Genomic DNA, 144,179 nt, shown 5'->3' with positions numbered 1-144,179 from the left:
GGAGTAAGTGTGATGCTTTTGTAGCTGTCAAGGGCTGACAGCTCTGTCAAATGAACCCTTCAATCTGGCTGAGCTTGACACCTGCAGCTGCAGCAGGATGAAGCAGTGAGCAATGGTGGCATGAGACTCCCTGCTGTGCTTACCTTTGTGAAACTTGAGAGGTGCATAAGCAGGAAAGAATCTGATTGAGTTTTTGTGGGAAAGAATGAGAATTGATAGATCCCTGAACTGAAGAACTGGAAAGCAATGATCACAAGTGACAGAGCAACCAAAAGAAATTTCAAATCTTCACATTTAAGGTTGTAATGGGGTGGTTAGTAAAACCTGTATTTGTCAGTGGCTGCAATTGCTTATGTATGTAGTAAGGCAACTTCAGAAAACAGAAGAGCTGTTAACTTTCCAAAGCCTGTTCAAAAATGAGAACTGTCCATATAGCCAGTTTGAGTATATCTGGATTTCAATTCACATTATCTGTTTATTTGTATTAATGAAAATGTTTATTTTGTGCTTTGTTAGGCTCAGTAACTTTTGTTCTTGCCATGTTTGTTTGTTAGCTTTATATTAGCCAAATGGGGGTTCCAACAAGGGAAGAGCAAACAGGACATTTTTATGATACGTATGATATATAGCTGGCTGTTAGCTATAGAACTCATGCTGACCTCCTAATAGACCAAGGCACTATAAAGTCATTCCAACCAAGAAAGGGACACAGCTTGTTTGCAGCCTCCAGGTAACTAAGGGAGCTGTAAGGAATTATGTAGCTTTCCCTTTCTCAGAAGATCACTCATATTTGCAGATAGTTTTGCATAGATTTTGCAGATAGTTTTGCATAGATTTCTCCAAGGAAGTCATTCCTCCAGAGGTATAATTTGTCATATTCTAACTGATATTCTGAGAATTTATGCTGCTCCTCTGCAGTTAAATAGAACTTTGTGATCTCCACACTACTCAGAAAACAAAGTGGAGAAATTGCTTTACTTGGGTAGCGGTTATCAACCCATTATATACTTTTCGGTCTTCTAGTCTTAATTTTTGATCAGAAAGTCAGACTCACTTTTCATGATCTGCTGGGACAGTGCTTGTAGAATAAATTTTAACTACTCCTTTTTCTTGGAGTTAACATGTGTGGCTTTGAAGCCACAAAATGCTACAGAGTCCTCTTCCTTTTAAGTTTATATTGTTATTCTGTAGTAAAAGTACGCTGTATGCAAGTGAGAAATATCCTTTGGTCTTGAGCATCTGCCTGGTGTAAACAGAAGAGATAGACAGCATTTGGAGTAGAGTCAGGCCTCCTTCAGCATGAGGTAACATTTACATACCATCACTTATGCCCCGAACCGCTGTCCCTGTAACCTCCAGGAGCCTTGAGAGAAGAAACTTTTCTCCATTGTCCCCAGTATTCAGTTCTTAGTTGTAGAAACACTGAAAAAATGCTGTGAGGAATGTACTTCTTTTAGTTTATATAAGATGCCCTTACTGCAAGGCTGCAAGAGGCAGAAGCAGTGTAGCAGAAAAATAAGTGCTGCTCATGAGAACCACCAGGCTGTCGCCACTCAAGAATCTGTCATGTATTTTATAATTGTAAGCCTGCCAGAGACAGATCCTATGAATCAGTTTCCTTTGAAGTATGCTAAAGCAGGTTAGTATAATATATTTTTACAGAAAATAGTATTTTGCATTATTCATACTTAGGATGCCCTAAAATAGTATCTCATTAAATTGCACTAAAAATTCCACACTTATAAACTAGAATATTCATAGGAAAAAAAAAAAAAAGTTCTCAAAAGATGAGACTAGTATGGATCTTTTCAATTTACCCTGAAATGTAGACCAAACTTCTTTGTTCTATACCTCATGAAAACATTAATTCTACTAATAAATATATAATAAGAAATAAATAAAAATAATTAAAGTTATAAAAATGTTCATGCTTTGCATACATATACATATATGTTAATTACTTTTCAAGGTCAAGATACTTAAATAAAGCTTAGAAAATGCTCTTGGACCTTGAGTGCACTTTCTCTGTTCCAAAGTAGTGCTAGAGATGCCTAGATCTCTCCCTACAGGCATTTGCTTAAGCTGTTATTAAGAACCTTCACTGACAGAAATTCTTCAAGTTCCTCATACTATCTACTGCCATGTCTGATTAATATTCACCATCTTTTAAAATCAGGTCATTTTTACTGTGAAGTGGATGAATTTAAACCAAACAACATTTTACTAAATCAGCTTTCTCTGAGGGCACACAAGAACTCCCAAGAGAGCAGGTTCTTCTACTCCTAGTTTCCCCAATATTTCAGTTTGTTTCTCTCCAGTAGAATACTGATTTATCAAAAAAACCCAAAGAATATGCAACTTTGCAGCAGCTATCCCCATACTAAATCAATTTAATTTTCTTGTCTTCTTGCCTCCCTAGTGATTTTGTTGCTTGGCTTTGGTTTCTAATGCACTACTACTTCTAAAGAAAAAGGGAGTCACTTGTGAGGAGTTGTGAGAACCTGTGAATTCCTTAGTTTAAAATGTAATCTAGCATATGAAATCAAGTAAGATAATGGTTCTAGGCAGTCTAGTGAATGAGCTAAGGATTCTGCTATACTTAGCACTCAATAAATGAGCTCATCTGAAATTACTCCTTTCGTCTTTCATGTATGTAGTAAAACTACGAAATTTTTGAAAGGAGTGATGATCTGGAGCAGTATTTGGTAATAGTGCTTAGTCAGGCTAAATACATGACCTATAATGATGTTTCTTGAGGCTTTTCTGAGTAACACAAACTCCTGCTTAGCTTAATGCTGAGCCTTGAAACACGGCAGCAGAGAGAAGTTAGAGATGTACAGTGGAATTCTGCCTAATGGGATCTGGTCTCAGGTTACAATACTTTGCAAAAGGGTTAGGTCAAAGACAATCATCAGATGTGAGATATTTGAGGTTCACAGTGGCATTTGTAAATAGGGGAGAAAGACCGTTTTCTAAAGTTTAGACTTAAAAATATTGATATGTAGGACCACAAGTAATATTTTTCCAAGACACAGTATCTTCTAAGGCATGTAGAATTTTAAGCTATTTGCAACTTGCTGGCCTGAGTCCACAAAAATATACTCAGATTAGCACTCTGACATGTGAGTAGAACTTAAGAATTTTTGGTTTAACAGTTGAGAATATATGTAAATGCCTTTTTTTTTTTTGAAATAGGATTTTATTTATAATGCTGTTTGGTTTATAGCATTTGTTTTTTACCTACTGAAAGTCATATACTTACTAAATTCTTCTTTTTCTTATGTTAATTTTCACTGATTATTTTCTCTACCTCAGTCCTGTCCCATTGTTAAACCAGATGTGCCACGTCTTGAAGACACTGTGTGATTTATATGCTGACTGAGATGAAGTACTCCCAATAGAATTCACAAGGATGGGATTTGTAGACCTATCTTCATTAAATTAGGTAACAATAGAAACTATAGATTGGAAAGACCCAGTCCATCATTTTAAAGCAGATGTTTTTTAAAATACTGACACTGCCCCATTTCATTGAATTGATAGTTGAGCAGTTTCAAAGACAGTGGCTCAGCTCTGTCTGTAGGTTTTCCATTTCCTAAAAGCCTTTTCTCTGTTTCCTCTCCCTGGGTGATAGGACAGTCTGACACTTATCTTCTGCAACATGGAAGTGTACGGGGAGCACTTCTCCCCTCTCACCTGTGCTCCATATCTTCCCACTCCTTCTCCCATACTCAGTCCACATCAGTGTTTGTGCTCTGGTTTGATGATGCATAATGTAGTATTCTCCACATACACAAAACTTTCTCCAGCAGTAAACTGGGTAAGGCTGTCAATCAGATGGCAGCATAATTCATGTTTTCCTTAAAACAGGGGGCAGATTATCACTTCCAGTAATATTTAAAGCACTTAGACTCAGTTCACTCTTCCAAACATTCCTTCATAATTCCAGGGTGAAGAATCTTTCTGTTATGACAAAATCACAGAGGTTCAAAGAGACCTCTAGAGATTACCTTGTCCACCCTCCCCCACTCCCACTCAGACTAGGGTCAAACACTTACATAATGGTTTTTATGCACTAAGTGGATCCTGATTATTGTTTTATCCCTTAAAGTATCTTAGCATCTTCCAAAGTGAATGTAATAAAAGTACATTTTCAATTTGAGAAAGTTCAAAGGGATTACAGCTTGAAAGCACAAAAAATGTTTCTTATATTTGTGTCATAAGTATGACCTAAACGTGTTGGATTTTTTATATGACATGACTATAAATTCATGGCACAGATAATGGTTATTTCAACTGTAGAGTACCTTGAAACCTTCCAGAAACCTTCCAGAGATAGGGATTTGGTATGACTTCATTTGGAGCAACACACAGAAAAAAAAAAAAGAAAATTACTGAGACTTGAACCTGACTGTATTTCAGAAATTAATAGTGGCCAAGTTTTATGTTCCAGAAAGGGTATGGTTCCATTTGAATTTTACCTGCTCCAAAACTCCAGTAATTTTCTCTGAGAGGAATAATGATATAGGAGTTCTGAAACAGGTAGGATGTGGGCTCTTTCTGAGCCAAGTCAAGCTGGGTGTAAGGCAGAACAGGAATAGCTTGTAGCCTTACTGCTGCTAGGGAGGAACATAGAGCTGCAGAACGCTTTCTGTACAGAGGAATAATCAGTCTCTTTGCAGATCAAAATACCACCTGTGCCACTTTCAGTCTTGTGAATGCAGTGGGAATTGTGGCATCACTGAAAATACTTGGAAAGACTGCTCATTTGTAGTTCAACCCTGCACTAAGGAACAGTTCCACCTTCTAGAAACTGACAATTTTTTGAAGCATTTATAGTGTGAAGATAATATTGTTATAATTAGTAGTTTGCAGAGAGGTCTTTCTTCTGCTTGTGGATACACTGAGGCAGCTATACCTAGGTGTCATAAATTTTCAGATTAGTACCCTTGGTCTCTGATTTTTCTTTTTCATTCTGGAATATTTATTTGAATGATGATGAATGAATAGGGCATATCTGATTTTGTCAGGTATTGTACAAGAAGCAGTGGAATTGCTACTAAGGTACAGTTCCTTTGTATGAGCTTTTCTGTATTTATATACTTCTGCATCATTATTTCCTCTGGTGGCCTCTGTGCTTACTGATTTTGCAATAGAGAATCTTGGAAAATGGTTTATTGAGAGTGCCCCAGACCTAACCTGGACTTTGATGCAAATACATGTCTGCCTGAGCTGCTCTAGCACTCATCTTTATCACAGGCTCTGATCCACTAAGAGTTATTCAGCAATTTGAGGAGAGCGCAAGAATATTTGGAACGGTATCAATTACACTTTTTCATTACACATGCTGTCAGGCAAGTACTTTCAGATATCAATATCAAATACCTAAATATTTTAATGATATTTAGGAAATTGATTCCTGTGGCATTTTTTTGAATAATAATTCCTCTAGGCCCCTTTGAAATAGCAGTCTTTTCTAAGTATGTCTTTATACTTAATTCTACATCACCTGTGCACAAGATCTTCACTGTGTAGTAATTGATGGGATTTTAATCTTCGCTTATTCTATGAATTGTTTTTAACAATGTGCTCAAATTCATATAGAACAACTAAATTCCTAATGCCTTAGTTACTGGCTGTTAAGCCACTGCAGCCAAAATGGCAGGCTTACAGATTGGTGGTGCTTAGCTTTGCAGAAAACTGAGTCATTTCAATTTTAGGGCTAAGTATGAGACTTAGAAACTTGATTTCAACATTTAGGCCCAAAAATCTGGTCAGTGTTTTCCAAAATGGCAAATCCCATAGCTTCTACTATTTTAAAAGTGGCTGAATATGAAATAATACTCAGTATGAACACTAATTTACTCTCTGTTGCTGACAAGGCCAAGGATCCATTGCAGAAAAGATGATACAGGATGAAATAAAACTGGGAAATTGAGTATTTCTGCAAAACTGTCAAATTGCTGTTTGATGGATGTTAGCTCTCTAGGAGCTTGTAAAGTGCTTAACAGTGTGAGTATGTCATTTTCATGCTGCATTACAATATGTTTTCACAAAGTTGGTGCCAGAGCAGAATTGTGCTTTTGTGCTTCTCACTTATAGTATGGGGTAAAATAGAAAGGTTCTTTAGAATTAAAAAAAAATCTACTTATTGTCTTACTATGCAAAATGTTAACTTGCACTGTAGTGGTCTTTAGGTCATGGTAACTTTTGTGGTATTTAAAGTTGTACCATGTTACGTACCTGTGGTTCTTTTATTAAAGAATGAATGACAACCTGCTCAAATCTGAGAACTTTTTTCCCCTTCTAAAACCTGGGAACTGAAATACATGAAGACCTTCATGACATAGAGCGAACTGCCTTTTTTTTTGTTAATTCACTCTTCCGACAATATTCACCTTCACTAACATAGCAGGTGCTGATTTTACCTGCCCTCACCACCTCACCTTGCATACATGTCAAAAATATCTGATTTCTTGGTTATTAATTTCTTTTTTTTTGTACCTTTTAGGAATAGCTATTGGTGACAACTGAAAGGGATGTCTGTATTCAAGCTCCAGTGATATATCCGAAGGAAAGATTGTTGACTTCATGAAAGAATTGCACAAACAACACATAATTACTGTCTTTGCAATTCTCAATAATTTTCCAAATTTAAGTTTAATTCTTAACTGTTGTCTCCCATCAGTTTTCTATGGGTTTTGTACTACCTGTTATTTCTCCTGGACCTTCAAACAATTCAAATTGGGCTTTCAAAGTGCTATTATAATATTGATTATTATTTGTCCCAGATCACAGATTGAGAAATTACTGTATATTACTAAAGCACTCTAATAATTTAATTAACTTGGTAAAAACCATTTTGTTTATAATTTTATCATACTAAATCAAAGATAACAAGAGAGCAATCTATTTACATTGTTTACTTTTCAGATATTTCATTCCATGACAAATTCTAGTTTAATTTAAGATCTATTCTTCATTAAACCTTTCCAGTCTATCTGCTGCTAGAGTCCTGCCAAGGTAGGATGTTCAGAAAATGCACATCAAAATATAAAATACATAGCAAAATATAAACCTTTCTAGAGAATGAAATATTTCTTTCCTAATTGACACAGTTGTCGATTTTAAACACTGCTATGTTTGTTTCTCTGGTTCTTTTCCTTTGTGGTGTAAGACACACCACATTCATACATACATGAAATAAAATGACATGACTGGCTGCATTACTGGTAGTGAACACCTGAAGAATTCAATGCGCCATCAAGTCATGATATTTTCCAAATTTAGTATTTTATTTACATTGTGGTGCCTGGAAATATGACCATTAAGCACATACCTGCATCAAGTCTCAGGAATGGAAATATAGGTTCTGAGAAAACATAGAATAAACTCCCATGCCCCTTTGCTTTTCAAAAATGTGTTGCAGGTGTGAATCAACCTGAAGTTGAAAAGGCGTAACAAAATAGTAAAAAAATCCTTTTCCAAATAAACCAGAAGCTGGAAGTGGAAATCTCCAGTCAAGTAAATGATCAAAGAACAAAGTGGTTATGACAGAAAACATAAATTACACTCTGTGTTTATACAGTTTGTGGTAGATGCGCTGTTAATTCCCACCTGAAACCTCCCTGATCTATCTCAAATCTAACTATTATCAGAAGGGATGTAGATAGAATACATTGATATATTTGAAAAAAATGTACTCTTCACTTTTATGCTAACAGAAAAGTTCAAATTGCCTTGATATCAGCACCTCTCTGTGTGGCAATTGTGACTGCAATTTTTAAAAAGGATTCAAGTGGCATTCTGAGGAGGTCCAAATCTGCCTTCATTGAGACTGAGAGATTTTGAAGAAATTATTCCAAGGAATAGAATTAGTGGGAAAAATGCATAAGTGCAGTCCAGTGGGAAAGAGTCATGGTGCTTTTGTTAAGGGAATTCAGGTCTCAGAAATCTATTGGAGGTCTTTGAAGGAGTCAACAGGTGCAGAGCAGTTGGACCGTAACACTTGGCATTCAAAATATTCAGCCAGTCTCCAGCCAAAGACTGGTAAAGCAAGTAATCTACCATTGAATTAATAGGAAGGCCTGTACAAAGTTAAAGACCAGAAACAAAGGATATAAATAAATGTCAGCATTGTAATGCAAGTAATTAGAAAAGTCCATGAATCTCTTTGCTGAGGTCAGTGCTACTCATTACATTTGTAACTACTTTCTAAAAGGTGAGGTAACTATTGAAGACATTCAGAGAAGTAAAAACAAAAGCAAACTGAGGAACTGCTGAAGAATCTTGTGCAATAATGTGGCAGATGTAAATCAGTATAGATAAAAAAACCTACATGTGGGGAGAAGTCCCAGGTCTGTCTATAAAGCAGTCTGGTCAGGGTGTTGTGACCCAGTTCTGTGAATAAGAGCAACAGTCAGGAAAGGCAAAAAAAAAGTTAATGGAAGGTCACTGAGAGGAGTATAGTTCTACACCACACCACTGCACAAATCACATACTTTGAGTCCTGTGTCCTATTCTGCCCCTCCTTTATCAAAAGCGTCATCCCTAGAAAAGGTTTGGAAAAGAGCAATGAGCATCATCACTGATATGAAAGAGCTTTTTATTAAGAGGAACAATTAAATAGACTAGAAGCCTTCATCCTAGAAAAGAGATGAATGAGAAAGATAAAACAGAGCTCTATGATGAGGAAATCAAGGGAATTAGAAGAGAAATAGTGGAGCAGTTGAAATGGGGATTACTTTTCTGCATAAAATGGAGTATAGGTATCAAATTAAGCCAGCAGGTGGGAAAAAAAATCAAAACACTGGTCCTACAGCTGAAAATATTATGAAGGCTTAAAAGTTACATGGTTTTGAAAAGTAATTTGGCATTGTTACAGGGAAAAATGTCCATTTACACCTGCTATACAAAAACAGAAAAGCAAAGATTTCATCTCTCAGGAAAACAAATGCCACAAATCATGTATGTCTAGGAGAACATTATGAGGAACAAATATTATATGATCTCTCTGATTTTAAACTCTGTCTTCATACTTACTGCACTTGTTTACTTTCGTAGCAACTATCCTTTTAATCAAGATGCTGGCTTCTTATTGCTGCCCATTCTTTCTGCTGGGTAGCAGAGATGTCTGCTGCACCACCACTCAAAAATAGGATATTGCAATAGCCAAGCAAAACAGTTAAATTACAGTACTCAAGTAAAATTTTGCTAATTTATTGCATGGTTATGCCCACTTATACAAGATAATTTCTTGTATTTTTTTCCTGCTCCAAATACATTTTTCTCTATTTTCAAATGCCACAATTTTTTAATTTCAATTGTTATGTAATCAGCATGTGCATCTCACTACAGCACTAAATCTATTGTAGATGAAGGTACTGTATTCAGAAATGTAGCTTATATATTCCTAGAGCCCATCTGTTAACTTCACAGTACTGCAGTAAAAAAACAGAAAGGAAATTTAAGTATATAGTGATGTTTTTTCTTTTAATTCAGATAACCAATGAACCTGCAAAAGGACTTAGTGCAGACATCAGGTGAGCATTCACAGAAGTAACAGCTACTTCTTTTTTTTTTTTTTTTCCCCAGAAAATGTCCTTGGCAAAACATAGACAAAAATCTTTTTTGGCATTTGCTTCTTTTTCATTCTGTTATCCAGAATTGTCTGATGGTACTGGAGTACATAGGAAGAGGCAGTTATAAAAAACAGTTGTTCTTTCTGTCTTATATATTTAGGATATTTCTATAAGGAGTGTTTCACAATCATAATAGCATTTTCTGCAATGTTTACATAGTGACTATTTCAGAGGAATCAATACCTCTCATCAATTGGATTAATTAAAAATCATAAGAAAGGACCGTGCAAAACTTGTTACAACTTAGGGCTGACTTTAAAGTATACAGTACAAAAGCAGGAAACATGTAAGGAAAAAGTTGTGTCAGTGAATAACTACATATTGGAAGTTTAAGCTCACAGACTGTGCGCAGACACATGGAAATGTATGCTTACATAATTAGTTTATTTGCATCATGATTGTTGCACATGTGTTTAAACAAGAATAACATTAATGTTCCTTTGCTCATTTTTCAGTAAGTCACTATTTATACCAATTTCTACTAATGCCAACAGGAGTTCACTTGTAAAAGAACCAATGTAATTTTAATAAGCTTCATGCCAAACTGGCAGGAATTTCTCTTTTAATGATTCATATAGCTAGCTAATTATTTTTCTCCAGTGATGTAATGAAGGCTTGACAAATTAAAATATGTGTTTTAAGATATAAAATAGATGCTAAAAAAGCCCATAGTTTCAGCTCAAATCCTTTTTTCAAAACATTTCCTATTGCTTATCTCACTGTGCACTGAAAGCTTTAGAAGCTAGAAGCAAAAATCTGATTTCTTTCTAAATTTTTTAAAATGTATTCTTGAGGAAGTTTTTGCTGTCAGACTTAATGAATGCTTGTATGATTATTTGCACTCACTCCACCTAGGAAAATAAATCTTCTAGAGTCTATTTTGAAAAAAAAAGTACAGATTTACAGAAAATTTCCAACAAGGATGACTACAGACAGAGAAAAAACCATCATTAAGAATAATGAAATATTATCTCAGTATACAATCCAAGTGACCAACATTCAGGTAAAGAATGGAGAACTGGTGAGTTCCAGAGTTCAACGCCCCATTTAAGCAATTTTGCTAGCATTTAACTTCAGCTTTTTCAAGAATAAATAGAGTTGCAAGACAATTTTTTCTGTGCATTAGTTTTTTCATCAAGAGTACATAAAGACATCATTAGATAGACCTCTTTTTGCCTTAAGGGGCAAAATATGTACTATACTTCAGTCGTTATGTATTTTGAGTTGCATAAAAACAAATCAATGGAAAAAGTTACCTCAATGTGCATTAAACTGAAGGAGAGGAAGAAGTTCGCATCTCTTGTTTGGAACATCTGGTATGAATTTAATGATGGTGATACTTTACTGAAACCATTATTGTTAAGGTGAGAAGATGGCATGGGATCGCCTCTACTTAGATACACCACTTGCATTGTGGGGTTCATGGCCGTCTGCTTCTGGCATTTCTCAGAAAATAATGGTTCTACAGGCAGCGTGTTACACCTGACCCAGAATTCACACAAGATATTCTTCCTGTTTCACTACCAGATGATGACCTTCTGACTCCATTGACTAGGGAGGATACAAGACAGCTGGCTAAAAGAAGGCATCTTGCTTTCTAAAGGCTAAAGTTCTGAGAGCTGGATTTCACCTACTCTCCAAAACTGAAGAACACAGTGAAATGAAAGACATAGTAAGCGAAATCATTCCCACTGTAAGTGAAGATGAGGTTCATGACCATCTGGGGAACCTGACTGTACACAAGGCCATGGGACCTGGTGAGATGCATCATGTGGGGAAAGAGTCACAGGACTCTGACAGAACTTCAGACACTGTGCAGCTGTGTCTAGAAGGAGACGTGCTGGAGCTCCTCGGTCACGAACCTTGGGAGAGTTAAAACAACAAAGGGAACTAGCTGATAAGGAATGAAAAACTGCTGGGAGGTGAGACATCCTGACACCAGACTGGATAGGAGGAACTAGTCAGCCTTGAAAGAAAGAACAAAGCAGGCTGTAAGGAATGAAAATAAGATGTGTGCAATAGGTTGTGCTACTAGGCTTAAACTGCTTTTTTCTAACAATGTTCCTAAATGTTCATAAGTGCGTTCGTAAATGTTTTAAACCAATCAACAAATAGTAAATGTAAAAATGGCTTCTGTGCTCCAATGAAACTAAGGCACGTACAGGCCTTTCAAACTTGTGATTTGCACGTACAGGCCTTTCAAACTTGTGATTTGCTGCAACAAATCGACATTTGCTTGCATCAATTGTGGCAGCATCCCAAAGTCCTGAAAGAATTGGCTGGTGTAGTTGCCAAGCCACTCTCCATGATATTTGAAAAGTCATGGCAGTCAGGTGTAGTCCCTGGTGACTGGAAAAAAGGAAACATTACACCCATTTTTAAAAAAGGTAGGAAGGAGGATCCTGGGAACTACTGACCTGTCAGCCTCACCTCTGTGCCTGGGAAGATCATGGAACAGATCCTCCTAGAAGCTATGCTGAGCAGATGGAGGACAGGGAGGTGAATCATGACAGCCTGCATGGCTTTACTAGGCACAAGTCCTGCCTGATTGATCTAGTGGCTTTCTATAATGGAGTAACTGCATCAGTAGACAAGGGAAGAGCTACGGATGTCATCTAGGTGGCCTTCTGCAAGGCCTTTGACACGCTCCCCCTCCCAACAGCCTTCTCTCTAAGTTGAAGAGAGATGGATTTGATGGGTAGACTGTTCAGTGGATAAGGAATTGGCTGGGTGGTTGCATCCAGAGGGTGGTGGTCAATAGCTCAATGTCCAGGTGGAAGAGAAGGGCCACAAACATGATCAAAGGGCTGGAGCACCTCTCCTGTGAAGACAGGCTGAGAAAGTTGGGCTCATTCAGCTTGGAGAAGAGAAGGCTCTGGCAGGACCTTATAGCAACCTTCCAACACCTGAAAGCTGCCTTTAAGAAAGCTGGGGAAGAACTGTTCACAAAGGCACGTAGCAACAGGACAAGGGGTAATGGTTCTAAACTAGAAAAGGGTAAATTTAATTTGGATATTAGAAAAAAATTCTTGAATATGAGGATGGTGGATCATTGGAACAGGTTGCTCAGAGGCCTCATTCCCGGGATATACTTAGGGTCAGGCTTGATGGGGCTCTGAGCAACTTGATCGAGTGATGATGTCCCTGATTACTGCAGGGTGTCAGACTAGCTAACCTTCAAAGGCCCCTTCCAAACTAACACATTCTATGGTTCTATGATTCTAAGTCTAGAGGCTGTTATCAGTAGAGGACTCAGAGTCATAGATTAATAAGCAAAGATTGTCTGTCTTTGAAATATTCTTAATACTATTAAAAGTTTTTTATTTTTTAAACCTTCCCATCCTCGGCAAGATGAAAAACTTTCTAGCCATAGGACTCCAGTTAATGTGGACATGTAGTCCTCATACACAGAGCAATTCAAGACTTACACACTGCCTATCAACTCATCCAAAAATAAGTATACATAAAAGTTAAATTTCTCACATTAACAGATTTCATTTCCTGAGATTATCCACCATCCACCCTTTTCCCAAGATGAAAAGCAAATTTATCTTCTCATACAGCACAAGAGTAAGGAGCTTTTCAATCGCAGTCTGTACTGTCCTCTTTGAACTCCACTATTATCTTGTCCACCGATTGTGTTAGCCATCACCCTGCTTATGTCCTTCTTGATGACTGAAAGAGCTACCATATAGTAGAATCTTCGTGTTGTTGCAGAGCAGAGAACAGCAATACACCCTCACACTTTCCAACAAGAGTGCTCTCAATTGTTCATATGCATAACTTCACTGCATTTTCAATGAAATTAAGTCTGCTTATTTGTGAGTCTGGGTTTTTTTAGTGTTTTCTTACTTCCACCATGAAAACGCTAAAAGGACTCAGTGCTTATTTCAATTATGTATCATCTTTTGCTCTATATTTTCTACTTTAGGCCATTTCCTTTTGATATGAACATTGATTTTTATTTCCTACAGCTAGCTAAGGCAGACTTGTTCTTTCATTATATTTCTCTAGCTTTCTAAAATTCATACCTGCATGATTTCAGCAGATTTTCTCAAAGCATTAATCAACTAAAGTATGTCAGTGAGTTTTGTCAATGGGAGTGCATAGTAGGTATAAAGTGATGATTGCCTGGGACAAAATTCTTTATCCATTTAAAATTTCTGCAATTCCAGTGACAACATTTTAATTAATTTCTGGAGAGCCTGAGATGGCTCCTTCCCTGTGAAATATTTGCTATATTTTTAGAAACAAACATTACAAAGCCTTCATACCATTCATTCTCTATTTTTCCCATTTCAAAATTCCTAAGATACCTGATGACTTTTTTTCTCCTAATCTTCTGTGCATCTCCTGACAACTTACACGGACAAAGACTGTTTTCTTGTTATGTTGACAAATGTTCCTGCAAACTCTTCTTATACCTCTTCTCAATACACTCTTGTTCCTAATTTCTCTGCCACCTCTCACTATTTAACATACTTCCAAATTACCTCTCCAGGAATTATTACAGACTTCATCATTAGTTTGCAGAATATGGCATTTTTCCTAATACAAATAATGTTTTTCACTCTCTTTTTTATTCAGTAAGTCATCTTGATGAATGTGTAAAAGGGCATTTTGTTAGGTACAAAATTCACTGCATACTACATTTTTAGCTACTTCTGTATTTCCCTTGACATCATTTTATATACTGTAAGTAAAATGAGATAAAGGTTTGTATATTGAAATAGTTACTTAAGCTCTTCTTTAACAATGAAGGAAATAGTTAATCCTTTCAAATGAAAGAGTTAGCTTATAAAGCCCAAATATAATACTAAATCCCCTCTGCAGTGATTCTTTCTAGTTGTGAAAAAACTCTTTTTATGGTTCTGTCTAGCTGTGAATAATATATTTTACTTTGCATTTTATCAACCACAGACAAGTAATAAAAGTGTGGTGTGATATAAAGTAATTTACTGTAACAGACAAAAATAGCTGGAAAGATTTAGATTAACGCACATTTACCTAACGAGCCAGCATGTCGCTTCTCCTCATCCGCTTCTCTACCACCTGGAGGAGGGTTATCATCAACACATTCCAGGAAATTTCTTGATTGCTTGTGCCCAGCTGTGTTGTTCCTCCAGCAGATATCTGGGATATTGAAGTCCCCCATAAAGACTAAGAGTTGTGAATGTGAGGCTCTTCTGAACTGTCTATAGAGAGCATCATCTATAGACAGATAGATAGGGACCCCCACTATAATGTCCTCCAGGCTCCCTTTGATCCTGACCCATAGGCAAATTTTTAAGTTGCCTGCAAATGTGAGGAGAGGAGCTTTTTCAGTCTTTGAGCTCCACAAAGGTGAATTAATGTGTATTATAATGCTTGTTTTATGTTATATACAGAAATTATAATCTTCAACAGTGATCATCCTCACTCCATCAATCTAAGCAATGGGCTAAAATTCAATTTGAGTCTTCATAAATATTTATGGAGACAACTGCTATTGTCTGTGGCGTTACATTGGTAATGGCCCTCCATTCCCACATGCAAAAGTTTCTGATCATTGGGTAAAGTTTCAAGGAGGCACTCTTGCCTAAAGCTTGTCATGAATCTTGCTTGTAGGTCTTTTGAGCATTACTTTATAAAGTATAATCTGTAAATAACTAAACTGGCCAAGTTATTTTACTTAATTATTTCTTCCTGTCAGAGATCAGAACAATAATAAATAAGTTCCCTGCCTTTCAGTGATAGCAGGTGGTTCACTTGTCTCAGTTGCACTGTGAAATTTACTTTTTGCTGTTGAAACCTGAAACAAATCCTGGGATTTCCAATTCTCTTATGGTATCCATACGCTGTTTGAAGAACAGTTGGTATGTGTGACAGTGACAAACTTCATATTATCCTACATAGTTAAGGCAGAATATACCCAAATGACCGAAGGGGTGGGAAATGGTCAACTTCAGAGGGAGGTGATACCCCACAAGCATCAGAGCCTCACAAAACAGTGACAAGGTATGTAACACCACATTCAGCAGATGACCAAGGTGGGCCCCACTACCTAGAGCTGCAGTCACTGCACATCATTGAATTTCTGTATGTGAAATATGTGCCTAGACCACAAGAACAAGAGTTGTGGATCACGAAGGTAATGGCTTGTTTTGGAGCAGCTGTCTACCTGTCCCATGCCCACGCCCCATAAGAGAAGTACCTGTTGTGTGACCACTGCTGATCCACTGCAGGTTACTGATGAACTAATGAACTACTCTTATGAACTAATATGTACTGGGTTTTTTATTTGATATGACAGATGGTAATTCTAACACATCTGGTTGTTCTGGCACAACAGATAGGACAGCAGCCTGTGTTACAGGATGATAGAGCAAAAGGGATAAAATGAACAATGAGATGACCAAGGAGAACAGCACCATCGTCAGGTGTGGCTGCTGCAAATCACATCGTCTGAGTAGATGAAGTTATCCAGGATGTCTGGGGTGGAGCAGTTTCAGATCCATGTCTCCCAATGCTTGGACAAGTGCCCTAAACTTCCCTACTCATACTTCAGAATAATTTAGCTAATCTGGAAGGCAAAGCACATGAATTTCGTATAACAATCACAGTTTGTTAAGCAGAAATAATGAGGAATGGAGGTACTTCTCATTAGATTTAGCTTCTCTTGTGTAGGCATGTAACACAGGAATCCTGGATGTTTTCTCAATCCATTTCCTATCAAATTACATTTTGACCAATTGCATTTTGTTATTTATACACTGTATGTTATATACTAACATGTTATTTATGGTTTTGCACAAATCAATCACTTTTCATGGGGTAGTGGTTTTATACTTCCTGATTTCACAAAGGAACACTTTAAAGGAATACTAAGAAGCAGTTCAGATACAAGTTCTTGATATTATATTTGGTAAATCTTATTAATTTTTTTCCTAGGGGAACCCCAGTAATCCTCTAAAATCTGCTTAAGCAGGACATTTATAGCACCTGAACCAAAATAATATTATGCGCTTAGAAACAGGATAAGGAAGTTTGAGACTTTCAATAAAAAAATAATGGATACATAAACAAGAAAGAAAAAACTGTTAGTTTATGCTTAAGGTTTTGGGGTAGAACTGCACTGATTTTGTACAATTCTTGATTCTGCCACAGATCCCCAGAGTAAGTTTTTCAATTTCTTTTTACCTTTGATTTTGCTCCTCAGATGATGAGATGAACCTTCTTCCTATATCTGTTCTATCTCATTTGAAAGCTCTTCAGATTGATTGTCGACAGCCAAACATGTAAGAAACTAATTTTGATTTTTTCTCTGAGTGTTTCTTCGTCTTCAATAATGACAACCCATGAATTTAGAAATACATATATGTTAATACTTGCTGTATCATTTTGAATATCCTGATCTGTAGATTTCTAATTATTTAAATTTCTATTCTAAATCAATCAGGCAATAAAACACTTACCACTCCCTTTATGAAGATGGTATCAGCTTTGACTTTTAGAAGAAACTTTTGAGCCAAATCAATTTACTTGCGTCATAGCTCCCTGTTTGGGAAAAAAGCTCCAGTTTGTGTCCATATAATAATATTAATTATAAAAATTAAATTTCTATAACAATAAACTGAACTACTAGCAAAATAAATAACATCATCCCCCTTAGAAAATAGTGAAGATAAAGAGCATAATACTTAATAGATTTTGTTCCTCTGGGCTTGAAACAAGGATTTAATAACATCAAGTATTAAGATAATCAAGTAAAAGAATTAAATTTTAACTAATTTCCTTATGTTTAATGTCTCATTCAGGAATATACAAGGCCTACACAAGGAGTTTAATGGCAATATTTGAAACATGCTGAGAGTAATAAGCTTCCTTATGTAGGAAACAGTGAAAATTGTCTTTAGAACAATCAGCATAAAGTATTAATAAACACTTTAATTTTAAGCATCTATCTTGAATTTAAAGAGTACTCATAATCTAAAATTCAATAGAATAGAAGCTGTGCAGAACTAAAAAAATATGTCCTATATTAAATCCTGGGAATTAAATTTAGGAAATATATTTTTCTGTGTAGCTATTCTTTTTACTAAACAGCTGAGACCAAGTAGAAAATTGGTACACAATACCAGAGTAAAATTTTGGCATGTGCCATGTAAATAAAATAAAAATTCCAAATATTACATGGAAGTATTTCCTATGAACAAAGGGGAAAAAAAGAAAAGATGAGGCTTCTGGAAGAAAGCGCTCTGAAGGATTCCTGATTTCTACTTTCCCTACTCTATCCTATATAAAGAGATAAATACTTTAAATATAACAATCCTTGAGTTGTAGCCATGAACAGGGATCGCTAGCATCATCTTGACAAAACTTCCTGGGATGACAGTGTCACTTCTATCCTTCTTTGTACAGTTGCTTCATATTGTAAAGACTGTTGAGTGAAAATTGGTTCCCTCTTTAATAAACTCACTTTTAACAGAAGTGCACTTGTGGTGATTCCAGTCTTAACTAATGAAATAGTAAGCATAAATATAGTAAAAGCAAAAGCTTCTAATCCTCATGAAAATTTTCTGTACTTTGAATGCTAAAATCAGAAAAAAACCCTGATCATAATTGATGGTTAACACATGGAAGCTGTTGCATTGAGCAACAAATTCTCATTGCCCCCCTTTAACATCTTCACAAGGGTGTTTTGACTAGTGAATATAAACTGCAGGAGATTAATCAAACCAGTTTTCTTTTCATTTTTTGGAAAAGTTGGGGGTTTTGCTAAGTTTAAACATCTGCTGCACAGCATAAACATTTGGGAGTAATAATTCAAAAAGTAAGACCTTTAAGCAACAATCGGTGTTAAGAATGATGATTAAAAGTGTACCACTGGGATAAATTACACTGTTCACAGTCTCTTTTAAAGTGGTCTGTGCTGTAAATAGGTTATCTGTGTGATGGAAAGGAGGGTCCTGTGAGCTAATAGCCACTGTGTTTGGGCAGAAGGGAGATAGATTCAACAGTCTCCATGATCTGTTAAAAGTATGGCACTCAGCTCAGTTTGAACTATGTGACAGCTGGTATAACTGTCCAGACTTAAGCCTGTATATTCTGGCTTTGAGATGCAAGTAATGATCTTTAGATTTGATTATTCCCAGAAAGTTAATAATTTTCACTAAATCATTATTTTAGAAATTTTTACTACAGTATAATGAAAATCTGAATTGCCCTCAAGTTTATGCTTAATTTTTTTTCCTTTAAGAGAAGTCTCTGAATATTTCAGATATCTCTTAGTTGTACCATGGATCTGAAATAGAAGCCAAATGGAAAGTGGAAGATACTTTTGTATTACTCTGCTACTATACAAAGCTTTCTGCTACAGGTAGTCATTTGACCTAACCACTTTAGCAAATGCAATGTCCAACAAGCACCAAGAGCTCCTTCTTCCAGTCTCTTTTGCAAGTACAGCAAGATTACAGTCTACTATTGCTGTATGACACAAGTCTTTCTATTTGACCCTTGCAATGACTTACTGAATGTTCCAAGTTAGTTTTACTAAGTTAATTGCATGGGGTCTGTAAGTTCTTGTTGCAAATACAGTATGATTGTTTCTGTACAAAACTGGAAATCAGATCTAGCACATTTCTTAGAAGTCCGAGCACTTGAACCATTAGTTTGGATCTGTAGAAAGCAAAGGTTCAGAAGATCATGCATGACAATCTATATCTAGATACTGGGGTGTGTAGGTACACACCTGAGTGGAAGCTTTCTAAGTGAAATCACTCTTCTCATGCCCTTGAGATGGGAAAGCAAGAATCCATGTTTCACTCGATATTTCTGTGTTTTGGCAGTTCATCCTCCTTGATCTCAAAGCTATTTTAGCAATGCTGCTTGTAAGCAACACCACCATTGCAACCATGCAATTGGTAAGAATCAGAGAGGAGATGTGCCATTAATGTTTCTTGGAGTAGAAAAGTTTAGAAATAAACTGTCCAGTAAAGTGGGCTTAAGTGTTGCTCACTCTGCAAATCACTCTCTCCTTTCTTGTTCCTTCATTCAGTAAACAAAGGTACCCTGACACAGTTTCTCATGTCTGTTTTGCTTTACCTGAAAATTACACTGCCCACAAGTACAGGAAGCATAAAGCACGGTGCTCATGTCCCCACATGTTTCTCAGGTGCAGTTCTCCAGAAATGTTCATCACAGTATAGAAAGCTTCTTTTCATTTTCTGTCAGTCAGTCTGTAGCAGACTGGTTGGGGTGCATCCATTAAAGGGGTTCATCCCTCTTAGAACTTAACCAGAACTCACCACAGTAGAGGCGCAGTTACTTTCTCCATGTGAAGTACAAACAGAGCAGCACACATACCAGCACCTAATCCTACTCTGCAGTCAGAGAATAAGAAATCTGTGTCTAGGTGTGTGTTGATATACACCTTTGTAGATGTTGTGGGAAGAATTCCCTGTCAAGACAACAAAAAGGTCATTGCAGCCTCCACTAGTAATTGTTATCCTTATTTGTGAGACTACATCATAAACTCAGAGAAGGTCTAGAAAGGCTGGCTGAATAGGAAAACATTTACCCACATTTCCCCTCATCTTTCTTTTATTGCTGACGTGCCTATAGAAGCTTTTCCAGTTGTCTTTGACATCCCTGGCCAGATTTAATTCTATCAGAGCTTTAGCTCTCCTAACCTGATCCCTGGCTGCTCACACAGTTTTTCTGTATTCTTCCTAGGCCTCCTCACTGCCACCTTCTGTAGGCTTCCTTTTTGTGTTTGAGTTTGCCCAGAATCAACTTGTCCATCCATACAGGTGTCCATGTATTGTTGCCTGACTTTGTTGGGCTCCTGGGCTTGGAGGAGGTATCACTGACTATTAGCCAGCTATCTTGTCTGCCTCCACCATCCAGGGCTTTATCCCATGATATAGACCAAGCAGGTCCGTGAAGAGGCCAAAGTCTACTCTCTTGAAGTCCAGAGTAGTGAGTTTGCTGTGCATCTTCCTTGCACCTTCAAGACCTGAGGATCTTGAACTCCATCACAGCCACTGCAGCCAAGGCTTCCCTTGAGCTTCACATGCCCTACCAACACCTGCTTGCTGGTGAGAATAAGGTCCAGCATGGTACCCCTCCTTGTTGGCTCATCTATCATTTGGAGAAGAAAGTAATCATCAATGTATTCCATGACTTCCTGGATTACTTGTTCCCTGCTGTGTTGTCCCTCCAAGAGATATCTGGTGGACTGAAGTCCCTCATCAGGACTAGGACTTGGGAAAGTGAGGTTGTTCTTATCTGTCTACAGAAGGCCTCATCTGTTTGGCCTGTAGCAGAACCCCACTGTAATGTCCCCTGACCCTGCCTTCCCATTAATCCTGACCCATAAGCTCTCAGTCAGTTCCTCATCCATTCCCAGGTGGAGATCAGCTGGTCATTGATATACAGGGTAACACTGCCTCCTCAACTCCCCTGCCTGTCCTTCCTAAAGAGCCTGTACCCTTCCATCTCAACACTCCAGTCACAGGGTGTTCCCACCACATCTCTGTGGTGCCAGTAAGATCATAGCCCTGCAGGTGTACACACATTTCTAACTAGTCTTTTCCTCTGCTACGTGGGTTTGCATGTGGTGTCACACGGGCCCCTGATGACACTGATTTACTGGCTGGAGGAGTTGGAATGTCTTTGATGTACTTCACCAGTGTTTTCCTGTTGGCTTATGTTATCTCAGGAGTCTCTGGCACATCTCTGTTAGACTTCAGGCATACTGCAGTGCGTACAGTGTGTTTCTGAGCAACAGGCTGAGGGCCCTCAACAGCACTTGTCTCAGGCAAGCTTGAAATTATCACTCACTCCCTTCAAGCCTAGTTTAAAGCTCTGTCAATAAGCCCTACTAGCTCCTGAGCAAAGACCCTTTTGCCTCTTTGAGAAAGGTGAATACATTCATGTGCAATTTCTTAATGAATTTTCCTGTCAGGAAGCTTTCACCCTTACTCCTTAGAATGCACAGATACCTGGTGATACTGGTGTTGATCTTAGTTATGAATGAATGGAGCTGTTAGCTAAGGGAGCTTGTCACTGCCTTGATGGGTGCAGCAGTCTGTGAGCACAGTGAACCACTGATTAGTACTCAGCCCATATCCTCTGTTCTTACGGGTTTCACTGTGCAAAGGATTGTTATTCTCATGTCGGTACCTGCTGTAATTTTAGCTCTGAAATCAGGATACTATAGAGCTGTGAGTGAGATTTCTTTTTAAAGAAGAGGAGAATGTTTGAAGCACACCAGAAAGTTCTTATTGTATGAGACTTAATATGGAGCACTTCTAGCAAGATGAAATAACTTGTTTGCCCTCTGCCCTTTAAAAGTGGTCAATAATATGGCAAGATGCTGCTCATTATAAACACTGAAGCCTGAACAAGTTCTGCTACTGACCAATTTCCCCGTTTCTCTTGTCACATTGGTCTGTTTGGGACTTCCATCAGACAGCCTTCAGTTGTGTCTTCTGGAAAAACCTATCTCAACTGAGAAGAACTACACAGTCTGTGACAGCAAAACCCTTTGTCATCCTGCCAAGAAGATACAAACCCTGTGCTGTTTGCTGGCTTTTTAAAACATACAATACTCACAAAAATATCTAAATGTACAGCTCTAACCTTGAGGACTGAGACAACAAAAGGATACTGTGATTCCTAAGCACACTTTCTCCTTATTAAATCTGTTCTATCACTGAATGTAAATAATGGTTGTGCCTTGAAAATTCTGGAATACAATGTTATGTGTCTAAAAGCCAAGAATTTCACAAATATGATCTTAAAAATTTATTAGAACTCAGTGATATGATCTTAAAACTTGATTAGAACTCAGTGGACATCTATACTATGTTGGTACATATTCACTTTTTGGATGTTGTATAACTATGTAAAATATTTTGACAAAAATAACTTTCTATGTAAGGAAATAGATACTCATAAAACCACACTACTGCATTTCTGTCCCTGGTACTGCTTTCTCTGATAAATGGATTTAAAAAGCAAAGAAGATACAATGCGTGTATGAGATAAGCATGCATCCTGAAAATGCTAATCTTTTAAAATTCTCTTTTCTGCAATAATACCTTTTTTAGAACTTACCATCAGAATGTCTGCATGTCTTTTCTTAGTATCATGTCCTTCTACGTTCTCATTGCATTTTTTTTGTTCAAACACTTGTAATTTTTTTTTTCCTTTAGTCAGATGTGTCTATCTGGTCTGTGTCAAAACTACATTTTAATTGTGAAGGTCTTCACCAGTTTCTTGCCTTGAATGAAAATCAACAGGGGCAAGGTGCTGGTAGCCCACATACAGACTCAGAGGTTTCTGTTCACAAAAGAAATTGGCCACGTGTTTTTCTTCCAAAATCTTAACTGCAACATGCACAAGATCTTGCCAATATTAAAATAATTATGTTGTAATGGATGATCATTAGGATTACTTAGAATGATCATGATTGTCAAAGAATCACAGAATATTAGGAGTTGGAAGGGACCTTGAAGGGTCATCTAGTCCACTCTTCCCTGCCAGAGCAGGATCACCCAGACTAAACCACACAAGAACACATCCAGGCATGTTTTGAATGCCTCCAGAGAAGGAGACTCCACAACCCCACAACTGGGCAGCCTGTCCTAGTGCTCTGTCACCCCCACAGTGAAAAAATTTCTCCTTATATTCATATGGAACTTCCTATGCTCCAGTTTGCATCCATTGCCCCTTGTCGTATTGCTGGCCATCACTGAGAAAAGCCTGGCTCCATCCTCCTGACTCTTGCCCTTTACATATTTATAAACATCTCCTCTCCTCCAAGCTAAACAGGCCCAGCTCCCTCAGCCTTTCCTCATAAGGAAGGTGCTCCACTCCATTAATTATCTTGGCGGCCCTGCGCTGTCCCATTGATAAAACTCTCTGACTTCTTCCCTTCAACCAGCTCTTAATGCACCTCACTACTTGACCACACTTCCTCAGTTTAGCCAGGAGGATACTGTAGGAGATGATGTCAGATGCTTTACTGAGGTCAAGGTAGACTACATTAACTGCCCTACCATCATCTGTCCACCTGGTTATATCCTCATAAAAGGCTATTAGGTTAGTCAAACATGACTTCCCCTTGGTAAAACCATGTTGGATGCTCCTAACACTTTTATTCTTGATGTGCCTAGACAGCACCAAGGATAAGTCATTCCATTACCTTTCCAGGGATGGAAGTGAAGCTGACTGGTCTGTAGTTACCTGGGTCCTCCTTCTTGCCCTTTTTGAAGACTGGAGTAAGATTTGCTTTCCTCCAGTCCTCAGGTACCTCTCCTGTTTCCCAGGATTTACCAAAGACGAGGATAGTGGCCTAGCAACGACTATCACCAGCTCCCTCAGGTGTATCCCATCAGGACACATGGATTTATGGATGTCCAGATGGTTGAATTCATCCCTGATCCTGTCCTTATCAGCCAAGGCAGACTCACTGTTTATCCTGATTTCCTCCAGGGCTTCAGCCATCTGGGGCTCCTGCAGACAGTCTACAGCAGTAGACTGAACTCCAGCAATTTATTATTACCATAAAGATTTTTTTTTAATTGATACTAAGTCAGCTAATGGTCCTGACATTGGGGAAACTGAATTCTCTGTTATTGGAAGTTTAAGATTCAGCCTCTGCTGAAAGCACTTGAGACACAGTTGCTCTTCCTCCCATACTGGGACAGGAGAAAGATTGTGTGGATTACAAGAATGATGCAACAGACTTGATAAAGACTTGGAGGTAAAGATCTGAAGACCATCTTAAATGGTAGCGGGAAGCAGTTATATGGAGTCTGTGATAGCAAATATAAATCCAAGAGACAGTTCTGCTCTTGTCTGTCCAAAATCTGTATAAGTAGACCCTTAGTAACCTCCATTTCATTCCACCAGAATGAAAGGGATTTAGCTTTCTGAGCATGTGTTCTTACTAAACTGAAATTTTGAGTTTTATATACTTTGTGTTCTTTCTCCCCCACTCTGCATGTCATCAAGAGAAAAAAAAAAGACTAAGAAATGCTTGGTTTGCTTATAATATCAAACTGGATATATGATTCTAGGAAGAGAAAACCTTCTAGCCAAATGATCACTGCTCAGCTCAATGTCTAAACACAGACCTACACACCTGGAGTGTTTTAAAGAGCTTCAATATTTTCTTCCAGATTCTGCCAAGAAGAGCTTCACAAAAGGAAAGCAATTACAACTGTTTTCACCTCTGTTTATTTCCGTGGGGATTTCACAATTTTTGACACCTTTTTGTGTAAAATCCCCGATTAGTCCTGCTCTTCATTAGCATTCTTCCATTTTATACTTATCTCTTATCCTGGGCACACGGTAATTTGGAATAAGAAAATGGTTTTAGCTCCTGATCTACTTCTTCATTTTAGTCACTACTAAAAAGTTAATGTTGATATATGTAGATTTACTATAGTAAATAAGTACTTGATATTCACTGCTGGAAGTTATATGGCCATACTTCCATGGTGGCAGATAAACTACAAAACTTGCAAGGGTTTGTTTCAGGTATATGTTGGTTTTTGAGTCAAAATAGTGAAGATGCTTCAAAAAACCTGGTAACCCATGAATTAAAGTTAAAATGGTGTTTGATATCCAGAGTTCCTTATATCTGATGGATAAATCTGGGAAATTCTCATCTTTTTGTGGGCCTCCATACGAGAAATCTACCATGCCTCCTGTAAAGATGGTCCTCCTTAGCAAGAGTAAGTGGGAGGGTAAAACCATCACTTCTTATATAATGTTCTTTTAAGTGCCTGCATTTTGTAAAGGATAATATGGGATAGTTTCTTGTTGGCATTTACCCTTTGTAATTGATTTGGGAATTTTTTCCTTCCTTTAAAATTATGTAATACCATGACAGGTACTCTGCTACACTAATTAAAGATGCCATGAAGAGCTGTGAATCAGTATGTACAGGTGATGAATCAGTATTTCTGAGTGTACTGTAGGTCTCGGGAAAACTTTAAATGCATTTTTACTTCATTCTATAATGCTCTGTATGTATGGCAACTATTTTTCTTTGTTACTTCACAGCGGAACATTCTACAAATTTTGTGGACAGTAACAGTGTTGCCATCTTCTAAAAGGCCAAGTGACAACTGGATTTCAAAAGTTTCTGCCTTACTTTGTCATCTGAGAAAGTAAACAGTAAGCAGTTTTAGGCCAGTGTAAGGATTTGTAAACTGCATGCCACTAACACAAATTTGAGTTCTAGGACATTTCTGTAAGAGACACCACAACCCTTTCAATCTAACAGTATAGGACAGTAACCTTTAAATGGATTTTTTTTTTTTAATTTGTACTGGCTTTAAAAAAAAATTAAATTAATTTTCTGTTGCTGTTTTCAGATAGTTACATCTCCTTATTCAGAAATGTATACATCCAGATAAAAATACAATGCAACAACTCTGTGTTTCATTCAAGGAAACACACTTTGAGTTACGATGTTAAGTTATTGTGACTGTGTGTTTTAACATTAGCTTTTGTCTTTTTATCCTGTCACTGGAAATTACTTTCAAACATTGAGATTTTCCAGCAAAAATATTAGCAGTCCTTGAGCAAGTGTTCTAAAGGTCATTTAGCATCCTGCATCACAAGCTGCAGAAGAAATAGGATATTTTGACTTTTCATTTATCAGTTGTCCCCATAAATAAAGCAATGAATTACACAAATCATTTCAGCTGCTGTCCAAGAGCAGAGCCTGATATCACTAACCCAAACTCCAGACCAGTTCTTCTGCTCACTTTAAAGTTCTTATCAGGGTAACCCCCCTTGAATTGCATTCTGTACCTCAGAAAGGCAAAATTCGTAAGTAGAAACTGCAAAAAGGGCAGCAGAAAGCAACAGAGATCATGAGAGTTTTTACCTGGAGGCTCAGAAAAAAGGTACTTAGAGCACTAATTCTCCTATGAATGAAAACATGACCTCTCTGAAATATGGATTGAATTTTCATTAGAGGCTTTTACCATAAGCCACTGTTATGCCTTTGAGCTGCACCCAGAACTGAAGTAACTGCAGGAAGTGCAAAACCTAAGTGAAATACAAAGCAGGTCATTGTAGCCAGGACCTTGGATAGCTTTTAGGTGCTTTTATGAAAGGTACTATTTGGGATAGTGCTTTTTTTCTGCTCTTGTCTTCCAGGGAAGTGGCATAATTGGATTTTTAATTTTATTTTTATTAATACATGGATATTATATTAGAGCACTTATGGACAGCAAATTGATAATAAGCATTGCTACATTAAAATTTTACAAAGAAAATAAGACTTTTACATACACTTTTTAACAAAGCCATACTGATCAAATTAGAAAAGGAACTGTATTAATATAATCTTCAAAAATGTACTACTTCAGTGCTATAGACTAAATATGAAATTTGAGCCTAATAAAATCAGAGGCAAAATTTCCTAGAGATTACTCAGAGCCACGATTTTTGCCCTGATCACATTGAGCTAGTCAGTAGTAGGTTGGTGTCCCTGTCTGTGGCAGGGGGGTTGGAGCTCTATGATCCTTGGGGTCCCTTCCAACCCAGACCATTCTATGATTCTATGATTAGACTGGCAACTCTGTCCCAAAAGATCAGAGATATTTCAAATTAAGTAAACTTTCAAGATGGCAGCAAGAGTTGAGCAGTGGGAGAGCTAAGAAGGCGCTGTTTATGCATATGTATATATATGTATAAAAATATATATGCACATAGTGTGTATTCTCAGCATGGAGAGTGATTATTTTTTTCAAGCTCAAAACCAACATTACCCACTTTAAAAAATCCTAATTAAAAAATTAAGTATTCTGGGAAAAATAAATTTTGTGAACATATTTTAGAGAAAACATTCCAGTCACTGCACTAGAAAGAGCTAACATGTTGATAGTTTATTTTCATAAATACAATATACAGCATCATAAGACTGTGGATGTTTGTCAAATCTGAGAAGTGAGTGTCACAGCTACATTAAACAAAAACAATAAAGCACAACTATACTGTAAAACAACAAAATGCTGAAAACCTTATGTTCATCATTGATAATTTAAATTATTAACAATACCTAAAAATTCACAGATTCACAGTAACACACTGATATTGCTGTTAACGTGTAATAAATATATTCTAGATTTTTTTTCCTATAATTTGTCACAGATCATGACATAATTACTTGTAGAACTAGTCTATGAAATAAATAACAATCCTAAATATGTTTACTACACAGTAACTACAAATACTAACATCCTGAAATTATTTTCATCCCCTTCTGTGTATGTTAGCACATGTAAGTACACTTCACTATTTCAGTTAAATTATCTAGCAAAATTACTGGCAACATTTGCTTTTAGATTATCGTGCTCATCTTTGAAATCCTTATGCAAAATCCTTGGATACAGCTTCTATAAAATTTGGAGCAGACATGAGTATTGTAAATGTGCAGATGATGGCGAAAAGGGTAAATGCCACCAGGCACAACCTGTCTATGACAGCAGCTGCAAACTTCCACTCACTGCAGATGTCTTCACCCTCATCTTGTTTCCTGAAGCGCATGGCTATGAACTGAACTTCCTCCAGGATCTTCACCATCACTGGAATAGTATCCACTAAAGCTTTCTTTTGAACAAGCTCCGCATCTTCTGGCAAGGGGCAAGTAATCTTTCCACTCCTGCCACCCAGATCGTTCTTCTGGGGACAGCACAGGTTTTCCATCACATGGTAGCTATAGATCGTGTTGCCATTGCTGGGCTGGTGCCCAGGTAGGACGCTCATCTCCATGCTGTTTACTCCCAGATGGTGCTTGGGATACCTGTATTTGCAAGAAAGGGGCTTTATATTTTCCCCAGGTTTTTTCATCCGTAAAAACCAAGCACACCAATTCAGCAGGATGACACGGACCTGAAAAATAAAGGTAACTTTTGTGTATTTAAAGAGTTTTTGAAACATTTTGTGGCTATTACAGTTAGTCTGCATACTCCTTTAGAAAGACAGACTGCTTTCTGTGTTTTCCAACATCCTGCTTTCAGATGGATTTTTTGGGGGTCTGGCTTCTTCCCAAGAACGACTTTTTCTTTTTTTTGCAGTGTCTTACAGAACACAGAGAAGTTCAATACCCACTTAGTGTATAAAGTGAAAGAGATGTAAAATCTTACTTTACAAAACAATTCTTTAAGTCCTATCTTTAGCAATCAATCCCAGATTTCTGTAATCGAGCACAGGGAATAAAATTTGCTGCATAGTTTTTAACCATTTCTAAGCACAGCTATTATGGAATGAGATACACTTAAATATTTGAGGGGGGATAACATTTAGATTCTGCTAAAAAAAACCCCAATACAATAGACTAACAGCTGGTTTTGGCACATTCCCCACCCCATCACTATTGTTTAAGTCTAAATAAAGCGCTTTGGGTTTCTTTTTTTCCTTTTTTTTTTTTTTTAATTTGAAAACCATTTTAATTTAATTAACAAATTGTTTTGGTTGATTCTGTAGAGCAACAACTGAGGCCAGCCCAGCTGCTGGCCTTAAAGTTTATAACTGTGGCAGACATTCCTTGTTCCTTGCACTGAGAAGTCCCTGTCATTTGTTCTGGCCATATGCAGGTGAACTAGAATTTGGAAATGACAGATCTTTGTTACTGCAGTGCTGCACTGAATTTTTTTAAAGGATTTTCTTTGAAGTTATTTAAGTCCAGTGGGAAGAAAAAAAAAAGTAAAGGTAACATCATAAGACTGAAAGTTCTTTTATATCATCACTGTACAATATGAGGACAGGCTGAGAGAAACGGGCTTGTTCAACCTGGAGAAGGCTCCGGGAAGGCCTAATGGCAGCCTACCAACACTTAAAGGGGTCCTACAGGAAAGTGGGAATGGGACTGTTAATCAGAGAATGTAGCAATAGGTCAAGGGGCAATGGATTCAAGCTGAAAGAAGGAAGGTTTAGATTAGGTGTTAGGAAGAAATTCTTTACTATAAGGGTGGTGCAGCACTGGCACAGGCTGCCCAGAGAAGCTGTGCCTGCCCTCTCCCTGGCAGTGTTCAAGGCCAGGGGCGAAGGTGCTTTGGGCAACCTGGTCTAGTGGAGGGTGTCCCCGCCCCCGGTGGAGGGGGTTGGAACTAGATGGTCTTTGAGGTCCCCCCCAACCGAAAGTATTCTGTGACTCTATGATTCTATGACTGCAGCCACATAATCAGAAGGCCTTTTTTACAAAAGAATAATAGTAAATCAATCATGAGAGTGCTCTAACCTGCATGTGGCAGGTTGTGACTTATATCTTCCTTGTCAAGGTCATCAAATGAGCTAACTCCAGAGAGTGCATCCCATACTTTTTCCCAGTGAATTGATCATCAGATGTCTTGTCTGAAATCTAAGCCTGCTATGATTCCTATTGTTAATGTAGTTTGCTGCAAAAGGCAGTAAAAAGGCTGTAAAATCATTAATATCTTGTGCAAAGGGTAGCAGACTAAATCAGTAAAATCTTGTACTTATAAGGTCATTCAAGTATTACGTATACAAAACTGACATGTGCAATGTGCTTGTGCAAGCCCCTCTGGGAAGATAGGTGGCCTCCTTAATGGCTTTATTTAATGACTTCTTGTTTGCAAATCAAATAATCTGATGTCCAGGAGAGAACAGACATGACCTCTGGTTTTATTTCCCAGCCTTGGCCCAGGACTTCTATGTGATCCTGTTCAACTTCACCCATGCAGGGTGAGTTGTCTCCTGTGTTTGCACAGTACAGATGCAGAGATGGGGAAATTACATATAGCACTTTGAGTTGCTGCTGTAATGACAAGCATAGTTTCAGAAACGATGAGGCATTAATTACCACAGGTGGGAACAATAACAGTAAAAGCCAAAACAAATGACCAGTGGAAGATGGTTAGACAATTTTTAAATTCTGCAGTGAGAGTTCTTCTGCATCCCAGACTCATACCATTTTCTGTGAGCCTTTCTGCTTCTCTTCCTTGAATGAATTATTTATTCTTTGTCCTGATAGACTATTTTCCTGTGATTCGTATTCTTTGGCTTTCACCAGGGTCTTTAAATATTTCATTATTTCCAGCATAGTCACCACAGACAAATAGAAAACTAAAATGTAGCAACTTAAAAATAATAATCCTTGATTTAATTGAACTCAGTTAATTACAATGTTCTCTGACTGCTTATGGACACAAAATGGAACACCATGAAACAAAATAAAGGTCTTAATTGCAAGCAATATTTCAACAGTGTCAGTGGAAAAGGGGAGAGAGTACTGTGAAATTCCAAAACTGTAAGCCAGACAAGCTTTCTTATTAGAAAATATTAATATGTCTCACCTCTGGAAGGAGACATGAGGTGACAAAATCTCTATTCTATAGAAATGCTACTTTTTCTTTCAAGACAAAGTGTTTACTCCTCAGGGATCTTGCATTTATAAATACAGCCAAACCCACTGCCCACAGAAAAATAAATACACAGAAGAAAATTTGCTTGAGCTTCCAAATGCCATTTCCTTGAAATATTGACACACAGGCATCAATCTGTTCTTGTCATACCAATTAATTCAAGAAATAGCTGCAGCATAGGGGTTGCTGGAAAACAGCCTGGGCATGATGATATGAATCTATGTTCTCGCCTGCATTATCACGTCTGGGTTTCTGTGAAGGAAGGATGCAGGCACAGCTGCCCTCAGTGGTCAACAGCCTGACTTTGCTGTGACTCTCTCCACCAAGGTCCTTCCCTAACCATAATACAGCTATGGTCTTTTCCATGCTAGCTCAGCAGACATTGTCAGAAGTGTCAAGTAGCCAGCAGCTCTCAGTTCCCATCTGTGTAGCCAATGAATGCTCTGACTGAAGAAGACCTGGGAGTTAAAAAGTTGGCTTTAATAGGGCACCAAAGATTAACAGAAAGGAAGACACAATTCTGAGCAGTGGAGTAAGGGGAGAAGTGAGCACCTCCAGAAAAGCTAAATACTAATAGACACATCTCTTTCCTCTTCTGGTTCCCAAGTCAAGCAGAAACCCCTGGAGAAACAGGCAGGGATAGGGAGCTGCTCAATTGTAAATGGTTTCGAAATCCCAATGCCTTCCCCTGCACCTTGCTCTAGCAGCTAATTCCATTTAATCAGGAGATGAGAACAACCCTATAAAAAAATCCAATTAGTCACGGTTATACATTTGCAATAAACTGATGTCTGACTCTGCCAGAATGAGCTGCAGGGAGTAAGTAGATGGTAGGGGTATCTGCTGGCACTGTAACTGTAGAGAATAAATTTCAGATAAGCAAGTGTTTAAAGTTTCTTTCTGCAGATGCCTATCTTATATTCTTGGGTTTTACTGAGCAAGAACTTTTCAGGATGTCTCTGCAAGAAACACCTCATATAGGTGGGCATGGAAAAAAATGTAATTGAGACTTTGCTATTAATCCTAAAGACTGAATCTTGCCAGGACCAATGCCCACCCTTGCAGGGTCTGCCTCTTCCCTACACATTCAGCTTTCATGCGTTTGAGATCTCTCAGCTCTCTCAGCCTGCCTGATCCACAGCTTTCACATCTGCACTTCCCAGTAGCACTTTCCACAGTCTTTGCTTCCTGATGACATTTTTTTTAACATGTGCCAGTTTAGCTGTCAGGCCATTGAGCAAGGTTCTTCAATGGTGAGAATTTGTTCCATGCTGTGTTTCCAACCAAGAGAGCAAAAGACTGGTAGAAAGCAACAGCTGACTTGCAAAGCCTGTGAGCAGATTTAACATGAGCCATTGTGTCTAGGCTCCTCAAAAAGCAGTTGCAGCAATGGAATTGCCCATGGGGGCTATTATGCTGCTGTGTAACCTGTCCACATAGACATGCAAAGTGTGTTTACCCAGATTTCCACCCTCAGGTCTTGCTTACACGCAGGTTCATCCACAATTCACATCCTCTACGGTCTTGAAAGTAAGATGAATTTAAATGATATGGTGCTTCAAGAAATAACTGTGTGCTTAATTGCTTATGGACTTCTTTTCTTTTTTTTTTTTTAATCTGCATTGATACTGCAGTTTATTTTTAAAGAGGCTAAATTAGACAGCTGTTCTGTACTCCAGCTGACATTGGTAACCATGTGACATTCAACATCATGTCAAGATAATTGTTAGCATGACAAATGTGGTGGATGAGATACCAGAGGATGCTACACAACCAGACTTCTGTGAAACCAGAGTAGGTATTTGACGGTGACTACTTCTATCTGCTTCTGCTTTCATTCTTTTTCTTTTTGTGAATACAAAACATATCTTGCTTATTCTAAAATATGTTCTTAGGGAAAGGGGAGAGAAAAAAAGAATAATTTTCTTTTGACTTGAAAAATATCTACAGGAAACATTTGTCCTGAAAGCCAGCTGGTGGTGGTGTCAGGCCTCACTGGACAAAGAGTCTGCTGCAGCAGGGAAAAGGGAGTCCACATGCTAATGCACTGAGAATTGATCAATGGCAGCAGATAAAATTGTTTTTCCACACAGACAAGTAGATGTGGCTTCAGCACAAGGCAGGTTTTCAAGCCAGGGAAGTCCAGGGGTCTTCTCAGTACACTTGGACTGACCCCAAAAGCATTGCTTATGGTTTTCTGCTGCTGGTGGTGGTGCAAGCTGTGAGAAGCATAGCTGGGGCTCAGTATTCAACAGCCTTACTATATGGAGTTGCAAGACAAGTAAATTGACTTCACCTCATGTCTTTTTACTCTCACCAACTGCAGTGAGAATCTCTGTAAGGGAACAAAGCAGACAAATTTCCCAGCAGAGGCAGGTAAGTGTGTTTTTAGTTTTTCAAAATGTCACATTTTATCCCTACCAGTGTCTGCTGGATAAGTAAACTAAGGTGTTGCCCACAGGGTTGACACTTGCAAAGCAGGTGCTGAGCAGGATTACTCTACCATGACTCACACACCACCTTCTAAGTTTAAATAGAAAACCAAACTAACAGATACTGGTTTTAATGGAATCCCAAATTTAGTACGTTTCTTCCTTCCAACAGCAAATTATAATGTCAAACATACTGTCTGTAGTTCTACTGTTCAGATAAATGAAGAACAATTTCTGCCCCTCCCCTGTAACTAGTGTACAATTGATTCTTGATTATTTTTTTCTTTCAGTTGTCTGTTGGATATTTACCACCAAAGCTGCTTACCCATTTGGGCATCTTTCCTGCTTGTGGGTCATGATGGTGAAACTGCAGAACCAGTACTGTTACCACCACAGACAGACCAACGATGACCATGATGCTAGCGAAATACTGAGCTGCAAGTGAAGGAAGGGCTTGGTTAGGAGGAGAAAAAAATAAACAAAAGGCAAATAATATTCCGTGAGTGTGCCCCAAGATCTACATCTGAGAAGTGCTGTGTCCTATGTCACATCCAAACAGCCTCTTTGGAGCATCTGAGGCAGTGTATCATCTGCTCTTTTCCCTCCTGTTCAGTGAGCAAAGGGCTAGAACCAGTGAAAGGCTTAAGCTCCTTGGTTTTTCTTCCCAGAAAGTAATGTAGGGCCCCCTGCTAAGGATGTGCTCCCTGCTTACTGCCAGAAGAGTGAAGAGCTGAGCTGACTAGACCCACTGAACACCATGTTCGTGGTGCCACCCCACAGTACCAGCAGAGGTGCTGGCAGGAAATGCTGTCCTGGATACCCTCAGGAATTGTCAACAGATGCCATCCCTTGCCCCACCACTGCTCACAAAGGGTTGCTATGAAAGCAAGTTACACACACCCTTGCTGAGTGCTAAGTTTAACCTTGCTATGCAGGAAAAAATCATGATCTTGGAAGCCAGAAGTGAGACTTGAAACCATATTTCCTAAGTGGCAGTACAGCTTCCTCAAGCCAGGAATGAGGTTGATTCATTGGCATGTGAAGAGGATTTACCCACAAGTTTAATGACATTTGAAGGGCTCTGTGACAATATACTAGGGAACATTACCCTTGGCTGATATGATGGGGTGATGTGTAAGAGTGCATGGCACTGCCCCAGACTGCAGCCTCCTTCAACCCTCAGCCCTCCCTCCTCCAGCTTCCAGGAAAAGTCAAAAATTCAATACAGGCTGCAAGGCAAGTTTTATTGCAGCTCCATTTCTTAATACCACTTCCTAAAGCCTCAGCCACAAAAAACTTGTTTGTAATAAGGATGTTGTTGGGCCTTCCTGAAACCAATGCTGCAACTGCTTCAAGAGGTGGGCATGGCTTTCCATGGCAAAATGAATTATACTGAAGAATATTCCTGAGGGTGAGCTGAATTGAAAGGTCTCTGTTGCACTTACTCAGCAGACAGCAGAAGCATCAGCCATGCAGTAGCAGAGATCTCAGGAACCCAGGCTTCAGAGAAGCTGGCTGATATGGTTCCAGTGTGCCCCAATGTGACACAAACAGTGCTGTTGATATCACTGATTTAATTACTGCTATTAAGTTACTAAATAAGCTCCATTAACTCTATGCATTTTAAAGTCACCAGACTTTGAAGCCCTGAAGTGTTTCATTTAAAATAGCTTTGGCTAGGGGTTTTCCAACTTTAATTGGAAGATTAGTCACCTGGTTGAACATGGAAACAAGATTTGACCAAAAATCCCACCCAATGATTAGCAGAGAAATTTACACTTTCAATTTTTTGTGCTGAGGTCAAGAAACTGCTATAGACACCTGATACTAAACAGGGAAAACAGTTCTCTCAGAAACAGTCTGGGAACGGCAGGAGACCTGTGGAGCCATAAAGAAAGATGTTTCATGTTTTGGTTTGATGATAGACAAAGAGGATGGTTGGGTATACATCACCTGCATTTTTCAGGAAGCCCTTCACTTCAAGGTACAGTGAAGTTTTCCATTGGAAACCAAGGATGGAGGAAATATTGCATGCTACTTCAGCCCTGTTATCTGTTTCAGGCAATCAAAAGTCCTAATGTGCCTGTGATATGAGAACTGGCAAGTAGACATATGCAGCCCAGGTAGATGCAGGTGCTATATTCATTTCAGGGGTAGAAAGCCACAGAGCCCTGGGGCAACCCAGCCCTTCTCTAGGGCTGGATTTTGTCAGCACTGCCTGAAGAACCAGCATTGAAAGGGGAGGAAGGAAACAGCAATGGCTGTTCTACATAGCCTTTTGCATCTCTGTTTGGAGATATGATGAAGACCATTGCCACATTTCCTGTGGCAAGACAAGGTAGACCTTATAGCCATTGTTCACAATGGAATTGCTAGATCTTCTTCCCATGGGTCTCCTTGATTGAAAACATGAGTCTCAGCTTACGATACAGACCCTGTATTGGGGCAGAGAAACAGATAGGGATCACCAGACCTAGCTGAGCCTGGGTTGAATGATGGTTCACCTGTAAAGGAAGAAACACCCTCAGAACTGAGTGGGTAGGTCCACAAGGCAAAATGGTGCTGGCTCTGGAAGGGAAGATCGGGAAACGCTGAGTGCTATTTCCAGAGCCAGCACCAAGGCTTCTGTCCTTTTTCACATCTAACACCTCCTCTGGTATGACCATGACCCAAATTTCTCCAGCAACTCTGAGAGCAAGGGACCCCAGCTGCCAAAAGGGTCAAGCTCCCGTGTGCACAGATAACTCTTTCCTTGAGCATTGGGGCCTATCCTGAAGCAAGAAATAGAAAGCTCTACTCAAGGGGAAGCAGTATGTGACTTGGTGGTCACCAATGCAAGTGACTTCATCAGGAATGTCAAGATTGGAGGCAGCCTGGGCTCCAGTGAACACGCATTGGTGCAGTTCACCGTCCTAAGGCGTATGAACCATACGAGAAGCATAGTCAGGACCCTCAATGTTAGGAAAGACAAATTCCAGCTCTTGAGGCAGTTACTTAATAGCACCCCTAAGAAATGGCCTTCGAGAACAAAGGGGTAGAACAAAGCTGGCAGATCTTTAAGGATGCTTTTAACAGAGTGCAAGAGCTCACAGTCCCAAGGTGTAAGAAACTGGGCAAGGAAGGCAAAAGACCATCATGGTCAAGTCAAGACCTCGTAGTCAAACTAAAAGGCAAGATGGAATTACACAGGCAGTAGAAGTGAGGACAGATATCCTGGGAAAAGTACAGGGATGTTGCCTGGTTGTGTAGGAACAAAGTCAGGAAGGCCTAAGTGCATCTGGAGCTGAACTAAGAAAAAGCTGATGCCAAGAAAAAGAAGAATGTCTTCTTATAGGTATGTAAAACAGAAAAGGAAGGTTAAAGAAAACATACCCCAAGGGATGAGTAACAATGGTGAACTGACAACAACAAACAAAGAAAAGTCCGAGGTTCTAAACAACTCTGCCTCAGTCTTCATCACTGGCAACCTCTCTCCTCATCACTTGATAGTCTACAGGATGAGGACCAGGGAGGCAAAGTCCCAACCACTGTAAGTGTAGATAAGGTTCATGACCATCTGAGGAACCTGATTGTCACAAGTCCATGGGACCTGGTGAGATGCATCCCAGAGTCCTGAAAGAACTGGCTTGTGTAGCTGCCAAGTCACTCTCCATGATATCTGAAAAGTCATGGCAGTCAGGTGTAGTCCCTGGTGACTGGAAAAAGGGAAACATTACACCCATTTATAAAAAAGGTAGGAAGGAGGATCCTGGGAACTACTGACCTGTCAGCCTCACCTCTGTGCCTGGGAAGATCATGGAACAGATCCTCCTAGAAGCTATGCTGAGCCACATGGAGGACAGGGAGGTGATTCATGACAGCCTGCATGGCTTTACTAGGCACAAGTCCTGCATGATTGATCTAGTGGCTTTCTATAATGGAGTAACTGCATCAGTAGACAAGGGAAGAGCTATGGATGTCATCTAGGTGGCCTTCTGCAAGGCCTTTGACACGCTCCCCCTCCCAATAGCCTTCCTTCTAAGTTGGAAAGAGATGGATTTGATGGGTGAACTGTTCAGTGGATAAGGGATTGGCTGGGTGGTTGCATCCAGAGGGTGGTGGCCAATAGCTTAATGTCCAGATGGAAGATGGTGAGAAGTGGTGTCCTTCAAGGGTCTGTACTGGGACCAGTACTGTTTAATATCTTTATTAATGATATTGACAGTGGGATTGAGTGCACCCTCAGCAAGTTTGCTGACAACACCAAGCAGTGTGTGAGGTTAATGTGCCAGAAGGATGGGATGCCATCCAGAGGGACCTGGACAGGCTGGAGAAGTGGGCCCAGGTGAACCTCATGAGGTACAACAAAGCCAAGTGCAGGGTCCTGCACCTGGGTCAGGACAACCCCCATTATCCATACAGGTTAGGAGATGATGTGCTGGAAAGCCACCCTGAGGAAAAGGACTTGGGGGTGCTCGTGGATGAAAAGCTGGACATGAGCCACCAATGTGCACCTGGAGTCCCGAGGACCAAGCGCAGCCGGGGCTGCATCAAAAGAAGTGTGGCCAGCCCATGGAGAGAGGTGATTCTGCCCCTCTACTCTGCTCTGGTGAGACCTCACCTGGAATACTGCGTCCAGCTTTGGAGCCCTCAACCCAAGGAGGACAAAGACCTGTTGGAGCACTTCCAGGGGAGGCCACAAATATGATGAAAGGGCTGGAGCACCAACAGGCTGAAAGAGTTGGACTCATTCAGCTTGTAGAAGAAAAGGCTCTGGCAGGACCTTATAGCAACCTTCCAATACCCAAAAGCTGCCTTTAAGAAAGCTGGGGAAGAACTGTTCACGAGGGCATGTAGCAATAGGACGAGGGGTAATGGTTCTAAACTAGAGAAGGGTAAATTTAGGTTGGATATTAGGAAAAAATTCTTCAATACGAGGGTGGTGGATCATTGGAACAGGTTGCCCAGAGAGGTAGTGGAGTTGCCATTCTTAGGATATATTCAAGGTCTGGCTTGATGGGGCTCTGAGAACCTGATCTACTGAAGATGTCCCTGATTACTGCAAGGCGGTTGGACTAGATGACCTTTAAAGGCCCCTCCCAACCCAATCCATTCTATGATTCTACCCTAGCCTCACCCAGCCCTGAAAAAACAATCTATTCTTGGGCCTCCAATGATGTTACTGAGCACAGAAATAGGATGCTTTTCTTGTGGAAAGGAGACAAGATGTGGAGTAAGAACTGGGGTTTGGTCTCCACATACTTTTTTTTTTCCAATAGTATTTCATAGGCCATCCTTAAGCCTACCACACTGATGCAATTTGGGCTTTGAAGCTGCCACTCCCACAGAGTCCTCCTCCCACATGTGTCTATTGATAGGGGTGAATGCAAATGTGATTTTACAAAGAAGCTCAGCCCCTTCATGTTTACTGCAGGAAGGAAATGGTCAGCAACTCTCGCTAATCATCTCTTTCTATCCTACTTTAAGAGCTCCTGGTTACTAGGTCATCTCTGGTATGGATGTGTCAGCTTGGAGACTTTAAAAATTACTCTACCATGGGCAAGATCACAAACAGAATCCCCAGTCTTGTGTGCATTTGAAAGAGCAGGAGCTTGCTTGCATAATGCCACCACTCTAAGGCATTGCTGGAAAGCCACCAACCCCTTCTGGAGAGGAAATAGCTCACTCACACTGCCTGTTCTGAACTGCTGCCACAGGCCAGGAAAAGGGATAAGAAGACTTGTGTCAGGAGGCCCTTGATATCCCCAATTTACACAGTCACATTCCCTCGGAATACTGAGGTCTGCTCTGATCAGTCCTAGATGTTCTTCATATGTTTTCAAACCTGTGTAATGCTTTCTTCAGCAGTTGTGTGACTGGAAGAACTGTTTTGGATGCTTGGTTGATCTCTTTCAAATGGTATGAATTATTTGTGCTTCTACAATTTATTTTCTTCCCTCTTTTTCTCAAAAGAGGCACAATGCAACACATTACCTGGACAGATGTTCTAGTATCTGCAAGCTGTCACCTCTGTCTCAGCAATGTCAAGCGGTCAGGTGCTGTTGTCATAGCAAATCTAGATCTAATACCACCACAGACAGCTAGAAAGTCTTTTTTAAAAATCAAGGACAACAACAATTTGTTCTTGCAGGCATACTCTGGAATCACCTATATCAAAGGGATCACAATGACTGGTAATTCATAACTTGAGGGACTTCCAGTACCACTTTAGGCACTCCTGTGCTATTATCTTACATTAGAGAAGAATTTTAGGATTATTGTACAGATGTTTTGGAAGATCCGATGCTTGAGTGGAACTGGATTAACTTTAAGGACTGATTAGGAACAGGGCAAATGACAGAAATGGTAAGAGGAGCAAGATATTCCAGATGGATGCTTTGTCTTCTTGACTTTGTCATCAAACACTGACTGAGAAAGCAGTATATTATCCAGATGTGTTAACATAACTAATCATAGGAAAGGCACAGTGTCACACTCAGGTAGGTATTCACAGTGATCAAGCTGGATACTTCCCACTGGTATTCATGTTTGTATTTCTCCTCTGCAGGAAACATCAGATTTTGCATGTGAAATGGTGGACTGGTTTACAGCTGCCTTAAATCAGGCCGTTTCAGTCATTCAGCGCTGAATGCTCTGTGCTTCTGCTAAACTCTCAGAAAATGGAAGAAATGTCCCATAAAATGCACAGAAGGAGTTACTCACTGCTCTTCCTTCTGGAAATCATTCCAGCTAATGAAGTGAAGCCTGTGGAGGACGCAGGAAACTTCAGACACCAACGGAGGGGCTTCCAACCACCCTTCCTCTTTTCTTCTATGGCAGAGATGAGAGCAGGTGCTGGGCAGATGCTGTTGCCATTTACTATGGGAGATGGCAGCATTTCTCAGAGACCGGGGAAACCAAGAGGTAGAGAAAGTCCCTTCCTGGATGGTCTACTGCTGTGCATAGACAGCAAAGAGAGACAGAAGAGGATGCAGGCAGGAAAATTATTTCCACTGTTGTCAAGATTTGCTGTGGCTGTGACACCCTGTGCTCTCACTGATGGTAGAAAGCATAGAACATTATCTCAATCCAGCTGGTTGCTCATACACATGAAATGTCTTAAAAATCACACCCTATTGATTGTATGCTGTGACAACCTTTCAGTTATGGTAGTTGTAGAGGGCACAGGGACAGTGTTCTCTCAGTGTTTTCAAACTCTTCTCCCATATGCATTTGAAGTATAGAACTAGGTGTTTGGAAAGTAAAACTGTTACCTTTCTCTCTCTCCTTATTTTTCTTTTCTTTTTTTTTCTTTTTCTTTTTTTTTTTTTTTAAATAAAGAAAAAGTATCCAAGACTCGTGGCTTTGGGAAAAGCACCAGAGATCACAGGGCATGCAACTGTAAAAGTTGCTGTAAATGAACATTTCTGTTCCACAAGGTGGCTGAGCAGGGTCCTGGCTCCAGCAAGGTACTGGGCAGGACCACACAAGTGAGGCGGAAAAAAGCCCTGCACAAAGTGAAAAAAAAAATAAGACAGAGTAAAGTGGCAGCAGCTGAGAAGGTACAAGCAGATAGCCAAAAATGTAACAGCAGATTAATCTCATTTTCCTCTCTCTAGTCAGAATCACTAATGCCTTATTCTTGTAACTTAAACCAATCTGCAACTCCTGGAGGAGGCAAAGCACCACATTGCTTCCTTGTCTTAGTCAATTACAGCCTTGTTTGCTGTATGACTAACTGCAAGAAATCACCCCAAGCATCTGCTGCAAACCTACTTATTTACAGCATTAAACCTTCACTCTTACTGAAGTAATGCAGGCAGGACAAAGAATCGCAAGAAGGGGACACAGCAGAAAATAAGCAACAAGTTAGTAGGATTTTTTTAAATAAGCAGGAAGAGGAAATCACTAAAAGCAGAGAGAAAGAAAGGAAGTTTTTTTAACCCAGAGGTAAAGGTAATTTAATTTTTATTGTGCACTATTTGATAGTTGTCAAGCATTACATGGATGTTAATCATAGGAAGCAACATTTCCTCATACTCATGAGCCCCATGTTGCCCTTTCAAACACCCTCTCCACTTGCCAGCTTTCAGGAGTTCCACATTTTCTGCTACAAAACTCCTTTTAGAGCAAAATACAGATTCTTGATCAAAAAACAATGGCATTATTTTGGAGAGACCTGGAAGGAAATAATGACTGCTGCACTTCAGAGATTTTTGGGTGTGGAAAAAAAGTCAGGAATTATTAAGCTTTTCTCTTGTGCAAGGGGATGCCTTGAACTACAAGGTCTAAAAAGTGTTTATGGGAGAAATGAGTCACCTGACTGGCCTTCTAAACATTTCATTTCAAGATTTGGCTTTTAGGCAGAAGCATGCCCTAGCTGCTTTGATCAAGTACTTTGAAAGTGATACTTCTTTAGAACCCTGGCTGGGCAGGAGGGAGAACAGCCAACTCAGCGCTTGTTGCAACTTTGATGCCTCCCTGTTGCACGAGTCATGAGACTGCAGCACTGAAAATCAGAGGGGGGAGGAAGGACACAGCTTGTGTCTCACTGCAGAGTGGAACAAACCTGCACTTTTCAATGCCATGTGGCCAAAAATTTTTCCCCCAATCTGGAGATGTTACTGTAGGCAGGGAGAAAGAAGTGAGGAAGCTACGCTTGTTATGCTCATAACTATGTTGGTCTCAGGTTTCCAGAGCAATAGGTTTTGGCCATGTCTGATTTCAGCTTGGGCTGAAAATCTGTAGAAATCTGTCTGTCTGAAAAAACAGCTGGTTCTGGTAGTAACCAAACATTACGAGTGGATTTTTTTAAAGTCCATGAGTCCAGACTAGCAGCTTATGCAGAGACATAATTTTTGAAAACATTCCTACAGCAGTGCAAGATGAATGGCATTCTAGTTGCTGCTTTGTCAGGTACTGCTAGATGTGGGGAAATGTAAACATAAAGGCTCTAGTCAAAAGATAGTAATGAAGGGGAAGAGTTGTAGTTAGGAAACTGTCTTGATTTGGGGGGACTTGTTCCTTAGTGACTTTCTAATGCATTATTTACTAGATTTAATTACAACACTGCTTTCAAATGGAAAACACAGTTTAATGAAAATGGTCAGAGATATGGAGACTGCAAACAGGGAGGCACAGTGCTTTTTAAAAAAAGGAATTCAGGCGTATGTCTGTTGCCTAAGGAAGGAACTCATCCTTACTTCAGAGATAGTCATATGACCATTACCAAGATCAGATCTGATTATCCTGTGCTATTTTCACATTGTCTTCACGGAAATAAAGAAGTCCAAGATCTAAATGCCTCAAATGTACTTTTCAGATGAATTACCTAAGCCTTTAGTTTCAGTGGGCAGAACCTGAGCTTGTACAGAAGCTCTAATTGAAATAACAGTATTTGTTTAAATTCAACTTGGTCACTGAACCAGGAAATCAACACAGTGGGACATGGATTCTTACAAAATGCACTAGACTGGGTGCGATGCTGTTTTGTGGCAGGGGCTGGAAGGTGCATGAAATCCCCATGAAATTACTGGCATTTATAGTGCAAGACAAATCTGTGCATAATTGCATGGGGTTTTAGGAGCAAAAAGAATAATTGTCACATACCTGAGCTGTATGACACAGATCTTATGATTTTACCCAGTGATTAGTGCATTGAAATCAGTAATTTCACGTGTAACCCATTTAGAGTTCCCTGTGTTTCTCTGTATCTTTTCCTCAAGTAATGAACTGTCTACTTTCACGGACTTTGGATAGAAGTATTTTTAAAGGAGAAATTTAAAGTAAGTCAAATCATGAGTGCAGCCACACACTTTCTGTGAGGCATGATTAAGCACTATGGGAAGGGTAAGTTTAGGACACAGCTGCTGCTGTATAGTCGTGGTCTGAAAGTCTTTTGGAGCTAGACTCTAGAGATTTTAAATGCCAAGAGGGATCTCCAGGACCTTGCAGTGAAACAAACCTTGTTCACATAATCAGCTTTTGTTGGATTCTAAGCAAACTGTTTTGTTTGTAGATGTCAGGGGACTTCAGTGGTTTGGGTTGAAATGTCTGATTTAATTTCATTTGCCATAAGTAGTTAATATTTTAAGCACAGGCATTTTTGCTCTGGTTCACAGACTTCTTTCAGAATCACAGATGAGTTTGGAGAAGGGCAGGATTCATCTTTTGAAAGATTGCAATGACTTGCTTTGCACAGATACATGCTGCTGACAATTGGACTTTGGAAATATCTTGTTCCCCAAAAAGAGACACTCCAGGAGGACAAGAGCAGACATGCTTCTGGGCAAGAAGTAGGTAGTTACTGATGTGAATGCAAGCCCTAAGAAAGTTGAGTGTGAGCAGGGGGGCAGATGCAGTCCAACTGTCCAACTTGAACATTACTTGGCACAAAAACATTCTGGTTTAGTGTGGAAAGGAAATCTCTACTTGTCAACCTGCAGTGTGGAGGAGCAGCACAGTTCTGGTGTTTGAAGGTATTGAGCAGCCTGCTGCTGATTTCTAGGCCAAGCTTTGTAATTTGCTCTTTACATAAAAGAAGTCAGCTTGTTTTTAATGTGTATTTAATACGGCAGTCAGTAGGCTACATAGAAATGTGGAGAAGTTGCAAATGTGGAATAAGAGTCTCCACTCTGGACAGATTTATGAACAGAGAGTTCTAAGGAGGGGGTACCCACTTTGCAGAGAGTGTCTTGGCTCACCCACTTTGCAGAGAGTGTCTTGGCCCACCTGCCTCTTTAGGGTTGTTTTGACTGAGAGGTGCTTCATTTATTATAAATGTAAGCTGAGGTTATGGGAGAATGGCCTAAAATAGGAAGAATCAGGATATGTTTCCCACATTTCTTTGCAAATATACCAGATGTCAAAGACTAGTTCTTTTCTGAGTGTTATGTAAGACCGTTTTTCCTGCTCTCCTCAACAATGACACTCAAAACAGCAGCTGTGAGGATTTCCCATATTATTACAGTTAAGTAGTTAAAGCTGAGTTCAGAAGGCAGAGAAAAGCAGAGGGTACAAAATGTTACGTGTTAGTGGTTTTGTACTAGCAACAGCTGGGAGTGTACATCCAGGTCCAGATAGCTGTCAATGAATGTTCATTTTTAAAACCCCAGACTTTAAGGATATAATGCAAATATTTAAAGTATATGAGATCAGGTTTTCAGAGCACCTGTGCTCCCATGTGCATGAAGTCCAGTGACAGAGGCTTTTTTTGCAGAACAGCAAAATTGGCATCTTTCTATTTGAAGATTGAATTGCTTGCATATTTCTCAAACCACATGTATTAGAGGATATGTTTATTCATGTAACCTGATGATAACTCAGCTGATTCTCCAAAAATTGAACAAGATGTCCAAGTGTCTTCCTTTTTCTCACACACATTTCTGAGGATTTTCAACTGGGCCAGAGATCATATTGAAGATCCTACAAATCCTACATTCCATGACAGGAGACTATCAGTAGAAACTGGTCTGGTTAAAACTAGTGGACTGGCCATAGATGAGCACATCACTTTACTAACACCAAATGGCTTTTGTTACATATGAAACAAAGCAAAATTATGTCAATGCTGGTCTAAGATGCCTTGTGTTTCCTCCCTACACACAAAGTTTCTCTTAAAAATATCTCTGCCTCTGTGAAGTCCTAGGTATATGTTCAGAGAGAGGTTTTGTTAGTTTTTTGAAAGCTCCTGTATGACTCAGAAGCAAGAGTCCTTCTGACTTTCAGTAAGACATCCAAGTCATTTGTCAGCAATTTGCCTATGGGTGTTGTTGCACAGTCACCCTCCTTCCCCAGAGTAAATGTCCAAAGTTTTAACCCTTTACGTGAGACAGTGAGGTTGTCTGAGTAATGCCCTTTTGTCCTATTCTCTACCTTAGTATGAGGTCAGGTAATTTTTTTCTCCAGTTCACAGTTGAGAAACTGAGGCCCCTTGAGATCAAGGTAAAGAGATGATCCTATGAAAACAGAGGATGTGACAATACTTGTCTGGCCCATGTTCCTCAATTGATAATCTGCCCCACAGTTTTCAAAGGTTTAAAAATGCTCCAGTGATATATTTGAATATTGACTGTAGTATCCTAAGTTGTTCTTGGAGTGGAGAGAAGTGGAGAGAACTCAGAGAAGGTGGGGAAGAGTTGCATAACAACAGGGTGGGTAGGTAATGCAGAAGGAGACAGATGAGTTTGCCCCAGACAGCAGAACTGAGATCTTCAAAAGCTCTCTGTGCACACAGCTTCATCCAAAGTGCTGTTGAAGGGACTTTATGGACAGTCTCAATGAATCCAGAGCCAGGCTCCCACTTCTGACTGTGCATTTGGTGCTGCTGGCTTTGTGCTTTGCCTACCCAAACTTTCTCCTTTTCATTTGATTCTGTCCCCGCCTCAATCCCTGCAGTTGTAGGTTTATCTGATATTTCCAGAGCCTTTTTGTATCCCTCATGTAGGCTCTTTTCATACATGGAAACAGTAAATCCAGACAGAGATTTAGTCCTGACATTGCTGAAATGCAAAGCTATAGTAATAAAAAGGCTCAGTCCTCAAACAGGCTTTGAGCAACACTTAAGAAACATCATACATTTTGCACAGAGCAGAGAAAATTAACTTACCTATTAGTGGGACTGAGTCAGAAGTTGCAGGCATGATCTCAGCCACAAGCAGCATGAATACAGTCAGGGAAAGCAGGACAGTGATACCTGCAGGGAGTGAACATGGAGGGGAAAGATGACAAACATGAAGTATGCAGCTGCTCCTTTGATGTCTTTGCTGTCAAATCTAACCTTATTCTGATCTGCAGCTAAGCCAAACCCATTACTTCATGTCCGTCAGTGTTTATGAGGACTTCCACAGTGTGAGAGTATTTTTTGGGGGAACTTCATCTGCCATCTTTTCACTTTTTTCAGTTACACTGAAACTCTTACTCCTCTTACAGTAATGGAGATTTTTTTTTTCCTGTTGAGTGAAATGAAGCTTGTAAAATGGGTAAACTACATTGCTTTTCCAAAACATAGCACAAAGCCCAGAGGGTCATGAAGGGCTAGGAGAGACTTGCACAGACATGAGTCTGGTTTTTGGCTGTTGCATATTATATAGCACCCTGCAAAGAGCTTCTGCCTGTTTTAAAGAAGTTCTTTATTTACTCTATTTGAAAAGACTGCTGCTAAATCTAACTGGTATGCTACTGAGAAAACACAAGGTCAATGCATGAATGTTGCCTCCTTCTTTTGTGTTAACATTGCACTACAGCTCAAATAACTTCTTCTCTTGTCTTAATTCTGCATTTCATAGAGAGGAATTCTATCCCACATAGCCTGTGTTTTACTTCTTGTAAGGCAGGATACTCAGATCACTGATTATTCTACTAATACCAAGGGCACTTCATATGATATAAATATCTCTTCCCTGATCAGAATTGTTCACAATTACCATTAAATATGCATGAAAATCTTAAGGTCTTGCCTGGGTCAGTCTTGTGCATTTCCAGCTCTTCCCTATCTTCTCTTGGAAGCATGCCTCCCCCCTTTATCAACAGACATAACAGTAAATCTCATTTAGCCCTTCCTTGGATGTCCCTGTTCTGTGTTCATGAGGGACTCATGGCTTAAGTGATTTGGTTCCTAATCTTGGAAGGTGAAAAGCCAATGCCCAGATACTACTGCTGCTGCTCACAACCCTTCTCCTGTGCCTTTGTATATCCTATGTGAAAAACAGAGTTAATAGCTGTGAACTGCATTGAGACAGACTGAAGTAAAAACCAACAGGGACAACAGATTACTACCACTGCTTCCTATGCCAGTGAACAGTTCTGCCTCTTCCCAGAGTACAATCTAAAAGATTTTAGAAGTGTTTAGCACAGAATGTGTGAATGCCATACTGAAAGCTGTTACTCTGCTTTCTGCAACCGAACAAATGCTTCTATTGCTCCTCCAGGGAAATCTATATTTATCAAGCTCCCCAATGTGTTTATTCTCTATTTTATAGCAAGTGCTTACAAAAGAAATAAATGCTTTAGCACTTACCTAAAGAAATCTTCTCCCCTGAATCAGCTGGCAAAAGGAAAACAAGCAGTGCCAAGCCAGATATGAGAACACAGGGAATGAGTAGGTTTAAGCCATAGTAGAGGGTGCGTCGGCGCATGGTGATGGTGTATGTCACATCTGGGTATGGTTCTTTACAGCATTCATAGTACATCTCATTCCTCTTTCCTGGGACACCTACAGAGAGGGAGATCAAAGCAGTGAGGAGATGTGCATCCCTTTGGAATAGGCCAAGAACTGATGGTTTATAAACTAACGTGTGGCGCGTCCACTACACCTACACATTGTATCTTGAAGAGTTCTTTGAAGAGTCCTATGGCAATTGGTAAGGGAGAAAAGACACCTCCAAATCAATTACCTGACAAAAAAAATTTCTAACATTTGTGGCCGAAGATGCATGTATGGATTAATAGATTGAAGGGGACAAAGGACAAAGTGCTGCAGTTCAATGTTCTTTGAAAGCTGAAATACATCATTATGGGGGTGAATGAGACAATGCAACTCTTTGTGTGTCAGTGTCTTCAACAGTGTCTGAGGTAGCAGTGCAAGGTGTTTGCTGTTCCTAATCCACATTCTGTGTTTTCCAGGGTTTATTTCCATGCCTTATGAATCATTAGAACCTGTCTTACCCAAGAAAGTTCATATAGGCCAGATGAATATGGTTCTGAGCATCTCAACCTCAACAATGAAAGATTTGGAAGCAGTGACCAAAGATTAACTCAGTAATATGTGCGTTCTAACTTCTTGCATTAAGGGAATGGTGACAAACAGCCAATGTCACATTCACCAGCCCATGCAGCAGATTTTCTGTACAGCAAATACCACCAGTTCTTATTTTTCTGTTATTTTCTTACACACATTTGTTTTGTTTTGTCAGGAAAATCAAACAGGATATGGCTTAATTAAAAAAAAAAATACCCATTTAAGCTTGAAGTCTGTTATTTTTGGAGGTTAAGAGACATAGTCCAGTGTAGCTGAATGGCAGAGTTGGCCACAGTGATCTAGCTGTACTAGACTGTCAGAGATCCTGTGTGGCAGGCATTTCTGCACCTCAAGAAATGTCAGGACATCTGGAAGAACTCAGCATGTCATATCTTTCATGCCACCACTTACCACCTCTTTTTTGTTTCTGTGCACTTGTCAGAAAATGTGTACATTTGCACAGGAGCATCACAAAGTCTCCATGAAGGATATAGCCATAGCTTGCCTGAGACTTACATAAAGCTTTTGCAGTATGAGTGAGGTAAGGGCCTGTTTTGTCTAGCCCCGATCAGGGCTGAAGGCAGATAAAGGACAGGTAAGTCTCTTAATCAGATATGCATAGCTGTTGGTCAGAAATAACCACTTAAAGGAGCACTGGGAAGTCATGGGTGCTCTGAAATGGAGTTTAGAAGGACTTCCCTACAGAGTTCGTCAGCTTCTCAAGAAACTGAATGCTGATTATGTTTCTTACTGTATTATTTCTCAGATGCCCTGAATGGTAAAACTACTGCATACAGTTGGTCAGTGACAGTTATTTCCTTATCTGCATATGCACACTAGAAGATGAAATGTCCTTCTGCAACGTCTCATTAAGGTGGCTAAGCTCTATACATTTCCATGGCATTGTTTCTGATTTAGCTACATAAAAGAGTTCAAAATAGCTCACTAGGAGCTTACTCCAAATAACTTTTTCTGTGCATAGATTCCTATTAATACAGTTATCTTCCAAAGCACAGAAGAGAGACATACTGAACTGCAATTGTTTGCTGTTATTATGAATTTCTAGACACTTTTATGGTTTTCTGGGTGAGAGACACTAATCTCCGTAAAAGCCCAGTTTTGATGAAACAGTGTTTTTTACACCAATCAATTTTTGGCTGACGTGTTAAAGTAGATGTGACAGCAGTGTTCCACACACCTACATGAGACACATCTAAGTTTAGTACTGACAAACTGCACAGATGCATTAGGACCAGTAGATTTCATTTATGTACTCAGTTGAAGGCAATTGCCCCAGAACACAATGTTTTCTGTCACAGTTCAATGAATGTGTCCGAAAGGTTGTCTATGATTATTTTTTTTCCTGCCTCTTACATAGAAACTTTTCATACCTGCATTTCATGTTCCAGTGGGATTGATCATCTCTATATGTTTGGGGTTTGCCTTTGAAAATCAAACAAATGAGAATTTTTAGGCGAGCCGATTTACCCACTAAATCCCATTCGCCGTTTGAGATGTAGTTGGAAACATCAGCCTCCAGCATCTGCAGGTCAATCAACCAGCCACTGTGAGTCCAGGAGCCAAACTTCAAATCACATTTCTGCACATCAAAGGGGAACCAGCGGACGTCAATGTAACATGTGCTCTTCAAAATGCCTGTGGATAGAAATAAGTCAGAATCAAGTATGTGCAGGGTGCAATTCATCTCTACTATTATCTCTCCAGTTGATTGTGAGCAACTGTCTTCTTCAAAAGTCTGTGTGATGTAGTCATGGGGTAACCAAATAGGTAGCACAATGGAAGATGCTGCCATGAGTGGAATAACCTCCCTTGCTATGAAGATCCCTCTCTCTTTCACTGCATCCTTGAGATAGGTTGCGCAAGATGCTCTGGCCACTCAGTAGCAGCCCAGCCTGTACCCAAATGCTGGCTGGTCATTTTTTCTTTGTAGTGGTTATTCTGATGAGAGAAAAAAAATTGCTCCAGACTTTCTTTTGGAGACCACAACTGTAGCTATGGCACTTCCCCAGCCATTCAGCAGCATGTAGGCCTTGCAGAGCAGGGAAGATGATCTGCACAGCCTGTATTGCTGGCAGCTGGAGGCAAAGCACATGGGTCACCTCTGCATCCCTGTGGACCTGCAACCATGCCTCACCAGCTCACTGTGTGTGGGTGAGTTCAGAGGCACTGTGTGAAGGAGAGGTAGCTTCTGCATCATAAAAATTATAACCAATGCTGTAGTTAGCCTACCTGTTTGCAGCAGTTGTTTCTGTGTGCACTCTAAACCACCAGATAACATGAATCCCAGCTGTAGAGTCACCTAACTGAGTAGCATTTGGTGTTTTGCAGTAAATTCTTCAGCCATGCCTTTTGAAGCTGGAACCTCAAAATCAGAGATCCTTTATTACCATCTTCGCCTGCTGCTGCGAATACTGAGGGCATTGTGACATAGCCATGTGTGTGTGCAATACTGTGTCTTTGCAGAAACACTCTGCTGCTTGGGGGTGGCAGGGTTCCCTTCATTTTTTCCTTCATGTTCTGGGAGGTTTAACTATCACCATCATGGTCAATATCCAGTATCTCCTGGATATTGACTCTGCTCCTTTGCATAACAGTGGACAGCTGTCCCCTTATCCTTTCTTTCCCTTCCTCCACCTATCTTTTTTCTCTGATGGAGAGCAGCAGTGAGTACAATCTCCTCTCAGAGGCACAGAAAATAAAGCTTTCATGAAGCTTTGGAAACACCACCTTTTCCACTCTTCAGTGTTTTCCACTGTCTTGATTAATCTAGCTACTTCTGCGAGCCCTCATTGCCAGTCATTCAGATGGTTATCAACTGTTTCCTTCTAAAATTTTGCAAAGAACTTTGGCAGCAGTTAAATGACAATAACAGGGATTTCCTGTTCTTTACACAACAGATTTCCATAAATACATTTTCTCAATTTATTTTTTATTTGGCTTCTTAAGTAACAAATTCTTCACCGTATAATTCATAGCTCACCAAGAGATGAACAGGACATGGGATCTGCCTGTATGGGAATCTTCTGCTTTACCTCCCTAGGTGGAGGGATGGAGAAGACTCTGCTCTGGTACATACCAATTTTATTCTCTCCCTAAAGAGCAACCTTACACATGTGTCTGTCCCAGTGAAGCCACAGGAATGCTTCAAGGGATCTCAAGAATAGGGATCAACAGAAGACCAGTTACCAGGGCAGACCTGTTTGTTCCCTGGTGGGCTCTGTGGACAAGCTTGGGGTCAGCCTGCCAGCAGCTGTGACATAAAATTTGGAAATTTCTTGTCCACCAGAGTCGGCAACTGTGGGAATAAGCCTATGAATTAGCTGGTAGATCCTGGCTGATAGGACTTACAGGCCATGAATTGGCACTACAGATGGAAAGTGGGCTGTGACTCAGGTCTGGCTGGATGAGACCAGTCTCAGTTTTCACCTGGAGTTGTAGCCTCAGCCTGGAAGGGAGGACTTCACTGCAGAAGGACTACTAGTCTCAGGTTCTCCTGCAGCCACATGCCTCTCCACTTTCAAGACAGAACTAATTGGATTGCATATGAAACATGATGTGGGTGTGCACACCACTTTGCTTTAGATGACAGTTCAGTTGGGTCTCTGAATACTCTAAGAAAACTGCTCAGAAAAGTGATTTATTGATTTGTGAAGTGGAAAGTGCTAATAATAGACGTAAATTTTTTCAGTGGTCTGTTCCATGATTACATGGTGTGCAAAATTTCCATAGACTGCTTCTAAAGACTTTGGTTTAATTTATAAAGGAAAAATGCTTGTACTTATTCAAAGCTACATATTGATATAAAGCAAATAAAGGCTCTTGGTGCCCTACCTGGAGGAATATATTGGCAGGATCCAGAGTAATTCACCAGGACGTTTGTGTGAAATGTCGCATCAAATCTTTCATCCGCACTATAACACAGTAAAAACAAAGCAGAGAGAAAGCAAGCTGATGTCTGAGTTACGATTTAGTAACCATCAACATAATCTTTCAGCTGAATTAAATACATAGAATATCTGAATTAAGGTCCTATGCCTGAGTGAAGAGTCCATCCTCAATCAATATCTTGGCTTCTCATAGACACTTTTGACCTGCACCCAGGCATGTTTGTTGCATGCTACAATGTCCTCAAAAAAAGTGAGAGGTTAGAGATGTTGGGTGTCTGTCAGCAAAGGCAGAAGTGAAAGGAGCAAAAGTGTCACAGTAGCTGTATCCAAAAAGTGGACAGTCAGGAGGATGAGGATCTTCTGGGGCTGTTACCTGAATCAGGGAGCTCACAGTGTCAATCAAGTTATTGATTACCCAGATACCTGTTGTAAGAGGAATGGTGGCCTGAACCAACAATTATGCAATCCAAGGGTTTGCTTCAAGCAATGGAGGAAGACACTGGGAAGAAGTTGGTTTAGATCTGGGGCTTGTGCCAAGAGATTCGCTGAGACTTTGAGGCCAGAAACCAGGTGAAAGGGACCAAGAAAAGATATTTTTTTTAGGATTCTGGCAATTCTGAGAAAAATAAGGGAGTAATAAGGTAGGCAAGAACAACAATTCTTCAAGGGAGCAGGTTACTCCCCAGGGTCTCTTGACAAGAGGGTTGCCCTGGCTGATCCTGTAAAGCCTTGTCTGTCATGGCTATGTGTAGGTCTATGTTGCATGGCTGCACCATCTCACACACCCTGTCTCACAAATGGACATGGAAATTTTAGATCCTCTGTTCCTCCTGTGACCTGCTCACTCTTCATATCTGAGTCTTCAGTGTCATCCCCTGCACAAAACAAAGGGGATAAAACTGGAAAGGTTATGTGTAGTATGAGTGATAACTATCAAAAAACCATAAAAGGCTGCAAGAAAGGTTTTTATAAATGCAAGGAAACAAGGAAAAGTCAAAGGATTGTATAGATCAATTACTTGCTGTGGAAGAAAAGAAAACAATAGGGTGCAGAGACCTGTGGTGTCCTGTACCCTCTGTGCTTCCATCTTCCAATATGTGGCTCACCACAATTGTGTTCTCACATAGTAGCAGGAGTCCAAGGCAGAACAGGGGAGGCATAGGTTAAAGAAGTGTAGATAAAACAGATTCCAGTTGGCCGGGCTGATGGAATTTACTCGAGAACTGAAAGGACTGAAGCATTAACAATTGGCTGTGAGAGCTCGTGGAGAACTGGGAAGGGCTGAATTGGGGAAGATCAAAGAGAATTCTGGTATTTTTTTTAAATGTGAAATTATAGACACATCGGTCTAACTTTAAAGATAATGAGGTGAAAACAGATGGCATAAATTTATCAAGGGCTGACTGCATCAAATCAGTCTAATTTTCTTGTTAACTGAGAGGTGGCAGGTGATATACCTGAACTTCATAAAGCCTTTGCCTTTATGTTCTTATAAACAAACTACAGTAATATGGACCAGGCTAAGTGCATCATTTTTAGAGACTGAAAAGTAATAGGGAGACGCTATAGAACGAGTAAAGATGAATTAACACTTAAAGAATCCAGGTTACACCAAGCTTTCTTTGTATATCATGTAGTGAGGGCATGGAATGGAAAATGGATCTTGGTGACTGGGGAAACCAAGAGAATGAAATTCAGTCTGGATGATTAGAAAACATTACACTTAAAAAACTGTGAGAGAAAGACCGATCAGTGGAAATCTAGTAAAACAGGATGCTGAAGTACAACATCTGGGGTTTGTGATAGATCATAAAATAAGTATAAAAGTAAAATGTAAGAGAAAATCCAAAATCCCCTCCTCCTGGAAAGCATTAAGGAAACATCTGTCTGTAGAGTTTCCACTCCATTCAGTGCTGCAAAAGTGCTGGCTAGGGAGCTGAATTCAGCTCTGGAGGAGAAAAAACAGATTAGAGAGTGTTCAGAGGGGAAAAGGAATGATGCAGAGATTTATAAAATATCATTGATGACGAAAATGAGATGAAAATCCTTTTAGTTCAGGCAGGAACACTAAGGCAGATATATTTTTCTGGGAGAGACATGGTAATTATAAGGAGAATATGGATTTTTTTTTCCCTCTGTTCACTAGGAAAATGTAACAAAGAAATCTGCAGAGCTATAGCAAGGAAGACTTAAGATTGGCTATTAGTTGGGACTTGTTTGCTTAATTTGTTATTGCTTCAAGAGTAACAGCCAAATCCTCAGGTGCCAAAACCCCTAGAATATCAGTGAAGCATGGCTGATTTAGGCTCCCACCAGCAGTGATGCATCTTGCTTACCTGTTATACAGAAGAATGTCTGGTACCCAAATCTGGTCAGCTGGAAACCGCAAGTTCTGCACCCCTGGGTATTCATACTGATCCCAAGACAAGTAAACGTCAACCCAGTACTGTTGGCAAATACATACATCAGATTATACGAGCTGATAAAACTCTTCTAAATTGTCTAGAGCATTATGGGAACAGAATGGATTTTGCCAGTAGCAATAGCAGTCGTGTGATAATATTTTAATGCTCAGCTTTTAATTATTAAGAAAGGTTAGCATGTAGAGTGAGTAATCCACACTGTATTTACTGCATGCCGTGAGCTATATTTTAATGTAGTGTCTACATCCTCACCTTACAAACTGAAGCCAGACATCCCAAACCTTTTCTGTTAGACTGGCAGAAACACTATAGCAGTAGGCACTGCCACAGGCCATGCACATGGATCGTGGTCTGAGAGTCCCTTTTTGGTGGAAATAATTTAATCTGTTACAAAGGTTGAGTGATTCTTTTAACAACTACATGGTTATGAGAGATAGGCAAGTGAACTTTATATCCTGATGGATTACATCTGATCCCTTCTCCAGCCCAACACAAACAGTTAATTCCAGAAAGGTGCAGGCACAGCTTTTGTGCTGAACCTTGTGACTGATAGCAAAGCTCTATGAGAGGGCTGCAAGGGAAACAGTTATTGGTGCTGTAAGTGAAGAACACATGTACAAGGAATGGGGCACCCACAGGCTCTGTCCTGTCAATCCTGTAGTCCTGTAGCCTGGTCTGGGTTTTTGTAATAGAAAACAGCTGATTTCTGCTGCAAATCCCAGCAGGTAGCTGAGGGAGAAATAGCTTGTTTAGTTGTACCCATTAACATGAGAGAGTGTTTGGCTGCTAAAGTCAAGGCAGAATTAATTCAATCATTCAAGTCTCCCACAGAGTTTTCACTCCAGAGCTGCCTCTTTACAGAGCGCAAGCAATTAAGGAGATCAGTTTACGCGCCATAAGGCCATATCTCTCACCTCACACAGCCAGTAGCAGACCTCATGGGAAACTCCCTTCCCCAAAGCCCTCAGTAAAGATCAGTTTTGCTTATCGTGCATGACCAGTGCAGGTCACTTCTCAGCTGGAGCATGTTGCAGAAGAGAAAGGAGGAACATTTACAGATAAGGTTTGAAAAGTGCCAGGGAAGGCAACGCTCCCACTGACGTGCCAGGGCACTGCAAGCAACGATGCGGCATGGGGCTGCTTGCGATCCCTGGCTTCCCCACCACCCAGCTTTAGCATCTCCATGGGGTCTGGCCTGACTGCATCAATCCTGTGTTTGGGGGCAAGTACTGGGGATATATGTGCCCTTCCCTCCATGGTGGTACCCATGGCTCCCTGTTCCAGGCAGAGGTGGAGATTTTCTCAGAAACTGTGAGTGAGGGTTGCCCAGGTCTTAATGGATGTCTGGCTCCTTGACAGCAAGCACCCATCATTGTCCTTAGAAAGGGCCTTGAGTCCCTTGAAGAATCTCTTTTTCAACTCCAGTGGGACTCTTACTAGATCCATATATTCACTGACCTACAATACAGTTTTCACCCTTTAAAGGTCAACAGGTCTGCCCAAAGGATTACTTGCTTTTCATTTTCAATGTTAAAAGGAGCACTAGAGAAATTTCAAAGGGCTCAAAATTCCTGCTTGTTTTACATTATAGACAGCAATAGACAGTTAAAAGACAGAAATCTTGCTTTTCATGGAAGAAATCACATTCAGCATTATATTAGAAAGGTTTTTTTCCTCTATTGACACAGGTTACTCACCATCTGCAGCCAAGCATTTGTAATCAACACCTGATTCTTCTCATCCTTTGAATAAAAGGGAGAGGAAAGTGAAGAGAAGAGGAAAAAGGATGAGACTCAAAGTACACTATGGAAGCATTTCTGTTTCTTTTAGAAAACCCAGACTCTCGGGGTAAATAAACACAAACTTTATGGACTAGATGGTGAGCTCAGTGCAAAACCACTGAACTGCATTATATGGCCCAGACAACAATGCCTCTTTTCTCTCTTTTAGACCTACAAGCCTCCTGTAGTTATCACAACTGATCAACAACAGAAGTTATAGATATTCGCTCGTATTTTGATGGGAACAATCAGACTGCACACCAAAAGCACACACTTTCCCTTCTAGCTAATTGGTCAAAACAAGATGATTTCCTGTACCACATAACATGTGGTAGCTGGAAAGACTCTATGTTGTACTTGCTGCAACTGCAAAACAATGGTGAAGAGGTGCTGGAAGTACTGTTCCTTTGGAGTGTTGGCATTATGTAGCATAGCTCAGGTGGAACGGGAAGGAAGAGCTGGCCTTGGGTAAAAGCTAGCACATGGCAAAAGGACACAAATGCTGCCTGAGAGGGAGCTCATGCAGCCCCGGCACACAGCAGGAGTCTGTAGGTTCAGACACCTGCATGCATTGGCCATGAGTAAGCAGTTCTGCCTCACAACAGAAACGAAGAAGCCTTCACCCATCTGGTCATAAAGTGTTTTGGGAAGCCCATCAGGTGCCCACCTTGCTGCAGTCAGCCTGTAGGTGCAGGACCCTGCAGTGCTACTGCCACAGCAGGGATGGAGAAGCAGGGCTGTGGAATTACTGTGGTGCAGAAACCCAGATCCACCCCCGTGCCTGGCACAGTTCCTAATACCACTACAGGCATACCCTGCACTTGCCAGCAGCTGAGGCTGTGGTACTCAGTGGGGAGGTGTTTCTTCTCCCTCCAAGCATCATCCATGTTCAATCATACCTCTCCAGGGAACACTCCAGCTTTGACTAAGGTGCATCCTGAAGCTTGGTTTTGATATTGTAGCTGGGGGAAGGTCTGACCGATGGAGCCATTTTCCAGTAAAACCATATTCTTGGCCAAAAGGCATACCAGAATGCAACAGTTTCCCCCTCTGATTCAGTTCATCTCTCTTGGGCACAGATTTGAAGGCACAGTTATAGCCTGACCTGAGTGACTCATTTGCCCTGAGTAAAATGGAAATATCTTCATCCTGTTTTCTCACAGATTGCCACCCTATGGTGCATTGATTTGACTCATCTTCCTACAGATAACTTGAAATAAACTGTGATTGGCCACCTGAAGTGCTACTGTTTTTTAATTAGAGGCAAAAGTTTTGTTTGTTTTCATCCCATTCTTCCACAGCCAGCAAGAAACACAGAACTCACACAGACACCAGAGATTAGCTACATTAATAGGAAGATAAGGAGATCTCTGAAGGACAGAGATATATTTTAGCATCAGACAAAGCTGCTGTGAAACTGCCACAAATCCTGTGATGCTGCAGCCTATCATTTCTGGACTGCAGTGATCAAACCTCAGGGTACAGTACAGAAGTATGGAAATGGATGCAAACACTCATGACATGTGTGCTGTAAGAACATCCAGATAAGGAGTTTCACCAAGATGCAAGATGGGCTGTTGGCCTTGCAAATTTCTAAGGAGAATCTCCATGTCTAGCCATGGCTCCAGGCTCAGGCTGTCTGCTGATCAAGTTACTTCCCATGCTCATGATGGTAAGCACATAGTGCCAGTGCCCAGATATTCTGGATGGATGAGCAATGTATTCATGTGTGTCTGTGTGTGTTTATGCCCATATGGTTGTCTGCAGTCTTTGGGGTGGAAGAGGTAGCAATTGCATACTGCTCTGGCAGGTATTTAAAGCCTACGAAATACCCTTGGCATGCAGGGCCCCTCTGGTCATGTCCTTAATGTAGAGGATGAGTTAGTGTGTGCTTGTCATTGTCCTCCATGTCAAATGTCTGTGTCCCTGACGTTTCCTCCTCCACTTGAGTCCATGACACTTCTAGTCTTCATTGTCATTCAACATCCAAAAAGCCTGGTCTCCACAACCATGAGGTAAACCACACACCTGGAGTAGCCTGGACTTTTTTGCTTCACTCTGATCCTAAATCATACTTTTTTTTCTTTTTTTTTTTTTTTTTCAGTACTTAAAGGGAGACATCATTCATCCGGTGGATTGCTGATTGCTTTGGCACTGTGGGTAGTTATTCTCTGCAGCCAGGCTCCAATCCCCAGGAAAAGCTAACTTCAGGTATAAAACAGGTCTTTGCTGTAGTCCTCCATGCAAAACTGTCTGTCACACTATCTCCTCCTCTTCTCCTCTTGAGTGCCCTCAGGACCTACCAAAACTCCTGCTGCTGGGAGATGCCACACAAACATCAGCTGTGATTTTATATCATGTTATACTGTTCATACATTTCCCTTTCACCTTTCTGCTCCTCCCCAAATTGTGGCATTAAATATGTACCTCTTTTTATGCAAACCAGAACCCACCTCCAGAGGCCCTGACCCTCTGCAGCTCCCTTTGTCCCCTGGGCTGCAATTGCTGAAACAAGTGTAAGAAAGTCTGCACAAAAATAGGAAAAATCACACACAGGACTAAGCTTGTTGAGATGTGTTTTTTAGATGGTGAAGGATTCAAAGGGATAAACCTCAACTTGGAAAGGTGTAAAATCCTGAAATGAAAAACCCCAGTGCTAGTAATTGATAGGGCTGTCAGAGTGTCAAGTGACCTGGGAAATGGGAGAAACCCAGCAACTGAGAGGCTGCATCCCAGGGATCCTCAGAGGCCAGACCTTCCCCATGTGACTGATGCTTTCCTGGCCACCAATGAATCCTCAGATGTCTTCTAGGGATGGTAAGCATGATGCTTGTCTGAGTTGTTGATAAATTCCTAGCAGTATTTTGTGTTGCTAGCCAATCTATAATTGCTTTGTACTTGCACATTGCACATGTCCTCTTTGCAAAGCTTTTCTGTGTTCTACTAACGATACTTGAAAACTGTGACTGAAAAAATGGGCTGCAATGGTTAGGCAATCCCTTTCTTGTGCAAAATGAAGAATTTTCCCCATCTACATTGCACCCAATCAGGAAGAGGAGGGGACACCTTCCTCATTTTGTTGGCTAGCTGAGAGCCACAGGCATTAAAATGCAATGTAAATCTGGGAGATCTATGGGTTTCCTGCATGTAAAGATGCCTCCTGTCAGTACCCTTACATTTTTGGCTCTTGATTTAAAAGAATTTTACCTGGCATAATAAATTTGCACTTGACAGACTGAAAAGGAAGGTATCTGGAGATGACTTCTGTATTTCACAAAATAGTCTGTTGCCCTTACCTGCTACTCTGTCACACCTCTGTGAGCTTCTTCAAAGTCAAATGCTAATGACCTTGGTAATCAGCTTTGACTCCAAACAGTTCATCAGCCATGTATTTCAGGTAGCATTAAATTTATCATCTTGGGTAGACCTTGCCTCCTCTTAACAGGGTTACTGTGCTCACCATGTTTGTCCTCCTTTTCAGATTTGTTTTGCAGTCAAAGGAAAGTTTGTCTATTAGAGTTCTCACAGGTTTATCTGCAGTATTATCCTGCCCTACATGGTGTTCCTTGTATCGCCTTTTGATAACAGCAGTCAGCAAGGGCACAAAGTCTAACCAGGGCTTTGGAATGCTTAAATCTCTCTCAGCTTGGGGGAGGGAGGAAATATTACTTCAGGATATTTTCATGGCCATTCAGAGTCTCTTTTTATCCTTGCTGTCAGGCTGCTGAGCTTTCACGGGGTGTTTGGCTTTATGGAGAGCATAACACAGAAAATATTTCCATATTCAGCGTGTTTCAACAGAGGCAGCGTGATGTGTCCTTCTTATCACAGGATGGAACAGAAATCTTTCCAAACGAGGATCTGAGTTTGCCAGAACTGCATTGTTTGCAGGAACAGCAAAGCTCATATTCCACTGGACAGGCTTTTGTCCAGGTGTAGCTCTATTGCTAAGCCCCTTCCAGTGAAGGACCCTGTGGAGCCTGGCCAGAGTGTATGATGCTGCTGCCCAGGAGGTGAGTGCATTCTAGAGTCTGAATCCATCTGTTAGAACAAGAGGCATTTAAGGGCAGAGGTGTTTATGAAACTTTCAATCTTAGCAGGTGTGGTGGCTTACACCTGACTCAGGTAGATTTGTATTTTGCAAGGAAATAGTTTGGCCTTTGGAGTGGGCTGGCTGCCTTGCCTTTCCAGAGCTGCAAAGGAATGACAGCTCCTACGGACTTCCTTGTGGTGTATGGACTGTGTGCATCTCCAAGACACCTGGGCACAGAAGGGATGCATTTGTCTGCCACAAAGATATTGACAGTCACAGGAGTGTGTGTGCCTTACTTTGCCCCAAGAGGTCACTGGCAGGTACTTGTTCTTGAGCTTTGGAAGTGTTAGAGATGTTTCCATCACTACATGTCATGGGTTTGTGTGGAAGGATTTAAAGTTAGTGGTGAGGATACCTTTCCTCTCAGGAGAAACCTTGAATAATCCATCACACTGCTTTTCCTGCAAAAGGTTTTTGTCTCGCTTGGACACTGTCAGCCTTGCCTCCATGTTTGGCTTTCCCTGCAGCAAAGCAACAAAAAGTAGCCCTGCTAAGATCACAGGTGCATCTGGAGATGACTAGTCCTCAGAGATGCTGTTCCAATGGTCCCCTGGCAGGTCTCCAGGGCTTCAAATGTTCAGCTCAGACAAAGCAGTTTGCTTCTGGCATTAAAAATGCTGGAAGAGCTAATGCTGTGGTCAATAGTGCAATGGCTGTCCTCTAAATCCTTCCTGTATTTATCTGGATCAATTTTTCTCCAGCCTGACCCCAGTTAATCCTCTGCCCTGGATATCTGCTTATTCCTACAGTCACTTTTGACCCATGGAGAGTGACAGAGTTAGTTTGGTTTGTTCCAGCACACATGCTGTGACGTGAGTATTTTAGTTTGGTTTTGTTTTCCCTGGTCGCAAGCCAAAGCTTACAATGTATGTAAGTCTGCCTGCCTGTTTCACCACTGCCTGTCAGTAGATTCTCCCTTGCCAATCCAATATCCTGGTAAAATGTGACTGACCTCAGCCATGTAGTTGCCTGGGTGATTGCACATAGACAAAAAACCAAACCTCTTTCTGTGTCAGTAGTCACGTCATATGGTAAAGTGTCATCTCTGTAACAAGTAACTTGTTAACAGGTGACTGACAGTTATTGTTATCTCACAGAGCCACAGCGCTGGGAGTTGACTTGGCCATTGATGTATTACAAAGCACCGATCAGAAAAGTCCTAAATTGAACAGGTAACTCACAGAGGTCACCAAAGGCCATATGTGGCTACCTTGGTGCCTCGCCTCACCTTTCCCTTTTCCTTGTTTCCCCTTCCCTTTCCCCTTCCCTTTCTCATTTCACATCATTTTTTTCCTTTCGTTTCATTCCCTCTCCCTTCTTTTCTTTCCTTTTACTTTCCCACTGGTTTTGTGCCTGAGTATGCAGAGAGGATATGGTCAAGAAACATGGACACATTGACACAGGGACTTGGAAAGTGTTGGTAGCAGAGGCATTGGTCTTCACACAGGATTTTGATCAAGGCTATCAAAAGGAATTGATGAGGCTTTCAAATGCTGGTACACAGTCTACAGTTGCAGGAGACAGTCCTTTCCATTGTGGAAACACCCATCTGGCCATGAGCTTCAGCTGATTAACAAAAACTCAGTTTAAATGCATGAAGTCTCACAAAACCAGATAGTTTGAGGAAAATCTGTGTTGTCTTGGCAACATCCAGTAAGCATCTCTGGACAGCCCTTGTATTTCACGGGCTTCATTAAAAAGTTGGAATAAAGGTTGGCATGGTAACATCAACTTTGAAGAGATAACTGATGTTTAAGCACTTCATCTCAACACCTTTAACAAAGCACTCTCTGGAAGAAAATGGGAATCAGAGGGTATGGCCCAGAGTCAAGGTTAAACGTGCATGAGACATACAGAAATAGACTAGAATAACAGTGGATGAACAAACATCCACTGACACCTGCTGAGCCCATCAAGATGGAGATGCAACCAAGCCAGTATTGTCAAGCCAAGGCCAATACAGTTAAGAGGTCATGGCTGAACACCCATGCCCTCCTGCTTTTCTCATTTTGTTGCTTTGGCCTTTTCTCCTATGAACAGCTAGAGGTCATGCTTTGTGTTTTTCACCTAAGGGTAAGCTGCATTCCTTCAGTTATCATTGACTTCTCCTTGAGGACATGCCTATCTTGGTCCCTCTCCTGCCGTGGATAGACACGTATCCCTTCACTGTGGTCAAGCTGCACAAGCTGCCTTTGGTCTTTGTACTGGGTAGGAGCATGAGGCTGCCTCGTTCAGCTGCCTCTAAGCACTCAATGTTCTCCTCCCCAGAAAAGCATTCTGGGGGGTATCACTGCACCCCTGTCTACTGTTTGCAGCAGGTCTGTGCATATTAGATGTCACAGCAGGAGTTTTGCACGGCCACTGCCAGATCACACTTCCCCACTTGCAAAGCCCTGGAGCTGGGAGCTATCACTTGTGTTGAGGGCGGAGGCTTTAAGAGAACACTGCACCAGGAGGGGAAAGCCAGGACTGTGTGAGAACAGCCTGCAAATGCAGGGATGCCAGCTGTGTTCTTCGGGGAAACACACTGCATGGCCAATAAAATCTGTGAAAGTTGTTCCTTGTGAAGGCCTTGGGTCCTCATACACCAGAAACAAACTAGTTGCTTTGATATGGGTGTTAAATGCAAAGGTCCAGATGCAAAAGCTGCTACAGGAAGTATTGAACAGTCCCCAGAGGCAAGAGTGAACAACCGGAGAAGAACAGGAATTCTCTGTTGCAAGCAGGATGTCAGAGGAGGCAGTTCTCCCACTCACTCACACAACTGGTGACTGATAGTGTCCCAAGCCTACATATTTGTGCCTTAACTGCCTTCTTGCCCACTTTTTCCAATATAGTTTGCTGCTGTAGTGAAAAAAGGCAGATTTGTTCTCTGCACATGTGACAGGCAGTGGGTACCTGCCTTAGGAAACTAATTTGTTTTTCCATGATGCAGCTTCTCAGAAGTGCCTAAATATCAGAATTCCTATGAAGGATACCACATTATTGACTCCAGCACTGGTTTTGAGACAGTTAGATCTAAACCCCATCAACAAAGACCTGCAAATTCCAAGGACTCCCTGTCCCCACACTCCTATAGGGTCCTTGGGAGAGTGAAGCCACAAGATTTGTTTCACAGGTGCTTCTCATGGAAGCCTCAGGAGCTGGCTTTCCAGCACAGCACTGCTCTCTTGTCTGCTTGGATGAACTGACGCACATGCTTGGCCCCTGGGGAAAAGGATGTTATGTCACCATCCAAAAGCAGTCAGTCCTCCATTAAAATCCCAAGTCACCCTCACACAGCATGTAGGTGGTTAGTATATTCTCTGGGGTAAAAACCTCATCCTGAAATAGCCCTCCATGTGTTTTGTGCACAGTTGGCAGGTGTTTCAATAAACAGGACTAGACACAAAATCTTTATTCCAAGCTATTCATTATTCATCATATTTTTCAGCATTTGAAATCACAGGGAAAGCAGTGAGAGGAGAGGCGAGAAAGGCCCCAAATTAGCCAACCCTGAGAACTTACCAGAAACTCACACTCAGGCTAACTGCAAGGCTGCCATTGCTTTTTTTTATACTCAATTTGCACGCTACTGTGACAGCACAGCAAGGTAAGGGGACATAGGCCAGTTCCAAAAATGCAAGTGAGCTCTTAAAGCATCACGGATGGGAAATGGGGCAAAGGTTTTTACTGAGGATCACCATTTCTCAGGAGTTACACTCACAGAACACAATGGTAAAATACTAACCTTACAAACACTGAGAAACTGAGAAATACTAGGTTCAAAGCCACCCCAGCCGTTTTGGTTTAACTGGTTTATTGCAGGTGGTGGCTTTGGAAAAACACAACCACTAGCAGTGCCCCTGTCCCCTTCCACAGTACCCTGCCAACAATGCCACAAGGCCAGGAGAAATCTCTCATTTCTAGGGACCCTCTTGAGTTTCCTGGAGGGAGTTGTGGAAAATGCTTTCCATTTCAAGCAACTGAGTGCTTCTCCAAAGGACAACCTTCTTTCCCTGCCATTGTTATTAAGTTCCTAGGTGATAATAAGGAAAATCTCACTTTAAATACATTTTGCTCCTCTGCACCATGGGAGAGCTGATATGAAAGTACTAATGTCTCTTAAAAGTCCTTGATGGCTCAAATTAGTTACCCAAGATTAAGGAATATCAATGGGCTCAAGATTTAAACTGTCACAGGACGGGACTGCCTTTTCACCAGACTGGCAGAAGATATGTTAGTTATTCTGAAATGCCCAAGTTGCACGACCACCAGTGAAATCCCAGAACGAAATCAGCCATTGCTTTGTTGGAGCCACCTTCACCAAGTGCATCTTGGAGAACTGTGCTGAGAGAAAACACACTACTGAGTTGTTGCTTTCTAAGCGCCGCCACTCTGTGCCCTGAGCCAGGCAGAAGACAACCAAAAAAAAAAGCTGCAAGTAAAATTCAGGTAATTAAGGCTTCATCATAATGCTTCATGCAAGTGTGTGAACAAAGTCATTTTAGACAGGCAGCCATAATACCCAGGGTGCCTAAATTCATTGTGCTAGCAAACTCATGTGTCGTGTGTTTAATTGGTTTAGTGAGACTGACATTTTGGTAATGTCTATCACTTAGAAGGTAGATGAAATAATAATTCATGGCTCAATTAGCTCTGGATTTCCTACTATTCAAGCTCCTTTCATGCTAATAAAGAGGCCAATTTATCTAAGTTTTCTTCCCAGAGTTCAAAATTGGTCACAGTAAGTGAACCTTATGACCAGGAGAAAAAGGTTGGGATTTAGCTTTAATGAATCTGTTGGTCTAGCAACCTTTCTGTAATTTTTCTGCATGGAATTTTAATGACTGCTATTAATGATCACTAATTATTGATTTTCAGCTTTTATAATGATGTCTGCTCTGTTTTCCTTCTCAGTCACACCATTCTGCATCAATTTCTCTGCTGTGGTCTCACTGAATTTACACTTCCAAGATGAAACGGAAATTTCTGGTGGAGAAAAAACTTTCTGGAAAGATATGTGGTTTGGTAGAGTAGTGTCTATACAAGGGAAAACAGAGAAAACATAGCTTGCAGGAACCCTACAGATAAATGCAAAGGTATTACTAGGAGAGGAAATCTAGAAGGACTGAGAGAGTCAGTTTCTCTCCCTACCACTTATCTGTGCTTTGTAATTAAATGAAATTCAGAGTGCTTACTTCATAATCCTTTCAATATTACTTCCTTTTCTTTCATATTCTGTGTTTCAGTCTTGAGTGGTCAATCTTATGTTGCTGAAATTATCTATTCATAAAAGATTTGTACAGGACATACTGTCAGGATAATGGTTTAATCTAGTGAACACTGATACTGTATCAGGAATAATATGTGAACAGGTGCCTATCTGTGTACTGGCATATTTATGTTTGTTTCCTTGATTCACTTGTTTGTTGATCTGGGTTTGCTGCATAACACTCAGCACAAGAGATATGGACACGTGATGATGCTGGGATAAAGGGTGGGAGGTGATGACCTGGCTGCTGTAGACAGTTTAGGAAGGGGGAGAAGATTTAGAGACAGAAATTTAACCCTTGAACTTCTTGGTCATTCAATTCACCAGCAGAACAAGCACTAAAAATCCTAGAGAACAGGATGTTTAGGGGGCTGATGGCCTGGCTTGCCCCTGGAGCAGCATCTCGAGCCAGCACAGCTGCCTGCCTGCCACCCTCCTCTGCCTGGCTGGCAGGACCACTCACAGGCTGACTCACAGTCCTGTAGCTCCTTTTGCCTCCAGCCACACAGTGCAAAGGGGGAAACAGTGCCTATGCTACATTAATGCTCACTGTAACAAATAAGCACATTTTCAGATGAGAGAGCAGAATTGTTTTTGGAAGATGGCAGAGCTTAAAAAGGCCCTTCTCTATTTTGCATCTTACAAAACAAGCACTTAAATGCAAGGAAATCAACTGCTGGAGACATTAAGATATGATAGATTATGTGATGAAACTGTGTCAGATAGAAGGTATCACAGGGCTGTCTGTCACCTTCCTCCTTCCTTCTCATCTTCCCCGTAAGGCAGAGAGTTTACTGACAGGCAGCCTCTAGCTTTGGCAATTCCCACTCAAATGGAGAACTCTCCAGCAAAGAGCCTGTTGCACACCAGCTTTTGGGGACTGAGTTCAAGTATCCTGCTAATTGAGGAGCAGATTATCCAGGAACTGAGCAGGCTGATGAGGGCATCTCTGATGTGAAAAGATGCCTGCATTTACAAGTTAGTCTCTCACTAAACACTTCCTCCCAAAAATCCAACACCAGGAAAAAACACTAACAAACCAGTGCAAGACAAAGGAGAAAACCAGTGCAAGATAAAGCCTGACTGCCAACATTTTGCTAAGTTCTTGGCAGACAAGATAAAAACTGCTGTGCCACTAAGCTAATATGCTGCTCATAGTGCTAATGACTGCATTTAAGTGCTCAGGAAAAGTTATGTACAGATCTTTTCCCTTTGTTTCTCTGCACAGAAAAGCAAAGATCCAGTTTTCAGGAGAAATACCTGAATCTTTGGTCTTTATTGCCCCACTGAACTCTTCTAATACCTTGTCTTGCTGCTTTCTGAACCTGTCAAGAGCTTTGATACACTGCAGCAAGTAAATATGCAGTTTAACAAAGATAGTTTGCAAGCATGTGATCAAGCTTAGGGTGATCCTGCAGTCCCTAGGATGCATTTTACACACTGTTCAACCAAATTAAATCAAATCAAATCAAATCAAATCAATATATACTAGATTTTCCAGATAAGGCATTTGTTACGGGTTTGCACCTCTTGTGGAAACTGGCTCCTGTTTCAGGGGCATAATGACTACAAAAGGTGAGTGCCCAATGAGAAGCCACAAAATATGAACAACCTCACATGAGTCATTCTGAATATAATTTTACTGTGTTCTGGGCTGAACAACCATGTGGCATTACATAGTTGGACAGTCAGCTGTTGCAGTGGTTTTCTGGATCAGTGGCAGCTGGAAGGGTGAATTTGGAGTAGCAAAATACTATGGAACTTTGCCATATGCAGGGAATTGAACAGCCTGGCCCTTGGGTTGGCTCTGCAGAGGTCATCTTGTCAGCTCGGCCCTCCTTGCATAAGGCTAATGAGTGTGCTTAGCAGTGTACAGCCTCTGAAATGACCAATGAAATACTTAGTGGAAACCTCAGAGGTGTGTTTGCTTTTAGAAGGGAATTTTGAGGCATTTATCTCTGCAGCATTGTGCAGCTCTCTTCTTAAAATTAGGTTCTTTAGTTAGACAGCATTTTAAAACCCTGTCCTACATTTCTGGTCTGGCCAAGTTTTTCTTCTTTATACTGTTCTAATGCTTGACCTCTTGGTTCCTTTTTCTCTTTGTACACATAAACTTTCATTTTGAGGAAACATGCAGTCTAGAAAGCTAATAAAGGAAAGTTTTCCTGTGAACAACCAAATGTACCAAGGCTTATTGTTGCAGCAGTACTAATGCAATGACCCAAAGATAATGGTGAATAGTACCACTAGCAGAGAGCAAGCTGGAAAGTAAAGACTGGTTTTGTTTTGGGTTTTGGTTGGGTTTTTTATTTGTAGAATACTTCGCTAGTGCTTCCATCATATGGAAGTAGACCACTTTGGATAAGGTCCCCTGCAAATGCCAGTTGGAGCAATGAAAACAGTTATTCATGATGACAAATGGTTTCTACCTAGCAGACTCCTGTCATATTAAGCCAAGGAAAAAATGCTTGCATTTCCACTGCTGTGAAAAAAGTCATGCTTAATTTTTTTATTTCTCTGGCTTAATCAACTGACTGTACTCTTGGACAAAATAAGAAGTAAATTCTTGTTCTAAGTATTCTTGGATGTGGTCTACATTTTTTTGGGCTGGAAGGGTTTGGCAGGGCCTGACAGTGCTGTTTGTGAAAGTCACTAGCCAAATGACCTGCTGATGCACAGGGAATGCCTAGCCAAAGAAATAACAAAAATTTTGATGTGGAATCAGTGTCAAAGTGAACTAAGTTTGACCAAAAAATCAGTTGAAATTGGCAGTGGAAAAAAAGTTAATTTCAGATGAATTATGATACTGCACAACCTAATTGGTCTCTACAACTACATGAAGAGAGATTCTAGAGAAATGGGGACTGACCTCTTCTCCCTACTGACAAGAGATAAGACAAGAGGAAATAGCCTCAAGTTGTGCCAGGGGAGGTTTAGATTGGATGTTAGGAAAAACTTCACACAGAAGGTTGTTAGGCATTGGAACAAGCTGTCCAGGGAGGCAGTGGAGTGTCCATTCCTGGATGGTTGGAAGTGCTGCTGAGGGAAATGGTTTAGTGGTGGTTGGCAGGTTAGGTTAATGGTTGAGATTTGATGATCTGCAAGGTCCCTTCCAACCAAGAAAATTCTATGATTCTATGATTCCAAGGCAGAGTCCAAGCAGAAGTGACCCTCAGAAACTGCACACATGTGAGACAGCTCAGCATGAAGTTGTACTTAAACACAGAGAACAAGGCAAGCTGAATGGAGCCGCACTGCTAAGCAGGGTGATGTAACTGTCCCTCTTTCTGCTCATTTGTTTCCTGGATGTAAAAGGCCTGTCTTGGCTCTAGTTGTGGATTAATATAATTTTGGAAAAAGTCCTAACCCTAATGGCAAGAAGTGCTTCACTTGCATTTATCTACCATAACTGTGACAAAGCACAGAACATTTTCTTCATGCCTTTGAGTATGATGTCTGGTTTTGAGCACTAAAAAGCACACATATTCTGTGCAGGCAAATACATACTGGTAGAAGTAGAAAACCTAATCCAAGGTAGTCATGGTAGTCATGCTTTGTGGCCACATGGTGCTCAGCTGAGGCTGGGGCTGAACCATGACAAGTATGTGTAGGAGCCAGACTTATGGAGGCACATCATGTAACCTTTCACAGGTAAAAAAGGATTAGATATGATGCCAGGTCTTGGTAAGGAGTGAGTTTATGTGGGTATCAATGCTACACCCCTTCTTCCTTCTATACAACAATAAAATAGGAGAATGGGTTTTCATTTTCTTTACACTGTTTCCTCCCACAGGAAACTAGTCCTAGGCACACTGTCTCACATCTGTTGCAGTGATAACTTACAAAACATCCCAGTGAGTCTGACTGTACTGTTGTATACCCTGGCACACCATACTCCCCATAGCACAGAGTCCTTGTTTCCTCCCCATAGAGCATGGTGCTTAGTCCTGTTAGCTGGGACCTTACCTAGCACCCTGATCAATTATGATAATGGAGCATGTTGAACATGTAAGTCCTTGGAAAGAGCAGCTTTATGCTTTGTTACTGCATATACCATTGCCAAGACTGTGATGCTGTCTATTGCCTTCCCCGAGTGAGGATCAACTGTGCTTTGCATGATATTTGCTGTGTCTCATGCCTGGCAGGGCAGCTGAGGATGTGGAATCAACTTACCCCTGGCATCCCATCTGAGTGAACAGAGAGATGTCCACTTGATTTGTCTGGTGGTGTGGCAGTGAATAAAGGTTACCTCTCCTTTCTACCTCACCTGCTATTCTTTACAACACTGTGGCTATCATGACCCTCCTTTTAAACAGGCTTTTGCCTCAGCAACTGGAGCATCTAGATGCTGCAGACTGTCCAGTCAGCCATGGAGGCTGGTGGATATGTTCATGCTTACAGCCTGCTTGTTGCTAGCATTGTCCTTGAATTGCTTCCTGATATAGGGCTACATGGGGGGCAGCGTTCTGTAGGTTTTCAGGGTGGTTGATTTAGCCACTTGTTGTTGCCACAGTGACGCTTCTACAACAGAGAACTGGCTGCCAAGGGATTTTCTGGCCCTCCTCTGGAAGAGACAGGCACCCTTTTACATAACACGAGATAAACACTTTTAGTGACTCTGAATGTTCTTAAAAACAGTCTTGTGCAGCTTGCAAGACCATGAGCCTGGGACAAGTCATTAATGCTCTGAGCTGATTAACTTCCAGCATCTGTAGCACATGCAGCAAAGCTTTGTTTCTCGTATATATGACCATTTATATTAGATTACTTCTTTCCTATTCTGGACAATCAAAAGGAAAGAGTAAAATTAAATTTGTTGCAACGGGCATTGACATAATGTGGATAAAATGGTTAAAGAAATTCTGATGTCCTGAAAGGATGGGTTTCACACGTGAACGTGAAACCAAGTGAAAAAATGTCTTATGTAACTCTGACTAACTTTGAAAATGTACAGACACAGCCCTAAGGCTAAAAAGTCCCCTTTACCACCCCTAACCTTCAAATTACTGCAGGAAAATACCATCAGAAAAAGAAGAGCTGGAGCAAGACCTTTGGAGCTAAAATGCCTCTGCTAAACCTGGAAATTCTCACTGAAATTTACTTGAAATTAGCTGGAGGATTTCTATGTTCTTCTATTCATGAAGAAGACTCTGATCTCCTGCTGTGAATGAGTGACTTTAGTTCAGAGTACTGATGTCCTGTCTCTTCCAGCTCAATGCAGTTGCTAACATTTCAAACCAGAAAGCAGCTTCCTCTGTCTGAGCGGCTGCTGCTTGCCTCCAGGAGCACCACAGCTGGCTGGGTTCCCCACTTACATGGCACAATGCTGGGGGGCTGGACTTTCAGGGCCCTGCTTTCCCCTTCAGGGAAAGTACTTGGTGCACTATCCATTTCCACAAAGATTGTGGAAGCTTCAAAAGTTTAAGTATTCAAGGCCTTTGTCATATTGGTTTGCAACTGCACAAAGGTTTGCATGTCTCTCTGTCCTTTGTTCCCTCCACAACAGTGGACATTTGGAGAACCAGCCCATAATACTGACTGTGGAAAAGGTAGGATGATGAAAGGAGCACTAATGTGTTCAGCCCTTTCCTGTGTTGACAAGATGAAGGTGGTCAAAATTGTTCTCCTGACTTTTTTTTACCATGTAGATGAAATAAATATTATCTGTTTATCATACAGAATCTTCAGGATGAAAAAAGGAATTTGAATTATTACATTAATATTTTTCATGGGTCAGATGTCCAATTCAGAAAAAGCATGCTCCAGTCAAGACAATGAGAAGGCTGTCTCCAGGTTTTCCTTTTATATTTTTCTAACATAACTAAGGACAGGCTTCTTCAACTGCAGTTCATGGTAAAAGACATGATGGGAGAAAAGGCCAATGGCATTAGAAAGTCTAATGAAAAAGTGTAAATGCAGTAATGTTAGCTTTGAATGCTGCACATGGTCTTTCATTATTGCATCCCACTGTGAGCAGAATGTATCGTTAATAATTTCTAGTAAAACACAGCTTCTAATTCATTGAATTCTTTTTTCTGTTCAAAACAAATGGGAAAAAATACATTATTAATCTCCTTGCAGGTCATATGGTATCAGAAATGGCTGTGCTTTTAGGAGGATATTAACTCCTCCAAAGTGTCAAAGCATGTACTCCAGCATGTAGGGATAATACTTAGCCAAATAAAGTCTGCTTTCTTTTCTGGTGGCCTGATTAAGTATGTTTTTACAAGAAAGATCAGATTTATTATGGTGAACGGATGCTATAGACAACAGAACAGCAAGTAACTTACCACATCGATTATCTGCAGCAAAGAAAGTTGAAGCTCAACTACAAGGGGTTGAGAATCATTTATTACTGGTCGTTCAAGACGGTTGTAGTTTCTCAGCAGTTCTCTGTACAAGCGTCTCTGGCTTTCACCCTGCTGGGACACTAGGGGAAAAGACAGGAGGCATCTGTCATTCAGGTCAGTCACACTGTCCCCATTGTCTGTCTGGATTTTATTGAAACCCTGCTGCTTAAGAGGTTTGTAATTTACAAGCAGTTACCCTCAAAATGTCCAAACCTCTACACACTGGTATGATAGACCCAACTTTTCTGTGTATGTGACTGGTAAGCTCTTAAAAAAAGTTAGCTACCAACACTTGAATTCATTTCTAATGCTCAGAAACTACTGAATGGTATTTGAGGCTCTAAGTAAATGTCCCCTTTCCCTTGGTGCCTGTGGTGGTTTGGCTCTGGCTAGAGCCCAAATACCCACCAAAGCCTCTCTATCACTCCCCTTTTCAGCTGAAAAGGAGAGAAAATATGTATCAGGAGGTTTAGGACTCGAGATAAGGACAGAGGGATCACTCTCCAATTAGTGTCATGGGCAAAACAGACTCAACACAGAATAAAGAAATGAAAACTAATTTATTACTACTACAACTACACACCCAGTGAACCAGAGCCGGGTAATGAGAAGTGCAGCCAGGTCTTAAAGTACCTTCCCCCCACCCCTCCCTTCTTAGCAGACTTAACTTCATTCAGGATATTACTCCCATCTTCCCCCTGCAACATGGTGTGGGGAGAGACAGGGAATGGGGGAATAGGGTTCTGCTCAGTTCCTCAGAAGCTGCTTTCCTTCTCCAGAGCTTAACACATCTATTTCCCCCCACCCCTCCCTTCTTTGCACACTTGACTTTAATCATAAATTCGCTCCCTTCTCCCCCCCCATACTGTGTGGGAAGGAGCAGAGAATGGGAAATAGGGGGTTTCAGTCCTTTCCTCCCGAATTGTTTTCCTTCTTAGCTGGTGGGGGCATTCCACACACACCCCCTTCCCTGCGGCACCGTGGGGTCCCACACACGGGAGACAGTCCTCTGCTAACTTCTCCAGCTGAGTCCTCTCTATCAGGGAGTCATCTCACCATGTGCCTCAGCACGGCTCCCTTCCATGGGGTGCTGACCTTCGGGCCCAGAGTGCTCCAGCTTGGCCCCCACAAAGTCACAAGTCCCCCACCATACCTCTTCGCAGGCTGTAAATAGTCTCTGCTCCCCATCCTTATCCATGGGCTGCAAGAGAATCTCTCTCTCTGGCATCTAGAGCATCTCATTCTTCCCCTCTCTTCTTCCCTGGCCTTGATGCCTGCATGGCTCTGTACGTCTTCTCACTCCCTTCTCTGGTGGCAAAATGCACGTGCCTGCATTTTTTTTTCTCCTAACTGATTCCCAGAGGCGCTGTGACCATCGCCGATTGGCTCAGCCCTGGTCAGCAGCAACTCTGGACTTGAACTGGCCAATGTTTACTCTCTGGGGCCTGCAGAGAGCTTCTTGCTGCTTCTTGCAGCAGCCGTCTCTGGAGCCCCTGCTTCTTTACCAGAACCCAGCTATGCAAAACTGTGACAGTGCCCCTCTGCTCATGGCCAGTAGAAATGCAGCTCCAAAATACCAGGCAGCTCCCTGGAAGGCAGTCAGAATGTTTGGATTTGCTTGTTCTTATGTCATAGAGACTGGCTGCTGTAAGCCAGTCCTGGTATTAGTTGGACATACTGACTGTTTACGCAGCATGGATAACAAGTATACTTACTCCTTGGAGTTGAGGTATCAAGCCCTTGTCTGTGCTCAGGAAGCAGTAACAAGCCTTCTTTATACCCTTTTCACTTTTGTGTTGGAGTCTTTCCAGGCTTTGGATTACTTCCCCTTGCCTTTTTTCCTTCTGATTGCAGCAAACTTTGTTAAAACCTAATGAGGTGGTGGTATGAAGGCATAAGTATTTCACAGATATGATACTGAATATCTGGTTTTATACAACTACCTCAACTTCCACTGGGAACAGCCTCAACACAAGAGCTGTCATGCAAACACATGAGCAGTCTTAAAATGCACAATGTTCCTGTTCCCCAGCTTTGGGGTGAATATGGAGAGAATCCATCTAACCTGTGTGACTAGGTTTTCTTGTCAACAACAACCAAAGATGGGACAAGGTAGCAGTGATGGCTTGGGTCTGTTTCCAGAGACCCAAGAGCGCTTTGTTGGGACACACTGCTCAAGAGCTTAGGTCCCCCAGAACAGTGTACATGTTGGTGCTCTGGTCAGTGGCAGCCTGAGGTCTACCTAAGAGTGAGGGTCATGGGCTGCAGGTTCCCTGAGGCCAAACCAGCCCTGCCAGCAGGAGTGTATATTCCCTGAACTGTAGAAACCCAATCACTGTCAGGGAACCTGCACTAAATTATCATTACTTTTGACTGTTCTGGCCAGGCCAGAGTTAACCTCCCCAAGAAGTCAGCACAGGTGAGCTGAGTCAGCCCAGGTTGTTTTCCATACCACCTGACATCACTCCCCCATAAAGGTGCTGGTTGGGGAGGGGTGCTCCTGGGTGCCTCCAGGACAGTCTGAGTGTGGCCAGGGCATTGAGTTGGTCCTTGCATTGTGCAGTACTCTGTGAATATTGGATCAGTAAGTTACTCTGTTATCACCAGCACTAAGTGCCATTTACTGCAGGCTATTATTGTTCTCCTTTCACAGTGATTTTGTCCATAAACTGTCCTTATCCCAACCCATAGAGGCTGTCTGTTTCTCCCCTGGGAGTGAGCGACTGGCGTGTGGTGCTCAGTCAGTGGTTGGGGCTGAACCGCCACATACTGATTTTTTTTTTATCCAGTGCAGCTCCTTGTCTCTGTGTGTGACTCTTGAGCAGAGCTCTGCACATTGAGACCAGGACTCTTCTTACAGTGGTTAGGATTAATATCTTTTTTGACAATGCAAATCAGTTCTGCTTTCACCAGACTCTGTGTTCAGCAAAACCTGCAAGCCCAGAACAGGTTACTCTCCAATACAGCAGCCATGCCTTTTAAAGCTGATAATAAATTTAATTTATAAACAGTTTATAAGTCTATTTGATTTGTGTTCTCAGTTTTCCTGATATTAAAGCTTTCCAGTATAGCAGTACCTGGTAAATGAGGAAGAGTATTTTTGCTTAGTTTGGTAAGTTCCACCTGCATGTCATCTTCATTGTCCCTCTCTGCTCTTGTATAGTACATTACATTACTTTGGGGATCCAGAGGAGCAGATGCTGTAAGCGCTGCTCCAATAGCCCTTACTGATACATCAGTACTGGATGCTATGTTTTCACCATCAGCAAAGACAAAAGCTGTCCACAGTATCTCTCCTTCACCAGCTCAAGTAAGCTTCCCTACAAAGCAGTGATTTAGGTCCTTTGTTGTGGCCTTAGTACATGCTTTCCAGTGCCTCAACAGACCCCAACTACCTGTAACATCCTTTTGTGAAAAGGGAAACAGTGAAAATCACTACACCACCTTCTTTGGGAAAAGTGTATGTTTTAAGCAGATTTGCTGCCTTTTTACTCACCCACCCACCACCCAACCTCCCATATTCCTGTGCTTTAGGGAAGAAATGACTGCTCGCACTATTGCTCTCATCTTGAGTACTTACATAACGTTTGCCTTTAATGTTCCTTTTAAATCAGCTGCCTCAGGTTTTACAAGGGAAAAGTGCCCTTCACCAGAAACTGTAAGTAGGCTGGGCTGCTAGAGTGCCCTGGTACCACTGCTGTCACAGTGCATTTAAGCAGCTCCCCCAAGGGATGTCTGACGGAGAAATTTGAGCATAACCCTTTACTGTGTGCTTTGGGAAGCTGTTTTAGTACTCTCTGCTCCAACTGTGCTGAAGCCAGGCCCCTTTACCTATTAAACTTTGCTAGCTGCGGGAGCTTAATACTGCAATTTTGCACCTGATTTTCCATACTTTCTTCAACTCTTCCCTTACTATGATCCTATTACTTTGCTACCTCTTGCACCTGAAATTGTTAACATAGACTTAGCTGATCTATCTTAGCCTGCTGAGTTTAGATTGGTGACCACATGTTTGTATGCTGCCTGGTTTTACTTTAAAAATCATATAGATTCAGAAGCAGTGGAGTATTTGGGGTTTCCTGGCAAATAACCATGGCAGCTGTTGGTACCACAAAGACTGGCTAGTCTAATCATACTGACACCTGTCCAGTGCGGCTGCTTTGGAGAAGGAGCGGAGGTGGATCGCAAGTCACAGAATCACAGAATTTTAGGGGCTGGAGGGATCTCCAGAGATCATCGGGTTCAACCCCCCTGCCAAAGCAGCTCCCCAGCTCATATTGCACAGAGAGGCATCCGGACGGGTCTTGAATATCTCCAGAGAAGGAGACTCCACCACCTCCCTGGGCAGCCTGTCCCAGGGCTCTGTCACCCTCACTGGGAAAAAGTTCTTCTGCATGTTGGTGAGGAACTTCCTGTGCTCCAACTTGCAGCCATTGCCCCTGTCCCCACAGTGACACTGTGGCTGCCATTTCCCTCTGTCTTCCACACTTCAGATATTTATAAACATTAATCAGATCCTCTCTCAGTCTTCTTTTCTCAAGGCTGAACATCCCCAGTTCATTCAGCCTTTCCTCATAGGGGAGATGCTCCAGGTCCTTAATCATCTTTGTGGCCTTTTCACAGGCTGTCATAGTTTTTTTTCTTTAAAATGTAATCTTCAAATACTTGATGTTTCATACTCCAGAGAGATTTCTGCTTTTTTTCCCCTTTTAATGCTTTTTCTAATACATTGTGACACTACATATGTATGTGCTAAATGGAATGTTTGCTGGTGATGAGGAATTCTGGATCTCTCAGGATTAGTGGTAGAGTAAGCTTTACCACTGCCTACCCCTCAGCCACAGAAATCTAACCAAAAGCAGGGACATGGTTTTTTTAGTTTAAGTTAGGCTGGATGTCAATATTAAGCTTGCCAGGTCGGTGTCCCAAAAGTAATGCCTGACTTGGCTGTGCATGTTACAAGAAAGTACAAGGAAGTAGCAAAGGGCATGATGATTTCTAGTTAAAGGATACCTGAGGAACAGAGATCTTCTTATGCCCCACTGCCTCAGCCAATATCCCACTTGGTTTTGAATTATCTCTGAAGCAGTAGGAAAACACAGTCTCATTAAAAGTTGGAGGGAAGAGCAGTGTACAATCTTTATGTCAAGTTTTCCAGGACTTTTGATACCATTTTCAAGAACATCCTCATAGACATTTGTCTATGCCTTACAGGCTAGATAAGTGAACAGTGGGGTGGATTGGAAAATGGCTGAACTGTCAAGCTCAGAGGGTTGGAGGCAGCAGCACAAAGTCCAGCTAAAGGCCAGCCAGTGGTGGAGTACTCCAGGGGTGGGTATCGGAGCCAACGCTGCTTAACATTGTTAATAAAGGAACAGAGCACACCTTCAGCAAGTTGTCAGATGGTTCAAAACTGGGAGGAGGGGCTGACACAGTACATGGTTTTGCTGCCATTCAGAGAGATCTTGAAAATCTGGAGAAAAGGCTGACAGGAACCTCATGAAATTTAATGAAATGCAGTACAAACTCCTGCACCTGAGGAGGAGTAACCCCAGGCACCAGTCTAGGCTGGAGACCAAGTTGGCAGAAGAACCCTGGAGTCCTTTTAGATACCAAGTTGACTATAAGCTGGCAATGCACCCTTGAGACAAAGGCCCCTAAGCATCCAGAGCTGCATCAGGCAGAGCCTTACCAGTAGGTCAAAAAGGGATCAGACTTCCTCTTTAGTCAGCACTGGTGAGACACACCTGGAGTGCTGGGCCCAGTTCTGATCTCAATACAAAGGAATCACAGAGCTAGTAGACCGAGAGCGAGGTTGTCCCTCAAGATTCTGAATAATCTGAAATGGTTCCCTAAACTGATCCTGCAGTTTGTGGGTAATTGGGAGGCACAAGGCAACCAATTCACAGAAGGGACATAGTCCCCTGATGCTATTATGAAGGGCTTTATGGACAACCAAGACATTCATGAACTACGGTCAACTTGAATACATCTCTCTGAATCTCCTCTCATGCTTCTGTGTGCACAAAGCAGTCCACAAAAAGCACATTGATGGATCAACATGACCTATAAACTGCTACCAATCTCTTGGGACTACACACTACAGATCTATTTATTCTTTCTTTCTGGGATGGATTGGCTGAGAACTGCACAGCAATGTAACCTGCCTAGGATCTATTTCTCTATTGCAGAGGGCTACCACCTACTGTAACAGGAGACACAAGAAAATGTAGGTCCCTCCAAATGCACTACTGTGAGACCAGGGAGCTCCTCTGGTAAGGTATCCTCTATGCTGGATTGGAGAGTCCTATGATGTGAAAGAAGAACCTGTAGCAAGAAAACAGAAGCTTCTCTGTGGGATTATTTCTGAAATTTATCTGAAAAGCTGTCCTCCTTCTTTGTTCCCCTAAAACATGTTTGCCTTGGATTATTTCAGCAGGAAATAAAGCAAGTCATCTTGCTAACAGCATATGAGAGTTCATCCTTTTTATTAAATGCAGATATGTTACAATGTTCCAGACTGGTTAGACCAAGAGACTAGAACTGAAACATGTGATAGGTGCATATCTTAAAAACCCTACAAAAGCAAAAAACAATTCCAAATAAACCACAGACATCTCCTCTGAGAAAGCCTAGAAACAACTTAATTGCATCCATATATCTGGACAATGTGTGGATTGATAGCTAGAGGGAAAGAGGCACCACTGATAAGGCTTGCACAGATGGTGTTTCATACTGTGTGTCTTTATAGTATATGTAAAGGGGATTGAAATCTCTGAGACAGTGCAATCAAATTAGATCAAGCTGGTTCTGGCTGATGTCAGCTCCAGGTCAGCAGGTGTGAATGCCAAAGCTCAGACTGAATTCCTCATGTCATACTGCTAGTGATGGCAAGGAGAGCTATCTCAACCGACCTGCATGTTTTATGGTGACCTAAGACATGCTGATCTTGGTGTAAGTAAGATATCTGTTAGCTGCAAAGCTAAAAAAAACCCAAATACCCCAAACATCTGGGTAGGGGGAAAAAAAAGAGAAAAAGAAACTTGACTAAAACTAGGAAAGCCCTTTCTCCTTCCTTCTGTGCTGCATATGCTTTCACTTTTTGTACTGGTTTCTTTCTTTACAATTTCGCTTGGACTGTTGAGGAGACATCAGGCTTTAGGCATGTGACTGCAGGCTAACAGCAAACCTCTACTGACTCTGTTCGGCTCTGGGCACGGATTGTTATTTCCATGTTTGTCATTCTGTCCTCCCCACTGTGTTCACCATAATACTCCCTATGCCTTCTGTGGGTTTGTGTTCAGATTCAGGGAAGCATCTGTTGGGGCTGGAGGCTGTTCAGCATTTTCTGGTAGGAATGGCTGTCAAAATTGCAGCTATCTCTGGACAGGCTATCCATATGTCATGCTCAGAAAAGCCAGATGCTCCCTCCTTTCCTAGGAGCTGTCATGTCTGCTCTAGGCTGGTCAATTCTCTTGCTCTGCTTTGCATGCAGAGTTTCCTGAACTACAAGGCAAGAGTCCAGCTCTTGCCACTTCCCCACATTTGCTCCAGAAATGGTCAGCTTCTCCACAAAGCATCCTTGGCATGGACCACATAATGGCTTGCTGTTCACAATAGAGAATAAATAATGAAATATTAACAGGAGCGTACGTGGAAGGACATGGATTTCCAAGAGGTTTTCTGCCACAGTATCTATATTTATTACCATTCCATCCCTGGCTCATAGTATTTTATTTTAATAATTCTTGAAATTTTTGGAGAGAGATATTGCTCACTTCTTCTGGCAGAAGCTTAAGCCTTACACAAATTATTAATTGATTGTTGTAGTTTTGTGTGGCTGGGTTTTGGTGAAAAGAAACAGCTAGAAGCTTTCTGCAGGCCTGACAGACTAAACACCAGCCAACTCAAGGCCAGACTCATTTTTGACCAAGGCCAAGCCAATCAGCAATGGTCATAGCACCTCTGTGAATCACATATAGGAGCAAAAATCAAAGTGCAGGGTACTGCACCTGGGTCAGGTCAACCCCTGTTACCCACACAGGTTAGGAGATGATGTGCTGGCAAGCAGCCCTGAGGAAAAGGACCCTTGGGGAAAACTGCTTGTCACCGTCTCCCATCTGGACATTGAGCCATTGGCCACCACACTGTAGATGTGACCACTCAGCCAGTTCCTTATACACTGAACAGTCCATCCACAAAATACGTATCTCTCCAACTTAGAGAGAAGGCTGTTTTGGGGGACCATGTCAAAAGCCTTGCAAAAGCCCAGACAGATGACATCCATAGCTCTTCCCTTGTCTACCAAAGCAATTACTCCATTATAGAAAGCCACTAGCATATTCCTGGTCCATCACATTTGTGCTTTTAAATATTTTGTCTCCTGCTACTTCAAAAAAGGTCCTTAACTGCAGTAATACTGTGGCTGTGGTATTTACTCACTCCCCTTATACCTTCTGCAGGTATTTCACCACATCTACGTATTTTTTTTCTTGTCTGGTTTTCTACTCTGCCACATTCCCTCTTTTTGGTTTTTTGGATAGTTTGCTTGTTTGTTCATTTTACTGTTTTATAAAAGAAATTGGAGGAGTTTTGGTCTTATTTGGAAAACAGTATCATTATGCAGAGAAATACTGTTATATTTTGTTGGGTACTGATTGTATACAATCTTTTTATGATTGGAACACTTAATGATCATAAACCCATTAGGAAAACCTATGGATATCACAGCTAAAACCTAGAGCTTCAGAGTATTTTCCTAATGACCTGCAGACTCTTCTGCCATAGTTCATCTTCTGTTGTTTATTTTCTCTTTTAGCTTATCATGGTAGTCTTACAGGGATTTTTAGGTATTTCTTGGGGAATGCAAAAATAATGATTACAGGAAGACACACACACACACACACACACACTATATGCAATTATGAATTACGGGAGAAGTAACAGGAGTAGTATCAGAGAAAAAGGAGGCTGTTTCACACAGAACTTCATCAGCAAAAAGAACCTGAATGGCAACAACTCTTAAAAAAAAACAAAACATGGCATGTTCTAATGCTTTGGTAGGTATAAAACCCCACCAACCTTATTCGGTATTGCAGATTTCTGAGAATGTAAAGTATGTCACTGCCATATGTCACTTAATCCCCAGAGACACAGATGTGTCCCATCTGCTTTTGTTCTTATGTGCAGCTTTGTTGCTTTTATCTGTAGCTGCAAATACATTGTTTCTTTCAGTGTCCCTTGATTTAAAAGGTATGTCATCACACATTCAGGGAAGAGTACTCATGTAAGAAACAATAGAATCATATCAGCTGTCTCAAATCTGTGTATGTCTGTGTCTCTGTCTGTGTACTTGTGTGCTGTGTCTTTGAATACCACTGTCATTTAAAACCACTTTTTAATCTACTTCCCTTCTGGGTAATCTTTGACTTTAATCTTTGGCTCTCACTATGCAGATTGTTTCTGCATCTTACACACAAAACTTATTAGACACCCATAGGAATGTGAGAAATGCCAGGTTTTCCTAAGCAAAAAGGACCTAATCTTCCTGATATTGGTCATTTCTGTTCTTTCATAGCAGATAAAGAGCTTGCAGCAGAGAAGGGTATTAAAGGGCATGTGAGGAAAGGTTTCATCTCAAAGACTTCAGGCACATGACACCATGCTAAAAAGAGAATATAGGCCATTACATAATGAAAGGATGGGATTATATTTTGGTCGTGCTGGCTTGGTGCAGATATTTTAAAAGCTGAGATGTGTGTGTAAGGTGAAGAAACATACACTAAGATACTAACAGTGGGGTACCTCTCAGAGGTAGGATAGTTATCTAAACTGCCTCATTGTTTCAGGTCAGAAACATCATTGGCTAGTTTACATTAGCTTCATGCAATACATCTCTAATCACTTCAATGTTAGATGCAGAGGAGCACAAGAGAAAGGAGCTGAAGCAATGGTGAGAAACGGAATTTCCATTGCTAAGCATGTTACAAAGAGCTGTGGCTGTCTGAAGATGACTCTCACCAGCCATACTGGGATCTGTAGGGAGGAGCAGTGATGGAAGGCACTGGAAAGAAACAAAATCATATGACAAAAGTGAGATACCAGTGATATATGGTCATGGGTGTACAAGAGTGGGCTTCTGGACTCTCTTCTCCCACTTGTTGCATCACTTCATCAGTACATGTTTCAGCACCTAAACCAGTTAACAAAGTGAAAACCCACCTTGGGAAAACACTATGAATATTTCTAACCAAGTGCTGTCTATGAGGTACCCATGGCACCTGCGCAGCATTCACAGACGTCCTGAAAGGGGACACAGGGAATCTGTACCTTCCCAAAAAGCGCTGTTAACAGCATGCCAGGCAATATGTGGAGACCTCCAATCTAGTAGAGGCATATGTGGACAAACAACTGTAACAATGGTTTCAGTGGAAACATAGGCAAGTCTGATTAGGGCTCGTAAGGGGATAGAAAGAAAGAGGTGTTTTTTCCCTCTAAACCCAGTGCAGATAACCTGCAATGAAATCTTCAGTTTACTGTGCAATACAGGTCTTCAGGCTCTGCTTCCTACCCTGAAAACTTCCCAAAATAATTGGAAAGAAGCTATGGTAGGGCTAACAGGACCCTGGAAGAGAATGAAGATAAATTAACCTCCCAGGAAGAGAAAGATAAGTCATGTTGTCCCCAGGACACGAAGACAACAAAGATAAAAATCTTTAGTTCTCCAAAGAGCTATTGCTTTGTCACAGATATGCCTTTACTAGGCAGAAAAAGCTTGTTCCTTTTCTCACAATTCTGATCTAAGGGAAGGATCTTGCCTCATAATCATTTCCTCAGCGTGATGCTACCAAAGCAGCAGTGGTATTTTTTAACTTCTCTGGGAAATGCAGAGGACAGATTTGAGTGGAACTATTGCAGAAAATAATATTGTAGAAACAAAGCACCTAGTGTGTCCAAAGATATAGCAGTGATTCTTCCCCCTCCTCTCTCTGCAGTGCTGGCCAGTGGCAATGGTTATGATCTCAGGGATGGCTAGTTTCCTGAACAATGAACGTTTGCCTTACCAACCTGCCAGCTGTACTTACATAGCAATGCTAAGGAGCAGAGGTACCAAGAATGCAATAGACAAGGCTCATGATTGCTCCTCCTGACTACTTCCTGCATCACTCAAGCCTCAGCTGTTGTATGTGAGCAAAGTGAAAGCTGCACTGGCTGCAAGGGACAGGCAAGGAACAAATGTCCAAGGTAAACATGGATCTGGGAATGCAGAGAAAGTTGAAAGCTTGTCATTCCAATGTCAGAAACTCAGATGCTGGCTGATGTGAAACTTGGTGTTAGAGCCCTGTAAAAGTGTTGTGGGCTACCCCTGATTGAAATTTTGACTACATCTGTAATGGCTGGTTATTTGTCCTCCTTTTCAGTGCTTAGTACCTGAACTGGAAAGCAAAACTTACCTAAGACATCTATAGATGAGACTCAGCCCTGCTTTAAGCTGCACTGCTGAGCTTTCACTAGGTCAGGCTGAACTTGCTGTTTGACTATGTGAAAGACATAGTGCTGCTACCTGGCTTGTCATAGTTTGAAGGGTTTGGCAGCCAAAGTGGCTGCTAATGACTGATTTTTTTTCCTAGGGAAAGAAGTCTGAGCCTTTGGTGATCCAGGTCTTCAAAGGCAAAGGGCTCAGTAAATAAAGGAATGAAAATTCTCAGCAGGGTTAGAATTCCCAGCATTTTGCTCAGAAATTCCAAACTTATTTTATACTGAAGACAAAAGCTGTTTCTAAGACCATCTTGATGAGGTAAATGAGTAGCTGTGAGCAAATTAGAATTGTGAACAATCAAACAAGGTCTGAGGAGATCTGACCTAGGACATTTAAAATTCTAAGAAGAACTTTGTTTTGGCTGATTCAGCCTAGATTTGCTTATTTGCATATAAAATGGCTGAGCATGGTCTGTGTCATGAAGTTTACAGCTTGGTTTTTTATTTTCCTGCAGACTCTGAACGTCACAAGGTCTCAGTGACAGTTCAGTATCAGTTATCCTTGATTTGTCTGTTTTCAGAATGCTGGATGCTAATATGTCCTCCTCAGGCACAGGCCCTGAGTTCTGGGATCAGTAGGGATATGGCCTCCTTGCTGCACCTGCCAGCCAAATCTGCATTGGATGTGTCACTGATCCTAAGAACAGAAATGAACTATAGTGAAAATTAGGTCTTCCAGACAATGATAATCTGGGGACCTGATTTTGTCTTAACTTTGTTGATTTAAAGCTTTGGTAACTTCAGTCTAATGTTTCTGAATTATGTCAGAGTAAACAAAGCAAAATTAAAACAAAAACTGGTGTCCTACATGTCCAAGTGGAGTATGACAATCATCTTGCAATACAGTAGCAATGCCTGCAGTTGTGGGATTCTTGGTCTATAAAAGGGACCAAATATGGCTGGAAAAGCAGAAAATGACCCTATGCTGCCTAGCCTGCCCTCGTGTATTTCCCAGCATACAGACTTCCTGAATCTGCTAGAGCATTCTGACCCAAAATGAAAATTATTTGCGTACTTAGGAAGAGGTCTCCTCAGAAGAAGGATGTCTCCTCTCCTTACCCATAGACCTGTTCCCATTTGATCTACCCTTTATCATCCTGCCCTCTCATTGTCATTGTCAAGCAACATGTAAATACATTTGGAGATTACATTAGAAGGCTTAGCCCTTGAACCAAACACTGCTGCAGAGAGTTTGTCGCAGGATAGCTGTTTTTATTTTTTTTGCTTAGAACTCCTGAAGCTGTCCAGTTGCCTTTTATGAATTGTATGTGAAGCCTGAACGAAAATGTATCTAGTTGGAAGTTGCTGCACATTTGCCACTTGAAATACTGACAAGTGCAAACTGTCTAACATTTATTTCATTTTTTATCTCATCTCCTCTTCCTATTGTTACAGCTACTCAAAACTAGATTTCAGTTTGATGATGACTTTTCTAAAATGACACAATATTCAAGGCAATGCAATTCATCATTTGTTATGACCTGCTTTGCCCCTTTGCAGACTCAAGATGAGAAATATCACCAAAAAAGCACAAGATGGATAATTATGGAATGTATTTTCTGTATCAGGGGAGCAGTTTTATATCTATAGAGTAGCCACTACAGGGGAGACCACCATCCCTGAAGATCTTCCTAGTCTGACTGCCCAAGAATCAACATACTAGAACTATGCTTGCTCTGAGAATGACCTCTGGAGGTCTCTTCCAGACAAATTATTCTACCAGTTTATAGTGTATAGGTCAGATACCAGTTTATAGTGTATAGGTCAGATACTCTCATCCAAGCTACTACAAACATATCTTTTCCAATTTACAACTTAAATTTTCTCACCTGGCATGGTGGAGATCATAGAATCGCAGAATACAAGAATACCCAAGTTGGAAGGGACCTATACAAATCATCAAGTCCAACTCCTGGCTCCACACCGGGCCAGCCAAGTCAGACCATGTGACTGAGAGCATTGTCCAGATGCTCTTGAACTCAGTCAAGCTCAGTGCTGTGATCACTTCCCTGGAGAGCCTGTTCCAGCGCCCAACCACCCTCTCAGTAAAGAATTCTTCCTAATATTCAACTCTAATCTCCCCAAATCCATACTGTTCCCTCTGGTTCTATGCCTGGTCACCACAGGGAGTAGGAGATCAGAAGCTGATCCTTCACTCCCCCTTGTCAGGAAGCCACAGACCATGATGAGGTCTCCTCTCGGTCTCCCTTTCTTCAAGTTGAACAAACCAAGGGACTTCAACCTCTTCTCATAACACTTCCCCTCCAGACCCTTCACCATCCTTGTTGCCCTGTTCAAGATCTAAGTGAACAGATTCTTTTCCACATAGCCACAGCTGAGCTTCAGGGAACACAGTCAACAGCCTTGTCAGACCAATTTGCAAGCTGGCTTTATTCTGCTGGAGTCCTGTGGTGGTTTGGCCCTGGCTAGAGGCCAAATGCCCACCAAGCTGCTCGCTCATTCCCCTTTTCAGCTGAAAAGAGGAGAAAATATATATCAGGAGGCTTGGGACTTGAGATAAGGACAGAGGGATCACTCTCCAATTAGTGTCATGGGCAAAACAGACTCAATACAGAATAAAGAAATGAAAACTCATTTATTACTACTACAGCTACACACCCAGTGAACCAGAGTAGGGTAATGAGAAGTGTGGCCAGGTCTTAAAGCACCTTCCCCCCACCCCTCCCTTCTTAGCAGACTTAACTTCATTCACGATTTTACTCCCATCTTCCTCCCACAACATGGCGCAGGGAGGGGCAGGGAATGGGGAGTGGGGTTCCGGTGGTTCCTCACAAGCTGCTTTCCTTCTCCAGATCTTAAGACTTCTACTTTCCCCACCCCTTCCTTCTTTGCACACTTGACTTTAATCATAAATTCGCTCCCATCTTCCCCCCCATCGTGGCACAGGGAGGGGCAGGGAATGAGGAATGGGGATTTCCAGTCCTTTTCTCTTGAGTTGTCTTCCATCTTAGTTGGGCGGGGCATTACACACACAAACACCCTTCCCCTACAGCACTATGGTGTCCCACCCACATGAGACATCGTATCCACGAACTTCTTCAGCATGAGTCCTCTCCACCGGGGAGTCATCGCCTCATCACAGGCCTCTCAGCAGGACTCCCTTCCACAGGTGCCGACATTCAGGCCCAGACTCCCCCGGCCTGGTCCCCCGCAAAGTCACAAGTCCCCTGGCAAACTGCTGAGGCATGAATCAATCTCTCCACAGGCTGCAGATGTCTCTGCTCCCCGTCCTTATCCATGGGCTGTGAGGGGACACCCGCTCCACCCTGGTCTTCTCCATGAGCTGCAGGGGAATCTCTCGTGTCAGCACACGCAGTGCCTCATTCTTCCTCCCGCTTTCTCCTTCAGGTCTGCACAGCCTGTTACATCTTCTCACTCCCTTCTCTGGTGGCAAAATGCGTCTGCCTGCAGGTTTTTTTCTCCTATATGTGATTCACAGAGGTGCTGTGACCATCACCAATTGGCAGCAGCAACTCTGGCCTTGAATTGGCCAATGTTTGTACAGTCTGGGGCTTGCAGAAGCTCTAGCTGCTGCTTGCAGAAGCTATCTCGGCAGCACAGCTATGCAAAACTGTGACAGGTCCTCAGTGAGAATTCAGAACTCCTTAAGCCTTGCCCTTCCCTCTGAGTTCTTTTTCTGTACAAATCTCTGTTGCACTAAGGACAGAAATGAGGACTGTGGCTTTCTCTGCAGCATTATGGAATGCAGTAAGTATCAAAGATAGCCATTATTGGAAGGTGATAAGAATTGGAGACAGTTATTTCAATGCTCCGTTAACCACAGCTTTGCTAACTGAGCAAAGCAGATTGATAGCAAGGCAGGACAGTCACCTGCACCTTACTGTTGACATGCGACATGCATAAGTACTCATCCTGACTACAAGTTCATTTGACATTGCAAATTACTGACTTAATGGTGAGTCCCAGGTAGGAAGACTTATTTTGAAACACGTCATGTGGATCTGGTCTCAGCCTTATTACTAGCTGATTTGATCAATGCAGAACGTACCAATGCAGAAAAAGGAAAACTTTTTCTTCAAGCCAAATTTGCTCAGGAGTGTGTTCCAGAACAGCAATAAACTCCTATCCACCTTTTTCATTTCCATGGATGCTACTGATTTCCAGTGCTAGCACTACCTGTCTCAAGCAGATTTGCTTTCTTCCTTAATTAGATTATGCAGGATCTCTAGGCAGCAAGCATCCTTGAACATCCATGTCAGGAGTGATGGAAGTAGTTTTAATCACAGCCTAGAGCTGGAGAGACTTTAAATCTCCCTCCTTGCTTGTGACATGCAAATTAAATTCTGGACTACAGCTCTGTTCAGGACATTATCACTATCACTAACTGATGTTTTCCTCCACAGGAGAACAAAGAGAAAAAAGATCTTTAGGACATGAATCCTGTGCCTGGAATGGGAACTTCTGCTCTGAGATCATGAGAAGGTTCTCTGCCCTACAGCAAGTCTAAAGGCTCCCAAGGCACCATCTGGCATGATCCCAAAGACCAGATGGATACTACTTTCTGCGCACTGTATCTGCTTCTGGAACCCTCCCTACATGTAGAGAGGGCTATACAAATACATGCATGTAACAATAGGTGTTGGTGATGTCAGGTCCTGGATACTTTCTCTGGTCCTTTCCACTTTTTCTAGTGAGATTTGAGGAGAGTTAACAACAAGAAGATTTAGCTTGTATCACTATCAGCAGATGTACATGCAAATACCTCCAAGTTTCCTGGAGCCTGGCAACTTCTTACAAGCGTGAGCCAGCTCCACAGTTACAGCTATGGCTAAGATAATACAGAGCTGCCTTAGAGCTGTGTCAGTGAATGCACATTGAAGATTAGTACCTGAACATGAAGTCTGCTTCATTGAACTGAAAAGTCAATCTCAAGAGACAAGAATGTACAGCAAGTTACTGTAGCAGACAGTAACTCACGGGAAATCTCAGAGATTTGCCTAGAACTCTGCCTGAATGTCTTAAATGTGTTGGCATATATTTCTGCACTAGTGTTCTTGACCACAGAGCAGAGTCACACCTACAAACAGACATGTGCTGTGACAAGTACATTCAATCCCATCTGACTCCATGCAGATGTGATGCCTTAGCACACTCTCAGCATCCAGAGTGACCAGACTCTGATATCTGTGCTCCCAGATGGTATAGTAATGGCAGGTCTCTGGCAGTAATTTGCCATCTCTGCAAGTTGCATGTGTGGCTTCTTTTTAGCCAATATGGAAGAAAACAACTACTTGTGCAAGCAATGGTTTTCCTCATATTTGTTCTATTTTGAACCTGTGTCGTCTGCATTGTTATCTTTGAGTGAGCTTTGTATCACTCAGGAATGAGACCTTTAGACCTCAAATTAAGTATATGAAAGATTCTAAATGATCTGATGTTAACACCTGGTTCTAGTTCGGTAGCATTTATAAGATTTAAATGCGACCTCCTTTGCCAACCACCTAAATTACCATTTACATTGTAGTCTGTTAAGGCACAGGACTTCTCACATGTATTCAATGGTCTCTTTGGTGTTTGACCAACAGCACATTGCAGTTCCATCAGTCCTACCCAGCTGGGGACTAAAGCTGAGACTCCATATATAGGTATTTTAATATTTAAATTATTTATTTATTTTACCAGCCTTGGTTCTTCCAGCTACACAGATCTCTAAACTCATGTCATCTTAGTTTGCATTAGAGAAACTATAGGTGGCAGCAGTATTTGGCCTTTTGAGACTGTCTTGCCAATGCTACTGACACTGTAGAAACAGCACCTGCTTGCATGGAAGTGAACTAAGAACAGTATCCTTGTAAGGGTCTGCTTCTAGAGATCACTAATTGTGTTCTGATGTGATCACCAAAGTCCATCTAAATCAGCAAAGCTGTCAGAAATCATAAAATGAGTGTAGTGCACAAATTCAAGTTCATATTGTGAATGAGCCAAAGAAAAGTCATTTTGCACTCACTGGGTACACCAAGTCAGGCTGAGTTACTTTGTAATTTACATATTTCAGCTGGTTAGATCACTTGCAGCATCCCCTGCCATTGGATTTCTCCTGTATTGCTGAGTACTTACATTCCCACCAGATTGCAGAGGAGGAGCTCCATCCTCAACCTACCTTTGACTTTGTTGAGCTTTTCAAAACCACATGGTCAGAGTATGACCTGATGTCAGGCTACAGAGCAAAGAAACAAAGTCTGACTCTGCAATGTGTGGTGTTTAGTGACCTCACTTAAAGAAAAGGAATTGGAATGAATTCATTGCCTAGAGACTAGAAAAGTGCTCAGAGATGATGCTCCTCAGAGAGGCTAAGTGCCCATGTGGTCACTGGAACAAGTTTCTCAGGAGAACTGGCTTGCAAGGTTGTCTGCACCCTGACTCCCAGACTCTACCATGCTCAGAGAGATGAGCAGGACTGGGCGTGGTCGCTGTCTTCCATTCTCCCCCTGGAGCAGGGTTTTCAAGTCCCTCCTACCTAAGGCTGTTATATGGCTGCTGGGACTCACAGGGTCCTATCACCCTATGGGTGCTCTCTGAGGGATGGCACCTGACCTGGAAGGGATGTCTGTCTCTGAGAGATATCGTCTAAGATACAGGAAGACTGAGATCCAGTTTTGTAACTTTACCTAGATCCCATGGCCCAGCCAAGCATCACTACCTCCAAATTTTTCAGGAATGAGGACTGCAATGAACTCGCATAACAAAATTATCTGTCAGGGCTCCTACCATTTGTGCAAGTGGAGTAAAGTTGGAGCAAAGATTTGTGGAAAGAACTGGAAAACATTACAAAGTTCTTCATGGCTTTTTTTCACAACTTTCATGTCAAGCAGCCCTGCTTTTCAGGAGTTTTCAGTAGCTGAGAAATTGTTATGAATTCTCTTGAAACAACTCAGCACTATGTGAGACTGATGGTAGTTATAATGGATTTGCTGTGACTTCCATGTGGGTGCACTGAGGAATCCTAGGGGAAGCCCTTTGGACCTTACTATTAAAAGTCTCTGCTACTGATAACATGCTAAGATCATCTTGACCTTTTCATCTTCTGCCCCAACTGCACAATTTCTGAGGCTTTTTTTTATTTCCTTTTATTAAAAAAAGTTCACAAAGTAGAAGTCAAATATATACCACCTTAATCAGAGGTTCATTTTATTCTGCTTTAGCAGTTGCCTGTAAAAGTGCATACTTGTAAACTACTGGTAAAAGTGCCTAACAAAAAATCCTCTGAATTATTTATAAAAGCAGTGTGCATCTTCATGTGTTGCTCAGAGAAACTAAGCATTTCCCTTGATGAATTAGTGATTACTCAGTATTTAAAAGGCAGTGTTTAGGCAACTGCTCAAAATGGGATTGCACAGAAAGGGAGTCATAACTAGCTGACATTACCTGGTTAGTTCAGCTCCTGGAGTAGCACAGAAATGTCTTTAAAAAATGATAACAAGATCCTTAATTTAGCAAGATGGGGAAAGATTTTCCTGCAATATCACATTAGGCAACTGAAATGTGGAGCTGTAATAATTAAATACATGGATGTTTTGCAGATTCAGATAAAATAATGAAAGAATTGTTTGCATGGCATGAATAGTCCTGTGCAACATCACATATATGTATTTCCTATGTCCCTGCACTTCTGAAATATGCAGACCACTTTCTCTACTTTAAAAAGACGACCCTTGTTTCTCCATGCATAAATCATGGGTAACATGACATGCTCCCTCACACCTGAAAGACTCAGTTTTAGAATTTATAGTTGCTGCAGGCATGCATGTTTCATATCACAAGCTGTTAGGGAGCAATAAAAGTACATTTTGTGTAGAATCCTGAACATCTTTCAAGACTCTGGTTGTTTCTACCTCCTTTCTCATTTAAAAATTCTTTACTGTTAGCTTTGCAGTCCTCTACATTTTGGAAGAATCACACTGTTCCTACTTTTGTTTTTAACATCCTGAAACTTCAGAAGATAATCTTGGTAGCAGGTGACACCTTAGACTACAGAAGTGCATTATTATTTATAGTAGGCATTTCCAATTTATACTCATCACTGCCTGGACAGGTTTTTGTTAAGCATACTGAAGGTTAGAGGGAAAAATGCAGATTTCTAAATTTATGTATTCATGCAGCTATAAATCTTCCCAAATGATGCATAGAAACAAAACAGTTAAGAATTTTCTTCTGGTAATATTTCTTTGTAGAACACCACTTTAACCTCACAATTACAGGGTTCTCACATCTATTCTGTCCAGCCTGGTGTTGTAATTTCTCATTCCCAAATAAACACTGATATGTTAAGATTTTTAAAGGAGAGCAAGAACATATTCCTTTTGAAATGCAATAATTTCAATTAATTTCTGAATGAGAAAGTGCATCACTTCTTATTAAAAAAGATCCACACCTTTTCAAAGACACCCAGCACTGTAAGATCCACAAACCTAATCAAACTGATGATAAAACAGAGTAGTGCAAGCACTGACCCTAACAAAGTTCAAAGTACAAGCAGTTACAGGTCTTTCTGAAAAGAGTTCGGGTAGGTTGTGACTAGTGTTTAGAAAAAAAGAAAAACAAAACAAAAACCCCAGGAAGTAAACAAACACACACACACCCTCCCACTGAACAATCACAAATGAGCTTACCTTTAACATAGGACAGGAAAAAGGATGCCCAAAGACACAGCCCGGAATAAACAAAGCCAAAAGACTTTTCTGTGAGCATCGTTAAAATAGGCTGCCTGTCCTTCCTGAGCAGAGGGTGAAAGAGGATGAAGTCTTGGAGTCAGTCAGCAATGACGGATGGATTTTGCAATTACTGTAATAAGGCATCAAACCAGCTTCCCACCAGGACAGCAAAGTGCATTTCCTCGTCTGATTCTCCAGTCTCCAGGAGCCAAATTGGCTCAGTGCTGGGTCAGTAAATCCAAATACAGAAGTGCTGGATACTTTGCTTGGGACTCACAGTCACAGGCACTCAGACCCTTTCCTTGCACAGAAACAAATGCAAGCCCTCCCTTTATGCAGCTGTGTGTGTACAGCAAGGAGGGGGATCATGCTGCCTGGAGATGCTTTTTACATCCCCACAGATTATACCTAACTCAACACAGCACGTCTGCAGCTATTCCAGTGCTTGCACTCTAGTGCCTCTAGAGCTGTTTCCCAGGAAAATGAGTTTGTATCCCTCTCTGCTCCCTCTCAGTGGCCAGAGATACTTGCAGCAAGCACCTGTGGCATGGTCCCTCTGCCATGAAGCTGCTTTTTCTCCAAGCAGCAGTGGTTGGGGAGATTTAATAGTGTAGAAGCTGGGGAGGGAGAAACTAGTCAGTATATTCCCATTTTGATGCATGTCATCCTGAAATAATTCCCATCAAACAAGGAGAACTGTCCTGAATGCCCTTATCCACAGCTGCCCACTGCTGCTGGATCTACAAAGTGGAGATCTCTACACACCCTGAATCATCTGGGACATCTCTACTTCCCCATTATATTTTCTTCATCATCTTGCAAAGGCAAGAGAAGACAAACGCTTGAATGCAATGCCTTGCACTCATCATTCCCACCATTTCTTTGTTACTTTTTGCCTGTTCTTCACAGTCAGAAACTTTTCTATCACTAAGTACAGGACTGTGATATTTCCCATGTTGAACTTGGTGAATTTAAGAGAATATCTCAAATTTGGGAGGAGAGGTGTGATGCAAAAGCAAAGTCAATGAGATTGGTAGAAATACTGAGACACCTTGAGGATTGGAAGACCAACTGAACATCACTGCACATGTTCTGTTTGAGAGGAGTTAATATAAATGACTTCTTGGAAATAATCTCAATAACCCAACTTTTTATAAAGAAATGTGATGAATATGTAAAACCAGTCTCTATAATTTAGGAAGTTTTGCCTTGAAAGGAGAACATATTAAGAGGAGTGATGTCCGGTCTGCCCAGCTCTGCAGTAAAGAACACGTGCATAATAACTAGACTGGATATTGAGTCTTCGATTTCATCATTCGAGGCTTTGAGACCCCATGTTCCCTAAAGCTAGGGTTACTTTGGGCACATAAAACACACCTGCACAGCAAAGAAATCATGATGACATTTTATTGAAAGTGGAAGGGGATGCTGAGGGTCAGGAGCTGCAGACTGTCACCATGCTGGTCAAAGCAGGAGCGGAGCCAGCCAGGTGCTGACCTCAGCTGGCAGGGCCTCTGTGGGCACAGGGCTCTGTGCAGGGCCCAGCCAAGATGACGCCTGTGCTCCCTTGCAGAGCAGAGGCAGGGGGCGTGTCCTGGACTCAGGCCTGGCTCTCACAGCAAAGTGGCATGGCCCAAAACACATCCCTGCTCTCTGCTGACCTGTGGGGGGGAGAGACACCCTGTGCAAGACACAGCATTCCTTCCTGCTGCATCCATGCTGGCTACGAGCTCCCCCACCTCTTTGGGGAAAGTGTTCCTCTGAACTACCACCCTCATAGTGACCAGGTTTTTTCCTAACAGCCAAGCTAAATCTACCTTTTTCTAGCTTAAAATCGTTACCCCTCTTCCTACTGCCACATGCCCTTGCGAACAGTTCTTCCCCAGCTTTCTTATACGAGCTATACGAGGGCCGCTTCCAATAAAGCTTCCCAGAGCCTTCTCTTCTCCCGGCTGAACAGGCCCAATCCTCTCAGCCTCTTTTCACAGGAGAGGTGCTCCAGCCCTTTCATCATATTTGTGGCCTCCCCTGGAAGCGCTCCAACCGGTCTTTGTCCTCCTTGGGTTGAGGGCTCCAAAGCTGGACGCAGTATTCCAGGTGAGGTCTCACCAGAGCAGAGTAGAGGGGCACAATCACCTCTCTCCATGGGCTGGCCACACTTCTTTTGATGCAGCCCCGGCTGCGCTTGGTCCTCGGGACTCCAGCTGCACAGTGGTGGCTCATGTCCAGCTTTTCATCCACGAGCACCCCCAAGTCCTTTTCCTCAGGCTGGCTTTCGAACCTCAACGCTTTGTGGAATTCCCACCTCGCCGCCATCTCTGCACAGACATGGAATAAATCCAGTTCCTCTGCTCTGTGTGGATATCGGCATACTTTTCAAGGGGAAATGGCACAAAGCGGCACCAGGGCAGGTTCAGATTATGTGTTAGGAAAAACCTTTTCACTGAAAGAGTTGTCAGGGCCGGGAAGGGGCTGCCCAGGGAGGTGGTTGAGTCACCAGCCCCGCATGTGTTTAAACAAAGGGTAGATGAGGTACTTGGGGCTATGCTTTAGCATCGCAGAGGAACGGTTGGTCTCAATGATCTTAGAAATCTTTTTCAGCCTTGGAGTTCTGTGATTCTGTGATACTGCAGCCCACATAACGACCCCACTTTTGGGACAACAGGATCACTTTCACACTTGTCACAGCTTTCATGCTTACAGTTGCTTTTATTAGTAGATCGGGAAGGGGAGGGGAGGGCCACAAGGGCCTGGTGTGTGCCCCAGCGGTGGCTTAGCTGCCCCTGCTTCAGCTTGCCCCGCAGGCAGCCCCCCAGTATCACTGATGATGGAGTGGCTTCCTGGGGGGGGCTGTGAAGGGTGCCCATAGCTGGGGGGGTTGCCACGTCCCCCCAGGAGACCGTTGGCTGCCCTGGCTGCAAGTGGAGGGCCCAGAGGAGGCTGTGCCCTGCCTGTGCCCTGTCCCACCATGTGCTCCTCATGGGTGGGAACGGGGTCTTGCTGGGGGCTGCCACGACCCACCGGCATGGCTGTGCTAGGTCCGGGACACCCCCTCGGGATTCAGGGCGCCCAGGGGCACTGTGGGGAGCTGGCGCTGGTGGGAAGCTCCCTCTAGCCACTTCTGCAACAGCAGGTGTTGGGCTAGATAAGGAAGAGAGGCCATGCTCACTGGCTGGCCAGGGGAGGGCCGGAAGAAATGCTCCGGTCTCTCCCACACCAGGCTGAGGGGCTCCCTGGGGTTGTGCCCAAAGTCCCCGGGAGTTTCTCTGCGCACATGAAACACCCCTGCCCTGGAAATAAATCCTCATGAGGTTTTATTGGAGGAAGAAAAGGGGATGCTGAGGGTCTGCAGCTACAGAGTGCCATCAAGAAGGGCCAGCTGCGGGATCCTGCTGGCTGGTGCCACGGGAGCGCCCTGGAGCTGCGCTCTGCCTCTCCGGGCGGCTGGTCCCCGCAGGCCCACGTGTGCCAGCCGAGGGTTGGCCGCTGTTGGGCCGACTCCGCAAGTTGTAGCCGTGCTGCGGAGACCTGGTTGTGGTCCTAGGCCTGCTCGTCCTGCGCAGGGCAGGTGGAACGCCGACCATGTACTCCACATAGTCGTCCTCCTCTTGCACAGAGTGCAGCAGGATCTCCACTTCCTGCCTGCAGACAGGGCAGGTAGCACTGCTGCTGGTCCAGCGCCGGATGCATGCAAAGCAGAAGCTGTGCATGCAGTAGGCCACAAACGCGGCCTTCCTGATGACTCTCAGGCAGATGGGGCACTGAGAGACTGCATCTTCCTCCGCTGGGCCTGGCTGGTTCAACTGGCTTCTGCTGTCATCATTTGCAGCAGTGGTCTCACTCATGGTCTCTTCAGCACGCTACACTGCGTCCTGCTGAGACACAAATGCAAGGCGCTGGAGCTTGCCTTTCAGAGGGGCTCTCCATCTTGCTCTCAGCCTACTGCTGGAAGCAGAGTTTCTGCGGTGGGCTGGGCCACGGAGGGCTAAAGAAATGCCCAGGTCCCTCAGGAAGGAAACTCTCCCAGCTCCCCAAGGAGAGGTGTCCCCTTCCCCGCTCACCTCTGCTGCTCTTAGTGGATGTCGTGTGTTCCCTGGCCGCCAAATCCTAGCAGGGCTGGGGAAAAGTCCTCTCAGGTTCTGGGTTCGGGAACGGAGAGCTGCGGGAAACAGCTCCCTCCACGAGCACGGCACCAGCACCAATGTCCTCACTCGACACTCCAACTTTGCCAAGTGCTCAGCCAGAGTGGGGGCACGGACTGGCTTGGTCAGCTTCGGCGCCTGGCTTTATATGCCTGGCCACAGCCCATTGCTCATGGATGTCACAATGAGTTGCTAGGTGACATCATAATCCGTCACTGGGGATGTCTCGGTCCACCCCTCTCTGAGATTGGAACCCATCGCTCAGGGATATCACATGGGGCCTTCCTGGCTGGTAGTTCTCAGCCCAGAAGCGCTGCAGCCCCAGTGCAAGTCCCCGAGCACGCCACCAGCTCCAAAGGCCTCGCTCCGCTCTCACCCTCTCAACTGGCCAGCCAAAACTTTAAGAAGGTTTTTCACTTCTACTCTGCCGCCAAAACACATTTACCTGTGTGAAGAAGTTGAGTTTAATCTCCCTATTGACAGTTGCTCCTCCAGGAGTAGATGCTTTTTTAGAAAACTTTTACAGACTTAAACATAGAAGGGTACTTGGTCACCGTCTGTCACAGACCATACTAGGTGAAACTGTGTTCCGTCCACTGGAAACCAGGTCTCAGACCACCTGGAATCCAGATGCCCACTGAAGTCACACTGTCACCCCCTTTCTCAGCTGGACGGGGAGAAAATATTGATTGAGAGGCTTAGGAGTTGAGATAAGGATGAGATCATTCAGCACCTAACAAACAGCCTCAGTACAGAACAAAATGCGTCTCATGTATTCCCTACTATTCACCCCCTACCCTTCAAGAAAGTACACAATGAAATCAGAGAAGGATAATGAGAAATAAAACCAAATCTTAAACCATCTCACCCAACTTGTCCCTTCTTCCCGCGCTCAACTTTACTGAGGATTTCTCTTCCTCCTCCCCCCTGAAGCAGCACAGGGGGAGATGGGGAAGGGGGTTTGCGGTCAGTTCATCACAAGCTGTTTCTGCTGGCCCTTCCTTCTCAGGGGGAGGATTCCTCACACTCCTCCCTTGCTCCAGCGTGGGGTCCCTCTCACGGGAGGCAGTGCTCCACTAACTTCTTCTGGTCGCATCTCCTCCCAGCTCCTATGCAAGGACTAAGTCCTTGTCTCAGTATAAACCTTGCTTAGAATGCCTAGACTAAGAATGGACCTCGTGTGTACCCTGACCGCCAGATCCGGACACCCATTGTGGGTGACTATGGGTTGGAGTCTGTGTGCCGACAGGATGGACGTTTCCAACTCCTAACATTCTGTGTGATTCTGTGGGATTGATTTTGTGTGGAAAGGTTCTGAAGCTTTTTCAACTGTTTCACAGAAGCCGACAAGAACTTTTTGAAAAGGATACCTGAGCGCTTGAAGCTGAGATACATGATTTTTTGTCTGGTGGATGCTTACACACCTTTCTGGGAACTTGCTTCTGTGAATACACAGAAAGAGAATTTTTATAAATAAGGAGGCAGAATATTTGTGTGTCCATAGCCAGACACACCAACCAAGCTGTTCAATTTGAAACAAAAAACATGGGTTCAGACTCAAGCACCGAAGCCATATTTTGTAGGGAAAATACCTCTTTTTGGAGCCTGGGTGACCTTGCCAGGATTTGTTTTTTCCTTTCTGTTTTTGAACTGGTTGGGTTGGGTTGGGTGTTTTAGTTTTGGTTTTTCACTTCTACTCTTCTGCCAAAGCACATTTATCTGTGTGAAGAAGTTGAGTTTAATCTCTCTATTGGCAGTTGCTGCTCTGGGGATAAATGCTTTTTTAGTAAACTAACGTTTAGTAGCGGCTGCTCTACGTTAGTTACTTTTAAAGCTCAGGATGCTAGACAGACAGTCTTATTTTACTCCTTTACCAGTCCACTGAAAATATGACGGCACTTGAATTCCATGGAAATACTCTTTCAAACCACTTCATGCAGAGAGCACCGGGAAAGGTGCTACAAAGGACTCCAGATTCGGAGCTTTGAGGCAGTGACAAAGACAAGATACAAGTTTCTGTTGTTGGCTTTTTTGTTGGCTTTTTTGTTTATTTAGCTGCAAGACAAAAGATAAATGAAGAATTCAAAAATAACCAAGATGAAACATCTGAAGATTGCTCTCCTCAGGCACCTCTCCTGATTCCCTCAACTTACCAGAGATGATGCAGAGTGGCCTAGCAGTGACTTGCGCCAGCTCCCTCAGCACCTGCAGGTGCATCCCATCAGGAACCACGGATTTATGGATATTCAGACTGGTTAACTGCTCGCTAACCAGTCCTCATTAACCAAGGCAAACTCCTCGTTTATCTCATCAGCTTCTTTCCTAGCAGGATTCTTAGTTAAAATGCACATGTTGCAATTAAGAGCGTTCTGGTTGATCCTTCACGTTCTTTCCATTTAGGGCAGAATTTGTGGTGAAATCAGTATCGAAGACGTTTCACCTCCAATTCCTGATCAAATTACTTGCAGCCAAAGCAGATCTCAGAGGAAATTCTGAGTCCTAGGCAGTTGTAGATGTTTCCAATGAATCGAGGTACTGGAGACTACAGGCCCTACGCTCCTAAATGATCATTTTACATGCAGGGAGATCATCCTGAAAATACCCTGACACAAACATATTTACTGTGCCAATATTACATAAAGCCAGCAGAGTCAGAGTAACTCTACAAGTCAAGTCACCTGAAGGCTGAAACAGGGGTGGAGCTGAGGAGGTGGAGCAATATAGCAGTTTTGGTGGGCGCCTGGCCTCCAGTCAGGGTCAGCACACCACAGTGTGCCTGCTGAATTTTATTTCTTTCCTCTCCATCCAGTCCTCTAGCCCATCCAGGTCTCCCTGAATGCTAGTTCAGCCTCCTGGTATATCAGTGAACCCTTACCTGAGAGAGAGATTTTACCATCTGTCCTGGCTTTGGCTAGGATAGAGTTATTTTTTTTCTAGCAGGGGATGGAATGCTGTGATCGGGAGTTAGGATATGAGAGCAGCGCTGACAACCCACTGATGTATCTAGTTGGGGCCAAGCAATCAAGGACTTTTCAGTTTTTCATTTTTCCTTGCTATCGAGAAGGGAGGGGACACAGCCAGGACAGGTGACCCGAACTGGCCAAAGGGGGTGTTCCGTGCCAATTATGTCATGCTCAGCACAAAATGGGGGTGGGGGGGGGAGTAGCAGGCAGCTCCAGGATGTATGGTTTTGGGGGACAGTCTGGTTTTTCAGGATGGCTCTGAGCTGCACGCCCTGAGTTGTGCGGTTTGGTGAGAAATTGCATTGTGTATCAACAGTTTACAGCTCACATGGATGGTGTTGCCACAGGGTTTCAAAACCAACCCTATGATCTTTGGGAACCAGTTAGCAAGAGGCCTGGAGTCATGCGAACTGCCATCAGAAGAAGGAAAGGTACTACAATATGTAGAAGACCTCCTTATCGCAACCAAGACCAGAGAATCCTGTGTCATCTGGACTGTAAGTCTACTGAATTTTCTTCATCTCCAGGGATACCAGTTATCTCAGAAAAAGGCACAAGTGATCTTGCAACAGGTTACATATCTTGGGTATGAAATCTGTGCCGGACAGTGTTTCTTGGGACAGGCCCAGAAGGAAACCATGAGCCAGACCCCCAGACCACAAACTGTGAAAAAACTACAGACCATCTTAGGAATGACGGGGTGGTGCCGGCTTTGGATACGTGCTTATGGCTTGCTTGTTAAACTATTGTATTCTTTGGTAACCCCTATGGTTCTGTGATTCTATGATTCAGCACTGAAAACAGCCAGTGAAGAATATTCATCTTGTTCATAATTCACCATTATGTGGATGACAGTTTAATTTCTGCTCAGGATCATGTGTACTTCCAAGAAGCCGCAGCATTTTTGTTTTGGTGGCTGCATAGACGTGGATTGCAAGTGGTGCCAGAAAAAATTCAGAATTATCTGCCCTGGAAGTATTTGGAGTGGATTTTAACTGAGAGAACCCTTTCCTCTCAGGCTCCAACATTAAAACAAAACATTAAAACACAGAAGGATTTGCAAAAACTGTTGGGAACAGTAAACGGGGTCTGGCCCATCCTGGGAATTACCACAGAGCAATTAAAACGTTTCTTTAACCTCCTAAAAGGGGATGGTGATTTGAATGCTCCACAAGTACATCCTGAGGAAGACCCACATGGATCGAACCTCTCAACTCAACGAATCTGTGGCGTAAAAGCTGACCATAGTGATCCTGAATTGCCTGTATAGCTTTTCAGATTTCCAAATGTGCTTTTCCTACCAGCCTTAATTGGCCAGTTTTTGTATATTAAATGAGGGCTCTTCTTGCAGACTGGGAAACAGCAGTCCCAGCCCTGCAGTGGAGCAGTACAAAGACATGTGGGGAAGATCTGGGATGTGGCTCAATCTCTGTGTCCCAAAGCCCTATCACAGAGGAGGGCTGAAGGAAATCAGAGATAGGGATGAAGAGAAGAGAGGGAGGAAAGGAGTGAGAGCAGGAGGGGAAGGCCACATATTTTTGTGAGAGTTGCTTTGGATACATGAAACACACCTGCCTTAGAAATCATCGGTTTCGTTTATTGGAGGAAGAAAAGTGGGAAGCTGAGGGTCCCCAGATACACAGTGCCATTGCATATATCCGGAGCAGGAGCGGAGCCAGCCGGGTGCTCGCCTGTTCTTGGCAGCGTTGGCTCCCGAGAAGGGCCGGCTGCGGGAGCCTGCTGGCTGGTGGCACTGGAGCGCCCTGGAGCTGCGCTCTGCCTCTCCGGGCGGCTGGTCCCCGCAGGCCCACGTGTGCCAGCCGAGGGTTGGCCGCTGCGGGGCCGACTATGCAAGTTGTAGCCGTAGTGCGGAGACCTGCTGCGGGTCCTCGGCCTGCTGCTTCTCCTGCGCAGGGCGGGGGGCACGCCGACCAGGTACTCCACGTAGTCATCTTCCCCTTGCACGGAGTGCAGCAGGATCTCCACTTCCTGCCTGCAGACGGGGCAGGTAGCACTGCTGCTGGTCCAGCGCCAGATGCATGCAAAGCAGAAGCAGTGCCTGCAGTAGGCCACAAACGCGGCCTTCCTGATGACTCTCAGACAGATGGGGCACTGACAGAGTGCGTCTGCCTCTGCCGGGCCTGGCTGGGGCCACTGGCTTGTGCTGCCATCGTTTTCAGCAGGTGTCTCCCTCAGGGCTTCTTCAGCACACCACGCTGTGTCCTGCTGAGACACAAATGCAAGGCGCTGGAGCTTGCCTTTCAGAGGGGCTCTCCATCTTGCTCTCAGCCTGCCGCTGGAAGCACAGGTTCTGTGGTGGGCTGGGCCATGGAGGGCTGCAAGAAATGCCCAGGTCCCTCAGGAAGGAAACTCTCCCAGCTCCCCAGGGAGAGGTGTCCCCTTCCTCGCTCACCTCTGCTCATTTGAGTGGACCTCGTGTGTCCTGGCCGACAAATCCTAGCAGGGCGGGGGAAAGTCCTCTGAGGTTCTGGGCTTGGGCACAGAGAGCCGCAGCAAACAACTCCACGAGCACGGCACCAGCTCCAAAGTCCTCACTTGACACTCCAACCTTGCAAATTTCTCAGCTGGAGTGTGGCCACGGACTGGCTTGGTGAAGGCTACACCCCCACATAGACTCACTTCAGCTTCCAGTAGCGTCAGCTGCTGGGATCCCCCTGTCATGCCGGAAATGCAGATGGGCTCTGCCCCTTCACAGCTCAGCGCTATTAGGGTGCACTGGGCACCAGTGTCGGTTACCCATGCTTGGTACTTCTGTGGAGCTGATGTGCCAGGCAATCAGATCCGCACAGTCCAATAGATCGGATAAGCCCTTTTCTCCCCCTGGCTGGAGGCAGGCCCCTCTAATCTTGCTCATCATAGTTGCTCCACCAACACTTAACCACACAACCTGCAAACCTTTAGCACTAGCTCCCAAACAAAAGGTGGCAGCGCTGAAACAGCTCCATCCCGACCCAGGATTACGTACCCCCAAGCCACACAGAGAAGAAAAAGACCCAAAGCCCCGCAGTGTTCTTTCCCTGCCAGGTTAAGGACCACACGCGTGACAACTTTGCTCTGTGCTCCAGGCGCATCTGCCGCTGCTGGAAAATGAGAGCCTTGAGATACTGCCTGCGCGTGGGGCATGGGAAAGGTCCTCTGTGTGTGAGTGGAGCAGCATCTACAGGCTCCTAGAGGCAGAGTGACCATGCAGGCAACGAGGAGCCCTGGGGACTGCCAGAAGAGGCAGGCAGCGGAGACGAGTGGTTCAGTGAGCCCCGGCAGGGTGCGGGGCGCTGCTGGGGACAGGCAGAGCCAGCCCTGGGCCTGTGACCCTGCTGCTGAGTGCAGGCTGGGGCACGGGATGGCATTTTGTAGCTAGAGCTAGAGTCCTGACTCACGCCGGGTGGCAGGACAAACTTGGGCCCCAGAGCCAGGCACTCGGTGCTTGCAAGCAGGAGGGGGTTTGTTTGAAGGCAAAGCGCCTTCCTTCCCCTCTGGCTTGTCGCCCCCCCTGCCCCCAGGACATCTTTGCTCTGCTGTGGTTTTGCAGCACTTGTCCTTCCTACCCCTCGCACTCTGCTGCTGCAAGGTGTTCTGCCCGTTGTCGGGGCCAACTGCCTCTACACTTCACCTGGGAGAGTTTGTGGTCCTTCGGTCTGCCCTGCCTGCCCACAGCCTTAGGTGCATGACGGCTCCCCCTTGCTTTTAAGAGCTTTCCTTGGCTCACAAACAGGATCCACTGCTAACCCTCTGTTTAGCCTTCCATCCCATATGTCTTTGTGCTGTGCCCCCAGCACAGGGTTGTCCCCTCCTCAGGACAGGGATGGAAACGCCAGTTTGAAAGTGACTCGTGGGGGGCTGAGCCGAAGGGGCCGTTGGACTCTGGAGGTTGGCAAATCCCCCATCCTTGCAGCTGCCTGCGGGTGGGAGCCCTGGTGCTACCATTTCCCACTTGGAGCCTGCGAGCGCTGCCAGCTGGGCTGCTGGGGCTTTGCAGTCCAGCCCTTGTCTGCGTTCCTCAATCCTTAAGCGCCTTCCAAAATTCGGCTGCAAGTGACTCCTTGGAAATGCCTGGGTTGCTTTGTGCCACAGCCATCTAAGCGTGCCAGGTGGCAGAAACGAGTGTAGCTTACCACCAAATACACACCCTGGAGCCTAGAAAACCATGCTGAACAAACATCCCTCCTGACTCTGGTCCTTGGAGCCAGCGGTGGCGAGGTGCAGGCAGAGGCTTTTTGAATGACAGGCCTGGGGACAGAAGCTGAGGGCCACTCCTGGTGCCGTGGAGTCAGGCTGTGAGCAGCCAGGGACAGCTTCAGCACCAGGTGCTGGACGGCCTTGCAGGCCGACACCGGAGATCACCCACAAATAAGCTTTCTGCTCTTGAAATCATGAGAGGGCAGTGGTGCTACAAGGCCTCAGCTGGCAGGGCCTCTGTGGGCACAGGGCTCTGTGCAGGGCCCAGCCAAGATGAGGCCTGTGCTCCCTTGCAGAGCAGAGGCAGGGGGCGTGTCCTGGACTCAGGCCTGGCTCTCACAGCAAAGTGGCATGGCCCAAAACCCACCCCTGCTCTCTGCTGAACTGTGGGGGGGAGAGAGACACCCTGTGCAAGACACAGCATGTGTCCTTCCTGCTGCATCCATGCTGGCTACGAGCTCCCCCACCTCTTTGGGGAAAGTGTTCCTCTGAACTACCACCCTCATAGTGACCAGGTTTTTTCCTAACAGCCAAGCTAAATCTACCTTTTTCTAGCTTAAAATCGTTACCCCTCTTCCTACTGCCACATGCCCTTGCGAACAGTTCTTCCCCAGCTTTCTTATACGAGCTATACGAGGGCCGCTTCCAATAAAGCTTCCCAGAGCCTTCTCTTCTCCCGGCTGAACAGGCCCAATCCTCTCAGCCTCTTTTCACAGGAGAGGTGCTCCAGCCCTTTCATCATATTTGTGGCCTCCCCTGGAAGCGCTCCAACCGGTCTTTGTCCTCCTTGGGTTGAGGGCTCCAAAGCTGGACGCAGTATTCCAGGTGAGGTCTCACCAGAGCAGAGTAGAGGGGCACAATCACCTCTCTCCATGGGCTGGCCACACTTCTTTTGATGCAGCCCCGGCTGCGCTTGGTCCTCGGGACTCCAGCTGCACAGTGGTGGCTCATGTCCAGCTTTTCATCCACGAGCACCCCCAAGTCCTTTTCCTCAGGCTGGCTTTCGAACCTCAACGCTTTGTGGAATTCCCACCTCGCCGCCATCTCTGCACAGACATGGAATAAATCCAGTTCCTCTGCTCTGTGTGGATATCGGCATACTTTTCAAGGGGAAATGGCACAAAGCAGCACCAGGGCAGGTTCAGATTAGGTGTTAGGAAAAACCTTTTCACTGAAAGAGTTGTCAGGGCCGGGAAGGGGCTGCCCAGGGAGGTGGTTGAGTCACCAGCCCCGCATGTGTTTAAACAAAGGGTAGATGAGGTACTTGGGGCTATGCTTTAGCATCGCAGAGGAACGGTTGGTCTCAATGATCTTAGAAATCTTTTTCAGCCTTGGAGTTCTGTGATTCTGTGATACTGCAGCCCACATAACGACCCCACTTTTGGGACAACAGGATCACTTTCACACTTGTCACAGCTTTCATGCTTACAGTTGCTTTTATTAGTAGATCGGGAAGGGGAGGGGAGGGCCACAAGGGCCTGGTGTGTGCCCCAGCAGTGGCTTAGCTGCCCCTGCTTCAGCTTGCCCCGCAGGCAGCCCCCCAGTATCACTGATGATGGAGTGGCTTCCTGGGGGGGGCTGTGAAGGGTGCCCGTAGCTGGGGGGGTTGCCACGTCCCCCCAGGAGACCGTTGGCTGCCCTGGCTGCAAGTGGAGGGCCCAGAGGAGGCTGTGCCCTGCCTGTGCCCTGTCCCACCATGTGCTCCTCATGGGTGGGAACGGGGTCTTGCTGGGGGCTGCCACGACCCACCGGCATGGCTGTGCTAGGTCCGGGACACCCCCTCGGGATTCAGGGCGCCCAGGGGCACTGTGGGGAGCTGGCGCTGGCGGGAAGCTCCCTCTAGCCACTTCTGCAACAGCAGGTGTTGGGCTAGATAAGGAAGAGAGGCCATGCTCACTGGCTGGCCAGGGGAGGGCCGGAAGAAATGCTCCGGTCTCTCCCGCACCAGGCTGAGGGGCTCCCTGGGGTTGTGCCCAAAGTCCCCGGGAGTTTCTTTCTGCACATGAAACACACCTGCCCGGGAAATAAGTCATCGGGAGGTTTTATTGAAGGCAGAAGAAGGGGATGCTGAGGGTCCGCAGCTACAGAGTGCTGTCATGCTGGTCCAGAGCAGGAGCGGAGCCAGCCAGGTGCTCGCCTGTTCTTGGCAGCATTGGCTCCCGAGAAGGGCCGGCTGCGGGAGCCTGCTGGCTGGTGGCACTGGAGCGCCCTGGAGCTGCGCTCTGCCTCTCCGGGCGGCTGGTCCTCGCAGGCCCACGTGTGCCAGCCGAGGGTTGGCCGCTGCGGGGCCGACTATGCAAGTTGTAGCCGTGGTGCGGAGACCTGCTGCGGGTCCTCGGCCTGCTGCTTCTCCTGCGCAGGGCGGGGGGCACGCCGACCAGGTACTCCACGTAGTCATCTTCCCCTTGCACGGAGTGCAGCAGGATCTCCACTTCCTGCCTGCAGACGGGGCAGGTAGCACTGCTGCTGGTCCAGCGCCAGATGCATGCAAAGCAGAAGCAGTGCCTGCAGTAGGCCACAAACGCGGCCTTCCTGATGACTCTCAGACAGATGGGGCACTGACAGAGTGCGTCTGCCTCTGCCGGGCCTGGCTGGGGCCACTGGCTTGTGCTGCCATCGTTTTCAGCAGGTGTCTCCCTCAGGGCTTCTTCAGCACACCACGCTGTGTCCTGCTGAGACACAAATGCAAGGCACTGGAGCTTGCCTTTCAGATGGGCTCTCCATCTTGCTCTCAGCCTGCCGCTGGAAGCACAGGTTCTGTGGTGGGCTGGGCCATGGAGGGCTGCAAGAAAGGCCACGTCCCTCAGGAAGGAAACTCTCCCAGCTCCCCAGGGAGAGGTGTCCCCTTCCTCGCTCACCTCTGCTCATTTGAGTGGACCTCGTGTGTCCTGGCCGACAAATCCTAGCAGGGCGGGGGAAAGTCCTCTGAGGTTCTGGGCTTGGGCACAGAGAGCCGCAGCAAACAACTCCACGAGCACGGCACCAGCACCAAAGTCCTCACTTGACACTCCAACCTTGCAAATTTCTCAGCTGGAGTGTGGCCACGGACTGGCTTGGTGAAGGCTACACCCCCACATAGACTCACTTCAGCTTCCAGTAGCGTCAGCTGCTGGGATCCCCCTGTCATGCCGGAAATGCAGATGGGCTCTGCCCCTTCACAGCTCAGCGCTATTAGGGTGCACTGGGCACCAGTGTCGGTTACCCATGCTTGGTACTTCTGTGGAGCTGATGTGCCAGGCAATCAGATCCGCACAGTCCAATAGATCGGATAAGCCCTTTTCTCCCCCTGGCTGGAGGCAGGCCCCTCTAATCTTGCTCATCATAGTTGCTCCACCAACACTTAACCACACAACCTGCAAACCTTTAGCACTAGCTCCCAAACAAAAGGTGGCAGCGCTGAAACAGCTCCATCCCGACCCAGGATTACGTACCCCCAAGCCACACAGAGAAGAAAAAAACCCACAGCCCCGCAGTGTTCTTTCCCTGCCAGGTTAAGGACCACACGCGTGACAACTTTGCTCTGTGCTCCAGGCGCATCTGCCGCTGCTGGAAAATGAGAGCCTTGAGATACTGCCTGCGCGTGGGGCATGGGAAAGGTCCTCTGTGTGTGAGTGGAGCAGCATCTACAGGCTCCTAGAGGCAGAGTGACCATGCAGGCAACGAGGAGCCCTGGGGACTGCCAGAAGAGGCAGGCAGCGGAGACGAGTGGTTCAGTGAGCCCCGGCAGGGTGCGGGGCGCTGCTGGGGACAGGCAGAGCCAGCCCTGGGCCTGTGACCCTGCTGCTGAGTGCAGGCTGGGGCACGGGATGGCATTTTGTAGCTAGAGCTAGAGTCCTGACTCACGCCGGGTGGCAGGACAAACTTGGGCCCCAGAGCCAGGCACTCGGTGCTTGCAAGCAGGAGGGGGTTTGTTTGAAGGCAAAGCGCCTTCCTTCCCCTCTGGCTTGTCGCCCCCCCTGCCCCCAGGACATCTTTGCTCTGCTGTGGTTTTGCAGCACTTGTCCTTCCTACCCCTCGCACTCTGCTGCTGCAAGGTGTTCTGCCCGTTGTCGGGGCCAACTGCCTCTACACTTCACCTGGGAGAGTTTGTGGTCCTTCGGTCTGCCCTGCCTGCCCACAGCCTTAGGTGCATGACGGCTCCCCCTTGCTTTTAAGAGCTTTCCTTGGCTCACAAACAGGATCCACTGCTAACCCTCTGTTTAGCCTTCCATCCCATATGTCTTTGTGCTGTGCCCCCAGCACAGGGTTGTCCCCTCCTCAGGACAGGGATGGAAACGCCAGTTTGAAAGTGACTCGTGGGGGGCTGAGCCGAAGGGGCCGTTGGACTCTGGAGGTTGGCAAATCCCCCATCCTTGCAGCTGCCTGCGGGTGGGAGCCCTGGTGCTACCATTTCCCACTTGGAGCCTGCGAGCGCTGCCAGCTGGGCTGCTGGGGCTTTGCAGTCCAGCCCTTGTCTGCGTTCCTCAATCCTTAAGCGCCTTCCAAAATTCGGCTGCAAGTGACTCCTTGGAAATGCCTGGGTTGCTTTGTGCCACAGCCATCTAAGCGTGCCAGGTGGCAGAAACGAGTGTAGCTTACCACCAAATACACACCCTGGAGCCTAGAAAACCATGCTGAACAAACATCCCTCCTGACTCTGGTCCTTGGAGCCAGCGGTGGCGAGGTGCAGGCAGAGGCTTTTTGAATGACAGGCCTGGGGACAGAAGCTGAGGGCCACTCCTGGTGCCGTGGAGTCAGGCTGTGAGCAGCCAGGGACAGCTTCAGCACCAGGTGCTGGACGGCCTTGCAGGCCGACACCGGAGATCACCCACAAATAAGCTTTCTGCTCTTGAAATCATGAGAGGGCAGTGGTGCTACAAGGCCTCAGCTGGCAGGGCCTCTGTGGGCACAGGGCTCTGTGCAGGGCCCAGCCAAGATGAGGCCTGTGCTCCCTTGCAGAGCAGAGGCAGGGGGCGTGTCCTGGACTCAGGCCTGGCTCTCACAGCAAAGTGGCATGGCCCAAAACCCACCCCTGCTCTCTGCTGAACTGTGGGGGGGAGAGAGACACCCTGTGCAAGACACAGCATGTGTCCTTCCTGCTGCATCCATGCTGGCTACGAGCTCCCCCACCTCTTTGGGGAAAGTGTTCCTCTGAACTACCACCCTCATAGTGACCAGGTTTTTTCCTAACAGCCAAGCTAAATCTACCTTTTTCTAGCTTAAAATCGTTACCCCTCTTCCTACTGCCACATGCCCTTGCGAACAGTTCTTCCCCAGCTTTCTTATAGGAGCTATACGAGGGCCGCTTCCAATAAAGCTTCCCAGAGCCTTCTCTTCTCCCGGCTGAACAGGCCCAATCCTCTCAGCCTCTTTTCACAGGAGAGGTGCTCCAGCCCTTTCATCATATTTGTGGCCTCCCCTGGAAGCGCTCCAACCGGTCTTTGTCCTCCTTGGGTTGAGGGCTCCAAAGCTGGACGCAGTATTCCAGGTGAGGTCTCACCAGAGCAGAGTAGAGGGGCACAATCACCTCTCTCCATGGGCTGGCCACACTTCTTTTGATGCAGCCCCGGCTGCGCTTGGTCCTCGGGACTCCAGCTGCACAGTGGTGGCTCATGTCCAGCTTTTCATCCACGAGCACCCCCAAGTCCTTTTCCTCAGGCTGGCTTTCGAACCTCAACGCTTTGTGGAATTCCCACCTCGCCACCATCTCTGCACAGACATGGAATAAATCCAGTTCCTCTGCTCTGTGTGGATATCGGCATACTTTTCAAGGGGAAATGGCACAAAGCAGCACCAGGGCAGGTTCAGATTAGGTGTTAGGAAAAACCTTTTCACTGAAAGAGTTGTCAGGGCCGGGAAGGGGCTGCCCAGGGAGGTGGTTGAGTCACCAGCCCCGCATGTGTTTAAACAAAGGGTAGATGAGGTACTTGGGGCTATGCTTTAGCATCGCAGAGGAACGGTTGGTCTCAATGATCTTAGAAATCTTTTTCAGCCTTGGAGTTCTGTGATTCTGTGATACTGCAGCCCACATAACGACCCCACTTTTGGGACAACAGGATCACTTTCACACTTGTCACAGCTTTCATGCTTACAGTTGCTTTTATTAGTAGATCGGGAAGGGGAGGGGAGGGCCACAAGGGCCTGGTGTGTGCCCCAGCAGTGGCTTAGCTGCCCCTGCTTCAGCTTGCCCCGCAGGCAGCCCCCCAGTATCACTGATGATGGAGTGGCTTCCTGGGGGGGGCTGTGAAGGGTGCCCGTAGCTGGGGGGGTTGCCACGTCCCCCCAGGAGACCGTTGGCTGCCCTGGCTGCAAGTGGAGGGCCCAGAGGAGGCTGTGCCCTGCCTGTGCCCTGTCCCACCATGTGCTCCTCATGGGTGGGAACGGGGTCTTGCTGGGGGCTGCCACGACCCACCGGCATGGCTGTGCTAGGTCCGGGACACCCCCTCGGGATTCAGGGCGCCCAGGGGCACTGTGGGGAGCTGGCGCTGGCGGGAAGCTCCCTCTAGCCACTTCTGCAACAGCAGGTGTTGGGCTAGATAAGGAAGAGAGGCCATGCTCACTGGCTGGCCAGGGGAGGGCCGGAAGAAATGCTCCGGTCTCTCCCGCACCAGGCTGAGGGGCTCCCTGGGGTTGTGCCCAAAGTCCCCGGGAGTTTCTTTCTGCACATGAAACACACCTGCCCGGGAAATAAGTCATCGGGAGGTTTTATTGAAGGCAGAAGAAGGGGATGCTGAGGGTCCGCAGCTACAGAGTGCTGTCATGCTGGTCCAGAGCAGGAGCGGAGCCAGCCAGGTGCTCGCCTGTTCTTGGCAGCATTGGCTCCCGAGAAGGGCCGGCTGCGGGAGCCTGCTGGCTGGTGGCACTGGAGCGCCCTGGAGCTGCGCTCTGCCTCTCCGGGCGGCTGGTCCTCGCAGGCCCACGTGTGCCAGCCGAGGGTTGGCCGCTGCGGGGCCGACTATGCAAGTTGTAGCCGTGGTGCGGAGACCTGCTGCGGGTCCTCGGCCTGCTGCTTCTCCTGCGCAGGGCGGGGGGCACGCCGACCAGGTACTCCACGTAGTCATCTTCCCCTTGCACGGAGTGCAGCAGGATCTCCACTTCCTGCCTGCAGACGGGGCAGGTAGCACTGCTGCTGGTCCAGCGCCAGATGCATGCAAAGCAGAAGCAGTGCCTGCAGTAGGCCACAAACGCGGCCTTCCTGATGACTCTCAGACAGATGGGGCACTGACAGAGTGCGTCTGCCTCTGCCGGGCCTGGCTGGGGCCACTGGCTTGTGCTGCCATCGTTTTCAGCAGGTGTCTCCCTCAGGGCTTCTTCAGCACACCACGCTGTGTCCTGCTGAGACACAAATGCAAGGCACTGGAGCTTGCCTTTCAGATGGGCTCTCCATCTTGCTCTCAGCCTGCCGCTGGAAGCACAGGTTCTGTGGTGGGCTGGGCCATGGAGGGCTGCAAGAAAGGCCACGTCCCTCAGGAAGGAAACTCTCCCAGCTCCCCAGGGAGAGGTGTCCCCTTCCTCGCTCACCTCTGCTCATTTGAGTGGACCTCGTGTGTCCTGGCCGACAAATCCTAGCAGGGCGGGGGAAAGTCCTCTGAGGTTCTGGGCTTGGGCACAGAGAGCCGCAGCAAACAACTCCACGAGCACGGCACCAGCACCAAAGTCCTCACTTGACACTCCAACCTTGCAAATTTCTCAGCTGGAGTGTGGCCACGGACTGGCTTGGTGAAGGCTACACCCCCACATAGACTCACTTCAGCTTCCAGTAGCGTCAGCTGCTGGGATCCCCCTGTCATGCCGGAAATGCAGATGGGCTCTGCCCCTTCACAGCTCAGCGCTATTAGGGTGCACTGGGCACCAGTGTCGGTTACCCATGCTTGGTACTTCTGTGGAGCTGATGTGCCAGGCAATCAGATCCGCACAGTCCAATAGATCGGATAAGCCCTTTTCTCCCCCTGGCTGGAGGCAGGCCCCTCTAATCTTGCTCATCATAGTTGCTCCACCAACACTTAACCACACAACCTGCAAACCTTTAGCACTAGCTCCCAAACAAAAGGTGGCAGCGCTGAAACAGCTCCATCCCGACCCAGGATTACGTACCCCCAAGCCACACAGAGAAGAAAAAAACCCACAGCCCCGCAGTGTTCTTTCCCTGCCAGGTTAAGGACCACACGCGTGACAACTTTGCTCTGTGCTCCAGGCGCATCTGCCGCTGCTGGAAAATGAGAGCCTTGAGATACTGCCTGCGCGTGGGGCATGGGAAAGGTCCTCTGTGTGTGAGTGGAGCAGCATCTACAGGCTCCTAGAGGCAGAGTGACCATGCAGGCAACGAGGAGCCCTGGGGACTGCCAGAAGAGGCAGGCAGCGGAGACGAGTGGTTCAGTGAGCCCCGGCAGGGTGCGGGGCGCTGCTGGGGACAGGCAGAGCCAGCCCTGGGCCTGTGACCCTGCTGCTGAGTGCAGGCTGGGGCACGGGATGGCATTTTGTAGCTAGAGCTAGAGTCCTGACTCACGCCGGGCGGCAGGACAAACTTGGGCCCCAGAGCCAGGCACTCGGTGCTTGCAAGCAGGAGGGGGTTTGTTTGAAGGCAAAGCGCCTTCCTTCCCCTCTGGCTTGTCGCCCCCCCTGCCCCCAGGACATCTTTGCTCTGCTGTGGTTTTGCAGCACTTGTCCTTCCTACCCCTCGCACTCTGCTGCTGCAAGGTGTTCTGCCCGTTGTCGGGGCCAACTGCCTCTACACTTCACCTGGGAGAGTTTGTGGTCCTTCGGTCTGCCCTGCCTGCCCACAGCCTTAGGTGCATGACGGCTCCCCCTTGCTTTTAAGAGCTTTCCTTGGCTCACAAACAGGATCCACTGCTAACCCTCTGTTTAGCCTTCCATCCCATATGTCTTTGTGCTGTGCCCCCAGCACAGGGTTGTCCCCTCCTCAGGACAGGGATGGAAACGCCAGTTTGAAAGTGACTCGTGGGGGGCTGAGCCAAAGGGGCCGTTGGACTCTGGAGGTTGGCAAATCCCCCATCCTTGCAGCTGCCTGCGGGTGGGAGCCCTGGTGCTACCATTTCCCACTTGGAGCCTGCGAGCGCTGCCAGCTGGGCTGCTGGGGCTTTGCAGTCCAGCCCTTGTCTGCGTTCCTCAATCCTTAAGCGCCTTCCAAAATTCGGCTGCAAGTGACTCCTTGGAAATGCCTGGGTTGCTTTGTGCCACAGCCATCTAAGCGTGCCAGGTGGCAGAAACGAGTGTAGCTTACCACCAAATACACACCCTGGAGCCTAGAAAACCATGCTGAACAAACATCCCTCCTGACTCTGGTCCTTGGAGCCAGCGGTGGCGAGGTGCAGGCAGAGGCTTTTTGAATGACAGGCCTGGGGACAGAAGCTGAGGGCCACTCCTGGTGCCGTGGAGTCAGGCTGTGAGCAGCCAGGGACAGCTTCAGCACCAGGTGCTGGACGGCCTTGCAGGCCGACACCGGAGATCACCCACAAATAAGCTTTCTGCTCTTGAAATCATGAGAGGGCAGTGGTGCTACAAGGCCTCAGCTGGCAGGGCCTCTATGGGCACAGGGCTCTGTGCAGGGCCCAGCCAAGATGAGGCCTGTGCTCCCTTGCAGAGCAGAGGCAGGGGGCGTGTCCTGGACTCAGGCCTGGCTCTCACAGCAAAGTGGCATGGCCCAAAACCCACCCCTGCTCTCTGCTGAACTGTGGGGGGGAGAGAGACACCCTGTGCAAGACACAGCATTCCTTCCTGCTGCATCCATGCTGGCTACGAGCTCCCCCACCTCTTTGGGGAAAGTGTTCCTCTGAACTACCACCCTCATAGTGACCAGGTTTTTTCCTAACAGCCAAGCTAAATCTACCTTTTTCTAGCTTAAAATCGTTACCCCTCTTCCTACTGCCACATGCCCTTGCGAACAGTTCTTCCCCAGCTTTCTTATACGAGCTATACGAGGGCCGCTTCCAATAAAGCTTCCCAGAGCCTTCTCTTCTCCCGGCTGAACAGGCCCAATCCTCTCAGCCTGTTTCCACAGGAGAGGTGCTCCAGCCCTTTCATCATATTTGTGGCCTCCCCTGGAAGCGCTCCAACCGGTCTTTGTCCTCCTTGGGTTGAGGGCTCCAAAGCTGGACGCAGTATTCCAGGTGAGGTCTCACCAGAGCAGAGTAGAGGGGCACAATCACCTCTCTCCATGGGCTGGCCACACTTCTTTTGATGCAGCCCCGGCTGCGCTTGGTCCTCGGGACTCCAGCTGCACAATGGTGGCTCATGTCCAGCTTTTCATCCACGAGCACCCCCAAGTCCTTTTCCTCAGGCTGGCTTTCGAACCTCAACGCTTTGTGGAATTCCCACCTCGCCGCCATCTCTGCACAGACATGGAATAAATCCAGTTCCTCTGCTCTGTGTGGATATCGGCATACTTTTCAAGGGGAAATGGCACAAAGCGGCACCAGGGCAGGTTCAGATTAGGTGTTAGGAAAAACCTTTTCACTGAAAGAGTTGTCAGGGCCGGGAAGGGGCTGCCCAGGGAGGTGGTTGAGTCACCAGCCCCGCATGTGTTTAAACAAAGGGTAGATGAAGTACTTGGGACTATGCTTTAGCATCGCAGAGGAACGGTTGGTCTCAATGATCTTAGAAATCTTTTTCAGCCTTGGAGTTCTGTGATTCTGTGATACTGCAGCCCACATAACGACCCCACTTTTGGGACAACAGGATCACTTTCACACTTGTCACAGCTTTCATGCTTACAGTTGCTTTTATTAGTAGATCGGGAAGGGGAGGGGAGGGCCACAAGGGCCTGGTGTGTGCCCCAGCAGTGGCTTAGCTGCCCCTGCTTCAGCTTGCCCCGCAGGCAGCCCCCCAGTATCACTGATGATGGAGTGGCTTCCTGGGGGGGGCTGTGAAGGGTGCCCGTAGCTGGGGGGGTTGCCACGTCCCCCCAGGAGACCGTTGGCTGCCCTGGCTGCAAGTGGAGGGCCCAGAGGAGGCTGTGCCCTGCCTGTGCCCTGTCCCACCATGTGCTCCTCATGGGTGGGAACGGGGTCTTGCTGGGGGCTGCCACGACCCACCGGCATGGCTGTGCTAGGTCCGGGACACCCCCTCGGGATTCAGGGCGCCCAGGGGCACTGTGGGGAGCTGGCGCTGGCGGGAAGCTCCCTCTAGCCACTTCTGCAACAGCAGGTGTTGGGCTAGATAAGGAAGAGAGGCCATGCTCACTGGCTGGCCAGGGGAGGGCCGGAAGAAATGCTCCGGTCTCTCCCGCACCAGGCTGAGGGGCTCCCTGGGGTTGTGCCCAAAGTCCCCGGGAGTTTCTTTCTGCACATGAAACACACCTGCCCGGGAAATAAGTCATCGGGAGGTTTTATTGAAGGCAGAAGAAGGGGATGCTGAGGGTCCGCAGCTACAGAGTGCTGTCATGCTGGTCCAGAGCAGGAGCGGAGCCAGCCAGGTGCTCGCCTGTTCTTGGCAGCATTGGCTCCCGAGAAGGGCCGGCTGCGGGAGCCTGCTGGCTGGTGGCACTGGAGCGCCCTGGAGCTGCGCTCTGCCTCTCCGGGCGGCTGGTCCTCGCAGGCCCACGTGTGCCAGCCGAGGGTTGGCCGCTGCGGGGCCGACTATGCAAGTTGTAGCCGTGGTGCGGAGACCTGCTGCGGGTCCTCGGCCTGCTGCTTCTCCTGCGCAGGGCGGGGGGCACGCCGACCAGGTACTCCACGTAGTCATCTTCCCCTTGCACGGAGTGCAGCAGGATCTCCACTTCCTGCCTGCAGACGGGGCAGGTAGCACTGCTGCTGGTCCAGCGCCAGATGCATGCAAAGCAGAAGCAGTGCCTGCAGTAGGCCACAAACGCGGCCTTCCTGATGCCTCTCAGACAGATGGGGCACTGACAGAGTGCGTCTGCCTCTGCCGGGCCTGGCTGGGGCCACTGGCTTGTGCTGCCATCGTTTTCAGCAGGTGTCTCCCTCAGGGCTTCTTCAGCACACCACGCTGTGTCCTGCTGAGACACAAATGCAAGGCACTGGAGCTTGCCTTTCAGAGGGGCTCTCCATCTTGCTCTCAGCCTGCCGCTGGAAGCACAGGTTCTGTGGTGGGCTGGGCCATGGAGGGCTGCAAGAAAGGCCACGTCCCTCAGGAAGGAAACTCTCCCAGCTCCCCAGGGAGAGGTGTCCCCTTCCTCGCTCACCTCTGCTCATTTGAGTGGACCTCGTGTGTCCTGGCCGACAAATCCTAGCAGGGCGGGGGAAAGTCCTCTGAGGTTCTGGGCTTGGGCACAGAGAGCCGCAGCAAACAACTCCACGAGCACGGCACCAGCACCAAAGTCCTCACTTGACACTCCAACCTTGCAAATTTCTCAGCTGGAGTGTGGCCACGGACTGGCTTGGTGAAGGCTACACCCCCACATAGACTCACTTCAGCTTCCAGTAGCGTCAGCTGCTGGGATCCCCCTGTCATGCCGGAAATGCAGATGGGCTCTGCCCCTTCACAGCTCAGCGCTATTAGGGTGCACTGGGCACCAGTGTCGGTTACCCATGCTTGGTACTTCTGTGGAGCTGATGTGCCAGGCAATCAGATCCGCACAGTCCAATAGATCGGATAAGCCCTTTTCTCCCCCTGGCTGGAGGCAGGCCCCTCTAATCTTGCTCATCATAGTTGCTCCACCAACACTTAACCACACAACCTGCAAACCTTTAGCACTAGCTCCCAAACAAAAGGTGGCAGCGCTGAAACAGCTCCATCCCGACCCAGGATTACGTACCCCCAAGCCACACAGAGAAGAAGAAAACCCACAGCCCCGCAGTGTTCTTTCCCTGCCAGGTTAAGGACCACACGCGTGACAACTTTGCTCTGTGCTCCAGGCGCATCTGCCGCTGCTGGAAAATGAGAGCCTTGAGATACTGCCTGTGCGTGGGGCATGGGAAAGGTCCTCTGTGTGTGAGTGGAGCAGCATCTACAGGCTCCTAGAGGCAGAGTGACCATGCAGGCAACGAGGAGCCCTGGGGACTGCCAGAAGAGGCAGGCAGCGGAGACGAGTGGTTCAGTGAGCCCCGGCAGGGTGCGGGGCGCTGCTGGGGACAGGCAGAGCCAGCCCTGGGCCTGTGACCCTGCTGCTGAGTGCAGGCTGGGGCACGGGATGGCATTTTGTAGCTAGAGCTAGAGTCCTGACTCACGCCGGGCGGCAGGACAAACTTGGGCCCCAGAGCCAGGCACTCGGTGCTTGCAAGCAGGAGGGGGTTTGTTTGAAGGCAAAGCGCCTTCCTTCCCCTCTGGCTTGTCGCCCCCCCTGCCCCCAGGACATCTTTGCTCTGCTGTGGTTTTGCAGCACTTGTCCTTCCTACCCCTCGCACTCTGCTGCTGCAAGGTGTTCTGCCCGTTGTCGGGGCCAACTGCCTCTACACTTCACCTGGGAGAGTTTGTGGTCCTTCGGTCTGCCCTGCCTGCCCACAGCCTTAGGTGCATGACGGCTCCCCCTTGCTTTTAAGAGCTTTCCTTGGCTCACAAACAGGATCCACTGCTAACCCTCTGTTTAGCCTTCCATCCCATATGTCTTTGTGCTGTGCCCCCAGCACAGGGTTGTCCCCTCCTCAGGACAGGGATGGAAACGCCAGTTTGAAAGTGACTCGTGGGGGGCTGAGCCGAAGGGGCCGTTGGACTCTGGAGGTTGGCAAATCCCCCATCCTTGCAGCTGCCTGCGGGTGGGAGCCCTGGTGCTACCATTTCCCACTTGGAGCCTGCGAGCGCTGCCAGCTGGGCTGCTGGGGCTTTGCAGTCCAGCCCTTGTCTGCGTTCCTCAATCCTTAAGCGCCTTCCAAAATTCGGCTGCAAGTGACTCCTTGGAAATGCCTGGGTTGCTTTGTGCCACAGCCATCTAAGCGTGCCAGGTGGCAGAAACGAGTGTAGCTTACCACCAAATACACACCCTGGAGCCTAGAAAACCATGCTGAACAAACATCCCTCCTGACTCTGGTCCTTGGAGCCAGCGGTGGCGAGGTGCAGGCAGAGGCTTTTTGAATGACAGGCCTGGGGACAGAAGCTGAGGGCCACTCCTGGTGCCGTGGAGTCAGGCTGTGAGCAGCCAGGGACAGCTTCAGCACCAGGTGCTGGACGGCCTTGCAGGCCGACACCGGAGATCACCCACAAATAAGCTTTCTGCTCTTGAAATCATGAGAGGGCAGTGGTGCTACAAGGCCTCAGCTGGCAGGGCCTCTGTGGGCACAGGGCTCTGTGCAGGGCCCAGCCAAGATGAGGCCTGTGCTCCCTTGCAGAGCAGAGGCAGGGGGCGTGTCCTGGACTCAGGCCTGGCTCTCACAGCAAAGTGGCATGGCCCAAAACCCACCCCTGCTCTCTGCTGAACTGTGGGGGGGAGAGAGACACCCTGTGCAAGACACAGCATTCCTTCCTGCTGCATCCATGCTGGCTACGAGCTCCCCCACCTCTTTGGGGAAAGTGTTCCTCTGAACTACCACCCTCATAGTGACCAGGTTTTTTCCTAACAGCCAAGCTAAATCTACCTTTTTCTAGCTTAAAATCGTTACCCCTCTTCCTACTGCCACATGCCCTTGCGAACAGTTCTTCCCCAGCTTTCTTATACGAGCTATACGAGGGCCGCTTCCAATAAAGCTTCCCAGAGCCTTCTCTTCTCCCGGCTGAACAGGCCCAATCCTCTCAGCCTCTTTTCACAGGAGAGGTGCTCCAGCCCTTTCATCATATTTGTGGCCTCCCCTGGAAGCGCTCCAACCGGTCTTTGTCCTCCTTGGGTTGAGGGCTCCAAAGCTGGACGCAGTATTCCAGGTGAGGTCTCACCAGAGCAGAGTAGAGGGGCACAATCACCTCTCTCCATGGGCTGGCCACACTTCTTTTGATGCAGCCCCGGCTGCGCTTGGTCCTCGGGACTCCAGCTGCACAGTGGTGGCTCATGTCCAGCTTTTCATCCACGAGCACCCCCAAGTCCTTTTCCTCAGGCTGGCTTTCGAACCTCAACGCTTTGTGGAATTCCCACCTCGCCGCCATCTCTGCACAGACATGGAATAAATCCAGTTCCTCTGCTCTGTGTGGATATCGGCATACTTTTCAAGGGGAAATGGCACAAAACGGCACCAGGGCAGGTTCAGATTATGTGTTAGGAAAAACCTTTTCACTGAAAGAGTTGTCAGGGCCGGGAAGGGGCTGCCCAGGGAGGTGGTTGAGTCACCAGCCCCGCATGTGTTTAAACAAAGGGTAGATGAGGTACTTGGGGCTATGCTTTAGCATCGCAGAGGAACGGTTGGTCTCAATGATCTTAGAAATCTTTTTCAGCCTTGGAGTTCTGTGATTCTGTGATACTGCAGCCCACATAACGACCCCACTTTTGGGACAACAGGATCACTTTCACACTTGTCACAGCTTTCATGCTTACAGTTGCTTTTATTAGTAGATCGGGAAGGGGAGGGGAGGGCCACAAGGGCCTGGTGTGTGCCCCAGCAGTGGCTTAGCTGCCCCTGCTTCAGCTTGCCCCGCAGGCAGCCCCCCAGTATCACTGATGATGGAGTGGCTTCCTGGGGGGGGCTGTGAAGGGTGCCCGTAGCTGGGGGGGTTGCCACGTCCCCCCAGGAGACCGTTGGCTGCCCTGGCTGCAAGTGGAGGGCCCAGAGGAGGCTGTGCCCTGCCTGTGCCCTGTCCCACCATGTGCTCCTCATGGGTGGGAACGGGGTCTTGCTGGGGGCTGCCACGACCCACCGGCATGGCTGTGCTAGGTCCGGGACACCCCCTCGGGATTCAGGGCGCCCAGGGGCACTGTGGGGAGCTGGCGCTGGCGGGAAGCTCCCTCTAGCCACTTCTGCAACAGCAGGTGTTGGGCTAGATAAGGAAGAGAGGCCATGCTCACTGGCTGGCCAGGGGAGGGCCGGAAGAAATGCTCCGGTCTCTCCCGCACCAGGCTGAGGGGCTCCCTGGGGTTGTGCCCAAAGTCCCCGGGAGTTTCTTTCTGCACATGAAACACACCTGCCCGGGAAATAAGTCATCGGGAGGTTTTATTGAAGGCAGAAGAAGGGGATGCTGAGGGTCCGCAGCTACAGAGTGCTGTCATGCTGGTCCAGAGCAGGAGCGGAGCCAGCCAGGTGCTCGCCTGTTCTTGGCAGCATTGGCTCCCGAGAAGGGCCGGCTGCGGGAGCCTGCTGGCTGGTGGCACTGGAGCGCCCTGGAGCTGCGCTCTGCCTCTCCGGGCGGCTGGTCCTCGCAGGCCCACGTGTGCCAGCCGAGGGTTGGCCGCTGCGGGGCCGACTATGCAAGTTGTAGCCGTGGTGCGGAGACCTGCTGCGGGTCCTCGGCCTGCTGCTTCTCCTGCGCAGGGCGGGGGGCACGCCGACCAGGTACTCCACGTAGTCATCTTCCCCTTGCACGGAGTGCAGCAGGATCTCCACTTCCTGCCTGCAGACGGGGCAGGTAGCACTGCTGCTGGTCCAGCGCCAGATGCATGCAAAGCAGAAGCAGTGCCTGCAGTAGGCCACAAACGCGGCCTTCCTGATGACTCTCAGACAGATGGGGCACTGACAGAGTGCGTCTGCCTCTGCCGGGCCTGGCTGGGGCCACTGGCTTGTGCTGCCATCGTTTTCAGCAGGTGTCTCCCTCAGGGCTTCTTCAGCACACCACGCTGTGTCCTGCTGAGACACAAATGCAAGGCGCTGGAGCTTGCCTTTCAGATGGGCTCTCCATCTTGCTCTCAGCCTGCCGCTGGAAGCACAGGTTCTGTGGTGGGCTGGGCCATGGAGGGCTGCAAGAAAGGCCACGTCCCTCAGGAAGGAAACTCTCCCAGCTCCCCAGGGAGAGGTGTCCCCTTCCTCGCTCACCTCTGCTCATTTGAGTGGACCTCGTGTGTCCTGGCCGACAAATCCTAGCAGGGCGGGGGAAAGTCCTCTGAGGTTCTGGGCTTGGGCACAGAGAGCCGCAGCAAACAACTCCACGAGCACGGCACCAGCACCAAAGTCCTCACTTGACACTCCAACCTTGCAAATTTCTCAGCTGGAGTGTGGCCACGGACTGGCTTGGTGAAGGCTACACCCCCACATAGACTCACTTCAGCTTCCAGTAGCGTCAGCTGCTGGGATCCCCCTGTCATGCCGGAAATGCAGATGGGCTCTGCCCCTTCACAGCTCAGCGCTATTAGGGTGCACTGGGCACCAGTGTCGGTTACCCATGCTTGGTACTTCTGTGGAGCTGATGTGCCAGGCAATCAGATCCGCACAGTCCAATAGATCGGATAAGCCCTTTTCTCCCCCTGGCTGGAGGCAGGCCCCTCTAATCTTGCTCATCATAGTTGCTCCACCAACACTTAACCACACAACCTGCAAACCTTTAGCACTAGCTCCCAAACAAAAGGTGGCAGCGCTGAAACAGCTCCATCCCGACCCAGGATTACGTACCCCCAAGCCACACAGAGAAGAAAAAAACCCACAGCCCCGCAGTGTTCTTTCCCTGCCAGGTTAAGGACCACACGCGTGACAACTTTGCTCTGTGCTCCAGGCGCATCTGCCGCTGCTGGAAAATGAGAGCCTTGAGATACTGCCTGCGCGTGGGGCATGGGAAAGGTCCTCTGTGTGTGAGTGGAGCAGCATCTACAGGCTCCTAGAGGCAGAGTGACCATGCAGGCAACGAGGAGCCCTGGGGACTGCCAGAAGAGGCAGGCAGCGGAGACGAGTGGTTCAGTGAGCCCCGGCAGGGTGCGGGGCGCTGCTGGGGACAGGCAGAGCCAGCCCTGGGCCTGTGACCCTGCTGCTGAGTGCAGGCTGGGGCACGGGATGGCATTTTGTAGCTAGAGCTAGAGTCCTGACTCACGCCGGGTGGCAGGACAAACTTGGGCCCCAGAGCCAGGCACTCGGTGCTTGCAAGCAGGAGGGGGTTTGTTTGAAGGCAAAGCGCCTTCCTTCCCCTCTGGCTTGTCGCCCCCCCTGCCCCCAGGACATCTTTGCTCTGCTGTGGTTTTGCAGCACTTGTCCTTCCTACCCCTCGCACTCTGCTGCTGCAAGGTGTTCTGCCCGTTGTCGGGGCCAACTGCCTCTACACTTCACCTGGGAGAGTTTGTGGTCCTTCGGTCTGCCCTGCCTGCCCACAGCCTTAGGTGCATGACGGCTCCCCCTTGCTTTTAAGAGCTTTCCTTGGCTCACAAACAGGATCCACTGCTAACCCTCTGTTTAGCCTTCCATCCCATATGTCTTTGTGCTGTGCCCCCAGCACAGGGTTGTCCCCTCCTCAGGACAGGGATGGAAACGCCAGTTTGAAAGTGACTCGTGGGGGGCTGAGCCGAAGGGGCCGTTGGACTCTGGAGGTTGGCAAATCCCCCATCCTTGCAGCTGCCTGCGGGTGGGAGCCCTGGTGCTACCATTTCCCACTTGGAGCCTGCGAGCGCTGCCAGCTGGGCTGCTGGGGCTTTGCAGTCCAGCCCTTGTCTGCGTTCCTCAATCCTTAAGCGCCTTCCAAAATTCGGCTGCAAGTGACTCCTTGGAAATGCCTGGGTTGCTTTGTGCCACAGCCATCTAAGCGTGCCAGGTGGCAGAAACGAGTGTAGCTTACCACCAAATACACACCCTGGAGCCTAGAAAACCATGCTGAACAAACATCCCTCCTGACTCTGGTCCTTGGAGCCAGCGGTGGCGAGGTGCAGGCAGAGGCTTTTTGAATGACAGGCCTGGGGACAGAAGCTGAGGGCCACTCCTGGTGCCGTGGAGTCAGGCTGTGAGCAGCCAGGGACAGCTTCAGCACCAGGTGCTGGACGGCCTTGCAGGCCGACACCGGAGATCACCCACAAATAAGCTTTCTGCTCTTGAAATCATGAGAGGGCAGTGGTGCTACAAGGCCTCAGCTGGCAGGGCCTCTGTGGGCACAGGGCTCTGTGCAGGGCCCAGCCAAGATGAGGCCTGTGCTCCCTTGCAGAGCAGAGGCAGGGGGCGTGTCCTGGACTCAGGCCTGGCTCTCACAGCAAAGTGGCATGGCCCAAAACCCACCCCTGCTCTCTGCTGAACTGTGGGGGGGAGAGAGACACCCTGTGCAAGACACAGCATGTGTCCTTCCTGCTGCATCCATGCTGGCTACGAGCTCCCCCACCTCTTTGGGGAAAGTGTTCCTCTGAACTACCACCCTCATAGTGACCAGGTTTTTTCCTAACAGCCAAGCTAAATCTACCTTTTTCTAGCTTAAAATCGTTACCCCTCTTCCTACTGCCACATGCCCTTGCGAACAGTTCTTCCCCAGCTTTCTTATACGAGCTATACGAGGGCCGCTTCCAATAAAGCTTCCCAGAGCCTTCTCTTCTCCCGGCTGAACAGGCCCAATCCTCTCAGCCTCTTTTCACAGGAGAGGTGCTCCAGCCCTTTCATCATATTTGTGGCCTCCCCTGGAAGCGCTCCAACCGGTCTTTGTCCTCCTTGGGTTGAGGGCTCCAAAGCTGGACGCAGTATTCCAGGTGAGGTCTCACCAGAGCAGAGTAGAGGGGCACAATCACCTCTCTCCATGGGCTGGCCACACTTCTTTTGATGCAGCCCCGGCTGCGCTTGGTCCTCGGGACTCCAGCTGCACAGTGGTGGCTCATGTCCAGCTTTTCATCCACGAGCACCCCCAAGTCCTTTTCCTCAGGCTGGCTTTCGAACCTCAACGCTTTGTGGAATTCCCACCTCGCCGCCATCTCTGCACAGACATGGAATAAATCCAGTTCCTCTGCTCTGTGTGGATATCGGCATACTTTTCAAGGGGAAATGGCACAAAGCAGCACCAGGGCAGGTTCAGATTAGGTGTTAGGAAAAACCTTTTCACTGAAAGAGTTGTCAGGGCCGGGAAGGGGCTGCCCAGGGAGGTGGTTGAGTCAGCAGCCCCGCATGTGTTTAAACAAAGGGTAGATGAGGTACTTGGGGCTATGCTTTAGCATCGCAGAGGAACGGTTGGTCTCAATGATCTTAGAAATCTTTTTCAGCCTTGGAGTTCTGTGATTCTGTGATACTGCAGCCCACATAACGACCCCACTTTTGGGACAACAGGATCACTTTCACACTTGTCACAGCTTTCATGCTTACAGTTGCTTTTATTAGTAGATCGGGAAGGGGAGGGGAGGGCCACAAGGGCCTGGTGTGTGCCCCAGCAGTGGCTTAGCTGCCCCTGCTTCAGCTTGCCCCGCAGGCAGCCCCCCAGTATCACTGATGATGGAGTGGCTTCCTGGGGGGGGCTGTGAAGGGTGCCCGTAGCTGGGGGGGTTGCCACGTCCCCCCAGGAGACCGTTGGCTGCCCTGGCTGCAAGTGGAGGGCCCAGAGGAGGCTGTGCCCTGCCTGTGCCCTGTCCCACCATGTGCTCCTCATGGGTGGGAACGGGGTCTTGCTGGGGGCTGCCACGACCCACCGGCATGGCTGTGCTAGGTCCGGGACACCCCCTCGGGATTCAGGGCGCCCAGGGGCACTGTGGGGAGCTGGCGCTGGCGGGAAGCTCCCTCTAGCCACTTCTGCAACAGCAGGTGTTGGGCTAGATAAGGAAGAGAGGCCATGCTCACTGGCTGGCCAGGGGAGGGCCGGAAGAAATGCTCCGGTCTCTCCCGCACCAGGCTGAGGGGCTCCCTGGGGTTGTGCCCAAAGTCCCCGGGAGTTTCTTTCTGCACATGAAACACACCTGCCCGGGAAATAAGTCATCGGGAGGTTTTATTGAAGGCAGAAGAAGGGGATGCTGAGGGTCCGCAGCTACAGAGTGCTGTCATGCTGGTCCAGAGCAGGAGCGGAGCCAGCCAGGTGCTCGCCTGTTCTTGGCAGCATTGGCTCCCGAGAAGGGCCGGCTGCGGGAGCCTGCTGGCTGGTGGCACTGGAGCGCCCTGGAGCTGCGCTCTGCCTCTCCGGGCGGCTGGTCCTCGCAGGCCCACGTGTGCCAGCCGAGGGTTGGCCGCTGCGGGGCCGACTATGCAAGTTGTAGCCGTGGTGCGGAGACCTGCTGCGGGTCCTCGGCCTGCTGCTTCTCCTGCGCAGGGCGGGGGGCACGCCGACCAGGTACTCCACGTAGTCATCTTCCCCTTGCACGGAGTGCAGCAGGATCTCCACTTCCTGCCTGCAGACGGGGCAGGTAGCACTGCTGCTGGTCCAGCGCCAGATGCATGCAAAGCAGAAGCAGTGCCTGCAGTAGGCCACAAACGCGGCCTTCCTGATGACTCTCAGACAGATGGGGCACTGACAGAGTGCGTCTGCCTCTGCCGGGCCTGGCTGGGGCCACTGGCTTGTGCTGCCATCGTTTTCAGCAGGTGTCTCCCTCAGGGCTTCTTCAGCACACCACGCTGTGTCCTGCTGAGACACAAATGCAAGGCACTGGAGCTTGCCTTTCAGATGGGCTCTCCATCTTGCTCTCAGCCTGCCGCTGGAAGCACAGGTTCTGTGGTGGGCTGGGCCATGGAGGGCTGCAAGAAAGGCCACATCCCTCAGGAAGGAAACTCTCCCAGCTCCCCAGGGAGAGGTGTCCCCTTCCTCGCTCACCTCTGCTCATTTGAGTGGACCTCGTGTGTCCTGGCCGACAAATCCTAGCAGGGCGGGGGAAAGTCCTCTGAGGTTCTGGGCTTGGGCACAGAGAGCCGCAGCAAACAACTCCACGAGCACGGCACCAGCACCAAAGTCCTCACTTGACACTCCAACCTTGCAAATTTCTCAGCTGGAGTGTGGCCACGGACTGGCTTGGTGAAGGCTACACCCCCACATAGACTCACTTCAGCTTCCAGTAGCGTCAGCTGCTGGGATCCCCCTGTCATGCCGGAAATGCAGATGGGCTCTGCCCCTTCACAGCTCAGCGCTATTAGGGTGCACTGGGCACCAGTGTCGGTTACCCATGCTTGGTACTTCTGTGGAGCTGATGTGCCAGGCAATCAGATCCGCACAGTCCAATAGATCGGATAAGCCCTTTTCTCCCCCTGGCTGGAGGCAGGCCCCTCTAATCTTGCTCATCATAGTTGCTCCACCAACACTTAACCACACAACCTGCAAACCTTTAGCACTAGCTCCCAAACAAAAGGTGGCAGCGCTGAAACAGCTCCATCCCGACCCAGGATTACGTACCCCCAAGCCACACAGAGAAGAAAAAAACCCACAGCCCCGCAGTGTTCTTTCCCTGCCAGGTTAAGGACCACACGCGTGACAACTTTGCTCTGTGCTCCAGGCGCATCTGCCGCTGCTGGAAAATGAGAGCCTTGAGATACTGCCTGCGCGTGGGGCATGGGAAAGGTCCTCTGTGTGTGAGTGGAGCAGCATCTACAGGCTCCTAGAGGCAGAGTGACCATGCAGGCAACGAGGAGCCCTGGGGACTGCCAGAAGAGGCAGGCAGCGGAGACGAGTGGTTCAGTGAGCCCCGGCAGGGTGCGGGGCGCTGCTGGGGACAGGCAGAGCCAGCCCTGGGCCTGTGACCCTGCTGCTGAGTGCAGGCTGGGGCACGGGATGGCATTTTGTAGCTAGAGCTAGAGTCCTGACTCACGCCGGGTGGCAGGACAAACTTGGGCCCCAGAGCCAGGCACTCGGTGCTTGCAAGCAGGAGGGGGTTTGTTTGAAGGCAAAGCGCCTTCCTTCCCCTCTGGCTTGTCGCCCCCCCTGCCCCCAGGACATCTTTGCTCTGCTGTGGTTTTGCAGCACTTGTCCTTCCTACCCCTCGCACTCTGCTGCTGCAAGGTGTTCTGCCCGTTGTCGGGGCCAACTGCCTCTACACTTCACCTGGGAGAGTTTGTGGTCCTTCGGTCTGCCCTGCCTGCCCACAGCCTTAGGTGCATGACGGCTCCCCCTTGCTTTTAAGAGCTTTCCTTGGCTCACAAACAGGATCCACTGCTAACCCTCTGTTTAGCCTTCCATCCCATATGTCTTTGTGCTGTGCCCCCAGCACAGGGTTGTCCCCTCCTCAGGACAGGGATGGAAACGCCAGTTTGAAAGTGACTCGTGGGGGGCTGAGCCGAAGGGGCCGTTGGACTCTGGAGGTTGGCAAATCCCCCATCCTTGCAGCTGCCTGCGGGTGGGAGCCCTGGTGCTACCATTTCCCACTTGGAGCCTGCGAGCGCTGCCAGCTGGGCTGCTGGGGCTTTGCAGTCCAGCCCTTGTCTGCGTTCCTCAATCCTTAAGCGCCTTCCAAAATTCGGCTGCAAGTGACTCCTTGGAAATGCCTGGGTTGCTTTGTGCCACAGCCATCTAAGCGTGCCAGGTGGCAGAAACGAGTGTAGCTTACCACCAAATACACACCCTGGAGCCTAGAAAACCATGCTGAACAAACATCCCTCCTGACTCTGGTCCTTGGAGCCAGCGGTGGCGAGGTGCAGGCAGAGGCTTTTTGAATGACAGGCCTGGGGACAGAAGCTGAGGGCCACTCCTGGTGCCGTGGAGTCAGGCTGTGAGCAGCCAGGGACAGCTTCAGCACCAGGTGCTGGACGGCCTTGCAGGCCGACACCGGAGATCACCCACAAATAAGCTTTCTGCTCTTGAAATCATGAGAGGGCAGTGGTGCTACAAGGCCTCAGCTGGCAGGGCCTCTGTGGGCACAGGGCTCTGTGCAGGGCCCAGCCAAGATGAGGCCTGTGCTCCCTTGCAGAGCAGAGGCAGGGGGCGTGTCCTGGACTCAGGCCTGGCTCTCACAGCAAAGTGGCATGGCCCAAAACCCACCCCTGCTCTCTGCTGAACTGTGGGGGGGAGAGAGACACCCTGTGCAAGACACAGCATGTGTCCTTCCTGCTGCATCCATGCTGGCTACGAGCTCCCCCACCTCTTTGGGGAAAGTGTTCCTCTGAACTACCACCCTCATAGTGACCAGGTTTTTTCCTAACAGCCAAGCTAAATCTACCTTTTTCTAGCTTAAAATCGTTACCCCTCTTCCTACTGCCACATGCCCTTGCGAACAGTTCTTCCCCAGCTTTCTTATACGAGCTATACGAGGGCCGCTTCCAATAAAGCTTCCCAGAGCCTTCTCTTCTCCCGGCTGAACAGGCCCAATCCTCTCAGCCTCTTTTCACAGGAGAGGTGCTCCAGCCCTTTCATCATATTTGTGGCCTCCCCTGGAAGCGCTCCAACCGGTCTTTGTCCTCCTTGGGTTGAGGGCTCCAAAGCTGGACGCAGTATTCCAGGTGAGGTCTCACCAGAGCAGAGTAGAGGGGCACAATCACCTCTCTCCATGGGCTGGCCACACTTCTTTTGATGCAGCCCCGGCTGCGCTTGGTCCTCGGGACTCCAGCTGCACAGTGGTGGCTCATGTCCAGCTTTTCATCCACGAGCACCCCCAAGTCCTTTTCCTCAGGCTGGCTTTCGAACCTCAACGCTTTGTGGAATTCCCACCTCGCCGCCATCTCTGCACAGACATGGAATAAATCCAGTTCCTCTGCTCTGTGTGGATATCGGCATACTTTTCAAGGGGAAATGGCACAAAGCAGCACCAGGGCAGGTTCAGATTAGGTGTTAGGAAAAACCTTTTCACTGAAAGAGTTGTCAGGGCCGGGAAGGGGCTGCCCAGGGAGATGGTTGAGTCAGCAGCCCCGCATGTGTTTAAACAAAGGGTAGATGAGGTACTTGGGGCTATGCTTTAGCATCGCAGAGGAACGGTTGGTCTCAATGATCTTAGAAATCTTTTTCAGCCTTGGAGTTCTGTGATTCTGTGATACTGCAGCCCACATAACGACCCCACTTTTGGGACAACAGGATCACTTTCACACTTGTCACAGCTTTCATGCTTACAGTTGCTTTTATTAGTAGATCGGGAAGGGGAGGGGAGGGCCACAAGGGCCTGGTGTGTGCCCCAGCAGTGGCTTAGCTGCCCCTGCTTCAGCTTGCCCCGCAGGCAGCCCCCCAGTATCACTGATGATGGAGTGGCTTCCTGGGGGGGGCTGTGAAGGGTGCCCGTAGCTGGGGGGGTTGCCACGTCCCCCCAGGAGACCGTTGGCTGCCCTGGCTGCAAGTGGAGGGCCCAGAGGAGGCTGTGCCCTGCCTGTGCCCTGTCCCACCATGTGCTCCTCATGGGTGGGAACGGGGTCTTGCTGGGGGCTGCCACGACCCACCGGCATGGCTGTGCTAGGTCCGGGACACCCCCTCGGGATTCAGGGCGCCCAGGGGCACTGTGGGGAGCTGGCGCTGGCGGGAAGCTCCCTCTAGCCACTTCTGCAACAGCAGGTGTTGGGCTAGATAAGGAAGAGAGGCCATGCTCACTGGCTGGCCAGGGGAGGGCCGGAAGAAATGCTCCGGTCTCTCCCGCACCAGGCTGAGGGGCTCCCTGGGGTTGTGCCCAAAGTCCCCGGGAGTTTCTTTCTGCACATGAAACACACCTGCCCGGGAAATAAGTCATCGGGAGGTTTTATTGAAGGCAGAAGAAGGGGATGCTGAGGGTCCGCAGCTACAGAGTGCTGTCATGCTGGTCCAGAGCAGGAGCGGAGCCAGCCAGGTGCTCGCCTGTTCTTGGCAGCATTGGCTCCCGAGAAGGGCCGGCTGCGGGAGCCTGCTGGCTGGTGGCACTGGAGCGCCCTGGAGCTGCGCTCTGCCTCTCCGGGCGGCTGGTCCTCGCAGGCCCACGTGTGCCAGCCGAGGGTTGGCCGCTGCGGGGCCGACTATGCAAGTTGTAGCCGTGGTGCGGAGACCTGCTGCGGGTCCTCGGCCTGCTGCTTCTCCTGCGCAGGGCGGGGGGCACGCCGACCAGGTACTCCACGTAGTCATCTTCCCCTTGCACGGAGTGCAGCAGGATCTCCACTTCCTGCCTGCAGACGGGGCAGGTAGCACTGCTGCTGGTCCAGCGCCAGATGCATGCAAAGCAGAAGCAGTGCCTGCAGTAGGCCACAAACGCGGCCTTCCTGATGACTCTCAGACAGATGGGGCACTGACAGAGTGCGTCTGCCTCTGCCGGGCCTGGCTGGGGCCACTGGCTTGTGCTGCCATCGTTTTCAGCAGGTGTCTCCCTCAGGGCTTCTTCAGCACACCACGCTGTGTCCTGCTGAGACACAAATGCAAGGCACTGGAGCTTGCCTTTCAGATGGGCTCTCCATCTTGCTCTCAGCCTGCCGCTGGAAGCACAGGTTCTGTGGTGGGCTGGGCCATGGAGGGCTGCAAGAAAGGCCACGTCCCTCAGGAAGGAAACTCTCCCAGCTCCCCAGGGAGAGGTGTCCCCTTCCTCGCTCACCTCTGCTCATTTGAGTGGACCTCGTGTGTCCTGGCCGACAAATCCTAGCAGGGCGGGGGAAAGTCCTCTGAGGTTCTGGGCTTGGGCACAGAGAGCCGCAGCAAACAACTCCACGAGCACGGCACCAGCACCAAAGTCCTCACTTGACACTCCAACCTTGCAAATTTCTCAGCTGGAGTGTGGCCACGGACTGGCTTGGTGAAGGCTACACCCCCACATAGACTCACTTCAGCTTCCAGTAGCGTCAGCTGCTGGGATCCCCCTGTCATGCCGGAAATGCAGATGGGCTCTGCCCCTTCACAGCTCAGCGCTATTAGGGTGCACTGGGCACCAGTGTCGGTTACCCATGCTTGGTACTTCTGTGGAGCTGATGTGCCAGGCAATCAGATCCGCACAGTCCAATAGATCGGATAAGCCCTTTTCTCCCCCTGGCTGGAGGCAGGCCCCTCTAATCTTGCTCATCATAGTTGCTCCACCAACACTTAACCACACAACCTGCAAACCTTTAGCACTAGCTCCCAAACAAAAGGTGGCAGCGCTGAAACAGCTCCATCCCGACCCAGGATTACGTACCCCCAAGCCACACAGAGAAGAAAAAAACCCACAGCCCCGCAGTGTTCTTTCCCTGCCAGGTTAAGGACCACACGCGTGACAACTTTGCTCTGTGCTCCAGGCGCATCTGCCGCTGCTGGAAAATGAGAGCCTTGAGATACTGCCTGCGCGTGGGGCATGGGAAAGGTCCTCTGTGTGTGAGTGGAGCAGCATCTACAGGCTCCTAGAGGCAGAGTGACCATGCAGGCAACGAGGAGCCCTGGGGACTGCCAGAAGAGGCAGGCAGCGGAGACGAGTGGTTCAGTGAGCCCCGGCAGGGTGCGGGGCGCTGCTGGGGACAGGCAGAGCCAGCCCTGGGCCTGTGACCCTGCTGCTGAGTGCAGGCTGGGGCACGGGATGGCATTTTGTAGCTAGAGCTAGAGTCCTGACTCACGCCGGGTGGCAGGACAAACTTGGGCCCCAGAGCCAGGCACTCGGTGCTTGCAAGCAGGAGGGGGTTTGTTTGAAGGCAAAGTGCCTTCCTTCCCCTCTGGCTTGTCGCCCCCCCTGCCCCCAGGACATCTTTGCTCTGCTGTGGTTTTGCAGCACTTGTCCTTCCTACCCCTCGCACTCTGCTGCTGCAAGGTGTTCTGCCCGTTGTCGGGGCCAACTGCCTCTACACTTCACCTGGGAGAGTTTGTGGTCCTTCGGTCTGCCCTGCCTGCCCACAGCCTTAGGTGCATGACGGCTCCCCCTTGCTTTTAAGAGCTTTCCTTGGCTCACAAACAGGATCCACTGCTAACCCTCTGTTTAGCCTTCCATCCCATATGTCTTTGTGCTGTGCCCCCAGCACAGGGTTGTCCCCTCCTCAGGACAGGGATGGAAACGCCAGTTTGAAAGTGACTCGTGGGGGGCTGAGCCGAAGGGGCCGTTGGACTCTGGAGGTTGGCAAATCCCCCATCCTTGCAGCTGCCTGCGGGTGGGAGCCCTGGTGCTACCATTTCCCACTTGGAGCCTGCGAGCGCTGCCAGCTGGGCTGCTGGGGCTTTGCAGTCCAGCCCTTGTCTGCGTTCCTCAATCCTTAAGCGCCTTCCAAAATTCGGCTGCAAGTGACTCCTTGGAAATGCCTGGGTTGCTTTGTGCCACAGCCATCTAAGCGTGCCAGGTGGCAGAAACGAGTGTAGCTTACCACCAAATACACACCCTGGAGCCTAGAAAACCATGCTGAACAAACATCCCTCCTGACTCTGGTCCTTGGAGCCAGCGGTGGCGAGGTGCAGGCAGAGGCTTTTTGAATGACAGGCCTGGGGACAGAAGCTGAGGGCCACTCCTGGTGCCGTGGAGTCAGGCTGTGAGCAGCCAGGGACAGCTTCAGCACCAGGTGCTGGACGGCCTTGCAGGCCGACACCGGAGATCACCCACAAATAAGTTTTCTGCTCTTGAAATCATGAGAGGGCAGTGGTGCTACAAGGCCTCAGCTGGCAGGGCCTCTGTGGGCACAGGGCTCTGTGCAGGGCCCAGCCAAGATGAGGCCTGTGCTCCCTTGCAGAGCAGAGGCAGGGGGCGTGTCCTGGACTCAGGCCTGGCTCTCACAGCAAAGTGGCATGGCCCAAAACCCACCCCTGCTCTCTGCTGAACTGTGGGGGGGGAGAGAGACACCCTGTGCAAGACACAGCATGTGTCCTTCCTGCTGCATCCATGCTGGCTACGAGCTCCCCCACCTCTTTGGGGAAAGTGTTCCTCTGAACTACCACCCTCATAGTGACCAGGTTTTTTCCTAACAGCCAAGCTAAATCTACCTTTTTCTAGCTTAAAATCGTTACCCCTCTTCCTACTGCCACATGCCCTTGCGAACAGTTCTTCCCCAGCTTTCTTATACGAGCTATACGAGGGCCGCTTCCAATAAAGCTTCCCAGAGCCTTCTCTTCTCCCGGCTGAACAGGCCCAATCCTCTCAGCCTCTTTTCACAGGAGAGGTGCTCCAGCCCTTTCATCATATTTGTGGCCTCCCCTGGAAGCGCTCCAACCGGTCTTTGTCCTCCTTGGGTTGAGGGCTCCAAAGCTGGACGCAGTATTCCAGGTGAGGTCTCACCAGAGCAGAGTAGAGGGGCACAATCACCTCTCTCCATGGGCTGGCCACACTTCTTTTGATGCAGCCCCGGCTGCGCTTGGTCCTCGGGACTCCAGCTGCACATTGGTGGCTCATGTCCAGCTTTTCATCCACGAGCACCCCCAAGTCCTTTTCCTCAGGCTGGCTTTCGAACCTCAACGCTTTGTGGAATTCCCACCTCGCCGCCATCTCTGCACAGACATGGAATAAATCCAGTTCCTCTGCTCTGTGTGGATATCGGCATACTTTTCAAGGGGAAATGGCACAAAGCGGCACCAGGGCAGGTTCAGATTAGGTGTTAGGAAAAACCTTTTCACTGAAAGAGTTGTCAGGGCCGGGAAGGGGCTGCCCAGGGAGGTGGTTGAGTCACCAGCCCCGCATGTGTTTAAACAAAGGGTAGATGAGGTACTTGGGGCTATGCTTTAGCATCGCAGAGGAACGGTTGGTCTCAATGATCTTAGAAATCTTTTTCAGCCTTGGAGTTCTGTGATTCTGTGATACTGCAGCCCACATAACGACCCCACTTTTGGGACAACAGGATCACTTTCACACTTGTCACAGCTTTCATGCTTACAGTTGCTTTTATTAGTAGATCGGGAAGGGGAGGGGAGGGCCACAAGGGCCTGGTGTGTGCCCCAGCGGTGGCTTAGCTGCCCCTGCTTCAGCTTGCCCCGCAGGCAGCCCCCCAGTATCACTGATGATGGAGTGGCTTCCTGGGGGGGGCTGTGAAGGGTGCCCGTAGCTGGGGGGGTTGCCACGTCCCCCCAGGAGACCGTTGGCTGCCCTGGCTGCAAGTGGAGGGCCCAGAGGAGGCTGTGCCCTGCCTGTGCCCTGTCCCACCATGTGCTCCTCGTGGGTGGGAACGGGGTCTTGCTGGGGGCTGCCACGACCCACCGGCATGGCTGTGCTAGGTCCGGGACACCCCCTCGGAATTCAGGGCGCCCAGGGGCACTGTGGGGAGCTGGCGCTGGCGGGAAGCTCCCTCTAGCCACTTCTGCAACAGCAGGTGTTGGGCTAGATAAGGAAGAGAGGCCATGCTCACTGGCTGGCCAGGGGAGGGCCGGAAGAAATGCTCCGGTCTCTCCCGCACCAGGCTGAGGGGCTCCCTGGGGTTGTGCCCAAAGTCCCCGGGAGTTTCTTTCTGCACATGAAACACACCTGCCCGGGAAATAAGTCATCGGGAGGTTTTATTGAAGGCAGAAGAAGGGGATGCTGAGGGTCCGCAGCTACAGAGTGCTGTCATGCTGGTCCAGAGCAGGAGCGGAGCCAGCCAGGTGCTCGCCTGTTCTTGGCAGCATTGGCTCCCGAGAAGGGCCGGCTGCGGGAGCCTGCTGGCTGGTGGCACTGGAGCGCCCTGGAGCTGCGCTCTGCCTCTCCGGGCGGCTGGTCCCCGCAGGCCCACGTGTGCCAGCCGAGGGTTGGCCGCTGCGGGGCCGACTATGCAAGTTGTAGCTGTGGTGCGGAGACCTGCTGCGGGTCCTCGGCCTGCTGCTTCTCCTGCGCAGGGCGGGGGGCACGCCGACCAGGTACTCCACGTAGTCATCTTCCCCTTGCACGGAGTGCAGCAGGATCTCCACTTCCTGCCTGCAGACGGGGCAGGTAGCACTGCTGCTGGTCCAGCGCCAGATGCATGCAAAGCAGAAGCAGTGCCTGCAGTAGGCCACAAACGCGGCCTTCCTGATGACTCTCAGACAGATGGGGCACTGACAGAGTGCGTCTGCCTCTGCCGGGCCTGGCTGGGGCCACTGGCTTGTGCTGCCATCGTTTTCAGCAGGTGTCTCCCTCAGGGCTTCTTCAGCACACCACGCTGTGTCCTGCTGAGACACAAATGCAAGGCGCTGGAGCTTGCCTTTCAGAGGGGCTCTCCATCTTGCTCTCAGCCTGCCGCTGGAAGCACAGGTTCTGTGGTGGGCTGGGCCATGGAGCGCTGCAAGAAATGCCCAGGTCCCTCAGGAAGGAAACTCTCCCAGCTCCCCAGGGAGAGGTGTCCCCTTCCTCGCTCACCTCTGCTCATTTGAGTGGACCTCGTGTGTCCTGGCCGACAAATCCTAGCAGGGCTGGGGAAAGTCCTCTGAGGTTCTGGGCTTGGGCACAGAGAGCCGCAGCAAACAACTCCACGAGCATGGCACCAGCACCAAAGTCCTCACTTGACACTCCAACCTTGCAAATTTCTCAGCTGGAGTGTGGCCACGGACTGGCTTGGTGAAGGCTACACCCCCACATAGACTCACTTCAGCTTCCAGTAGCGTCAGCTGCTGGGATCCCCCTGTCATGCCGGAAATGCAGATGGGCTCTGCCCCTTCACAGCTCAGCGCTATTAGGGTGCACTGGGCACCAGTGTCGGTTACCCATGCTTGGTACTTCTGTGGAGCTGATGTGCCAGGCAATCAGATCCGCACAGTCCAATAGATCGGATAAGCCCTTTTCTCCCCCTGGCTGGAGGCAGGCCCCTCTAATCTTGCTCATCATAGTTGCTCCACCAACACTTAACCACACAACCTGCAAACCTTTAGCACTAGCTCCCAAACAAAAGGTGGCAGCGCTGAAACAGCTCCATCCCGACCCAGGATTACGTACCCCCAAGCCACACAGAGAAGAAAAAAACCCACAGCCCCGCAGTGTTCTTTCCCTGCCAGGTTAAGGACCACACGCGTGACAACTTTGCTCTGTGCTCCAGGCGCATCTGCCGCTGCTGGAAAATGAGAGCCTTGAGATACTGCCTGCGCGTGGGGCATGGGAAAGGTCCTCTGTGTGTGAGTGGAGCAGCATCTACAGGCTCCTAGAGGCAGAGTGACCATGCAGGCAACGAGGAGCCCTGGGGACTGCCAGAAGAGGCAGGCAGCGGAGACGAGTGGTTCAGTGAGCCCCGGCAGGGTGCGGGGCGCTGCTGGGGACAGGCAGAGCCAGCCCTGGGCCTGTGACCCTGCTGCTGAGTGCAGGCTGGGGCACGGGATGGCATTTTGTAGCTAGAGCTAGAGTCCTGACTCACGCCGGGTGGCAGGACAAACTTGGGCCCCAGAGCCAGGCACTCGGTGCTTGCAAGCAGGAGGGGGTTTGTTTGAAGGCAAAGCGCCTTCCTTCCCCTCTGGCTTGTCATCCCCCTGCCCCCAGGACATCTTTGCTCTGCTGTGGTTTTGCAGCACTTGTCCTTCCTACCCCTCGCACTCTGCTGCTGCAAGGTGTTCTGCCCGTTGTCGGGGCCAACTGCCTCTACACTTCACCTGGGAGAGTTTGTGGTCCTTCGGTCTGCCCTGCCTGCCCACAGCCTTAGGTGCATGACGGCTCCCCCTTGCTTTTAAGAGCTTTCCTTGGCTCACAAACAGGATCCACTGCTAACCCTCTGTTTAGCCTTCCATCCCATATGTCTTTGTGCTGTGCCCCCAGCACAGGGTTGTCCCCTCCTCAGGACAGGGATGGAAACGCCAGTTTGAAAGTGACTCGTGGGGGGCTGAGCCGAAGGGGCCGTTGGACTCTGGAGGTTGGCAAATCCCCCATCCTTGCAGCTGCCTGCGGGTGGGAGCCCTGGTGCTACCATTTCCCACTTGGAGCCTGCGAGCGCTGCCAGCTGGGCTGCTGGGGCTTTGCAGTCCAGCCCTTGTCTGCGTTCCTCAATCCTTAAGCGCCTTCCAAAATTCGGCTGCAAGTGACTCCTTGGAAATGCCTGGGTTGCTTTGTGCCACAGCCATCTAAGCGTGCCAGGTGGCAGAAACGAGTGTAGCTTACCACCAAATACACACCCTGGAGCCTAGAAAACCATGCTGAACAAACATCCCTCCTGACTCTGGTCCTTGGAGCCAGCGGTGGCGAGGTGCAGGCAGAGGCTTTTTGAATGACAGGCCTGGGGACAGAAGCTGAGGGCCACTCCTGGTGCCGTGGAGTCAGGCTGTGAGCAGCCAGGGACAGCTTCAGCACCAGGTGCTGGACGGCCTTGCAGGCCGACACCGGAGATCACCCACAAATAAGCTTTCTGCTCTTGAAATCATGAGAGGGCAGTGGTGCTACAAGGCCTCAGCTGGCAGGGCCTCTGTGGGCACAGGGCTCTGTGCAGGGCCCAGCCAAGATGAGGCCTGTGCTCCCTTGCAGAGCAGAGGCAGGGGGCGTGTCCTGGACTCAGGCCTGGCTCTCACAGCAAAGTGGCATGGCCCAAAACCCACCCCTGCTCTCTGCTGAACTGTGGGGGGGAGAGAGACACCCTGTGCAAGACACAGCATGTGTCCTTCCTGCTGCATCCATGCTGGCTACGAGCTCCCCCACCTCTTTGGGGAAAGTGTTCCTCTGAACTACCACCCTCATAGTGACCAGGTTTTTTCCTAACAGCCAAGCTAAATCTACCTTTTTCTAGCTTAAAATCGTTACCCCTCTTCCTACTGCCACATGCCCTTGCGAACAGTTCTTCCCCAGCTTTCTTATAGGAGCTATACGAGGGCCGCTTCCAATAAAGCTTCCCAGAGCCTTCTCTTCTCCCGGCTGAACAGGCCCAATCCTCTCAGCCTCTTTTCACAGGAGAGGTGCTCCAGCCCTTTCATCATATTTGTGGCCTCCCCTGGAAGCGCTCCAACCGGTCTTTGTCCTCCTTGGGTTGAGGGCTCCAAAGCTGGACGCAGTATTCCAGGTGAGGTCTCACCAGAGCAGAGTAGAGGGGCACAATCACCTCTCTCCATGGGCTGGCCACACTTCTTTTGATGCAGCCCCGGCTGCGCTTGGTCCTCGGGACTCCAGCTGCACAGTGGTGGCTCATGTCCAGCTTTTCATCCACAAGCACCCCCAAGTCCTTTTCCTCAGGCTGGCTTTCGAACCTCAACGCTTTGTGGAATTCCCACCTCGCCGCCATCTCTGCACAGACATGGAATAAATCCAGTTCCTCTGCTCTGTGTGGATATCGGCATACTTTTCAAGGGGAAATGGCACAAAGCAGCACCAGGGCAGGTTCAGATTAGGTGTTAGGAAAAACCTTTTCACTGAAAGAGTTGTCAGGGCCGGGAAGGGGCTGCCCAGGGAGGTGGTTGAGTCAGCAGCCCCGCATGTGTTTAAACAAAGGGTAGATGAGGTACTTGGGGCTATGCTTTAGCATCGCAGAGGAACGGTTGGTCTCAATGATCTTAGAAATCTTTTTCAGCCTTGGAGTTCTGTGATTCTGTGATACTGCAGCCCACATAACGACCCCACTTTTGGGACAACAGGATCACTTTCACACTTGTCACAGCTTTCATGCTTACAGTTGCTTTTATTAGTAGATCGGGAAGGGGAGGGGAGGGCCACAAGGGCCTGGTGTGTGCCCCAGCAGTGGCTTAGCTGCCCCTGCTTCAGCTTGCCCCGCAGGCAGCCCCCCAGTATCACTGATGATGGAGTGGCTTCCTGGGGGGGGCTGTGAAGGGTGCCCGTAGCTGGGGGGGTTGCCACGTCCCCCCAGGAGACCGTTGGCTGCCCTGGCTGCAAGTGGAGGGCCCAGAGGAGGCTGTGCCCTGCCTGTGCCCTGTCCCACCATGTGCTCCTCATGGGTGGGAACGGGGTCTTGCTGGGGGCTGCCACGACCCACCGGCATGGCTGTGCTAGGTCCGGGACACCCCCTCGGGATTCAGGGCGCCCAGGGGCACTGTGGGGAGCTGGCGCTGGCGGGAAGCTCCCTCTAGCCACTTCTGCAACAGCAGGTGTTGGGCTAGATAAGGAAGAGAGGCCATGCTCACTGGCTGGCCAGGGGAGGGCCGGAAGAAATGCTCCGGTCTCTCCCGCACCAGGCTGAGGGGCTCCCTGGGGTTGTGCCCAAAGTCCCCGGGAGTTTCTTTCTGCACATGAAACACACCTGCCCGGGAAATAAGTCATCGGGAGGTTTTATTGAAGGCAGAAGAAGGGGATGCTGAGGGTCCGCAGCTACAGAGTGCTGTCATGCTGGTCCAGAGCAGGAGCGGAGCCAGCCAGGTGCTCGCCTGTTCTTGGCAGCATTGGCTCCCGAGAAGGGCCGGCTGCGGGAGCCTGCTGGCTGGTGGCACTGGAGCGCCCTGGAGCTGCGCTCTGCCTCTCCGGGCGGCTGGTCCTCGCAGGCCCACGTGTGCCAGCCGAGGGTTGGCCGCTGCGGGGCCGACTATGCAAGTTGTAGCTGTGGTGCGGAGACCTGCTGCGGGTCCTCGGCCTGCTGCTTCTCCTGCGCAGGGCGGGGGGCACGCCGACCAGGTACTCCACGTAGTCATCTTCCCCTTGCACGGAGTGCAGCAGGATCTCCACTTCCTGCCTGCAGACGGGGCAGGTAGCACTGCTGCTGGTCCAGCGCCAGATGCATGCAAAGCAGAAGCAGTGCCTGCAGTAGGCCACAAACGCGGCCTTCCTGATGACTCTCAGACAGATGGGGCACTGACAGAGTGCGTCTGCCTCTGCCGGGCCTGGCTGGGGCCACTGGCTTGTGCTGCCATCGTTTTCAGCAGGTGTCTCCCTCAGGGCTTCTTCAGCACACCACGCTGTGTCCTGCTGAGACACAAATGCAAGGCGCTGGAGCTTGCCTTTCAGATGGGCTCTCCATCTTGCTCTCAGCCTGCCGCTGGAAGCACAGGTTCTGTGGTGGGCTGGGCCATGGAGGGCTGCAAGAAAGGCCACGTCCCTCAGGAAGGAAACTCTCCCAGCTCCCCAGGGAGAGGTGTCCCCTTCCTCGCTCACCTCTGCTCATTTGAGTGGACCTCGTGTGTCCTGGCCGACAAATCCTAGCAGGGCGGGGGAAAGTCCTCTGAGGTTCTGGGCTTGGGCACAGAGAGCCGCAGCAAACAACTCCACGAGCACGGCACCAGCACCAAAGTCCTCACTTGACACTCCAACCTTGCAAATTTCTCAGCTGGAGTGTGGCCACGGACTGGCTTGGTGAAGGCTACACCCCCACATAGACTCACTTCAGCTTCCAGTAGCGTCAGCTGCTGGGATCCCCCTGTCATGCCGGAAATGCAGATGGGCTCTGCCCCTTCACAGCTCAGCGCTATTAGGGTGCACTGGGCACCAGTGTCGGTTACCCATGCTTGGTACTTCTGTGGAGCTGATGTGCCAGGCAATCAGATCCGCACAGTCCAATAGATCGGATAAGCCCTTTTCTCCCCCTGGCTGGAGGCAGGCCCCTCTAATCTTGCTCATCATAGTTGCTCCACCAACACTTAACCACACAACCTGCAAACCTTTAGCACTAGCTCCCAAACAAAAGGTGGCAGCGCTGAAACAGCTCCATCCCGACCCAGGATTACGTACCCCCAAGCCACACAGAGAAGAAAAAAACCCACAGCCCCGCAGTGTTCTTTCCCTGCCAGGTTAAGGACCACACGCGTGACAACTTTGCTCTGTGCTCCAGGCGCATCTGCCGCTGCTGGAAAATGAGAGCCTTGAGATACTGCCTGCGCGTGGGGCATGGGAAAGGTCCTCTGTGTGTGAGTGGAGCAGCATCTACAGGCTCCTAGAGGCAGAGTGACCATGCAGGCAACGAGGAGCCCTGGGGACTGCCAGAAGAGGCAGGCAGCGGAGACGAGTGGTTCAGTGAGCCCCGGCAGGGTGCGGGGCGCTGCTGGGGACAGGCAGAGCCAGCCCTGGGCCTGTGACCCTGCTGCTGAGTGCAGGCTGGGGCACGGGATGGCATTTTGTAGCTAGAGCTAGAGTCCTGACTCACGCCGGGTGGCAGGACAAACTTGGGCCCCAGAGCCAGGCACTCGGTGCTTGCAAGCAGGAGGGGGTTTGTTTGAAGGCAAAGCGCCTTCCTTCCCCTCTGGCTTGTCGCCCCCCCTGCCCCCAGGACATCTTTGCTCTGCTGTGGTTTTGCAGCACTTGTCCTTCCTACCCCTCGCACTCTGCTGCTGCAAGGTGTTCTGCCCGTTGTCGGGGCCAACTGCCTCTACACTTCACCTGGGAGAGTTTGTGGTCCTTCGGTCTGCCCTGCCTGCCCACAGCCTTAGGTGCATGACGGCTCCCCCTTGCTTTTAAGAGCTTTCCTTGGCTCACAAACAGGATCCACTGCTAACCCTCTGTTTAGCCTTCCATCCCATATGTCTTTGTGCTGTGCCCCCAGCACAGGGTTGTCCCCTCCTCAGGACAGGGATGGAAACGCCAGTTTGAAAGTGACTCGTGGGGGGCTGAGCCGAAGGGGCCGTTGGACTCTGGAGGTTGGCAAATCCCCCATCCTTGCAGCTGCCTGCGGGTGGGAGCCCTGGTGCTACCATTTCCCACTTGGAGCCTGCGAGCGCTGCCAGCTGGGCTGCTGGGGCTTTGCAGTCCAGCCCTTGTCTGCGTTCCTCAATCCTTAAGCGCCTTCCAAAATTCGGCTGCAAGTGACTCCTTGGAAATGCCTGGGTTGCTTTGTGCCACAGCCATCTAAGCGTGCCAGGTGGCAGAAACGAGTGTAGCTTACCACCAAATACACACCCTGGAGCCTAGAAAACCATGCTGAACAAACATCCCTCCTGACTCTGGTCCTTGGAGCCAGCGGTGGCGAGGTGCAGGCAGAGGCTTTTTGAATGACAGGCCTGGGGACAGAAGCTGAGGGCCACTCCTGGTGCCGTGGAGTCAGGCTGTGAGCAGCCAGGGACAGCTTCAGCACCAGGTGCTGGACGGCCTTGCAGGCCGACACCGGAGATCACCCACAAATAAGCTTTCTGCTCTTGAAATCATGAGAGGGCAGTGGTGCTACAAGGCCTCAGCTGGCAGGGCCTCTGTGGGCACAGGGCTCTGTGCAGGGCCCAGCCAAGATGAGGCCTGTGCTCCCTTGCAGAGCAGAGGCAGGGGGCGTGTCCTGGACTCAGGCCTGGCTCTCACAGCAAAGTGGCATGGCCCAAAACCCACCCCTGCTCTCTGCTGAACTGTGGGGGGGAGAGAGACACCCTGTGCAAGACACAGCATGTGTCCTTCCTGCTGCATCCATGCTGGCTACGAGCTCCCCCACCTCTTTGGGGAAAGTGTTCCTCTGAACTACCACCCTCATAGTGACCAGGTTTTTTCCTAACAGCCAAGCTAAATCTACCTTTTTCTAGCTTAAAATCGTTACCCCTCTTCCTACTGCCACATGCCCTTGCGAACAGTTCTTCCCCAGCTTTCTTATACGAGCTATACGAGGGCCGCTTCCAATAAAGCTTCCCAGAGCCTTCTCTTCTCCCGGCTGAACAGGCCCAATCCTCTCAGCCTCTTTTCACAGGAGAGGTGCTCCAGCCCTTTCATCATATTTGTGGCCTCCCCTGGAAGCGCTCCAACCGGTCTTTGTCCTCCTTGGGTTGAGGGCTCCAAAGCTGGACGCAGTATTCCAGGTGAGGTCTCACCAGAGCAGAGTAGAGGGGCACAATCACCTCTCTCCATGGGCTGGCCACACTTCTTTTGATGCAGCCCCGGCTGCGCTTGGTCCTCGGGACTCCAGCTGCACAGTGGTGGCTCATGTCCAGCTTTTCATCCACGAGCACCCCCAAGTCCTTTTCCTCAGGCTGGCTTTCGAACCTCAACGCTTTGTGGAATTCCCACCTCGCCGCCATCTCTGCACAGACATGGAATAAATCCAGTTCCTCTGCTCTGTGTGGATATCGGCATACTTTTCAAGGGGAAATGGCACAAAGCAGCACCAGGGCAGGTTCAGATTAGGTGTTAGGAAAAACCTTTTCACTGAAAGAGTTGTCAGGGCCGGGAAGGGGCTGCCCAGGGAGGTGGTTGAGTCAGCAGCCCCGCATGTGTTTAAACAAAGGGTAGATGAGGTACTTGGGGCTATGCTTTAGCATCGCAGAGGAACGGTTGGTCTCAATGATCTTAGAAATCTTTTTCAGCCTTGGAGTTCTGTGATTCTGTGATACTGCAGCCCACATAACGACCCCACTTTTGGGACAACAGGATCACTTTCACACTTGTCACAGCTTTCATGCTTACAGTTGCTTTTATTAGTAGATCGGGAAGGGGAGGGGAGGGCCACAAGGGCCTGGTGTGTGCCCCAGCAGTGGCTTAGCTGCCCCTGCTTCAGCTTGCCCCGCAGGCAGCCCCCCAGTATCACTGATGATGGAGTGGCTTCCTGGGGGGGGCTGTGAAGGGTGCCCGTAGCTGGGGGGGTTGCCACGTCCCCCCAGGAGACCGTTGGCTGCCCTGGCTGCAAGTGGAGGGCCCAGAGGAGGCTGTGCCCTGCCTGTGCCCTGTCCCACCATGTGCTCCTCATGGGTGGGAACGGGGTCTTGCTGGGGGCTGCCACGACCCACCGGCATGGCTGTGCTAGGTCCGGGACACCCCCTCGGGATTCAGGGCGCCCAGGGGCACTGTGGGGAGCTGGCGCTGGCGGGAAGCTCCCTCTAGCCACTTCTGCAACAGCAGGTGTTGGGCTAGATAAGGAAGAGAGGCCATGCTCACTGGCTGGCCAGGGGAGGGCCGGAAGAAATGCTCCGGTCTCTCCCGCACCAGGCTGAGGGGCTCCCTGGGGTTGTGCCCAAAGTCCCCGGGAGTTTCTTTCTGCACATGAAACACACCTGCCCGGGAAATAAGTCATCGGGAGGTTTTATTGAAGGCAGAAGAAGGGGATGCTGAGGGTCCGCAGCTACAGAGTGCTGTCATGCTGGTCCAGAGCAGGAGCGGAGCCAGCCAGGTGCTCGCCTGTTCTTGGCAGCATTGGCTCCCGAGAAGGGCCGGCTGCGGGAGCCTGCTGGCTGGTGGCACTGGAGCGCCCTGGAGCTGCGCTCTGCCTCTCCGGGCGGCTGGTCCTCGCAGGCCCACGTGTGCCAGCCGAGGGTTGGCCGCTGCGGGGCCGACTATGCAAGTTGTAGCCGTGGTGCGGAGACCTGCTGCGGGTCCTCGGCCTGCTGCTTCTCCTGCGCAGGGCGGGGGGCACGCCGACCAGGTACTCCACGTAGTCATCTTCCCCTTGCACGGAGTGCAGCAGGATCTCCACTTCCTGCCTGCAGACGGGGCAGGTAGCACTGCTGCTGGTCCAGCGCCAGATGCATGCAAAGCAGAAGCAGTGCCTGCAGTAGGCCACAAACGCGGCCTTCCTGATGACTCTCAGACAGATGGGGCACTGACAGAGTGCGTCTGCCTCTGCCGGGCCTGGCTGGGGCCACTGGCTTGTGCTGCCATCGTTTTCAGCAGGTGTCTCCCTCAGGGCTTCTTCAGCACACCACGCTGTGTCCTGCTGAGACACAAATGCAAGGCACTGGAGCTTGCCTTTCAGATGGGCTCTCCATCTTGCTCTCAGCCTGCCGCTGGAAGCACAGGTTCTGTGGTGGGCTGGGCCATGGAGGGCTGCAAGAAAGGCCACGTCCCTCAGGAAGGAAACTCTCCCAGCTCCCCAGGGAGAGGTGTCCCCTTCCTCGCTCACCTCTGCTCATTTGAGTGGACCTCGTGTGTCCTGGCCGACAAATCCTAGCAGGGCGGGGGAAAGTCCTCTGAGGTTCTGGGCTTGGGCACAGAGAGCCGCAGCAAACAACTCCACGAGCACGGCACCAGCACCAAAGTCCTCACTTGACACTCCAACCTTGCAAATTTCTCAGCTGGAGTGTGGCCACGGACTGGCTTGGTGAAGGCTACACCCCCACATAGACTCACTTCAGCTTCCAGTAGCGTCAGCTGCTGGGATCCCCCTGTCATGCCGGAAATGCAGATGGGCTCTGCCCCTTCACAGCTCAGCGCTATTAGGGTGCACTGGGCACCAGTGTCGGTTACCCATGCTTGGTACTTCTGTGGAGCTGATGTGCCAGGCAATCAGATCCGCACAGTCCAATAGATCGGATAAGCCCTTTTCTCCCCCTGGCTGGAGGCAGGCCCCTCTAATCTTGCTCATCATAGTTGCTCCACCAACACTTAACCACACAACCTGCAAACCTTTAGCACTAGCTCCCAAACAAAAGGTGGCAGCGCTGAAACAGCTCCATCCCGACCCAGGATTACGTACCCCCAAGCCACACAGAGAAGAAAAAAACCCACAGCCCCGCAGTGTTCTTTCCCTGCCAGGTTAAGGACCACACGCGTGACAACTTTGCTCT

The 144,179-nt window shown here is 47.1% G+C and overlaps 1 protein-coding gene across 1 annotated transcript; it reads right to left on the bottom strand.

The window, feature by feature from the left end:
- Window positions 1–28,022: 28,022 nt before the first annotated feature.
- On the bottom strand, window positions 28,023–92,261 carry LOC311203876 (neuronal acetylcholine receptor subunit alpha-7-like; the record flags this gene model as incomplete). Its single annotated transcript, XM_084278663.1, has 10 exons — window positions 28,023–28,544; window positions 33,794–33,903; window positions 46,055–46,141; window positions 47,465–47,659; window positions 49,673–49,840; window positions 52,037–52,116; window positions 54,429–54,538; window positions 56,213–56,257; window positions 71,934–72,073; window positions 92,183–92,261. 10 exons carry the CDS (start codon window positions 92,259–92,261, stop codon window positions 28,023–28,025), a joined length of 1,536 nt encoding a protein of 511 aa, XP_084134789.1.
- Window positions 92,262–144,179: the final 51,918 nt, after the last annotated feature.

This window comes from Gallinula chloropus (genome assembly GCF_964237585.1).
Source record: "Gallinula chloropus genome assembly, chromosome: Z".
Classification (NCBI taxonomy): domain Eukaryota; kingdom Metazoa; phylum Chordata; class Aves; order Gruiformes; family Rallidae; genus Gallinula; species Gallinula chloropus.
The sequence above is the reverse complement of the archived record's forward strand: the minus strand, read 5'-3'. Positions and strand labels throughout refer to the sequence as shown.